The sequence below is a fragment of the Argiope bruennichi genome, chromosome 3 (genome assembly GCF_947563725.1).
Source record: "Argiope bruennichi chromosome 3, qqArgBrue1.1, whole genome shotgun sequence".
NCBI classification, from domain to species: domain Eukaryota; kingdom Metazoa; phylum Arthropoda; class Arachnida; order Araneae; family Araneidae; genus Argiope; species Argiope bruennichi.
In genome coordinates this window covers 21,722,229-21,863,579 of record NC_079153.1, presented here as the reverse complement: position 1 = coordinate 21,863,579, position 141,351 = coordinate 21,722,229, and the positions used below count along the sequence as shown (strand labels likewise).

Genomic DNA, 141,351 nt, shown 5'->3' with positions numbered 1-141,351 from the left:
AACCACGCCAGATTTCCCAATGTGTGCTGCCTTCCCCACGATGAAGGATGATTGAAAACTTTAATATTTGCCCGCCTCAGTGATGTCATCAAAATAACAACGCATGCGCATTTCAGTCGGCGAATTAAACATATACCTTACTTCCCTAGAAATAACAAATTATTTATCTCGTTTCAAAAGGCATATTATCAGCAATGTTGCCGTCTGAGAAAGAACCCTTTTATTTTATTTTATTTTTCATAGCGTAGAAAACAATAACTTAAAACATCTAAAATAATAAAAATATTTAAATGATGCTTTAAGTAAAACAAATTTACAAAAGTTACTTAATTTAATCTATGGGAATAGTCTCCCCAAAACTTTCTCGCATACTCTCTAATAAAGATATTATCCAAGAGAACGCATTACATAGCATTAACGTACAATATTTACGAAATATTCGCTTTTGGCGTGGATCTAGCATTTTTATTGAATCTATAGTGCGATTCTTGGCGAGTTATTTGGCGATGAATCCCTGGCATGTGGTGAGTAATATCCAAAAATTGAATTTGTGTTCTAGATACGTTTTTTCCCAACGGATTGAAACAAGATTTGACACAAAACGATACTTGTAGTCACAAAATCATATATCAAATTTGATATATTTAAGTCAGTACATTTTTGAATTATCGCATTTACATGATTCTAAAAATACAAACCAACAGACCGTCAACTCGTTATTGTTTTAGCTCAAAATTCAATAGATGTCTACAGTAAAGATATTATATCTGTGTACTGAGTTTTATTTATCTAGACCTCTTCGTTCTGTAGTTATTGTGCAGCTTGTGTAAAGACAGACTTCATCTGAAAGGAATTTGCCCAAAATTTGATAGAAATCTACAAATTTGGTGTCAAGACTTTATACCAATTTTAATCCATCTAGCTCAAGCAGTTTTAAGTTATAATTTGTCACAGGCAGATGGGCGGGCATTTTCACAAAAATGTGTTTTTCGAACTTTGGGAGGTCTAAAACGTAAAGATTCGTCAAAATCTCGAGTTCGAATTTTTTTACAACTATTACACTTTCTCTATACTACGTATACGAGAAGGTATAAAGAGAAGTTAATTTGTACTAATAATAGAGGAGAATGTGTATTTGTGTGTGTGTATTGGCCTTCCATCTGACAGATCATTGAACCTAGAACTTCTAAATTTGCAAATTATATATTTTGATAGATTAAAATATGCATCTCGGAACGATTTTTCGAAATATCAATTAAACATTTCAAAGAGGTTGGGGAGGAGGGTGTTCTGCGATAACTTCCGAAAATAAGATTGCATAAAACTTATTTTCATACCAATTTAAATTTTAAAAAATTAACATTTTAATAATGCTAATTAAATTGTGGTTCAAATGCTTTCTGAATTTTGAAAAATATTTTCTTAAAATTATTTTTTGTCTAATTTTTAGTAATAGATTCAATCGATAACATAAAAAAAGGGAAATTACAACACCAAGAAAATAGTTGAAGTGGATTAATACTTTTAACAAATATTCTGATGTCCTGGAGTTTTAAGATCATATACACACTGAATAAAACATGTGTAAGGCTATTAAAATAGCGTAGCGTTAATGTATTTCACAATTTGATGCTTAGTTGTTGTTGTTTTTTTCTTAGAGGAATTTTGACCGAGTTACGCATAAAAAAATTTATTTTGAAAGTAAAAAGAACCAATATTCCAGGCAAGTCAGTTTGTCCCCAAAAATAATATATAAATAAAAATTTTAAATAAAAAAGGACTCTTAGAAAATAAAAATATATAACCCTAAATTATTTTTAAAACCCGCAATGAATAAATAGCAATTCTATTTTGTAATATTTGGTTTAGTTTAGTTATATTAAAGTACTATTTTAAGGTTAACACTATGGCTATTTTGGGACGGAGATCATAATTTAGAACCACAGTCAAATAAGGAGGACGACTCATGAGCTGGCACCTCCATTTCCAAACTTCCGCGTCAAACTAGATTTCTGATTTGTAATTTCTATTTTATCGAAAATCTTTTCAAAAGTAGAGAATATTTTATTAATAACATTCAAGCCAAATATATTTATGTTCATTTATGGGAATGGCCAAATAATAGTTTTTTCTGTTACAAACACGACAAAAAAATTATCAACATTTTTTAATCCTCCTTATTTGTCCGCAATTGAAAAATTCGACTATTCTACTAGCAATATTATTTTGATTTCATATTATTATCGTTTCTATACTCTAATCCAGATTAGCAACAATATTTTCTTCCTTTCATAAAAGCAACATATCTATACGCTGGTCCAAATTAGCAAGAATATGTTCAGTGTTTGTAATAGCAACGATTCTATATGTTTGATAGAAATTCAGAAAATACTTTTGGACATCGTTTAGAAACCAAAAGAGTAAATGGATTCTTGCTCTATGATTAGCAATCACGAACTCTTGCATCTCCCACTCCGACAGAGGACAAAAGTTTACTTTTCTCCCCAGAGTGAAAAAAAAAAAAGATGATTCATTTCGATTTGATTATCAGCATTGTTTACGAGTGTATGTGTTTTTATGTTTCCCTTTTCATCTTTTATTTTTCTTAATAAATCTTAAGACAGAGAAACAAAAGGAATGGATTCCTTTGATTTAAATGTTGACCATCGCTGCCAGGAGGTGTTCGAGTGGTCGATCTTAGGGGTTATTTCAACATTGTGACTGTATGTTTGAAATTCCAGACCAAACGAAGTGCTATCTAAATGAGGTAACATTACCAAGGATAGTTATTTAGAGAAGCTTTATCAAGAAAAGACAATTTATTCTTATTTAAATAATAATACTTAAAGCTCATTATTATTAATACGGAAAATCACTCGATGGCTGTATATGAATTTAACTAGATAATGGAAGATGGAAGTGAATATTTCAAATAAAAAAAAAGATGAAGCAAGCAAAAACACAGCCGAGACGTACACAAAGAATAACACTTGTAGAAATATATAGCATATAAGCAGACAAGAAATTCCTAATTAAATATATTATTATGAAGTGATAAAAACGTATCCCTGACATGCCGACCTTGGCGACAAAAGCTGGCGACTTGGCGGGAAATTTGGTGACCTTGGCGACAAATGTTGGCGACCTTGGCGACGAAAGGAATCTTCTAGAAGACTCCGGATGGTCCCAACATTATATCACCGAGACCAGTTTTTCCTTGAAACTTGGAGAAAGTTCTGGGACTTTCCCAAGATTACGCCACTTCCTGTAAATGACATCACTTCCTGTGGGAAGACTATAAAAAAGCAAGCAGTATAGACCGAGGGATTTTGGAGAGAATTAGACAGCAAGCAAGCAAGTTGCTGAACTAATGATTAGCGATTAAATGTGCTGCGATTGATTAGCGGTATTTGTAGAAGAAAAATTTTGTAACAATATGCTCAATAAACAACATCCAACGTTTCTAGCTCGCAATGTGATAAGCAATCAGAAGAGAAAATGATTTCGCTTCAATCTTCGAGATTTATATAAGTTTTTCGATGAAGCACGATGGCAAGTGGAATTTTCTAGAAGGGTCCCCAGATCTCGATTCCTGATAGAAATGACGGCCAAAATTAATCCATTTCCCAGAACTTGCACTTTTGTCGCCAAATTTGTCGACCTGATGCAGGCATAAGCATCAATTGATAATATCTATAAATCCTTTTCGACGAGTAAACTAACGGTATAGGAAATCAATAGCATTTTTTAAAATCCACAAACAACTTCGGATCCTCTTGGTCCACCGCCTTAAGCAAGTGGTGCTTAGTGGGAAATCTGCCACTGTTTAACATGGAGATCGAAAAAATTATTTAGTAAAAATTAAGAGGCATTTTTATAAAAAATAATATATCTTTGTAAATTTTTTGTTTCTCTTAATTGAACATAGCTATAGTTGAATCTAATTTTTTGGGTAAATATGGTTCTGTTATTATGTATGATTTGAAATTTTATAAAGAAAAAAAACTTAAAGAAAAATTTAAATTACTACACATGTATACTATATTATCTTTCACTTCGAATTCAAGTATTGATGAAAATCTTCCAACTGATTTTAATTTTTCAAGTGCAAGAGTGCCGAGTGAAGATACGCGATAAACTAAATGAACTTTATATAACGGTTGTTGACGTCACTTCCGCTTTTGTGATAAAGAAACGGATAGTTAATACACATCAATAACACAATAAGAAATATCTAACTATGACGGACTCTGGCAATCAGAAAATTGGAAAACACTTGTCTATACATTATGAATACAATCCAAATCGTGTTAAGTTTATAAAATTCTAAAAATGGTTTATAAACGTTTCTACAGAACTATCCGGCAATATTTGTTTCTTCAACATGCACAAGTTAAGTATTTAAATAATATCGTTTGGTCTTTCAAAGATGTTATTAACCTATTATCCAAGAATCACTAGCGAATCTTCTATAGTTTTTTAAAGCTTAGTTGTTCAGAAGAAAATGAGTATTCCTCTAATTGAGTTAATTGATTATAACAGTCGATTATCTAGTCGAACAATTTGGCTTCAGAAGAAATCTAAACTCTAAATGCTGTTTCCCGGTACATGTCATGCGGCTGGGTACTTATTGGTTGTGAAAAAATTCGAAAAAAAAAATCACCATTTTAGCGATTTTAATCATTAAACTATATAGCATATGATTCGCATGTTCAAAATTTTGCATAATAAATAATAATGCACTTGCGTATATTTTTCTAATTTGGAGAAATGTTTTCTTGGTGCTTTTTTTATCGCCGTTAAAACTGAATGGTATCTGCGGGCTGATAACTATAAGCTTCTCAAAGTTACAAACTACAGTTTCTGTATTTCTTGACGTAACTAAAGTCTTATATTATATTTATCTCAGCACTTTAACTTCCTTGCTACTTCAATTATCGACTGAATTTATTAAAATTATCCATTCTAATTTAAATTTCTGGAACTTTCGAGTACAAAGAATTATCTCTTTCCCCAAACTCCTTAGAAAGAGCTAAAATCAGCTATACCTTCCAAAAAGATGTTTTTCTAGATTTAGATTTTCTTCGACTTATAATAAATTATATAAATTCTAATAAATTCATCCAACTATTTAATAGTGTTTACAGATGATATCCTTATTACTTCAATCCATATTCAGATTTCAAAATGTTGCAAAATCATTTATGCTAGTTACAGTTTTAGCGTTAATGGTAGAATAAAATAAGTTCCAATAAATGGACCTATTTCTTTTCTATAAAAAAACTAAACTCTTTGTGGGCCATTTTTAAACAAAAATCAAGTTTATGGACAACCCGTCCACTGGGTCACTAAATACAGGCTTATGTGGTTGTTGTTAGATTCTAAATTGTCTTATGTTTTTCACATAAAGCTGAAGCAATCTGAATTCAACCGAGTCCACCAATTGCTAGAGAAGTGCCCGCTGAAGATCAGGCACAAGTTTTTGTTTCACAAATCGATGATGATATCTGCTAAACTGATAGCTTCTCTGATTTTGAATTAGTAACTATCACGAAGTAAAATAGATCCCAAGTTTTTGAAGATATAAAATTCAAGAGAATTATAAATGCTCCATAGCACATGTGAAGAAAAGTCTTATAAAACAACTTAATTATAAACCAATCATAGACTTTTGAAAGATTTTTCAATGAAATGTTTTCAGAAAATTCTCCATAACCACAATGAATTTTGAAATTTCCTTGTGTAGGACGTAACCATCTCTTACGCTATTATAAATCCATCCTTAATCTGTAATAGATTAAGGAATAGTCTTTTTTTTTTTTTTCATTTAAAAGAACATATGCTCAATCTTAATTCCTTTTGCAAATTTGGACAATTTTATTGTCCCAATTTTTTTTAGTTTCAAATTATAAACACACCACATTGTAACATCGCTTTATACTTATATTTAATTATTGATGTTTTCAATATTTTCAGCTCATAATTTTCAGTTTTTTTTTCTTTTTAATTTATGCGGAAATTTTTTTTTTTTTTACTCTAGAAACATAGAGCCTTTTCTCTGATTTCAGTTAAATCTGCTCTAAATTTGCCCACTCTTAAATTCTTGTTGTTACAATTTCTTAAGTCCATTGAATTTATTCCCAACACTCTTTGAACGAGGAAATATATCTATTTATATAATAATAGAGGAAATATATAATGTAATACAATTTTAATTCTATATAATGTAAAAAAAAAATTCTCGGGGGGGCCCTCGAAATGAGATGCTTCCGGTATGGTGGTTGGATATCGCCATCCTGATGGGTACATAAATAGGTGGGGGATCTGGCTCCTCCCATCGATGATGTGACGTACTTCCTTTGGGAAGGGTTGTACCGTGGCCGGTGATGGCTCTTAGGACTCAACCATAGTTCCCGCCAATGTTGCTGTTGCGGCGATTCGGTCATTCAGTATTTTTTATCTGCGTGCCTTCGGGCGGGTCGGAGAATTAGTGATATGACTATATAATGTTAAAAAAGTTTCATTCCGTTAAAAAGATGTCAAATTTCTCATAATACAGTACCCTTCGAGTTCTAATCCGTCGCTTATTGCCTAGTGAAATTTTTTATGTGTTCATCCACTAAGATTAATTTTCATATTCAATATTCAAATTTTTAAGTGCTTTGGAATTTTTCTCAAGAGCAACGGTGTAATTTTAGAGATACAAAATTGATGAACAGCCCTTGTCTATGCATTGTAAGCTTAATTCGAATCAAATTTATAAGTGTCCATGATATTAGGGGACGCAGACAGGAGATTCTATAATGACATTGGCACCAATATCTATCCTTGGTATTTTCCTATTCTCTATGAGTGAAAAGTAAATAAATGTAGGATAAATAAATGCCTTTAAAAATGAAATAATTGTATAGTAATTAGAGATAATGATCGATTTAATTTTCTAAGGGATAAAAATAAAGGTCATGGAGGATCCCTATGCTATCTACCAATCCTAGTGCTCAAAGAACTTCCTCGTATTCGACAATACCTGACACTTAAGAAACGGATTCTTTTTTTCCTCTGTTCTGTTTATTGCTATTCACTGGAGTGTATAAGATGACGCTCTAAGTGGGGGTTCTCTTGAGCGGAGGCGTGAGTCTGGATGACCTTGAAGTGACACTGTTGAAGGTAAAATCCTTTCTCGGCATCTTAATTTCGATGGCATTTTCATTGTGCAACATTTGCGTGAGAAGTCAAGGCGAAGACAATAACCAATCCGCAGGGAGTTGACAGGTTGATTTTTTTAAATGCTGGAATATGGTAATTGCCTTTGCAATATGGTAACAAACTATGCCTGGGAAAGTCGTTTCCATGAAACAATATAATGAGTTACAAATACAAATGTAAAAATGACGTAAAAAGCATTTGAGATGCATGAAACATTTTTTGAAGTTACAGGCAATTGAAAGAATCAGTATTTCCTTCGCTGAAATAAAAAAATAAAAAAAAAATATAAAGGAAATTATGCCAAGGAATAATTTTTTTACTAATTGGGTAGTTAAAATACTTAATAAATTAAATATTATAACGCAACTAAAGCACAATAAACTGCATATAGAATAGAAAACTCAGTCAACAAGATAGGCAATTTATTATTTATTATTGTTATTTGCAATTATTTTATGTTTTATTTTTTATTAATATTTTATTTATTTATTCATTTATTATTATCATTATTTTACTTTTTATTATTTTACTATTTTTCAATTCTTACTATTAGTTCACACTCTCCCTATATATATATATATATATATATATATATATATATATATATATATATATATATATATATATATTGTTCAAATTTTCAATCGTTAATAAAACAGTTTTTTATTCATCCACTCAAGTTCAAATACATTTTTTTAAACTTGTAGTGGATGACACTTGATGTTATAGTAATTTTTTTACAAATACTAATTAATTAGTTAAATTTCTCCAGTAATTTTAATTTGGTCGCCAATATCGCCAAATGGTTGCCAAGTTTGTCGCCAAGCTCTGAGATTGTAAGGAAATTCGCTTTCTATTTTGCCACTTGATATTGTAATTCTGTCATATGTATATACATATTTATATTAATTGTAATTATTTAATAAAAAGTAACTAAATTTTTTTTTAAAAAAATGTTGACCTAAGTAGGAATGGACTTAAATTTTTTTATATATATATTACTTGTTTATTATCACTTTTTATTATTATTTTATTTTATATTTTCTTTATTGGCAATTCAAAGGATCAGTTTGAAAATGTTTTTCTCGTTTTCAAGTCGACTGCTACAGATGTCATGCCGAGGACAGGTTACAGTTTCTAGTCCTCCAGAGAGCTAATGTAATAAAAATTCTAATTACCTTGTTACAAATATCTATCCTCCAAGATGAAAGTTCCCAACTTGAATGCCTAGAAATAAGCAGCGGATTAGTTAGCAGGTTCGAGAAATGAATGTTGATATGAACAGACAATATATAAGAAAAAGCCATTAAAGCGGGGAAAAAAATCTTTTGAATTCTGTTACGTAAATTTCCCTTAAAAATAAAAGTTAGGAAAGTCCGAAATCCTTTTGGTTTGCAATGGAAGATGATGAAGCTTACTATTAAAGCAATAAACTATTTAATATCTTTCAAGAAAGTAGAATTTTTAGAAAGAACATGCTTATCTTATACGTAAGTTTGTAACTCTCCTGACATATGATTATATGAGTCTTCATTTGGATCTAATTTTACAAAATTTAGCTCCAGGAAGGCATTGAAACTGTCTTCCATCGAAATACTTAATTAACACGAAGAGCAAATGTTGTCTTTCGTTTCAAGTTAATAAGATATTATATCAATGTTACCGTTAAAGTATGAAATCCGTTATTTTATAGAATACCTAGTTATTCCATGAAATAACTCATCGTGTCCGTTAAAGTGTAAAACTCTCTTGCATTTCATGGTTTAACTAGTTATTTCATAGAATAACGATCTGCAGCCCTTTAAAGTGTAAAATAATCTATATCATATATCTCGCAAGACAAATACATTTACCTTCCACCCCTACTGCATTTATGTTTTTGTTTGTTTGTTTTAGAAATAAAAAATGTTTTTGTTTTAGAAATAATGTTTTTGTAATTCCAAGTGTCATTTTAGTAATCCTTGTTGTAACAAATGATTTTATGGTACGTTTCCATAAATATCATTTAAACGTTGCATAAATTAGATAAATTGCTTCTTTTTCATTTTAATTGTCCATCATTAGTTTAATTTCATTTTATATAAATTGTTTATTTTACACTTTAACTGCCTCTCATTAGTTAATTTATAGAATACCTAGTTATTTCATAGAATAACTAGTTAAAGTGTCAAATGAATAACATATTACACACTTTAACGGACACGATCAGTTATTTCATGGAATAACTAGGTATTCTATGAAATAACTGCATTATATACTTTAACGGTAACATCAACACTGTTTTCATTTGTAATAAAGTAAAATATTCTAAAAAAGGTGGAATAAATTGAAAAATCAACAATAAAATCTACAAATGTTATTTTTAATTTAAATTGTTTGCCTCTTAAATTAAAATATATGCCCTCATCAATATTAACAAGAAGCTTTTTTTTTATGTGAAGAGATAGTTGATAGGGAGACTATGTCTGTAGAGATATTCAAAATTAAGAAGATTAATCATAGAGTGGGAGGAAATAGATGCTGCAAAAAAATATTCTAAAGGATTGCATCGCTATATATTGTTACGAAATTTCCGGGGTTCGTTTGGATAGTGGGAGTTATATGGTGTGGAGAACACTCAATCAGCAGGCGGCAGTAGAAAAAAAAACAACGACGTTTATTTACACGAAGACACACAGGACAGCACAAAGACGACAACTATATACAGCACACAATTATCTTCAGCCGAGACGTGCAGACAACAGCACACAACAGACCGTAGCGCACAACTTAATTCAGCACTCACTTGACTCCGTCGCTGCTCCGCTAATCTCTGGAAGGCCAGTTCTTTCTGTCGATTCTGACTACTCTATTCGCCACTGGTTCACCACTCGACTCACCACTGGTTCACACTACTCTGCTCTGCTCTGACGCTTCCGACTTCTTCTCAATTCACCGTCCCGGTTCACGACTGCCCGGCAGCTGCGGTTGCTTCCTTTTATAGGTCTCAGGAGGCGGGGCTAGACGCCTCTCAACCAATCAGGAACGTTCGTGGCGTATCTCCGTTCCTACTGAACGGATCGGGAAAATTCTCGATGTTTCGGGTATAATCTATTTTCGCGCCAAAGTCGCCAAATGGTCGCCAAGTTTGTCGCCAATGTCCTCCTATGGAACCAGCTATGCTGGGAAGCCGCATCACAGGTTCGTAGCAATATGTAGGCGATTGTTTCAAGAATGAGAGTCATTAATATTTTATCCATGAGCATTTGTAAAAAAAAATTATCAAAACCTTTTACCCCTTCACGTACAGTGACGAATCTGTCTAGAGTATCAATTTACTGAATTTTAAATTTTAAATTTGCCTTTAAGTGAAAACATAAAGTAATTTGAAATACAAAAATCATTTAAAAACTCTTCAGTATCTCAAGAGCGCTTACATTATCAGAAATTAAATTAATAATATATGTCTCGAGTAGGATGTGACATCTATGAGGAAGTTAAGTAAATTCGTAAATCAAAGAGCTAATGAAGATTTGTTTGAAGTGATATCCGTCTAACTGTATTATAAGCGTTTGTCAAGATTGAAGAGCAGTGACACATTTCGATTTTAAACATATGAACACTGTTTACCTATAAATAGGAAATTTTTAAATAAATGAACGAAATGCGAATGATTTAAATTGCTCTAATTAGGCATTTTTTTCTTTTTTTAATGCTTTGCAGCACAGTATTCAACATACAAACGTGTATTCCATATTATGTAGAAATAATGGTAACTTGTTATAAAAAATCAAACAAAGGACCTATCAGTATTAATCAGTAATAAAATCAAAAGTACTGGCATTTCCTCAGTTGATTAACAGATAAGTTCAGATTTGATTTGAGTTCTTATATGCAATAAATCTCATAAAACTATATGTGTTTGAAAACGAAAAGTAATTTATGGCGAAAATAAATAAATTATTATCTTAAAGATGCATTGAGTCTAGTAGTGTATGAAGGGAGAATACAGCTGTGAATAGTATTGAGTTTAAAAGTAAAAAAGAGCAATTTTATCTCACTTTACTGTTGAATTACTCAAACATCCATCTCTCATTCTTTTGTTTATGGGTGAATTTCGGATTAAAATTTGGGTGAATTTAAGATTAGTAAAATGCAATTTTATTTAATCATTATGTCTTATCATGATGATGATATATAAAAACTAAAATCTGCTCACTGTACGGTTTAAAAAAGTATATTGGTTAAAAAATATATATATTGCTTTCAAAACAGTTTTTGCTATATCTATTCACTATTTGCTCAAAATGTTTATTAAAACATTTTTATAACAGTGTCCAGCATACAGAATTTCGAATAACATCTTGGTAATATCGAATAATATCTTGTGCAATTGAGGGCGCTATTTTCCATCCAACTTTAAGCTTTACGATGTGAATAATGTTTTTAAATACAATTTCAAAGTGTAATAACATAGTTACAAAATAATGTAGTTATAAATACTCGTAAAATAATTTCAACACAGTGAATTTTTTTTTACTTATGTTTGAATACGTATCTTTTCTAAAAACTAACTTCTAAATTTATAGCATAAGGTGATATTCTAAATGCCGTACAGTATCATTAAGATTCCAATATCATTGAATATTTTATGCTTATAGGCATCCATATACTACAAAATGGCTGTTATTTTCTTTCTAATATGACTCTTTTTTCTATATGGAATATTGATGCCAGTTATAGTCAATTCGTATTGGCAGAGTGAAATTTTGAAGTTACATAAAGATTAATATCCTGAGCATTTAGAATCAGGTTATAAAATGGTTACCTAGGAGTCTTGCAACTTCGAAAGGGCCCTTCGCTCGACGTATTATTGTATTACTTTCAGAAAAACTTAACTTTGTTCTTTCATTTATTTTACAAGAGCCATACATATTCTTGGAACTTACTCAGATTAGAGTTACGTATAGCTTTAATTTCAAAGCATTGATCTTAGATTTTTACTTATGCTTGCAAGTATGTTTGTTAGTTTTATTTTGATATAATATTTGCTAAAGCAACTTATATAAATATTAAATAAATAAAATAATCAATAAAGTGATATCTGCTTATAAAATCGAAAAAATAGTTTCTGCTTTTGGAATTGGAGGAGGGAAACGGAAGATACAACATTTTAGTCTCTCTCCCCTCCCCACACCCACATACACACATAAAACTTAATCCAACTCTATCAGGATTTTTTTTTGTTTTTAGTAAAATTGTCTTTATTTCGTAGTGTTTAGAGTGTACTCCAGAGTTTATTTCTGCAAAAGGATGCCGAAATTGTGGTGCCATCTGTGATCTATTAGAGAAAACAAAATTACTATTTCACTGTTAAATCAAACCAAATTTTAAGTTCGCAAATGAAACATAGCACAATAAAATACAAAACCGCAAATTCTAGATTGGGCCTCTACTCAACAATCTTAAACTTAGAAACAGTATAATATTTTTAAAGCATTTCAAAAAAAAAATATTAACAATCTGAATGGATAGAGCTGCAATTATTATTGATGCACTTGTTCTCTTAATATACACCATTACATTCGTAAGGAATCACAAAATATTATAAAATATTTATGATTTCGAATTTTTACATGAAATAAGCTCAGGAAACACCTATGAAATAGAAACATATTTATTTAAAGTTAAAAATATTTTGAAAATTATTTAAAAAATGAGAGAGATCTGGGGGAGCAGTGGTGTGACTAGGGTGGGGCAAACAGGACATGTGCTGCTGGCACCACTACCAGAGTGCACAAAATTATGGAATAAATTAGTTGCGTTTGAGAAAAATAAATATTTTTCTTCAATTGTTCAAAATTAAAATAAAATATTCTAAAGGCAAAAATGAATATTTCTTTCAATTTAATATCTTGATGCATTGATTTACTCAAAAATTCCCAAATTCAGATCACTATTTAGTTCCTTATGTAAACATCATACCGAACATTGACAATCGAGTCATGAACGTTTGAAAATGTTTTTTTTTTTATCAATAATCAAAGGTTGATATATCATCATAATTTAAATGAATCATGCGAGCAGTGTTTGATAAAACTAGGCTGAACATGGATTCGGACTTAGGAAGACATGGATTCAGAAGATCAAACTTCTATTCGCTGAATATTCCTATCAATCAGCAAAAAACACAATTAGTATTTTGAAGTAGATAATAAATTATGAAGAACTGCTATAAACTAAACTGAATGAGAAAAATTTGGGGAAAAAAGTATTAATTTCAAATATTATACGTTAAAAACATTGTTGTGATGAAAGATAACGTACATAAAATGATATTTGGAATATTTTTCCAGTTTCTGATTTAACGAATTTATTCCATTGTAAGCTAGAATCAAAGCAACTGGAACGAAACTTCGATCCCCCCCTCAATTATATTAGTGTTGAGTTTGAAAGGGAATTCCTTTATTCCTACAAAATGCCCAACAACAATGTCACGATATCTTCACAATATTCGCCGGCATTCAGAATATCAAATATCGTAAAGATATCGTAAAATATCTTGGGCAAATAACGATCGTTACCGGAGTTATAACTCTCCCCGTTTCAGTTTTCTGTTATACCGTTTTAAAGCAATAATCAATTAATTGCTGCATAATATATGACATTCAATAATTCACCGGACAACTTCTCTATAGATACATAATTTAACTAAACTCTAGCACAGATAAGAATTTCATAAAAATTTGAAATAATAAAATTTGAGGGAGCGCTGTTTAAGTATTTGCCCTAGGCGCTATTTTATGCAAGCACGCCTCTGTTGAAGAGGGGGTAGTTAAAAAGTGGTATAAGACAAGACCTTTCTAGTTTAAACGCTTCTTACGGGATTTGTTTAAAATCTTATTCTTCCCAGCTTTTCCAAGTTTTCATTTTTGTTATGTAACTAGATGTTTTATTTCCTTCTGCATTAAACATCTTTTCTGATGTAACTGAATATTTTTTTCTCTGCATTGTTAGGTCCGTAGATTGTGAACTTTCAGTTCAAATACTCCGCGATACATCCTGCAAATCGGCAGTTGTTTAAAATCTTGTGGTAAGAAGCATATGACATTCTTAGCTAAAAAATACGTTATATTACCCCCAAATCTTTAAATACTAAAGTTCGACTGATAAACACCGTGAAATTGTCACTTTTTTTTTTCGCAATATGAAGCATTAAAACAAATACAAAATCTTCCTTCATGAGATAATTCATGAGGTTTTCTGAATCTCTAATTCATGAGATAACTGATAATAATAATCGTGATTCATGAATAATCACGATTATTCGGCAAAAATTTGAAATTGTGAAATTTTTGAGAAATATTGAGAAATTATTACACCAAATTTAAATAAAAACTTACAATGGATTTCAATTCATAAAGGTTTCTGCAAAAAAATTTTATCAAAATTAATAGTTTGTGCAAATTTTAATTACAGTTATATATAATAGCATTATAACGCAAGTTGTATAAATAAAAAAATAAATAGACCATCCCAACAAATGAACGTATAGATAAAATTAAAATGGTTTTATAAAAAAACATTTAAAATTTTCCTAGAAATAATGTATTTTTAGATGGAATTTAAAGCATTTACTTGTACGGGAAGTGTACTAAAACATTTGCATTTTTCATCGCGAAGCCATACAGAATTTGACAATTTCTTCCGTCAGTGAAATATGTTCTTCGTAGTTGTCATTGAAACTCAGCCAAGATGATTTCTGAAGTTCCTTACAGCTATTCCGGTAAGAAATTTTTATCTTATTTCTGATAAGATAACGGTGTTATTTTGATAGAAAACTGTACAACATTGACAAATTATTTCGAATACTTGATATATAAACTTTTGAAAGAATTATAAAGATTTATTCGGCGAGAAACAATTTTATCTCAATATTTTTATTAATCGAGTCAGCATGAATTTCTTTGTTTAAAAATCGTTTGATAATCTTGGATTTATATGTTTGTATAAAAAAATTTCAATGCCTTTTTTTTTTTTTTTTGTTATTGCTGTTTCTGAAATTTTTCATTTCTTTGCGAGTTTTTATAGATTAAAAAAAATCTTTGATGGTTATGTTTACGATTTATTTTTCAGAACTTTTTTCTTTTAAATTATTTGTGTAAAAAAATTTCTGGAATTGCTGATAAACAGAAATAAATTTCTAAAAGATTAATTACATAATACTAGGGATTGCAATACCGGACCAAAAGTTCAATACCGGTATTCGGTATTTTTTAAATCTCAATACCGGGATACCGGTATTAGAAATTTTAGAAAAAGAAAGAAAACACAGGTGTTTCTTTGTTTTATTTGCCAGTTTTGTTAGAGAGTGTAAATATTACAAAAAATAATTTGTAACTTATAAATTATAATAGTATATAATCACAAAAAAAGTAAAGAAACATCTTATTTATTTAAATCACAAAAAAGTGTAAATATCACTATTCAGTCTGGGGTACAAATTACAACTTTTTGAAATGTGATCTTAAAAAACATAATGCATCAATTGTACTGTCATTAAGCCTTAAAAGTAATTTTGTGTAAAAATTACCAGCTGTCGAAAACGCTCTTTCAGCATCTACGCTAGTTGGTGGTACTGTTAGCAATGCGCAATATATTTTTTCCATGTATTTACCTCTAAATCCCTCATCTTCAAATAAATTGATTTCTCGTCAGATGGTTTTGGATATAGCTGATTTCTGTATTGTATTTTGATTCGTTGAAATTTTCTTATTTATCGCTAATTCTAATTTTTGTTCAAGAGACAATTCCTTTTCACTATCGACATTAATGTCATCATAATCTTCGATAACTGAACAGAATTCTTTTGAATGTGGATAGGTTTGTGGGTAGGAAATTTTAAGAAAATTTACTATAAATTTAATCAGATTTGAATTGGTTATTTTCTTTTCTTCTTTTTCATTTTCATTTTTAAAATCATTATAATTATGTAAATACCGTAAGACATTTTCTATTTCGGTATGCCTTTCTTCTGTGCGATTTTTCAATGTAATATATAATTCTTCAGATAGTGATGTGTGCTGTTCTTTCAGTGACTGCAACATGAAATTTATTGTTGCATTAGCTGTTAATAAATTAGAATCTCTCCGACATAATGCCTCAATAGTCAGTTTTATTGGAAGTAGAGTTAATATAGTTCTGGATATTAAGTCGAATTCACTATCTGAAAAATTAATTTACAGGTTTAAGTCGATTATTGCTGTTTGGATTGGATTTCTCAGTTTCAAAAATCGTTCCATCATTAGGATTAAACTATTCCAACGTGTTTTAGAATCTAATATTAACATATATTCTGTTTTATTTTCAGTTAGTATATATTTTAGTAAAATATCCTTTTTACAGGGGAACGTTTAAATATCTTAACAATTTTTTGAACTTTATAAATTATAGGAAGCAATATACTATTATAAATTATAATAGTATATAATCACAAAAAAAGTAAAGAAACATCTTATTTATTTAAATCACAAAAAAGTGTAAATATCACTATTCAGTCTGGGGTACAAATTACAACTTTTTGAAATGTGATCTTAAAAAACATAATGCATCAATTGTACTGTCATTAAGCCTTAAAAGTAATTTTGTGTAAAAATTACCAGCTGTCGAAAACGCTCTTTCAGCATCTACGCTAGTTGGTGGTACTGTTAGCAATGCGCAATATATTTTTTCCATGTATTTACCTCTAAATCCCTCATCTTCAAATAAATTGATTTCTCGTCAGATGGTTTTGGATATAGCTGATTTCTGTATTGTATTTTGATTCGTTGAAATTTTCTTATTCATCGCTAATTCTAATTTTTGTTCAAGAGACAATTCCTTTTCACTATCGACATTAATGTCATCATAATCTTCGATAACTGAACAGAATTCTTTTGAATGTGGATAGGTTTGTGGGTAGGAAATTTTAAGAAAATTTACTATAAATTTAATCAGATTTGAATTGGTTATTTTCTTTTCTTCTTTTTCATTTTCATTTTTAAAATCATTATAATTATGTAAATACCGTAAGACATTTTCTATTTCGGTATGCCTTTCTTCTGTGCGATTTTTCAATGTAATATATAATTCTTCAGATAGTGATGTGTGCTGTTCTTTCAGTGACTGCAACATGAAATTTATTGTTGCATTAGCTGTTAATAAATTAGAATCTCTCCGACATAATGCCTCAATAGTCAGTTTTATTGGAAGTAGAGTTAATATAGTTCTGGATATTAAGTCGAATTCACTATCTGAAAAATTAATTTACAGGTTTACGTCGATTATTGCTGTTTGGATTGGATTTCTCAGTTTCAAAAATCGTTCCATCATTAGGATTAAACTATTCCAACGTGTTTTAGAATCTAATATTAACATATATTCTGTTTTATTTTCAGTTAGTATATATTTTAGTAAAATATCCTTTTTACAGGGGAACGTTTAAATATCTTAACAATTTTTTGAACTTTATAAATTATAGGAAGCAATTCTTGATAGGTTAATATTTCATCCTCATTGGCAATATCTTCTTCAACAATTACATTGTCATTATCTTAATTGTCAATATCACTCTCACTCTTACTCTTTTCAAAGTTGGAATCCGAAATTTCTATATCCACAGTATTTGGATTCTTCTGTTCTTTATTTTTTTGGTATAATACATCTATTACTCCTAATTGAATTCCATGTGCATAGCACAACTGCTGATTTGCACCAATCAACTTTCCAACTTTTTTCATAATTGTTGCTCCATCAGTCGTTAAGGATACAATATTTTCTTTCAGAGATAATCCATGTTTCTCTAATTTAGATTTAAGCAATTAATTAAGCCGTTAATTAGTTAATTAATTTCGCCCGTTATGGAGACATAAAAACAAAAACGTATACTATTTTGCTATGTGCGCGATCCCTGAACATATAGTGGAGAAATTTTAAAAATTTCTAGTAAATACCGAAAAACCGGTATTTAAACTTGTGAATACCGGTATTACAAAATTGTGCAAATGGCTCAAAATACCGGTATTCGGTATCCCGGTATACCGGTATTGCAATCCCTACATAATACCCTAGGAATACATAATTATCGAAAAACTGGGCAAATTTTTCAAAATATGTCCATTAATAGTGAATTTGGTTTAATTTCGAATTCTAATATAACAATTAAAATTATGAAATAATGCTCTCTGAGTTTTAAAAACCATTATGTGCTTTCTACAGCGCTTATTGTCTTTAACGACAATTGGAAACATGCAAATGAATTTACATTAATTTCTTCATTAAGAAAGGAGAATTTACATTAGTTTCTTCAATGAAAATAAGCGTAAATAAATTTTTAAAACTCCATCTGAATTTAAAACGTTTCAGTAAAATTTTGCAAATGCACATTATTTAGCTCTGTTCATTTTTTAAATTTTTTTATCCTTTTGTAATAATTAATTTTAATGTTTTATTTATTTTACTTTTATTTTTAAAGGCTGTCCACAAATTATCCTTACAATTTCAAGATTTTGCTAAGAAAGCAAAGAAAATAGTTAAATCTACTAAATGAATAGACATTGAAGTTTTCCCCTTCATAATATATACCTCTGCATGACTACCATTAGTTTCAAGAAAAACGTGAAGATTTATCATTCACAGATTTCCTTTTATGCGGTTGTCTAAGAATTGTAGGGCGGGGGGAGCCACAAATAGATCCATTAAAAAGTTTTTAGCCTAGTTATCACATAAATAAATTTATAAAAATAGAACTTTCATGAATTACAAAATATTAAGGACTACAATTCGTACACTGATAATTTGAATCATTTCAAAATAAAATAAATTATAAGTAATTACGCTTTAAAAATATATTGGAATAATAATTATTCGTTAATTGTCTATGTTGTTATTTTTTTTCTTGACAGATCTTGTAAAGAATAATGTTTGATCTTACATTTACTTGAAATTTATTATTTGTTTACATTCCATATTTGCTTATGTACATAGAAAAATCATTATCTAATTATTATAGTTAATTTTCAAGAATTTTATTGCTTTGTTTTCAGATAAATGATTTTGAATAAATGAATAAAAGCTTATATAATTTCATCAAATTACTAGAATAAAAATAAAAGTTAACGGAATTAAATCATTAAAATGCTCTAACTTAAAAATTGACCATTTATTAAAAGTGGAGGCATCACCACATGCATTAACTAAGGATGTAAAATGCCTAAATTCGCCATGGAGACGGAGTTCAACGTTTTGGCATGGTCTCTGTAGCATAGTATTATGAATTATGGCAATGCTGTCAGTTCACTCCTTTCTTTATTCGATTCTAGAAGATGTATCTTGTCTAGGCGGATCTTTTACAACCTGTCTAGACTGACTGTTATCCTCTTGGCAATGTCTCAAATGTCAGTGTCTCAGATTTATTAAAGAAAATTGTAGTATGTACATTATCAAAATGCCTAAAATATATATTTATATATATTAATTTGCAATACACTTAAGATTATTAATTAAGATTAAGATAATATATATTATAATATTATTATATTATTATATATATTATAATATATAATAATATTATTATTAAGATTAAGATACTATATAATATCATTAGAAATTATGTTTTCTTCTTTATCCGTAATACTCCCGAACACACACAATAGTATTGAAACAAATAATGATCCACTGATTAAAAAAAGATGTAACGCCGAATACAAAATAAAAGTAATGCTGAAAGAAAATAATAGCAATGACCTCTGGAAAATCAGTACAAATATAAAATTATAAAAATAACAACCTTTAATTCATTGCTATTTGCTATAATCTAGCATATAATACTTAAAAAATGTGATGTTGATGATCCCATGACTTTCTTATTCATAGTTAGATTTATTCGTATACCGATGAATCAGTTAATTTAAATATTAGAAAAGAATCCATTTAAGCCAATCAGTCAATGTCAGTTAAAGCCAATGTTTTAAGCCAAATCAGAATCAAATATTTGTATCCGATAAGGACGCAGACAGGAAAGGCAGGGATAGTAATTTTTAATTTCTCAATTCTACTGATCTCGCTGGTTTGTTCCAGATTGTCTTTATTTCCATAAATTTATTTTATTATGCTCAAATTATGGACATGATGATGCATGTTTTCAAATACTTGATCCTGTAGTTAAGTATGTGTATTCGTATCTAATTTTGAGTCAATACACCACGATACATGTTGCACTTTCACTAGGAAGGGATTTATAGAGATTTTTTATTTATAGGATTTTAAGGGAAGATTTATAGAGATTTATTCTAGAATATATTTTCATCAGTAGGATAGATTAAATATACAGGTGCAACGTGACCACTAATTTTGATAATGACTGGGTATATGATCTGATTTTATTAACATGTTTGATAATTTTTTGAAGTAGAAACTTCAATTCTGGTAAGTCAAAAATAGAATGCAGTTGAAAGGAAATCCTGCTTGGAAAAAGCTTGAAATGCTTTGTTCGGTACAAATATTACTATAAAAAAGTATATTTGTTTGCGTTTTTAATTTCTTCATGCTATTGTTTTCTTATTTTTTAATCCTCGTTTAAGACAAATTACTATTAAAACTGTCAAATTTTACCAAAAATATCAATTTTAATTTTTTTAAATAATTTTAATCCTCGAACAATTTTATTTTTCACAGGACCACTTCAATTTTGTTTCCATGTCCAATCTTTGGAAAGTTACATTCATATTTATATTTGGGATTCACAGTTATAATGCTATTTTACTTCTTAAAATGCTATTTTCTTATATTCCATATTTAAATAGAATTTTCTAACAAAATACCTCATAAATTAAAATAATTCAGGAACTATTTTATATACCTCAAGCTATGTGCAAAATTTCGAACAAATTATTTAATAAAGTTTTAAACTTGACGGTTTATTTTGCTTTATGTCATATTTTAGCCCCCGAAAATATTGTAATTTTTAAAACATTTTTGAATTTTAATTCATATATCTTTGTTTTTCAGAAGTATATATATATTATTAGTATTAGTATTAGTATTAGCATTTTATTTTATTTTTGAAAAATAATATAAAATAATATTTAATAGTAAATAATAATTATTAATAATAAATAATATAATATAATAATAATAAATAATATTTTTCAATTTTTAAAGCATTTTTGAATATTTACCGTATATTTTTTGTCTTTATATGCCTTATTTCAGTTTTTTCTTTTCTTTCAGAAGCATATACAATTATTAGTATTATATTAGTATTTTATTTTATTTTTGAAAAAGTAATATAAAATAATACTTAATAGTAAATAATAATTATTAATAATAAATAATAGAATAGAATAATAATAAATAATACTTTTCAATTTTTAAAGCATTTTTGAATTTTAACTGGTATATTTTTGTTTTATATGCTTTATTTCAATTCCTTTTTTGTCATTCAGAAGCATGTATATATTATTAGTATTAGTCTTATATTAGTATTTTATAAAATTTTTGAAAAAATAATATAAAATAATAATAATAAATAATATGTTTCAATATTTAAAGCGTTTTTGAATTTTATCTGACATATTTTTTTTATTTTATATGCGTTCTTTCAGTTTATTTTTCTTTTCATTCAGAATCATACATAAATAATATTAGTATTAGTATTTTATATTATTTTTGAATATAAAACATCTCATATATAATCACATTCCTTAAAAATCAATTACGTATAGAAGATTATGTAAGATTTTGTTCGACATTTGCATATAATAAGACGGTCAGGATTTGTCAGTCGTTTATTAAAGTATTTCGTTATTTAAAACTAGTAGAAATATGCATATGAATCAAATATTTCGAAGATGTAACTTTCGATTTTCTTCCAAAACTGGAAATTTGACATTACATCCTTCTCACAAAATATCATAATTCATGCTTTGTTTTTAAAAAAAGTATTCGACGAATTTGTTGCAAATGTACTTTAGTTTCACTTTGTTCACGCCCACGTATCTCAACAGTGGAGGCGTAAGATTACAGAAAACTTGGAAGCGAAAACGAATAAAAAATTAAAAAATATCTAACCGTAAATGTCAATGTGGGTGTCAAGGATACGCTTGAAAGTTATCAGCTGAAAAACTAGTCGCTAAGAGCATAAAACCAGTGAATATCTGGTTGGCCAAATTTTGAAATTTCAGTATCTCAAAACAGATGATTTAAATGCTGTAAGAAGCTATTAAAGTATGAAAAACCATGAATAACAATGTTTTTATTTTCTCATACAAAAGAATTTACTCTTTTGTTATCGGCCAAAAAATTCTACTTCGAAATACAAAAAATTTTCGAGTATGCGGTTCGCGACTAGTTTTCTATTATCGTAATTAAATAAGGAAGACAAGGCGTTCTCTTAAGTCATCTATTAAAGACTCTTCCAAACCTAGAAACTGTAAGTTTCAACTCTTATCTTAAGGTTACCTTTTAATATCTATATAATCATTTATCAGTCAAAAATAAAATTAATTTGAGCCAGTTTCTTAAGAATTAGGCCTACGTTAATGTTTATTATGTTTCCTGCATTTAAGTTAGGCATTATACAATTTATATTAAAATGTGAGCAGTTTACATCGTTTAACTTACTTTTACTCTTATAAATTCTTGAAACGTGTAATGCAGCATAGAAACATATATAAACTATCAGTATAGAGCCGTCTATTTTAGCTCGACACGTTACCGGCAACTGCTTCTGTGATTCACCTGGCCGCGACCGATTCATACTTTGCATGACTTGAGATAAATGGAGGGCTTAGTACTCATTAAGAAGTGAGAAAATACGTATTGTGGGTATACATTTGGTATAAAAACTTTGTCTTCTGGTACTGGTGGGCAAAAAAATGAATTCATAGATCTCCGGTCAATCCGGCCTTTTTGTTATCCGGTCAATTCTTCCGCCAAATAAAGCCGGATATTCGAGAGATACTGTGTTGATACTTCAAAAATACGTAGTATCAAAGAACTGTTTTTTTTTAATTTATATGTTTTCATCTGAACAAGTTATTCCAAAATTTCTATAAGGCAGAATAATAAAACTTGGTGTGAAATATTTACACCTAATTAGTGAATATACTTCAAATTTTGGATAAAAACCATCTGCAAAAAAAAAAGCTTTTTATCTGTCTACCGCTCTTAACTCAAAATTAAGTAATGTAGAGATATAAAATTTGGTATGTTGTACTACCGACATAATTATAGATGCAGACTAGTTGTCAAGTTAAATGTGTCTGCTGGGTGATTATTTGTCGGTTCATCTATTTATGTGCTTATAAACGCGCTAATTCAACAATTTTTGCATGCTTTCTAGAAAACTACCCTTTTTCTTAAGCTTCAAACTATAGTTTGCAGAGCGTCTTAAATTCTTAAAAACTAAAATAATACTCCTTAAGCATTTTAGAATTCCATCGGCTTGTTTATTCTTTCAACTTAACAGAATAGATTACAAACCATTGCCAGATTCCAAAAGGTTTACAATTGATCATCAGCTATTATACAAAAAATAAACGAAAGAATATTAATAAAATATGTTTATCAAATACAAAATCGTTTGCTTTTACCTTTTAATAATATTTTAATTGAAATAAAAATAGTAGCATTTATAAAATGTTTGAAAATGAATCATCTGCTAAATGTCTATTAATAGATTTAGATTATGATATTTACCGAACAACAATATATCGGGCTTGCAAATGAGTTAAATCATTTTATGAAGAAATCAAAAGGCATACTCGATTTTATCCACGTTATGAAAAAGTTAAATAAGCTAAAACAAGGCGAAAGGGAAGGCAAGGAATTGAGACATTACACGACTCAGATCCCCCCCCCCGCCCCCTAAGTCCTTTTTTTTGTTCTTTTATTAGCAATATTTGAAAGGATAATGGAGTTTCATTTTTATTTGGCACATCGATGACCTGTGGGTAAATTTAATTACGTGATTAAAAAAAACATGGATTTTAATTTTTTAGTCGGTATTTTTATGAAATATGTACTGACATTTTGTTGAAATAATTTAGTTATCGAAATAAATAGTTTTAGATTTTTAGCAAAAGCGGAACAATTATGTCCGCTCTGCCAGTGTTAGTCCCTGTGAACAACGTTACTCTCATTATGCAAAAATATACTTTTTAATCGTATGTTCAAATGAGCAGACAATTTATATAACTTTTTAAAATATTTATCTAATCTCTGGTGTCGTTGTATTTCAAATCACACAATCAAAGCGATTAGTCGGTAAAGAATGAGGACGCTAAAGGATAAAATAAAATGGAAAATAAAGGCATCAAAATTCGTAATCTTAACGAAAAAATGAATGTGAATAAAAAAATTCAGCCTAGAGATTTTTTTTCAATGCATCATAAGTAATTTTTTGTGAACAAATATTGCTTTTATTATCTTTTAATTACAACAATTTTTCCAATTGTATATTCACCAAAATAAGTATTTTTAAAAGAAGGATAATATTTTGTTTTTCAAGCTTTAGTTCGCAAGTAACTACAATAAACAGCTTACACATATTAAATATAAGTGATGGATGCGATGAAAATGGCTAACAAAAGAAAGTCACACATTCTGTTAGAGGGGTGTCCAGGACACTAGATATGGAAGACATCTCAGTGAAAAATATTTATTGCACTTTTTTTTTTTTAATTTAGAAAGCAAAAATGTCATTGATACTATTTAACCTATATTCTTAAAAATTGCCCAGATAATTTTCAATTCCTATAAATTTGAGAGATTATATTTGTAGAGACACTTAGCTAACTGGAGAATTTTTTTAATCAAATTCCTCAATAATTCGATTTTTTTTCTCGTTCTCTTTGAATTTCTAATTGAAATAGTATCAAAACATTGTTTATAATTTAAATACATTTCGATTATTTTATTAAATAATCTAAAATGTGAGTTCATTTCTGAATTGCTTTATTTAAATATATCGGTACATTAATTTCATGATCATTAAAAAATAATTTTTAATTTTAATTTCTTTGGTTCCCTTGGAATTGGCAAATCGTAGGAAGTTTTGTAAACGATTAGAGAGAATAAAAATTCAATGACTAATAATCCAGTTTTTGTTCAAATTTTTTAAAAATCCCACTTTTCAAAATTTTTTTATTTGTAAAACTTGTCTTTCGTTGTACTGTGTCAGAAAAAGCACTACCATTTTTTTTCGCATCGTATAAAAACATTATACACGATAATACTTTTGTAAAAAAAAAACTGTTACCTCTATACACTAAATGAATTTATAAATGTATAATCATAATAGTGATAGAATATATATAGAATATTTATAATGATTTGAGGGAATTTATTCTAGATCCTTAATGTTTGAATTCTTGAAAAATATTTTGCTGTTTCCAGCAAAGAGGAATAAATATTCAATGGATTCAGTAAATTCGATTTAGAATCTCATTTTAAAGGTTTTTTTCCAGAAGAATAAGAATATTTACACTTTTAATAAAGGTGCTCGTTAGTTCAATATAAAATACTTGAATTTTGTCGATATTTCAAAAGATCGTGTTTAAATTACAAAATGTTCCATCTTCAACTTTCAAAATTGTTCGTATTATTCTAACATCACCTTTATAATTAGAAATTTGTGAAAGATAATTCAGTGTTCTGAAGATGGTTTTCAACCATATTCAAAAGAACGAACGATGAATGTTAGAGCTGATTAACGCTACTCTTTCCTCTAAAAGCGTTATGATAGACTTAACATCCGTGATATTGTAAACAAATAGCATAAACTGAATACCCGTAAAGCTGTAAACCAGAATTCGTTTTACAAAAAAAAAAGAAAAAAAAACCTTTATTGAATTATAATTACTCATAAAAATAAGTTATTTCATAGAGTTTTTGTTCTTTGTTATCATTTATGAAGCCTTTTTACATTTTTAATTTTTCATAATATTTTCCAAATTTTAGATTGTTTAACATTTCTGGATACTTTTTCATACATTCTCATTACTTTCTAAGATCTAGGAATGAATATAGCATTGCAATAGATTTTGTATTTAATATAATCTTCCAATTTCCAATTAAAAATAAATCAGTCGAAAATTATATTATACTTCGTATTACGGGACCTCGTTTACAAATTAGATACCAAGGTAATATTTATTTTTCTAAATCTGCAATATTCATAACTGAAGGCGACATTTTTAAAATTTCACATAACCTTAAAAGTAAGCCTGTCACTTCCCTGTAAACACCAAATGTTTATGTTTTAAATAATATGCCAGAATGTTTGTGTCATATTGTTTATGCACAAGAGAGAGTTGAAGAGAAAACGCTCTCGACAGTTTAAAAAACAAATAAAAGTAACTGAGCAACATAGGTGAAATTCATCTTAGCTATGTTACCCTGTTGATCAGCATCAGCTGGTTTTAAAATTAGGTCGCGGGGAAATAATATTACTTTCCATTCGAATATGGAACGTTGGAGGAATGAATTAATTACATGCACATTTTTCACCTTTCTTGTCGACGAAGAATTCAAAAAGAGAATTCTATAATTGTTGCCACCCTTAATAAGTTTTCTATTTCCTATTTGTTTCCATTTTGGAATTTGCACTACATTTTTTCCCAACTTGGAATCTGGCAATTCTGTTTTGATTTAAGTAGAATTATATCGTGTTTATGTTAAGAAACGGAATTCTTGTGCTAGATATTCATTTCTTTGATGTGCGGATCGTTTGATCCATTTCAATCTATTTCATTTATAAATACTCTGATCAATTTTCGTCATCCGCATTTAAATAGCCTCATGAAATATCTCTGTATTGTGTTGTACAAAAATAAACTGATTCTAAAACGAAAGTAGAGTTCTAAGTCATAACAATAATCGTCATAAATTTTGAACTCGAGAATTTGAGTCAATTTCCACGTTCAAGTCCTCCCTGGTTGGGAAAAAACACATTTTGTGAATTAGGTCTCAACTTCTGTAAACACGACAGCTCAAAAACGCTTTACGCTATATGATTTAAATTTGGTATACGGACTTATGACCAAACTTACAGATTTCTATCAAATTTTGAACGAAATACATTTGGAGGAAATCTGTCTGTTCGGCTGTCCGAATACAGATGAATTCGATAGCTCCAAATATAAAGCATTAGATAAATAAATAAAAAAAAAATCACAGCCTTGTCATCTAAAATATAGGTCCGTATCAAATTTTGTACAAATTCATCAAGGAATTGGCAGTCTGTAGGTCTGTACTTTTCCATTCAGGTAATTGTAATGGTTCAAAAACGTAACATTTTATATTTGATTCACAGTTTTAGCATCTAAAGTGTAGATCTATCACATTTTGAGCCAATTGCGTAAAAGACTTGATCGTTTGTTGACCTGTACTTTTGCATGTATGTAAAGCCTTAACTTAAAAATGCAGTGGCTTAAATAAATGAAATTTGGTATGTGATCTTGTGACTACAAATATAGTTCTATATAAAATTTTAGTTTTAAATAATTGGGAAAAAGTATCCAAAACATTCATTCGTTTTTCCAATACTTGTGTATTAATCGCATGGCTGGAATTAATCGCCAAAGACTACACTAAAGATACCATATTCACACCAAGGATGTATATTTCGTAACTACTGTTCGCGAATGTCATGCAAAGCTTGCAAAACCTGATATAAGGTCCACGGTTTATTTGCGGGAGAAGGAAATGACACCTTTATTAGAGAATTTTAAAAAGCATTTGGAAAGACTGCTTCCGCTGAGATTTTTCTTTCTTTTTTTATTTTTTACATTCTTTGTTTTCGAGAGAGTATCCACTTTTTATCTCTTTCATTGGCTTTAGAAAAACATAATGATTTTAGAAATGATCATCAAAGAAAGACTCTAAGAGTTTTAGATCTCATAATGGAATATAACATGTTAATATAATATCCCACGATTTTTTTTCTTCTTTTTTATATTTTTTAATCTTGATCCGATCATCTTATTTTTAGAAATTCTAAAAATTGATTGACGTACTTCTAATTTTTTTTTTTCTTAAAATCAAGACTAACTTAAAATTAAAATTTCTTTTCTAAAATAAGTTTTATTTATTTCTATTACCTTTTAGTTATACAGAAAGGTTTTAAGGAATTGGTTTATTAAAAAATGGAATTTTTATATCAACCTCTAGATTAGAGCTTGATATTCTGTGGCGGATTGGTATGAGCGAGGACAGAACTTGGGACCTTGTGGTTCGCAGCCGAGTAACTAGACCACAAGATAAAAGTAATTGCCCGTGTTTCCTAGCTATTATTTGGCTTATAAGCTTTTCACCACAGTTCTAAAATATTTATTTAAGATTTGCAGTTTGAAGAAAAAAAATCAGAATTGCTTCCCTTAATCACCTTCTACTTCTTTAAGCCTTAAACTGATAAAATTAAACATGACTACAACATCAAAGGAAAAAAGAGAAAAAGGAATAAAAGTCAATTTAAAAATATGAAAACGTATGAAATTACTGCTGGATAGCTGTGCATCTACTGACTAATAACAATAATAAGTCTAAAGAAACTGAATCTTCTATTGACAATTATCGAAATGCTAGTAGAGCGGCTAAATCGCTTATAGATGCCAGCCGGAGTTAAAAAGTTAATAATCCACTCAACCATCAATCATGTGAAAATGCAATATGGCTGGCAGATAAAACTATCCGGAATGTGATCTAAAAGTCTCACTCATTAGATACGCAAGGAGAGGAAAGCCTGATATGTTATTAAAAATTATTATGTTATTAAAAAATTATTCTAATCCGTCTGCAAAATAAAACTAGTAGGAGTCTTTATGATTTTTATTACTTGTCGTGTTCTTTTGCATTCGGACAATTAGGCAATTTTTTTGTATATGAATTTTTGGAGAAATCTGCAAGTTTGGTGTGGAGACCCCACATAAAGCTACATCCATTTAATTTAAAATGTATTTGAGCTATTATGTTCATAGACAAAGCGACGGGCTGATATTGTTCCAAAAATGTGCTTTCCGAATTCAGGAAGATTTAAAAGTTGAAGATACATCAAAATAACCAGGTCGAACTTTTTAACGATTACAATACTTTCTTTTTGAAGAAAAAATAAAAATTTGCTGATACAGCATATATAACTCCAATATATCAAAGCTCATAATTCTGTTGAGTATATTAGATGTATAGAAATAAGAATTCCACAAGGCTGATTTTAGAATAAATAAATTATAATCTTTTTGAGATGCGATATTTACACACGATACACTAAGAAGAAAGGAGGTTATATATCAACTAAAGAAATGTTCTATTTTCACTATTTAGGGAGATGAATCCGTTCAACGAACAATGACATAATAATGTTTAATGGCTCCTGGGGTCTTGCATATTTTTTCATTCTCAGATAACACCAATGGATATCAAGTCTAAGTGGCAACCTAGATATGATATTACTTTTTTCGACTCTTCGTAATAATTCACTTTCACACGTGAGAGTAATCTTCACAAAGTTTTCTCGCATATTCTCTAATTAAGAGGTTATATCAGAAATCGTCTTATATAGCGTTGGCGTACAATTGTAACGAAATATTAACCCTTGGCTTGAATTTGGCATTTTTACAGAATCTATAGTGTGATTTTGCAAGGTTTTTTGGTGATTAATCTCTGATATGCCGTTAATGATATCCAAAAATAAAATTTGCGGCTTAGATGCTTTTTTCCCAACCAATTGAGATCAAAATTTGACACAGAATTAAACTTTGTAGTCACAAAATCAAATACCAAATTTCATATAATTGAAGTCTCGGCTTTTTTGAGTTATCGCTCTTGCATGTTTCTGAAAATGCAAACTGATGGACGGTCAAGACTCGTCGGATTTAGCTCAAACTTTGAAAAATGCCTATGCCATAGACGTTAAATTTATGTACCGAATTTCATCAATCTATCTCCCTTTGTTTTGTAGTTATTGTGTTGACTTATACTCGAACAGCCGGGTGGGTGAACTTCCTATGAATGGATTTTGCTCAAAATTTGATAGAAATCTACAAATTCGGTGTAAATTTCTACTTACAAATGTTCTACGTAAAGTTCAAAGTTAAATAACATTAAGTTCTATGTCTAGTTATTTAAAGCTACAAATTTCTTTCGTCTAGTTCAAAGTTACATAATGTTAAGTTCTATGTCTAGTTATTTAAAGCTACAAAGTTCATTCGTCTAGTTCAAAGTGTTTTTCAGATATTTTTGTCACACACAGACAGACATTTTTCCAAAAACCTAATTTTCAACTCAAGATCTAAAACGTTGAGATTCTTTAATATCTCGAGTTCGAATTTTTTGACAATTACAATACTTTAATTTTATTTTCTCGTTTATGAGAAAGTAAAAAGAAGAAGAAAACACACTAATGCTCTGTTTCCATGGCGCTCTGATCTTCTATGAGACTCTTATGTCTCATAGAAGATCGTACTCCGTGTTTTCCGTGAGCTATAGTTCATGAATCACTGCTTTAAATTACATATAATGAAAAAGACAATGATTGTAAGATTTTTTCAAAATCTCTCCACTAGATGGCAGAGCAATCAACAACAAGCTATCTCATCGTGATAAAGACTGGGAGATCTCCAAATGATATTGATCCTGCGCCGCCTCCGCACGCTAAGTTTGGATCCTGCCACCTTCCACTTACTCATTCCACACAAAAATAAATACGTTCCGGCACTGGGTTACGAGTGTGACCCTCTTACGCAACTGTCAACTCTCTCTTCCCAGACTGGAGAGATAAGAGAATATGTCTCTCTAATGCTCTTTTCTTAAATACTTATTTTTCAGATTAAGTAACTTTATTGATCAATCGAATGACGTTAAATGGCTCCCAAGGCATAATGTATTTTATCGCCCTTTCGTCATATTTTAATATGATAAGAGAGGGCCTGGATATATTCAAATTTTTCCTTCCGTCAATACCTTGATAGATCAAACAACACCCAAACAAAATTATAACAATCAACTAATTGACATTTAACATTCCTTTCTTTATTTTCAACTCAAATTTTTATTTTTTTATTGGTACTATACTATCAGTAGTGAATTTAGGTATTTTGTGACACTAGGCTGTGCACGAGGCCCCAGTTTTAATAAAGTAAACAATTGAATTTCATATTTTAAAACGGCATTCTAATGATTCATTTTAGTTTGGTTTTTTATTTTAGCAACTTCGTAAAATGCATACTTTTTTAACATATTTTTATGAGTCATTACAGCAGTGAATTCACATTTTTACACATTATTATATAAGAAGATCCTCGATGTTTATGAATACTGTAAAATCTAAATAAGCACAACGAAAAAATAAGATAATGTTAACGCTTCATCAATTATAATTGATCAAATACCTAATATTTTATAATTCACAGAATTTGCGTTTTTACCAATCTATCTATTTCACAGTTAAGCTAATAACTCTTTTTTCAACTGCCTGTGATTTCCTTCATTCCAGCGGCTTTAGGCAGCTGCCTGCTTGTAAATCCGCCACTGTATACTACACAAGTTACACAATTTAATCGTGATCCAATAGTTAATTCCTAAACTATTAGAGATAGACTTCATTCTAAAATATTCTCTTATTTCTTGTCCCACTTTTTATTTAATTAATTTTACATGCGCTCTACTCTCTGTTGGTCTCAGCATTTTCAGACACTCCGAGTGAAGGGATAAAAATCCTTCATGCTTACATTCTTTTAAAGATACCTAAGATTCCTTTTCCAAAATCTTCACGTGTCAAAGAAATCCCTATTAAAATCTCATAGTAAAATCACTGGTGGGAAAAATTTTGGACTTTTCTGTTCTGGTATCGCGATATAAATGGTCAGTTTTATCACCAATTCTTGTACATAAAATACCTCTCGTAGTGAAACAAACGAATTTTAAAATTTTAAAAGTTTCTTCTATTCGGCCACGAAACTTGCTTAAATATGTTTACATTTTTATCTCTCTCTTGAAAGGTTCTATTTTTGTAAATAAAATTTCAACTTTTCAATTTATTAAAATTAGAGGGAAAATATACTGAAATAAAATTGGTTAATAAAATTGAAAAGTATATATATTTTTTAATTTTGATGGAGTGCAAACAGGATTTTTATGTTATAAGATATCCGCTATATGATATAATAATGATTTTTAAGATATAATATATTTTTATGCTATGCATAACACTAATAGTGTTATATTATAATATAATGCTGCCAGATTTTCATGGTGCCAGGCTTTTATCATGCCAGACTTTATGCTATAAAGTTATAATCCTCTAATGAGAGAATTTATGGAAGTAAAGGATTGATTTCTTGATTGTGATTTAACTGCTCATATAAAATTTATCTCATAGAAATATAAATATTAAGATGAATGTTTTTAGTCCTGCAAAACAAAATAAAACGTTTCTTATATATTTTTGTTAGTTTCGTAAAACAATTTATTAGATCAAAAAATCAGTCAGAAAAAAAAAACAGTAAATATAATAAATAATTAATTTTGGTACCGTTGAATTCTCATTTAGTGAGTTTTGTTACAGGACAAAACCAAGTCACGTACAACCAGAACTAGCGAATGAACTTTAAGTAGATAAATGGGATCTGCTGCGAGACTGAATGAAAGGAATGGGTGCCTTACTTGGAACAGTTTTCGAAGGAAACTGGCCAATTGGCACGATGCCATTTCTAAAACTGCGGTGTGTTTAACTCGCTCTTAGCGTTACGAAAATTGATTTTTGATTATCTAATTTCAAACATTCTAAATATTTTCTTTTCTATTTTTATGGAAGTAAGCGGTCCTGGAATAAGAAGATCTGATTCTTTAAATATAACATACCAAAAGAAATAAAATAATATTATTTTTTAAAAATTTGTATTGATTTTTCCCTTGAATTTTATTTACGGGTATTCACTTTTGTAAGGGTACCTATTAAGACTATTTTTTTTTGTCAATTATCACCACCTAAATCATTTTCTCACAGTTTTTGCTATTACAATTCATTTATTATATAATTTTCTAACGGTTTTTGCTAGATATATTCGTGGTTTAATTTTCTTGCAATTTTGTTTTATACATTTATGTTTTAGATTTTTGGTTTTTCTATACAAATATAAATGTGTTTGTGTGTGTATACATGTGTGAGTATATATCTGCAGTGTCCAGACAAATCTATCACACTTATAGCAATGAAATTTGCCACGCAGGTACTTGTAATGATTGCTCGACGAGTCTCAAAACTCTACTTTTAAAATCAAACGTAGAAACAGTTTTGTGTAATACTAGCTGCCTTTGATGATAGGTTGGTTCCCCGGATTTAATGGTTGCTAAAATTTTAATTTAAATATTTTGCGTAAGTTGGAATTAATGGCTTCCTCAGTAAAGTATTTTTAAACTTCAAATTTTGATATATAATTCAAACTAGTTTGGATGCTTATTTGCTCTTTTCTGTTTATTGTGATATAGATTTCCCTATTTATCTGTCTCTATTTTCATACTTCCAAATGAATCAAAGGAAAGAGCGATAACATTTAGAAATGGATGCATTTTAAAACACTTTTCATCACAATTTGTTTCTGATGTTTAACTTTAACTGTCAATATAAGAATCTATACTCATGACATTAAAAAAAAAAAAAAGCATAACGTTTGATACTTGTTTTTGGTCTTGTTGCCCATAAATACTTTTTTTAAATTAACAGAATATTGGTATAGATTTCCCAATAAATCACTCAATGTTATTTTCTGGAATTTGCTACAAACCTGTCTCACCCTTTAAAACTGCACAGAATTGAGTATTTTTGTATTAAATGATGAAGTTGTCAGTTTTTAACCAAACATAAAGCCTGAATCGGTTTCTGACTGTTTGTTGCGTCTCATCTAGGGACTGCAATACCGGACCAAAATTTCAATACCGGTATTCGGTATTTTTTAGATCTTAATACCGGGATACCGGTTTTAATACCGGTATCAGAAATATTAGAAAAAGAAAGAAAACACAGGTGTTTCTTTGTTTTTTTTTTTTTTGCCAGTTTTATAAGAGAGTGTAAATATCACGAAAAATAATATGGAACTTATAAATTATAATAGTATATAAAGAATCACAAAAAAGTAAAGGAACATCTTATTTATTTAAATCACAAAAAAAAGTGTAAATATCACTATTCAGTCTGTGGTACTATGACAAATTTTTGAAATGTGATCTTAAAAAACAGAATGCATCAGTTGTACTGCCATTAAGCCTGAAAAGTAATTTTGTGTAAAAATCACCAACTGTCGAAAACGCTCTTTCGGCATCTACGCTAGTTGGTGATACTGTTAGCAATACGCGATATACTTTTTCCAAGTATTTACCTCTAAATCCCTCATCTGCAAATAAATCAATTTCTCGTCGGATGGTTTTGGATATAGCTGATTTCTATATTGTATTTTGGTTCGTTGAATATTTTTTTTTTATCGCTAATTCTAATTTTTGTTTAAGAGACCATTCCTTTTCACTATCGACATTAGTGTCATCATAATCTTCGATAACTGAACTGAATTCTTCTGAATTTGGATAGGTTTGTGGGTAAAAAATTGTAAGAAAATTAACTCTAAATTTAATCAGATTTGAATTGGTTATTTTCTTTTCTTCTTTTTCATTTTCATTTTTAAAATAATTATAATTATGTAAATACCATAAGACATTTTCTATTTCGGTATGCTTTTCTTCTGTGCGATTCTTCAATGTAATATATAATTCTTCAGATAGTGATGTGTGCTGTTCTTTCAGTGACTGCAACATGAAATTTATTGTTGCATTAGCTGTTAATAAATTAGAATCTCTCCGACATAATGCCTCAATAGTCAGTTTTATTGGAAGTAGAGCTGATATAGTTCTGGATATTAAGTCGAATTCACTATCTGAAAAATGAATTTACAGGTTTAAGTCGATTATTGCTTTTTGGATTGGACTTCTCAGTTTCAAAAATCGTTCCATCATTAGGAGTAAACTGTTCCAACGTGTCTTAGAATCTATTATTAACATATATTCTGTTTTATTTTCAGTTAGTATATATTTTTGTAATATAGCATTTTTTGTAGGGGAAAGTTGAAATATCTTAACAATTTTTCGGACTTTATAAATTATAGGAAGCAATTCTTGATGAGTTAATATTTCATCCTCATTAGCAATATCTTTTTCCACAGTTACATTGTCATTATCTTCATTGTCAATATCACTCTCACTCTTACTTTCTTCAATGTCTTAATCCGAAGTTTCTATATCCACGATATTTGGATTCTTCTGTTCTTTATTTTTTTGGTAAAATACATATATTACTCCTAATTGAATTCCATGAGCATTGCACAATTGCTGATTTGCACTAATCAACTTTCCAACTTTTTTCATAACTGTTGCCCCATTAGTCGTTATGGATACAATATCTTCTTTTGGGATATACCATGTTTCCTAATTTAGATTTAAGCAATTAATTAAGCCATTAATTAGCTAATTAATTTCGCCAGTTAGCGAGACATAAAAACAAAAACGTATACTATATTGCTATGTTCGCGATCCCTGAACATATAGTGGAGACAATTTTAAAAATTTCTAGTAAATACCGAAAAACCAGTATTTAAACTTGTGAATACCGGTATTACGAAATTGTAAAATGGCTCAAAATACCGGTATTCGGTATCCCGGTATACCGGTATTGCAATCCCTAGTCTCATCATGTCTCGTTCAATTAATACATTACTTCTAATCTTTGAGGTTTCAGTAAAGGAAATCAGTTTTTCTGTAATTATACCGTTCTTGAACCGGAAATCCTTCGCAAGGCTGTCATTATTTAAGGTTAAATTAACTTTTTATGGCGTGAAAGAATTTTGGATGCAATATTTTTTATACATAACTTGGTTATCAGGAATTTATTTTAAATCTGTCTCTTTTACATTCGGAACGGGAGGGTTTCAGGTTCGTGACCCGATTTCGTTGAAGAACCGTCATGTAACCGTCTGGTGCACGTTAAATCCGTCCGGTCCAAACGTCCTCTCGCTGATGTGGAGTAGTGGTCAAGTGTCCACTTGGAAAGGGGATTGTCAGCTCAATTGTCGTCCTGACCGTGGTTCAAAATTTCGAGGTCCGTCCCAAAATAGGCAAAATTAACTAAGCAAAATTAAAGCTAATTTTGCTTAAAAAGAGACGTTGATATAACTGAACTAAACTATTTTTTACATATGAAGACTTGGTTGTAAGGACTCGGCTTCAGGGTGGAAGTTTCCAAATTCGAAACCTGATTCTGCGGATTTCTACGCTAGCAGATTTGTGCATGCCATATCTATTGGGAAGAATTGCTGCTCCACTGATCTAATGCAGAAGTTTGAATAGAAACTTACCAGCTCAAGTACCGTACTCGTCATCTGGAGGCAGATCAAAATTTCGAATTCTGTCCCAAAATAGCTCTATGGTGTGGTTCATATGTCTGAACTCTGCTTGTAATAATTTGCAATCAGAAGATTGAAAGGCAAGAAATAACTCGGGGTTCAATAATTATATATTTATTACAAACAAATTTTAAAACTTTAAATTAGATGCTCAATTAAAAGCATGTCAAGTGCAGTTATAATGCATGCATTAAAAGCCAAAACAATCGATTTTTTTTTTTTTTTTTACAAAGCGGTGTAAAATTGATTTACAAATCGACACAGTAAGGTCCGGCTCCAGTACTGGTGAATAAGTGATTCAATGCCTTTCATCGCTGTCTCTATTTGCTTACAAAAAAGCAGCCATTACACAGCTCCGCTGATGAAATGACGATATCGATGGCTTCTGCATGTCAAGTTGCTGAAGCCGTATTGTTGCTCCAAAATGGGGCATTAATAAAAAACTAAGCCAAACTAAAATAAAGTCAGTGAGAATTGTCTCCTCAAAACTTTCTCACATAATTCTCTAAAAAGGATGTTATCCCAGAAAATGTTTTCCATAACATTGGCATTCAATAGTTACGTCTTTTTTTTAGCTTTAGTTATATTAAAGTCCCGTTTTTAAAGCAACACTGGGGTTGTTTGGGGACGGACCTCGTAATTTTGAATCGCAGTTAGATGATGAGGATGACACCAAAGCTGACACCCCCCTCCAAACTTCCACACCACACTAATGGGAGGACGTTTGACCCCGACGGATGTAACGTGCACCAGACCCGCTCACACGACTGTTCTTCGGTGGCACCGGTTCTAGAGCCTGAAACCCTCCAGCTCCTCAGCCGAGACCTTACCACCGGGCCATAACCCTTTCTTTGTGGTAATAGTTCAATAGTTAAGAAATTTTAAACTTTATCGTGAATATACCTTTTCCACTGAATCTAACGTGTGATCATTGGCGATTTTTTTGGCGACTAATTACTGGTATGCAGTTAATAGTATTCGAAAATCAATTAGAAGCGTTTTCCCCAACCGATTGAAAAAAAAAAAAAAAATCTGACACAAAATTACACTTCTAGTCACCAAATCACATACCAAATTTGATATATTTAAATCGTTGCATTTGTGAGTTATCGCATTTACACACTTCTGGAAGTACAGATCGACAGACACTCAATCCTTGTTGAATTTGGCTCTGAATTTGACAGATGTCTGCATTATACATGTTAAATCTGTGTGTCAAATTTTATTGATCTAGCTCTCTCTGTTTTCTATTTATCTTGTTAATTTATGTTTCAGCACCCGGACAGGCAGACTTCCTCTTATTGTAGTTTGCTCAAAATGTTACAGAAGTCTACAATTTTGGTCTACAATTTTTATCAAATTTCACCCTTCTAGCTCAAAACATTTTTGAGTTATCTTTGTTGCAGACAGGTATAAACATTTTCCAAAAATCTTTTCTAAAACGAGGTGTCCTTTAAAATCTTAATTTCGAACATTTTGACGATGAAAATACTTTCTCTATACTTCGCATTCGAAAAAATAACTAGGACAATTTTAATTGGGTATGAGCTTGCGCGAAATGTATTATAAGAGACTCTGATATCTTCCTAGATGAACTATCTAACTTATAGAAGATGAGAATTTAGCGGGATTGAAATTTCCGTTCCCACATAATTTCTTTACTATTAAAAAATTATTGAAATTAGAGCATTTATCGCCCTTTATGACGGACAACTTTGATATTAAAATTTTTTCGATAATTACAATTACTTAGAAATTATGGGCTGAAAAGTGACTTCATTAACTTGGATTGTTTTTTTAAACTATGCATGGATTATTTGTTAGAAAGCTATCATCATTTTCATTCTCTCATCTTCATAGCCTCATTGTTATTAAATTAGTAGAGGAAACAGCTGAGCGAACCAAGTTCTCTTTTCTTTATATTTCCTGTCAAGTGGAATCTTCCTTCTCCTCCTGGATTGTCAACATGATTTTTTAAAATTCTCTAATGTAATATTTTTTAACTTTCTGGCGCGTACGCTTCCAACACTAACATGAAAGGGCACAATATTTCCTAGGTAAGCTATTATAAAATATGAGTTTTTAAGAGATTAATTATAAAAAATAATTGCAATTGGGTAAAAATGTGATTGTGCTTTTAATTTGATGGCACTAATTATTAAAATTAATTGTAATTGGGTAAACCTAATGTAATTTCAATTGGGTAAGCCTGATGTAATTGCAATTGGGTAAGCCTGATGTAATTGAGCTTTTAACCTAATGGCACTAATTATCAAAATTAATTGTAATTGGATAAGCCTGGTGAAATTTGATTTTTTACCCGATGGCACTTCATTCACTTCTTCAAAATCTAATTCTGTTTTTCTTTTCAATATTTTTAGTTTTACCTCGCTTTGTAAAAAAGTAAGATGATATTCGCTGAGGGCATTCTTTGATGACATGTGTTAATTAGCTTTTATGGATATTTCCTTCTATTAAAGCTGATAAGGTAGTTTTTTTTATTGCTTCTCGAATGAATAATGTATCTGTTTATTGCATCTGCATCATTTTTTAAACAATAAAAAATGCAGTAAAAACCTTAAGTCTAAGTACGTAAATCTTTGAAACATAAATAGAAGATTCGAAGAATTATATTGACTACTCGAATTCCAAACGTTTACTAACAGTTTATCGAACAGCGCTGCAAGAATAGCCAAAATCATGCTTTCGTAGCTCAATGCGGTGAGAGGTATAAAATTAAATTTTCTCTTGCATATGCACGCCCGCTGAAAAATATGTGACTGCCCCCCCCCCAGCTAAAAAAAAAAACAATATTACATTGGAGATATTTCAAGAACTGAAATCCACAAACGTATAAACTCAAGACTTGCATTTTAAAAATCCTTTATATAAATAAATAACGAAGATTTTTACTTTAAATGGAAACAGTAGCATACATTTCTGTTTGTACGCAATTCTTTTATGTCCTTGTCTCTAAAAGCAAATTTTATAAATTTTCCTAAAAGCTTTTTAGCCTTGAATTTCAATCAAAAATCTATCGAAGTCCCTTTCCAGAAATGGCTTTATTTTTCTATGTGCTCTGCACAAGTCACAAAAATGGAATTCACGATCCATCAATCCCAGGAGGAAGTGAAGTGATTCGTCGAACTTCCTTTATTTTTGTTTTGCTCCTTTCTGTCAATTCATGGAGTGGCGGATGTGACTCAATGCTTTCCGCTCAAGCGAAAAAATGGAGAGGAATGCGCTGCGGTTGGGTACTTCCACATATTAAAACAAAAACAATTCACGCACTTGCGTCATTTTTTCTCATCTAGAATATCTCTGCTTTTTGTTAGAGAGCAGAACCGATACTGACAACGACAGCTAGTGATGATTTAATATGAGGATCCTACAAAATTAACTCAAAGGCCGTGCAACTGAAATCCTCACTTTTTGCACTACATTGTTCTATAAAGTCCTTAACCAGTGAACTGTTTCGATCTCTTTGGGAAATGCGTATCTAAATTATCATAAACATATATATTATATAAATATAATAAATAATTAATTATAAATGTAATAATTTATATAAATATAATTGTGATTGAATGAACTCGTCATGACGCAAATTTTGTACTCTTTCCATGTTTAAACAAAAAAAATGTTTCCACGTTTTTCCAAAAACAGTAACTGGTTAGTGAAAATATAAAACTTAAATTCCTGAACTTTCTAAATCGTATATTCTGTGAACTAATTCGATCATTTGTGTATCCTTAAAGAAGGATTTTACTTATTTGTTATCGAATTACTTATTTGTCAAACTCCAACTGTGAGATATAAATACTTTTTCTTGTTCTTATGCAAAGTAATATAGTATTGCAATTGTAAGAGAATTCAGTCCGATGTTATAAGCTTCACTGCATCCTTTAAGGGGGGGGGGGACGGAATAATATCTGTCTACAGATTTGATAAGTTAACCAGTGAGGTGAATCTTCCAGAAACTTTCTTGGGACGCGGTGGCCTCGTAGTAAGATCTCGGCTCGTGAACCGTAGGGTTTTAGGTTCGAGACCGCTTCCACCGAAGAACTGTCGTGTAAAGGGGTCTGTTGCACGTTAAATCCATCAGCGCCAAACGTCCTGCCGCTGGTGTGGTGAGGGGGTGTCGTCCTCGTCATCTGACCGCTGTTTAAATTTACGAGGTTCGTTCCAAAATAGCCCTAGTGTTGCGTCATAACGGGATGTTAATATAACTAAACTAAACTAACTAACTAACTAACCAGAAATTTTCTCACGCACTCTCTAATAAAGGTTTCACCCTCCACCCCTGCTCCCGAATAAAATTGTGGATACTGAGAATAATCTTGTCTCTAAATCTGAGATCAGATTTTTATTTTCAGAATTCCATGCATGATAATTTTGAACTATGTAGTGTAATAAAAAAATGCAAATACGAATTTAAGAAGTTTTTTTTTTTTTCTTGTTTCGAACAGACTGAAAATAAAATATGGCACAGAATTATAATTTAACCACAAGATTGTATATCAAATTTCATTATTGTCATTTATCTGATTTACCAGCATAAGAAAGGACAGTAGCGTTTACATGCATACGTAAGTACAGACAGATAGACGGTCAACTTTTGACAGGTTTAACTCAAAATTTGATCAGAATCTGCATTTTAAATCTGAGTACCAAATTTTATCAATCTAGCTCTTTACGTCTTGTAGCTATCGTGATCACCTGCACACGGAGAGTCATATTTCCTGTAAATAGATTTCGTTCAAAAGTTAATAGAAATCTACAAATTTGATTTAAAGACTACGTACTAAATTTCATCCAATTTGGTTAAGGTGTTTTTGAGTTTTATTTTACAGACGTACATAATTCTAAAAATGTATTTGGTGGAGTAATAAAAATCTAAAACGTGGGGATTCGTCAAAATCTCAAGGTCGAATTTTTTGACGATTAAAGCACTGTCTCTGTATATACTTCGTATACGAGAAAGTAATAAATAAAAGGCAAAATTTGGATCCCAATGATTAAATTTTCATAGCGGTTTGAATGAACGGCATTATTTTGGGTGCCTTCTAAACCAAGGGAAGCAGCCCACCCCTTCAAATTTATCATGTGCATGCATCAAAATGGCGCCGCTCTGCATTTTGTGCAGCCGCTACTATAGCTCAGACATTACTATACTTTGTGCTTAATTCAGAAATATAGTGAAAAAAAAGCAAGTACTCTTTATGATAATTTTTACTCCGACCAAAGTAGCCAAAAAATTTGAAGCAAATCTTTAATTTTTGTTTTAAAGCCAAGTACCCAATTCATTTATGTGGTTTGTTGCAATTTTATTTTCTTGCATATTCATTTTACAAAAAGAAATTAATCAAAAAATTCAATCACAAGATTTTGACGAGTCTCCCCGTTTCAGAGCTCCTTAAATCCGAACTACATCTGTCTATTAGTCTGTGAATACGATAACGCAAAAGACGTTTCGAGCTGGAAGGATGAAATTTGGTATATGGTCTCTACAGCAGATTTCAATAAAATTTTGAATGAAATTCATGTAGAGTAAGTTTGTCTGTCTGCCAGAGTGCAATTGAACACGATGAATAAAAAAGAGTTAGCAAATACACAGTTTTAGTTTTAGAATCCAAATATACCTTAAAACTGTGCGCCAAATGTCCAAAATGTGTACATTTGGTAAGTACTTTTAGAATCCAAAATGTCGATCCATATAAAATTGAACCGAATCCGACTGACTGTTAGTCTTTACCTTCACATGCATGTAAGCTGATAACTCAAAAACGCATTGATTTAGATCATAGGTTCCCAAAGTGGTCCAGGTGGACTCCCAGGGGTCCATAGAAGACCACACGGGGGTCCGCGTAGACCTGGAAAGAAAACAGGGGTTCACAAGTTTAAGTGGGGGTCCATGAAAAATTTTCTGGTTTTCATAATAAAGAACAAAAATTTTGGCTTGGATTTACCTATCAACGTAGGCAGGTAGCATCATTCACTAGAACGGGCAGATTGGAGATTACTTCTTACAAAACTGAAGCCTAATATTGATAATTTGCTGTCAGTTCATCAAGTACATCCGTCTCATTAAAAGTATGACTATTTTTTATTGTTGATTTACATTTCAAAGTTCATTGTTGATTTTTTGTCAATTGTTTGTAATAATAAATGTTTATAATTTTGTATAACCACAAGTATTATTTTAATAAATAGGACACAAGAAAATGTGCTACTTTTTTTTTCTTCTTAACACCCCCAATTTAGGATGATATTTTTTAGGAGTTTTGGGAATACAGTAGAATTGTAGCAGCAGGGGGTCTACCGAAAATAATAAAACTTTGAAAGTGGTCCACGAGAAAAAAAAGTTTGGGAACCTCTGATTTAGATAAATGAAATTTTATATGTGATGTGTTTCTAAAATTTGGAATTCTTTGTCAAGTTTGGATTTCAGCGCTCGAAAAAAGACTTCCAAACTACATTTTTATCTAGCACGCTATGAAACACTGAGCTCTCGTGTATGAAATTTTGAAAAAAAGAAAATTGAACCCTCGTGGCACTTATGGTCTAATATCTATATTTTTTATGCAAGCATAGAGGGGTAACATTTTTTTAAGGAGTGTGCTAGAAAGTTTCGTAGAGACCCCTCTTACTGGTTTAATCATCACTTTCAGACGTAATCAAATATTATGGTGCCCAATAAGTTTTTTCGAAGCATAGTAGGAAAGACTTTAATTGGTTATATATATTAAATATGCTGGATATCACATCAATATTGTTACGAAATTTCTGGGTTCGTTTGGATAGTGGCAGTTATATGGTGTGGAGAACGCTCAATCAGCAGGCGGCAGTAGAAAATAAAACAACGACGTTTATTTACACGAAGACACACAGGACAGCACAAAGACGACAACTATATACAGCACAGAAGACAATTATCTTCAGCCGAGACGTGCAGCATACAACAAGACTCTCTACTGCAGACAGTAGCGCACAGCTTAGTTCAGCACTAGCTTGGCTCCGTCGCTGCTCTGCTAATCTCTGGAAGGCCAGTTCTTTACCGTCGGTTCCGACTACGACTCTCCGATCTGGTTCCCGACTACTCCCCGGCAGCTGCAGCTCCTTTTATAGGTCTCAGGAGGAGGGGCTAGGAGCCTCTCAACCAAGCAGGAACATTCGAGGCATAACTCGGTTCCTACTGGACGGATCGGGAAAATTCCCGATGTTTCGGGTATAATCTATTTTGGTGCCGAAGTTGCCAAATTCGTCGCCAAGTCGCCAAGTTTGTCACCTCCCATGGAACCAACTATGATGGGAAGCAGCAACACAGGTTCGTAACAATATTTTTCGGTATTTTGTGCAAAAAAGGTAACAAACAACCCATACATGTTATTGATGTTCGAGTTCAAATTATTATCTTGTTATTGTATTTTTTTACTATGATAATGTTTATAAATTCAGTCACGGTTTGATAAACTAAATACACTTTTTTCACTATTCTTAAAAGAATTCTAAAAAAAAGTTATATTATTCTGCTAACCCCGAAAATAGGACTATTTTTTAATGGTAGAGCTAAGAGAGAGTTTGTAAATTTATCCGAAATATTTCTAAAACACCAACAAAACTAGCTTCTTCACTTGATTCAGCAAACATCATATTTTAGTAAAACTCAAAACAATCAAACTATGCTTTTCAGGTGTCTGAGTTCACCAATCTATATACAATGTTTATTTATATGCTTATATATGTCATATAGAGGTTTACAATCTTCAATTTTTATCATATTTAAGGGTTTACTTCTTCTTTTCTCTTGAATTAATAATCTCTATTTAGTTTACCCACAGTGAATTGCCTCAAAAATATAGAGGTTGCGTTTGTTAATATCAACGCTTCTCTATAAGTTCAACTTATTACTACCATTTGATTTTAAATATTTTTGTTCTCTTCATTTAATGATTACTTTTTTTAAAAACATTAAATATAGCTGTCCAAGTTGTGATTTTGATGGAATTCTCTCTGGAGATCCCTGAATGGTTTGTCGTTTCTTTCTTTTTTCACCCCCTTTTTTCCTTTCATCTTGTGCTCATTCATCTGGTTAGATAAGGCACCGGGAAGGCAGGATGGAGTTATGTTATGTCTGAGTTAACCCCCCCCCCTCTTCTCCTCGACTTAACAGGAAGTTGAATGCATTCCCAAGAGTAATTTTATTTATTTCTGAAAATTTTATTACGGTCATAAAATTTCAACTTAACGCAAAAGCTATCCTAGTAAACAGTTGCATTTCCACGCGTTAGACGAAACGTCACATTTGCTAAGTCACTGAGTTGAAGAAACGATATTTTGAGAGTTATAATTACTTTTAACTAACTACAATGGTCATTCAATGACTCCTATTAGCGACGGTGAGATTTATGGAGCATCTACAGCATTGTGTGATCCATCCTTAGACGTCAGGACTGCTTAAGTAAGGAAATAGTACTTGGGAATGATGTTGTATTTTTTTTTTTTTTTTTTCGTCCTCCCACCATATTTGACTTTGAAAAATGGCATAAACGCGATAATTTTTTTTTAATCCATAGAGCTTCCTATGACTGTCACGTCTGGAATATAATCCTTTGCCCCTCCCTTCCCCCTTCCTGTAACAATACAACTGAATAAGTCTCCTTTAGTCAGTTTACATATCTCAATGTTCTCATGACATGGCTTCCACAAAATTTCTGCATACTTCGATCAAACATTTATTACATTTATGCATATAATGCTTTGCCCATATGGTCTTGTAAGCATAATAGCTAGAGAAATTTTGATTGGATTTCAGCAGAGGAAAATTATGTCTCGAATGAGACCATAGAAAGAATATATATAAGCGTTTGAACAAGGTGGGGTATGGGTGGGTGTGTTTGGCTCTTTACAAGTCAAACTCTTTGATATACATCTACCAGATTTAATACATTTATAACTTCAAGAAAGGGAATATGCAACTCAGGGGGATATTTTTTTAATATTTATAAATTAAAAATTAAGTTACATTTTATTGTTTTTTTGTGTGATAACTTCCTAAGATATTATTACACAAAAGTGAATTTTCAAAATTAAAAAAATATTTTTTTAATAATACCAATTTAATAAGCGTGAAAAAAAATTCCTGGATTTTGGCAATGTTTTAAAAATATTTTTTGATTAATTTCCATTAATAAATTGCATCGTTGCCCTGAAATTCAAACTGTTTTCATTATTTAACTAGATGTTTAATCGTATGCTTTTATCCATTCTTGAAAGCTAACGAAAAAGAATTATGTTTCATATCAATAGAAAGCTTACAAGACGAATAAAAAATGAAGTACAATAACGCGAAATTTGATGATCGGTGAACCGCAAATTTACGTTTTTAATAGCGTTGTAATGTCATGGAACAGTCTCCATTTAGAAGATTCATGACACACACAATGAAAGTCACACAATGAACTGATCTTAAGTAAGAAAATTAAAAGAACACGATTTTATTGCCTGTCAGTTTGGAGGAATCCTGGATAGGCAAATATATCTAAATGATGTAACTGGAATTAAATATAACCAATATATCCGATGAATCAATGGGTTGTCAAAAGCGACTAGCTCGTGACAAAGACTATTTGATTATCAATCTAAATTTTCTAGTGATGTCATTGGTCATCTTGACACAAGTAACACCTCTAGACTCTATGGTACCCCAGCAGGTCATTAGAAATTAAATTGATTATTTTATTCATTTATTTTTATTATTTCTATGGTTATGAAGCAATGATTGAGTCAACAATTTTTTTTTTTTCAACGAGGGATCTTAGCATATTTTGAAGCTTATTTTTAGATCAACTCTGCTCCAGGATCTCAGAAAGGAACGGATTTGATAGGCAATAAAACCTCTTTTTTTAAATGCTCTTCAAATATATATAAAAAAATCTTGTGATACTAAATATAATTTACTTATAGTTAAAATTAAAACATTATTTTTCTATTATCTGATTTGATGAGCCGTCTCTAACTTTTTCGCTTTGAAGTCGGAAATTGGAAATCACGCGGCTCTCTTGAAATCAGTCATTATTGCTTCCAAGGCCCGATTATCAACTGGACAAAGAAGATAAATACTAAAAGGAATCTCAATTTCTCAGTCTTTCTTTCCAGATTCTTAAGGTTTTTTTTTTTTTTTTTTTTCAGTATTTTCAGGTAATTTCATTTTTGTGCTTTCACTTGATTCCTAAGGATCATATACTCGAATTTATTGGAACTAAAATCAAGAACAATTTACCTTTCAGAATTGTAGTTGCTAGTGGGATGTTATTTCTTCATGTTTTCAAGTTTGCTGAATATCATTATGGTCCACTTTGTTTCGTAATTGGTTGACTGACATGCAAGTAGGGATTGCAATACCGGTATACCGGGATACCGAATACCGGTATTTTGAGCCATTTGTACAATTTTGTAATACCGGTATTCACAAGTTTAAATACCGGTTTTTCGGTATTTACTAGAAATTTTTAAAATTGCCTCCACTATATGTTCAGGTATCGCGAGCATAGCAAAATAGTATACGTTTTTGTTTTTATGTCTCCCTAACGGTCGAAATTAATTAGCTAATTAATGGCTTAATTAAGTGCTTAAATCTAAATTAGCGAAACATGGATTATGACTGAAAGAAAATATTGTATCCATAACGACTGATGGAGCAACAATTATGAAAAAAGTTGGAAAGTTGATAGGTGCAAATCAGCAGTCGTGTTATGCGCATGGAATTCAATTAGGAGTAATAGATATATTATACCAAAAAAATAAAGAAAAGAATCCAAATACTGTGGATATAGAAATTTTGGATTCCAACTTTGAAAAGAATAAGAGTGATATTGACAATGAAGATAATGACAATGTAATTTTTGAAGAAGATACTGCTAATGAAGATGAAATATTAACCTATCAAGAATTGCTTCCTATAATTTATAAAGTTCGAAAAATTGTTAAGGTATTTAAACGTTCCCCTATAAGAAGGATATATTACTAAAATATATACTAACTGAAAATAAAACAGAATATATGTTAATATTAGATTCTAAAACACGTTGGTACAGTTTACTCCTAATGATGGAACGATTTTTGTAACTGAGAAATCCAATCCAAAAGCAATAATCGACTTAAACCTGTCAATTAATTTTTCAGATAGTGAATTCGACTTAATATCTAGAACTATATCAGCTCCTCTACTTCCAATAAAACTGACTATTAAGGCATTATGTCGGAGAGATTCTAATTGATTAACAGCTAATGCAACAATAAATTTCATGCTGCAGTCACTGAAAGAACAGCACACATCACTATCTGAAGAATTATATATTACATTGAAAAATCGCACAGAAGAAAGGCATACCGAAATAGAAAATCTCTTATGGTATTTGCATAATTACAATGATTTTAAAAATGAAAAAGAAGAAAAGAAAATAACCAATTCATGTCTGATTAAGTTTAGAGTAATTTTCTTAAAACTTTTTACCCACAAACCTATCCACATTCAGAAGATTCAGTTATCGAAGATTATGATGTCACTACTGTCGATAGTAAAAAGAAATTGTCTCTTGAACAAAAATTAGAATTAGCGATAAATAATAAAATTTCAATGAACCAAAATACAATACAGAAATCAGCTATATCCAAAACCATCCGACGAGAAATCGATTTATTTGAAGATGAAGGATTTAGAGGTAAATACTTAGAAAAAGTATATCGCGCATTTCTAACAGTACCATCAGCTAGCGTAGATGCCGAAAGAGCGTTTTCGACAGCTGGTAATTTTCATACAAAATTACTTTTCAGGCTTAATGACAGTACAATTGATGCATTATGTTTTTAAGATCACGTTTCAAAAATTTGTAATAGTACCACAGACTGAATAGTGATATTTATACTTTTTTTTGTAATTTAAATAAATAAGATGTTTCTTTATATTTTTGTGATTATATACTGTTATAATTTATAAGTTACAAATTATTTTTTGTGATATTTACACTCTCTAACAAAACTGGCAAATAAAACAAAAAAACGCCTGTGTTTTCTTTCTTTTTCTAAAATTTCTAATACCGGTATTAAAACCGGTATCTCGGTATTAAGATTTAAAAAATACCGAATACCGGTATTGAAATTTTGGTCCGGTATTGCAATCCCTACATGCAAGTCAACAATTTTGACTAATTCTATCTTAGAACATTTATATTGCATTAACATTTTTAAGGTGGTGTTTTTGTTGTTATTATTATTTTGTTTAAAATTACTTTTAAATTTATATCTTTTTTTTACCTAATACATTTGTTACTAAATTCGTTTGAGGATAATTTTCATTTAATGCTTTGTACGTTCCATTTTTCATGGTATTCGTTGCTTATAAGCTGCTCATACAAAGGTTAAATTAAAGTAAATAAAAAAAATCTGGTATTGAAAGCCGAGATAATGAAAGGGGTTCTAAAATTTGCATTGCCCAGCGATAGTAGGTCTTAATCCTGCTCTGATCAACCCAACTAAAAAGTTACAACGATTCATAGATTATAAGCATAATTATTAATCACAGTATCTTAAGGGTTTATGTAATTTCTAACAAACACTCTACCGATTGATTACTTCAATCTCAAATTGGCCTAAAAATAATTTTTTTTTCATTTTTATCATCATTTTACTACTTAAAAATGTATCTTCTTTGGTTTCAATTTCTTTTATTATAATTTATCCCAGTGTTTTAAGACCAAACTTTTAATTTCTTATAAAATTGAATTTGCCAGTAAAGTTTTTTAAACAATACTTCTTTCTATTAAGAATTTTGTTTTTATCTTAGTTCCAAATAATGAACAGAGTCACGATTAGCTAATGGTACAGTCTCAATTTCCAAACTCGGAAGGTTTCAGAGTTATTGTTTCCCATCGAATCCATCATAGATCCTCTGTGTGCGTAGCTGATTGTGCACGAAAAATTTTAAGGACTACTGACTTTCTATTTATCTTGTTTAGAAGCATGGAGCAAAAGCTGTTACTATCAGATGTCATCTGTTTGTGAGAGATTCCTGAAGTCTGTCACAAAATAGGAAAATGAATAGGTTTATTGTTTATTTTATAATGTTCATAATTCCAGCATCAATTGTTTGTCAATTACTCTGATCGAATATTTAGCAAAGTATTATCAAAATATCAAATCCCATATGGTTCGAATGTTTAATAGCTTTGTTTTTTTATGTGCTTGAAAGAAAAAATGTAGCCTTCAGTGCTATAGAATAGCTGTAAAGAATTCTAAATGATATGTTGTAAAACTCTAAGTAACGCTTATTCGTATTTTTGAAAACTTAAATTCCAATTCCTCACTTCTTCCTTCATAAAACGCGTTTCAAGAGGTGGAAGATATTGGACAGTATTTAATGCAGCAAAAAAAAATATCGAGATGGAGTCAACACACATAATAGTTAAGACAGAAGACTTAGTTAAAGACAGAAGTATTTCGCAGGTTTATTTCATAGAAATTTGACATTGACCATATGAATGGCATGCAAGGAATCCAAAAATTTAATTAAAAAGAATCATTTCACTTGTTTAATATGAGCATTTATCAATGATATTTATTCCACGAATGGAAAATAAATTTATCGTAATCAATGTATATAATATGGATAAAATTCCTTCACACTATTTCATTGCTAATATTAGCAGTAGTTTAATAGTTCTAGTATTTCCAACGCATGGTTTGAAATTTGTCTATATTTGTCTTAAAATATTGTTTGGATTTTTTTTTAAGAATAAATACAGTTCAAAATCGAAATTCAACTATACAAAAGAGAAAATTATATTGGAAGTCAGCATATCACAAGAATAAGAGAAAAAGAAGAAAGAAAAAAAAAATCGAACTCGATATTTTAGTGCGTTTTTATGATTTATATCTCCCTGAATTTGAAAAACATACTTTTGGAGATATGTACTTCTCGCCTGTGAATATAGTAACCTAAAAAAATGTTTTGAATTTTATGAAAATTGAAACGCTATGAGTTAAATTTAGTATATAATTTGTACTACAAATTTCTAGATTTCTATCCAATTTTGACAGAAATTCATTTACTGGAAGTTTATCTGACTGCTCGAGTACAAAGAAACCCTATACCACAAAACGTAAAATACTAGATGGATGAAATTTAACGTAAAGATTTCATCTAAAATATAGCTCCATACCCTATTTTCATTCAAATCTCTCAACGTGTAGACTGTTTGTGCATTTTTATGCATGTAAACCCGACAACGCAAAACGCGAATATATATAAAAATGAAATTTGATAAATTATTTTATTTATAAAACTGTAAGTTTGCTTCAAATTTTGCCTACCCCACCCCTTCATTTGAATGCGATGAACAAAATCCTCATGTACCGTAACTTAGAGAGGATCAAAAACGCTCATTGTGTGCATTATTTTTCGTCTTCCAGGATATTTCGCTTTAAAAAGTATTATACACACATTAATTCTTGGCGCCCCTAATACTTGAACCGAGGTATCTATATTCTTTGACCCATGTCACTACACCATTACAGTAGGGGGTGGGGGGTAGGGTTCGAAAATAAAAAGCTGAGCATTTGTGACATTCAAAGAATAGCACCATGTCAATATTTTTATTGGAGAAGGAGGATTTGTATCCTAATTTGGGAGAGCGAAAGAATGTTTTGGAAAGATCACTCTTGCTGGTTTCTATTCATGTGCATGATTCTATAAGTGTTAAATTTTTAAAAGATGAATTAATGAAAATTTATTTGAAACTTTCATAAGACGTGAATATATTTCTTATATTTCCTGGAACTTTTGTCTTTCTGTTAATAATCAATTTTCTTTTTTTTTAATTGATTTCATAAAACATATTCTTAGCTTTTGGGAATTTTCATAATATTAATTTCTGTTAGATTCTTGAATCTTTATCAGAGAAAACAGTAAAAAATAAATCTTGCTGACTGAAAATTTTAATTAAATAAATATTTTATTCATTCTTGGCTAATACTTTATTTTTTTTATGATTTAACCATGTGCTCATAGCAAAGTTTCTCTGGATGAAAATTTTCTCTCTAAAAAAAGGGGGTTACTAGTAAACAAAAGAAAAAGAAAGTAAGAAACATTGTTCTAAGCAGCTTAGAGATATCAGTTCCTAATTTTTAAACATAGGAATTTATGATTTTCACAAAATGCATATTTTGATAGTTTGAAATCAAGCTAAAGAATCATTAATACCTTATATTCTCACTACAATCCATGGTTGAGGTAATAGCTCACCACGCCTTCAAAATTTATACTTTTCTTTTTTAATTCTATTATGGCAACATCGATGGGATGATTAGTTTTAGTTTTGCTTTTTTACTTTTCGACCAAGCACAATTAATAAGTAAAAGTTTGATTACTGCGCATGTCCAAACACCAAAATATATGACTGAAATTCAATTGAAATAACATTTCCTATATATTATGTGCTTTTTACATTTATAAATTTTAAACTCTATTTTCGGTTATGAATTTTTCAAGGTGTCGATCCCGTTTATTTTTACTTTCTTCGGAAGATACTAAATAGTAAACATCACAGCCTCTTCATGGGCATGAAACATTTTATTTTTTGAGTATATTTTAAATCAAAGAATAACAAAAGGATTTATGAATTAGCTTGATAGAGCGTTGCGTATTAATTAAAAAAAAACTATAAAAAACTATTGATCGAAATTGTAAGGCTCATCAAAAAAAGTAGTAAAAAGCTCGAATTTCACCGCAAATAGCAATCACCTTTAGGAGCATGCGCAATCCTTCAACGTTTACTCTCCCCTCATTTCTTAATCAGTTGTCACCGGCCTTTTTTTTGGTGGGACCTCCTGTGTATATACTTGCATCCTTTTAACTGTGCTGGTAAAAATTTTAATTACTTATAAATATTTTAATTGTATATTTTGTTATAACAAATTGTCATTTTTGCATATTTTTCTAAAATGCTTCTGAATGTGTCATTTTATTTGTATCGCCACTTAATTTTACTTCCGTTCATCCACCCTCTGCAATATGATTCATAGAAATTTATTTCTTTATCTTATTTGTGTCAGTCAGGAAAAAAAATTTTAATTGCATTAATAGAATTAAATTCAAATGGTGAATAACTGGTATTAAGTTTCTAGTGCAGTTATTAAAATAATTTTTTAATTTTTATGGTGCTATTTAAAAACATAATTTGCGTTTTTGTTCTGTCTGTTATTCATTGATGAATTTTTGCGAATTCGCTGTCTTCAGTGTTTATTAATAAGTTTTTATGGCATTTAATAACTTATTGTATATTTGTAAAAAAATTTAAATTAAAATGACTCATGAGTATACGTATGTTGGAAAAGTAATAACTGTATAATAATAAAAAGCTTAGTTTTGTTTTTTGTTATAACGCCTCCTGTGTAGTTTTATGAAAGAAATTGTTATTTTGATTGAAATTTTGGAAATTAAGTTATTTGGATTTTGTTAAATAATTTATCAATGATATTATTTTCAATACCTTTTATTATTTTTTTTAATAAAAAAAGTAAAATTATATCAATGGAATAATATTTTTATGAAAAGTGCATATGCTTAAAAATTAAATTTCTTCTATAAGTAAAGTTAATTGTTACTCTGTCATAATTATTTAAGGCTTAAATAATTATGTTATTTTGTTGAACATTTCATGTATTATTCAATATTGTGGTAGAATTGTCAAATGTAGTGTTTGTTGGAGTAGTGATATTTCCTATGATAATTATTTAAGAAAATCTGTAACAACTAATAATTATAATTAAATAATCATAATAATTATTTTTATGATATCAGGCTGAAATAAAATACTCTTTGTAATGTAAAATTTATATATTAAAACATCGTTGTGAAATATTGCAAATTGAAATTTACAGTGTACATAATTTTACTATGTATTATAAGCACTATGATTTATAAATTAATAGAGTAATTCTTCATACTTATGTTGTTTAGATAAATAAAAATGAATAAGTAAAAGTTTGGATGGAATTATTTCATGTTGTTGACATAAAAAAATTACATACTACAAGAATACTACAAATTTTGCCAATTTTGTAAATGTTATAACTATGCATATTTTACTTAAAAGCTATTTAGGATTTTTTTTTTCCTGGTTGCTAGTGAAAATATTTTGTTTTCTTAATTATTAAAAAGATCATTTATAATTTTGAGTATATGAAATGATTCTTGTGAATACCTATTTATAATAATTAAAAAAACAACAACAGGGTTTTGTTTCATTTGTATATCTTAAAAACACACTGTATTCCATTAGTACTATTTGGACAGATTAATGTGATAATCATAAGATATTAAGTTACTGTATTTGCAATACCACCTTTTTTCCAGCAGTAGCAAATATCCAGAGATTAAAACCCCTTATGTATAGGAACTTAGAAAACCAACTGCCTGTCAGAAATAATCTTATTTTGAATTTTTTAATAAAATATTATAAAAATTAAATTTCATTTTAATGAAAACAATTATGAAAATTGTGTAGGTTATTTACATTCGTGTGTTTTTGTTCTATTTGTACGAAAGTATGTAGTTTCAACTTTTAAAACTTCCTTGAAACAAAGATCCCTTAAATAAAGTCCCCTGAAGTCATGATTTTTATTTAATAAATAGGAAATATTTTTTTTTTATATTAGCTAGATTAATTTTTAGATACTGTTTCTAATGAGTTTTTTTTTTTTTTTTTTCATTTTTATTATATATGTAATATGGTCATCTCATTTTTGATGAATGACAATTCTGTGTCAAATGTTTAGAATGTCATTATGATTTGCTGGATCTATCATTTAAATTTTTTTAATTAATAATGAGCTTTTAAACATTCATTTTGGGAATTTAGTATGTTGATTATGTTTATATTAACCACAGTACAAATTTCAATAAAATTTCAGAATCTCTCTAAGAATAAAATAAAAAAAGGTTCACATTTCCCCATAAGTTTCGTTTAAAGTATGGTGCTTATTGTATAGTTTTAAAAATAGCTGAGTCTTTCTCTAGTTTATTTGAAAGTCATGTTTCCACTGAACGAGTAATTTACTTGCATGAATGTGTGAAAAAATGAAAAAACTCAAATGTAATGTCAATCAATTATGTTCAAGCATGTATTGAGTTTTAAAAATGCACTTTAATAAGGAAAATCTTTTGAAACATTCATACCCGAAAGAGGTAAGATACACAATAGATAATTGATGCATCATCCTAAAGAAAGACTCAGTACCAACAGTAATAAAATGTTAGTTTATAATTCTTTTCTTACTTTTTCACTTTTCCAAAACTTTTCACAGATAAAAAGTGTTTTTTTGGGGGGGGGGAGAAATTGATTTGTAATAAAATGTTAAAAGAAGATAAAATATTACTTTTATAATATTGGAGCTTATAAATGGAAAATGTAACTGTAAAATTCTGAATGTAAAATTGTTATTATTTAAAGGGCAAGTGGAATTTCTGTTGAATATTTATTCGAGAATATCATTTTATTTGCACCAACTTGAGGGGAGAAAGGGAAAAAAGGAATCTGTTAAGCAATCAATCTGCTATTTCTATCGAGTGTAAATAACTACAATTATATTTGCTTTATATGATTATGTATTTTTCATTTGCCACACTCAATTATTATTTATTTTAATTTTCGATTCTGTGTATTTTATATATTATCTCTTTTAATAATCAGACATAAATAAATTAATTTCTTGAAAAAATTAAATATTTACAAAGTTATCATGAGTTTAAATTGATAAGCTATTATTTTCCTTAGCTTTTTCAAAATCTTCAGTAATTTGAAATTGTAAATATTATTGCAGGTACCATTTCCAACTAAAAATTCATCATGGCTTTAGCTCAGGTAAGCACTATTCATATGATATTGTTTCAAATTTTATTTCCAGTCTTTAAAAGATAAAGCTGTCTAAATAATTGTGTTGAAATCAGTCTAAAATAAGTAAACCATAGTCTTTATTAATTGAATTGTCATGGCTATCTTATAAAAGTTCCTGTTTCAGTTTTATTATTTTATCTTACATAATTACCCTTTTTATTTATCATGTTAAGTGTGTAAGAAATATAATGCAGTGAATAAAAAATTATTTTCATCAACTTGAAAAATAATCCCTTTTATTTCTTGTTCCTTTCTGTATACTTTAGAAAGCAATTTCTGATTTTCAACAATTGATGGGTGTATCTCTGCTAAATTTTGTACAAGCTTCTGCTGCTTTGGGAGAGCCATTGGCATCTTTTGTAAGTATAATGTAGCAAAATTAATGAAATTTGGAGTATTTTTATGCAATGTCATTTTTTTAAATAAATTCTGTTTTCCCAACAAGTAATAATATAATTTATGTAACACTAATAAACTAGAATAAATATTTAGGCATCAATACATTTTATCTGTTTCGAAATATTCTTAATATATTTGATTTAGTTGAATGGCTTGTCTATTAGAATTCTAAGTGACAGACCAATAGCATTATCAATTTTTTTTTAGAGGTAGAAATTTAGAAAAAAGAGATATGTAAATTTCTTTAGAGAAAGCAGATTTAGTTAAACTCAGAACATTAAAAAAAAATTTTTTAATTTCAAATTAAGTGAAAGTGTAGCATTTAAATTTTTTTAAAAAAATTCAAAGAGTTATCTTTTTAATGATGCCAAGTAATTTTTTTTCTGTAATTTTAGCAGATTTTTTAAAAATATTTTTCAAAATGGTTGCAACAGTGATTTTCATTGTTGTATTGTAATTTTAACCCTTTGTACTCAACATTCTGAATGATGTATCATTTTTCTATTGTTGTTAAATAAGCGTAATAAGGCCACTCAATAACAAACAAATAAATACATTTTTAGATTTAAATTAATTACTTTATTTTTCAGTTTCTCTAAGCTCTAAAATAAATCCATATATTCATATGTGTATAATTATGCTTCTCATAAAGAATCAAACCTAATTTTATTGTTTCATCAAATCATTTAATGATATTACTTTTCCATTCTTAAAATTGTTTTGCAAAGCTTGCCTTCTTTGATATAAAAGTTACATCTAATCACTATCAGTTTTCATTTTCCTACAGATTTAAGTTATATTCTTTAAGATATATTTTTCAGTTTAAGCCACAAGATTTTTATTTTATTTTATTTTGATTATTTGATAATTCAATTTCCAATAATATTTTTTTGTATCAGTTCATATTTACGCTTTGTTATGGTAATGGATATTTATTATTTTTTTTTCTTTTTCTAATTCAAATTTATATTTTCATTTGAATTTTACAAGTATAATTTTTTTAGTGATTATAACTAAGCTGTCATTCCAAACTGTTACTTTTCACGAAATTTACTATTTTGAAAAAAGTTTACCTTTTGGTTCTTTAAAAACATTTTTCTTCACAGTGTTTTGGATGTTTTAAATTAATTTTCAAATTATTTTTTTTCCAAATACATTATTTTTTTTATGAAATATATATATATATTAATGTGATAATATGTAACTAGTGCTGAATTTTATCGTTACATTTGTTCCTGAATCAATCTTTAATGCAAAACAATAAAAAACAACCAATAAAACAGAAAAAAAATTTAAAGCATTCTTTAAAATAGGTAGATTGCTTTTGAATTAATTTTGCTTTTCTTTTAATTAATTTTTCCCCAATTTTATCAAACAATATAGTTGACATTTGTAGTTATACTTTCTTTATTAATAATTTTCCTAATCATTAGTCCAAGATATATATATATTTATGTTCACAGTTTTATGAAATTTTATTTAAAGTTTCTGCAGCTTCTTTATTTAATAAGAGCTCAAAATTATATAATAATTCATTATGTTTTCAAAATTTTTTTTAAATTGGTAAATAAGTTGATTTTAGCCAATATGCTTTTGTTTAATTTCAGAGTAAAAAAGTAGTAGAGGCTTTTGAAAAAAATCTTGAACTTATTCAATTTGGACTCTATAATCCTCAACCACCAATGGTATGTAAAATTAATTGAATTTCTTTCTTTCATTTGTTGTGAAAGTTTGTACTTTATCATTTTTTTTCCCCTTATAAGTCAAAGAATTGTTCATAATGGATAGTTGGTATTTTAGATTTTGATATTATGCTTTTGTCTCAGTCTTCTTTCTGCATTCCTGCCCATGACAAATAGTTAGTGAATAATCTTTCATTAATGAATTCATGATGATTTCTTATGGTTATTACTTAACTTTATTCACTTGTTTTAATTTAAACAAGTTCATTTTATGAATGGTTTGTAGTTTCTTTTTGTGTGACCCCCATGTACTCTTTTTTTTTAAATTTTAATTTTTATAACTGTGAAAATGCTTATTAATTAAAGAGGCGTGATTTATTTTCCCATAAGTGTGTGTATTATGTGATAAGCATGTCACATTCCTTAAAGAACATTGTCACAACTCAACAAAGTACTTTTGAGTTGAAGTCATAATAAATAAGCCTTGAAGCAGTGAAAATATGTATGTATGAGGAGTGATCTAAAAAAAATTTTACAAGGCAAAGGAAAAATGTTTTATCAACAACAGACACAGAATATAAATAGTAATTAAGAGACATATGTGGTGTCACTTCTCTACATAATCACCAAACCTGTTGAATCATTTATCACTCCACTGGACCAATTTATTTAACCCATCTTGGTAATAATCAGGTCCCTGGCTATTGAGCTAGTTCTCAGCATCTTTTTGAACATCACCGTCTCATATGAACCTTGTTCAGATAAGTGTTTCTTCAATGCCGGGAAAAAGAAATAGTCACTGGGAGCCAAATTGGGGCTGTATGGGGGGAGGGGGTCCAGACCTCCTACCTAAACATTTCCAGCAATCTCTCTACACCATTTTGCCGCCTGTTGTCTTCTCATTGCTTCGCCCCCATTCTCTTCAGTGATTTGTCTGTGAATGTCCAATGGGGATACATTCTTGGCCCATAGAAATCATATCATGGCACACACCTCTGTGTGAGACCACTTCTCTAGACATTGTGCCATTACTGTCGCTGTTTCAGTTCTCAGTACTAACATTATCTGCTTGAACAACTGGTCTAAGACAACTAGGGCCATCTGTCTCCACTCTCTCAATATTCCCATCCACAATTTCTACTTTCCAAATGCTGTTGCTTGTAAACTTTTTTTGGATCACTCCTCATATATATAAACAACAGTGATATTCTGTGAAGCCTGAAAAAAATGGTGCGAAATATTGCACACTAGAAGGAAAAATATTTTATGATATTCCAATTATAATGATTCCATCTATGAGTAAAGTGCATAAATTTAAAATATACTGTAGACAAAGCTCATTGAAAAACTTTCATATTGTGACACTTTATTTTAAATTATTGATACTAATAATTTCCATAGACCCATTTGTTAAACATCTGTTCAAGTAATGAATATTTTTTTTTCCCCCCAATTCACTTATAAACAGAATTCAATAAAGTATGTGTAAAAAGTTCATAATGAATCTTAATGATTTTTTTTTTTTTAAGATAAGAAATATTATATACTGAATTCCTTTTACATCTCTAATGCTAATAACAAGGGAAATTTGTCTGTTGGTAATAACACTACCAAATTTGGCTCGGATATGCTCTAAAGAAAAAGGATTTGTACTTTTAAGTTTTGATCTAGATGTTTCAAAAATCAAGGCAAATTTTAATATTATCAATCATTCTTTTCATTATTAACTTCTGAAAGAAGTACTGCACAGAAATACTTGTTATACCAATTTAAAGTATGAAGATTTGTCTTTTTAATTAGATTGGTTTAAGTGTTGTATCAGATTTTGTATAATTTTAATAATTTTTTCACATATTATAATCTGTCACACAGAAAACTGTCAGAATGAAAGTTTTATATACTCTAAATGATAGATGGAATTGGGAGAAATTAAGATGTGGACATAGGAAACAGAGAAAATTTTATATTTCTTTCATTTCCAAAAAAATGTTTCTCTTCCCCTCATAAATATTGATTTTTTTTAAAAAAATAAATTTATTGTTATTGTCCTCATAACATGTGGATTATATTTCGTAACATGTTTTTATGAGATTTTATATCTGGTTTTATTTCAAATTATAAGCTAAACCAATCTGTTAACAAATTAATTTGAATACCACAATTAGAACAAAATGCATAATGGTGCATTGAATTAGAATGATATTTAAATATACTTTTGTCTACTTAAATTCTTTATAAATGTATAAGGATGTAATGTTTTATGATTGCACATAGTTATCTTTTGAAGCCTATTAGTTCCAAGTTATAAAGATTATCAAATTTTTTTCTATAATTTCAATTTTTTTTTTTTTCAATAATGTAACAAGAAGTTTAAAATAATATGTGAGAAGTGATTCAGATAGTTGCATTCCTTTTCAATTCTGACAATATATTTAATTTACCAACTCTCAAATTTAAAAATTAGAATTGATGTAATGATGAAGATGGCCTATTTTTGATTTTAATGCATCTGTGTTTCATTTTTGACTTTGAAATTTATAATTTTGTCTAAAAAAATATTTTTTTATACTTGGTTTATCATAGTCATTTGTTTAAATTTTCAGTGTTATCCATCATCTTGCCAAAAAATAACAATTTTTTAAGTTCAAAAATTTCTGTCGAAAATGACTTCATTGGATAGTTTTAATTTCAAATTATTAATAATTAGATTAATAAACTAGTTGCATGTTAAAGTTTTGTTAGAAATAAATGATCTGCATTAATTAATGTAATGGCCATACAAATTTTATTTATTCTTAGGCTTTTAACTATTTGTTTTCTCTATTATTTAATTAAATGACATTTTCTTGTTGAGAATGTATTTTTTTAATTTATTTATTTAACTAATGATTATAGAACATTTGAGATGGTAATATATTCTTTAGGTTTTTTTATTTAAAATTTCTACAAAAATCAAAAATAAATCAATCATTTATTTAATATTATGTGCTTTTTGTAATCAGATCCGATTTTGTTTGTATTCTTCTGCAAATAAAGGATTGTTTTAATTTTCTTAATTGGAAATCTAATAAAAATTTACTTTTTTTTTTCTTGCTAAGATTATTTAGTGATATTTTTATAAATTTTTGGCTTTCTCCTCTCCTTTCAGGACAGTGAAGGAATGAAAGTATTTGCTAATAAAATCAGGGACATTGTGGTAAGTTTGTTTCTTCCTCCTCCTTCTTCTTTTTGATCCATGGGAACAAATACGTTCATTAATTGAACAAATTAAATGAAGGAAATATAACAATTTCCAACCACATTAGTCCCTTCACATGTCAATAAATGTTATGAACGATCTGTAAATTGCAGTTATATATAGTTGCAGTTATATATATATATTATAACTAGTTCAATTCATATAATAAGAAAAATAATTTTCATTTATTTACTGATTATTCATAAGTATTACAACTTTTAATACATAGTTTATTATAGGCATGATATAATGTGGAATTTATGAATCAAAAGAATTTTTGTTTTAACTACATATTAATGTACAAAAGCCAAATTATATATTAAATGTGAACAGAATATAAATTTATTAAAAATAGATAAACTGTAGTTATGCTGTTGATTTTATTAAATAAATTATAATCCAGTGAAAAGTTTTTTGGTGACTGTGTTGTAAATTTAGGTAAATCAAATTGAACTGCCTTGTATTTCATCATTATTTATGTTGTATTATTATTTTAGGAATTCAGAGAGAGTCCAAAAGATAGCAATTTTACTAACCATTTTTCTACCATTAGAGAAGCTATACTTGCACTTGGTTGGATTAATGTTGTAAGTATAATTTCATTAAAAAATTTCATAATTGATTTTTTTTTTTTTTCCTTTCTTACGTTTTTATTATATTTTCATGCATCTTGGAAAGCAGTTTTATGCTGTTTAAAAAGTTTTCTCCTGTATTTTAATTCTTTTAATATTTTTCAACTTTAACAAACATGGGAGCAAAATGAATATGTATTGATAATTTTGTTTAGGCTTTATTGTGGTAAATTAATTTTTTTTAATAATCCATACTGCTGTAATTTAATTCAAAATGATTCTGAATTGTAAATATTAGAAATGGACAATTATAATTATTTATTTCTATATTATCAATTTTTATAGCATCACATTCTGAAGTTATTTGAAACTGTTTCATCAAAATGTGGTTTTTAATATTGTTTTATTGAAAGTGAGCTACAATAAAAAGAAAGCTGTATTGGTGTTATTTAGTATTTCTTTTTATTATGATAAAACATTCAAGGAGATTATTATAAATAAGGAGGGTAACTTTAATCTATGAAACAATAACATTTTTCTTACTGCCACCACATAGCTTATTGTCATGTCATTGGATGCATATAAGTACATCTTTTTCCTCTTACCTAACATTCAGACATTAATTTAAAAAATTTCAGATACAAACTGATTTAGATATATTTTGATGTATTGATACATGCTTGTAATACAACTATTAATTTTATTTACTACTTTTAAGAAATAAATTTGCTTATAATTAGCGCTGCTATTATTTGACATTTGCTGGATTCTCTTCTGATTTACATACTGCAAACAATTCAATAAAAAATATGAATTTAAAATCAGTTAAAATCTTTTCTTGCCTTTTTTATAATTATATCACAGAAAAATTGGAATTTATGTCCATGTTTACTTCATGTTATTTTTTTTATAAGTTTGCTGTGTTTAAAAAAAAGTTTAACAAAATTTATTCTTTGTGGAAAAGATATATAAATGTAATTTATTGTTTACTAATTGGTTCATAGTTTTCAATTAAAATTCAGTTTTATTTTCTTTCTGAAAATTGTTTTTATTTTTTTTTTTTTTTTTTTTTAAGAAACCAGCACCAACACAATACATTAAAGATGCCAAAGAAGCAGGAGAGTATTATGGAAATAGAGTCTTGTCAAGTAACAAAGGGTAAGATCTTTTTTTATTTTTATAGTAATTGGCACATAATATTCTAAATCGGTTTTAACATTTTGTTCAAAATGTTTAAAGCCCAAATTTAAATTGCATTTTTAAGGGGAGTGGTTTTGCTGTTCTTACTAAAAAAAAAAAAAGTCATGTTTAATATGATTTTAAATTTTAGGGGGGGGGGGAACTCAATTAATAACAAATAATTCTAATTTTGTATTCTTCATATTCCTTCAAAATGTGTTGAGATTATTTTTGTTTTTTACAGAAATGAGTTGCACAAACAGTGGGTTAATTCATGGAATCAATTATTAGTGGATCTACAAGAATATGTGCGAAACAATTTTCTGACTGGTTTCACTTGGGGAGCTGCTGCTCAGGTATAAAATTTGTTTAAATTTAGTAAACTTCCATTTTGTTAAAAATCAGATTTCTTTTTTATTTATTCTTTCAATTTATTTAAAAGTTAAATACTGAACATTATACCAAAGATATGAAAATGATTAATTAGTAAACAGTTATGATTTCAAATAGTAAAATAAATAATGCAGTTAATTACCTAATTTGTTATGATTTCAAATAATGTGTTATAGTAAAAAAAGTGCTTCATTTCCACTTTCCCTCCCAAATAGAAATAAATTGTATCAATTTGCTATAAAATATATGCAAAAATTATAAGTGAACAGGTGTTTGTTATTTTTTAATTCATTGAAAAAATATTTTAATAAATGCATGTTTCATTTTTGCGTATGGAATGTATTTGCGTATGGAAGTTTTGTGTATGCACTTGTGCATATGGAAGTATTGCTATTTCAAATTTTTTTCATTATGAATGAGTTGTAAATAAATTGGTCACTTTCATAGAATGAGACATTATTGCTTTTGGTAGGAATTCAGGAGCTATAAACTGATTGTAAAATTATATCAGAATTTGCTGGTTAATTAATTTCTATGGAATGGAAATTACTTATTGATCATAGTGGTTTATATCATTTGGAATTGTTCTTTAAGAAAAACTGTTTTTAAAAATATGTTATAGAAAAATAATTAATTTTTCATTCGTTTTTAAGGGCAAAGGTGGTGCAGCTCCTCCACCTCCTCCTCCCCCACCTCCATCTTTATTTGCTGATGTTGCCTCCCCAGCTGGTGGTGACAGTGCTCGCCAGGCACTTCTAAATGACTTAAATAAAGGAACTAGTATTACAGCTAGTAAGTTTCTGTATTTGTCACTTGAAAAATTTAAAATTTATTATATGTATTCATTAATATCTCTGTCTTATGCACATGCTAATTTAATCCAGCTTTCCATTAGTATGTGTAGTTTTTTATTCATTCTTAAAATTTATTGTGTGAATGTGAAATTACTTTAAACTCAGTAACAGATTTTAGCAATAGACAAATTTCAATTACTTTAAAAGGTAACGAAAAGTGTAATTTTTTAAAAAAGAAAGCAAACAAATTGGAACAAATAATATATGCATATGCTGTGATAAGAAATTTGTTAATGTTTGTCAGTTGGTATATAGAAAGAGATACTGTATAACTTTGAATGTATCTTGCATATACGCAGTCAAATTCCCATAATACATATATTAATATATTGAAAACTCTTTAAAGCAAAAATTTTCTTATTTTCAAAAAAGAAAAAAAAAATTATATATTGAATAATAAATATATATATATTTTTAATGAAATATATGATACTTTTTTTACTAAGGAAATTAGTATTAAATTTAATGATGGTAGAATCTAGAAACTGGGAAAAAAAATTGTGTGTTTGTTATGTCCTTTCTTTCTTATATATTCAGATAAAATAATTTTTTTGATAGATTTATTTTTATATTGGCACAATGTACAATATTTTAAGAATATTTCTTATTTTCTGCAGTGATTTTAATTGCTTCTGAAAGCTCTTGAAATTAAATTCATTATATTAATTTATTTAGATGAATTATTAAATGAGTTAAACAAATAATTTAAGATTTTGAAAATTGTCTTTGTAAAATGATAGTTTTTAAAAACAACTTTTCATTGTTGTGCAAATTGTTAATAAAATTATATCTTTCAATGTAATTTATATAATGCCAAATTCCCACAATACATATATCAATATATTGAAAAATCTCTTTAAATAGAAATTCTTTTCTTATTTTCAAAACAATTTCTATATTGAATGATAAATTTTGTATTAAAAAAACTATGTGTTCTTAAGACTTTATCAGACAGGCAAATGCCATTTACACTTTTATGGACAGTTTTCCATTTTCACCTGCAGGGCTAATCGGGCAAGTTCTGTCTTGTAAAGAGCATGAAAATATTATATGTGATGATCCATTGTTGTGTTATACCTCTTCTATTGCTGCACACATTATTCACTAGCAATTTATACCCACTGTTGAAAATGTCTTGCTATCTAATATGATCATTCTTTACTAAACAAGATGCTGTGCAAAGAAAGCTTAACAGATCAGCACATTTGAAGAACAAAATTGACTCACCTGATGCCTACAATCATGATGTGTTACAAGTCACTCACAACTGTCTTATTTTCACATTAACCAGCTAATTGTACATTTAATGGTGCTTTTAATTACAGCTGTTTTTTAATTTTGAGCAAGTAATATTCCTAATATTTGGATCATTGGTTGTTTATACAGCGATAAGTAAACTTATGACATGGCTCTTAAAAGTTAAAACTTTGAAAGATTTTTTTTAGTGATCGATTGAATTTCTAACATTTTGTCTTGGAATTTCTGTTAAGTAGTAACAAAATGCTAGGTAATAATAATATGCCATACATTCATGACTATATTTATATTCTTTTTATAGGTCTGAAGCCTGTTAAAAAGGGCCAATCTGCTCCTTCAGGTCCTGCCCCCACTGTGCATAGTCCTGTTAAAGCTCAAACTGCCAAACCTGTCGCTCGCCCTCCTAAATTTGTTTTAGATGGTCGAAAATGGGTAGTGGTAAGTAATTATATCACCTGTGTTAAATAATTTGAAGCTAAGAATTTATTTTAAATAGGGGTAATTTCGAAAAGAGAAATAGATAATTTCTATCTTTCAATGATCTTTCTTTTATTTTCTTTCCCAGGTTTTATACTCAGATTTGCTATGTTAAAATTAAATGTTAAGTAGATTGTTTGTTAACATTAGAGAACATATTTTGCATGTTTTTCCCCAAAAGTGATTTTCCTTTAATTTAGGAATTAATTAGATTAAATTATCATTCTTTTAATCCAATATTATTTTTAAATTCATTCTGTTTTCTTATGAGTCAGTTTTGTTTTTCTATATTCACTTTGCATGTGCAATATTACATATTACTGAAATCTTCCAAAACGTTTTTACATGAAATTGGGAATTCAATTTAAGTAGTATTTATTTAAGAAATTTTTAAAATATCTTTTAAATTTTATTTTAAAAATAAAATAACTATTCTATTAAAAAATTATCACTTTCTGGTAAAATGATGATTAATGAATGTAGTATTCATTTTGTGCTTGGATTCTTAGTTTTGGGATTAGAGGGTATTGGGTTCAAAACTCAATCCACTGTCTATGTGGAATTAGTGTTTGTAAACCCACTGAGAATTTTAATTTTATCTCCGTCATTGTTAATTTGTCATTTCCTTCATCTGACTTTGCCACAAAATTATAAAGCGTTCTTATTATAACTTTCATTGCAGCTTCTGAAATAGGACATTATTAAATTATTTAAATAATAAATATTAAAACTTATTATTTACAAATTTAAAATACTAATACTTGTTTTAATGTTTGATTTTGTTCCTTAGAAAATGGTTATCTTTTTTTTTTTTTTTCTTTCTTATAATTAATAATTTCTTACAGGAGTATCAAAGGGGTCAGTATGGATTAAAAGTGGATGTTGAAGATATATCTCAATCTCTTGCTATGTATAGTTGTCAAGATACATCACTAGAAGTAACTAACAAAATGAATAATGTTGTGATTGGTAAGATTTTAAGCATAATATTTCAAAAATTATTGCTTGGATTATTTAATCGTTCAAAGACACACTTCAAATATTAATTCTATTCAATTATCTGAATTTTTTTCTAATTTTATTATTTTAATATATTTTTCTGTACTTGTTTGCCTGACATTTTTTTAATTCTAAAAAAAAATTATTTTCACAATTCTTTTTTGGTGTATTATATGAATATTTTTTTGAAATAAAGATTTTCTTCCTGTTTATTTTAGATTCATGCAAAAATGTAGTGGTTGTTGTGAAAGATATCATTTCATCTGTTGAAATAATAAGGTGTGACCGTTTGAAACTTCAGGTTAGTTTTGAATACTGTAATGTTAAAATAATTTAATATGTATTCATTTTAGTTATTATATTTTATTTCATTGTTCGTTTTACAATCTTTAGTTAGTGATACTCATCACCTTTTATATGAATTTTGCAGTGCGATGGTAATGTCCCATTGATCAACATGGATAATTGCGATTCAGTTCAAATTTTCATAACTCCTGCATCTAGAGGAGTTGAAATCATATCATCGAAAGCAACTTCCTGCAATATGTGCCTGTTGAAACCAGATGGTGATTATGTAAGTGTTTCATGGAAGGAATTAATTTCTCTCTCTCTCTTTTATTGTAAAATTCCATTCACTTGATGATAGGTTATTAAAAATTTTACTACTGATTAATAATGATGGGGAGATTTGGATATATTCAAATAAATAAAGCAAAAAAAAAAAAAAAAAACCAAATATTTTTTTATTTAAAAATTTGCTCAGAATTCTTTGAGTATATGAAAATTACTCAGGGTTTTGAGTAAGTGGAATTTTCACCCTCAGAGAATTAATACATTTATAACTGTATTGTGAGTTGTTGAATAATATGATATTAAGTGGTTATGTCAAATCATCCTAAGTTTCATTTAAGGAAAATTTAAGTATGTTTTTAAGTGGAAATCTAGATTTAAATCAATTTCTAGGAATATGGTAACTGATCTCAATCCTTATTGGCTAATAATTTATTTACAATCTTTATAGAAAAGATAAAACTTTATTTGATTATTTATTAAATAGAATTGCTTTCAGGTTTTTATATCATATTGAATGTTACACATAATCAAATTGTTTTGTTTAATGTGAAAAGTTTGAGTATCTTTTCATACATCCTAGAAAGTGATTTGTTGCATTTGATTAGATGATTAAAAAAAAAAAGGCTTGTATCAAAAAACGCACTTGCATGTAAAGATTATTATTTCGTCTTTGTGTGTATGTATTAAAGAATTTTTTTAAGAAAAAGCATAAATATCATAAGCATTTCTATTAATAAAATATTATTTTACTTTTTTATATAATTAAAAGTAGCACAAGTTTAATATAGCCTTCTCATATTTAATTTACACAAGAAATATTTTTCATTTTCTTAAAAAAATAATTAAACTAGTAATTTACTTTAAAACCATATCTTCAAATATTGCCAATTCCATGGATAACCAATCATAATGTATGAAAAAACTGACAAGTTGTCATTCTGTAGGAATTTTAACTTCAATTTTTAAAATTATTTAATGTTCAATAATTATTGAAAATAGTAGTGAATGGGTTTTATTATTATTATTATTTTCCTTTCTCTAAGCTATTCTAATTTTGAAATTTTCTTCATTTCTCATTTTTTTTTCTTTTTTTTTAATAGATAATTAAATTGTATTATATTATTATTCAAACTTAACTTTGAATTCTTCATAATAAATTCATTTATCAAATGTTTGTAAAAAATATTTTAAAAATATCTATAGTATAAAGTAATCATGTGATTTCAAATATTTGTTTGCTCTTTGCAGAAAGAAATTCCAATGCCTGAACAAATCAAAACGGTGCTTGCAGGAGAAAAACTGGTATCGACAGTAGTTGAGAAAAATTAAGCAACTGCAGTGAATATTCCCAATTTTCTATTTAATTTTGTAATGAGGTTGTGAGATTGACGGTGCAGTGGACTTTCTCTCAACTGAGATGATGTATTAAATTTATCTTTCACACCATTACTATAAAATTTATCCAGTAGTTTGTCTTTCTTTTAATATGAAATTGAACTTTAATCTTTATTCATAATGATGAATTATGGAAACTCTGTACATGATTTTTTTTCATGCGTTTTCAAGCTCATTATTGTAACTCATTTTGTATGTGATTTGAAACTATTAATAAAGGCTTTTGATGCTGACCCAGTAAATATGGTGAAATTCTTTCTTTCCAAACAAATATGCTGGTTATTAAAAAAATTATATTATTAGGATTGAAGATAATGATAAGCAAATGCATAATAGTAAGAATACCATATTGATTAGTTAGAAATTTGTTACATAAGAGAAGTTTATTCCCAATTTTTTTTAAAGCTTCTATTAAACTATTTCAACTCATATTTGGAACTTTTTGATATATACAACTATTTTAACCCCTTAATTACCCATCCACATAATCATTGCATTAAGTTCCAGAAGTGTATATATCTATAAATTTTAAGAAGTTACTTCTCCTGTAATTTGTTTCTAACCATTAAACTACATCCATTGCTTTCAAATACAATGAATTAATCTTGAACAAGTGTGCCTATTCTAAGGCATATTCGAAAAGAGAGCAGCACTACTGTAAAAATTTTTATTTGACTTTCTGAGCATGTTTAAATAGCTCAGTATTTTTTCTCTGCTGCTATTTTTAATTGTGTATGACTGTATTTTACCTTTCTTTCTTTATGTTGTTATTATGATTTTATGTAATTCAGTACTGTTTCTAATTACTTAGGTAGGGCAAAAATCAGTATTTCATTGTCATTCCAAGCAAACATTTTTTGCGCTTCTGACATAATTCACTGAATTTTGAGAGTTTCAAAAAATATAATCACTTTTTCCAAAGAAACTTTAAGAATTAAAACTCTTGTATTTATTATTTAAAGAATAATTAACAAGTTTAATCATATTTCAGTTGCTATTTGTAACACTACGCGTACATGCATCTGAAATAATAATTAGCTCACGATTGGCCAATTAACCAATTATGATTAATCAATTGAAGTCTTATTTTCTTTTAGTATCGCTTAATATAAAGAAGTGCCTTTTTATAATTTTATTACCACATGCATTATTTTATATACTCTTAAAATATATAAACAATAAGTTCTTTTTAATGGAGCATAGAAATTTGCCATAACAGGTAAGATATGAGAGTTAATTTAACTAAGCAATCTGTTTGATTATATGATTTTTCCACCTTTTAACAGGCTAAATATAATCATAATGAAATTACTACTTAATTTAAGTAAAACATTGTTTTTAATTATTTGCTTTAAACAACTAAAAAACTGGTTTGTAGTTTAATTATAAAACTCGCATGTTTTGATATCCCCACCTAAAATAACAAAGGAACAGCTACTTATAGAACTGAAATAATTAAATTTTACATTTATCTAATGACAAAAATAAAATTTATTTCACGATTAATTGTAAACTTTTCAGTCGTATTTTAGAAAATAACTATAAATTTATCCAAATGAAACCACTGATATATGAATATTGTAATAATATTGGTAGCTACAAAAAATTTGTTTTTGTCTAATCCCTACCAGCATTGAAAAATATTTCCATTACTAGCTATAAACAAGAGTATATGCTCTAAAAAATAAATTTTATTAAGATTTTACTCACAGGAAGTTACAATCTGAATTCAGAAAATTGATTTTATAACAGAATGTGTACAATAAAACAATTTCGTTAGGTAGCAGGAACTAGCTTCTCCACTGAGTGAATGCAGATGAATTGGTAGAAGGGCCACTAGAAAAATAATTGGAAAATTTTATAAGACATTGAATAAATTTTGTGCGAAATCTCATAAGTCAAAAATCTTTGTTTTGATCATACAAATAATTAGAACTGAACACAATTTCAGAGATGTTTTCATTAAATAAAGGCTTATACAAAGGGAACAAAATACAAAGACAATACACTCTGTTTTATCTTTAAAAGATTACTTAGAGACAAATAAAATACAAACATGCAAATTTTCTTAGCATTGAACATGAAAAGAATAAAATAATTATTAAAAAGAAAAAATTGTCAAGACATCAAAGTAAAATTGTTGCATTCAATTTAAATAGAAACAAATTTATCATTCACTCAAAGAAAATATACCTTGCAGTTTTATGCAGAATGCTAAATGTAAAAATAAATGCATTTAATCTTTTTAACGACGAAGTAAAAAGTATAAACAAATTTAATAGTCTTTAGGGATTACACTTTTAGTACTAAACTTAAAGGTTGGTCATGCTTTATCAAAATAACCAATTTCAAATCAACATCTACAATTGGAATAAAAAGCATAGAAAAATCTTTCATATTAAATGTTTTGCTGATTGATAAGAATATTGATTTGTTTATATATATAAAAGAAACATGATATGTAATTAGATGTTAGCATACAGCATAAAAAACATTTTAATCAAAGCAGTTTATAAAATGTTGACCATGGCAAATGTATAGTAAATAAAAATGATATTTAAAGAAAATTATAATAAGCAGGTAGCAGAATAAATAATGAAGGAAAAATACCTTGAGGCTCCAAAACCTGGTGATCCTGAAAAAAAAAAAGTACTTTTAAGAATTACAAACAGAAATAACATTAAGAAAAATTTAACATTTGAAATTATAAAACACAATGCCTTCAATTAAAAACAAACACAAAATATTTCCAATTCAATTCAGCAAAACAATTTTATATTCAGGATGGGATAAAGGGAACAAAGACAGTAAAAACAGAAATTTCAAATAACAGTAGCTTTCTTGTTTATTTAGCATTTTTTAAATATAGAAATTAATCATTTTAAATATAAGAATCAAAACAGCATTTTTTTAATAGGGAGAATTGTACATACAAGTAATAGGATCAATGCATCTTTAAATTAATATTTCATTTTATTTTCAATAATGGGACTAACTTAAAATCAGAAGAAATTATTTATCATAGCTCTTTAATCACAGTTTAACAACTGATTCTTTATAACTTAAAAATTATTATAAAACTTTTTCTTTTCATTAAATAACTTCATACTTTAATCATACTTTTCAAAAGAATCTAAATTAATTTCATGATATTTGATAAATTGAAAGCTTTCTTTGAGGCCAATTGGTTCTCATATCTCCTAATAAATTTATATGAAAATAATTTAGTTCACATGCTTAATATAAGCAAAATCGATTGTTTGTATCTTCTACTTAAACCTTAGAATTTTTTTTTTAAATGTTGCAAATTAATTATTGAGTATTGAAATAATGTAACAACCAAGTACAAATTTCAATTTTTAAATATAATTTTAACAGTATTTGCTTTCCTGCCAATTAATATGGTTGGAAAAGGCTGAATGCTTTAAATTTTAAGGTATATCATCAAAACTATTCAATGGAAATTATTTCGATTTCGTTAAATCATGTTTTAGTTAGTTTTAATTTTGTGCTTTTATTCCACAATTTGCAAGGCATGAATAAATTAAAATTATAAAATGTTTCAAATAAGGAAAAAAAACCCAATATTTTTTATTAATATATGTAGTAGTTTATAATGCAAAGCAAGAATTATTGTAATTGATTGATTATCTACACACAAAAGAGATAGTGTTTGTAAGGTTGCATATAGTTTCCCAACAAATCTATCACATTTATAGTCATGAAATTTGGTATACAGGTAATTGCAATGGCAATTCAATGCATCTCAAAGCTTGAATTTTAAAATTTAATGCAGAAAACTTTTATATTTTGTATAATTTTAAATAGTGTTTGCTCACAGTATTGCTTCTAACGACCATAAATGTTGGGGATGGGGGGGGGGCAGTATACCATTAAAGAGAACAAACAATTATCAAAGATTTCCTTATTGAACCTCCATATCAAACAATTCAGACTTGCAGGTAGAAGTTTCACTTCTTTACTGATTTTGCTAAGAGTCAAATTAAGAATACTGAAAATTATTTTTATACTAATTTAAATTCTAATAGCATTGTCTGCAGCAAGCTTTCTAATTTCATCGGTTCTCCCCCCCCCCCCCCAACACATCCTGATTTTTAATTGTCTTGATTTTTTTTCATTAGTATTCATCATATCACGGACAATTTAATCTGGATTCCGTAGATTCAATAAAAACCAAAAAATGGCAACTTACATTTAAACTTTAAAAAGAAAAATTTGAACTGTTTAATATTCCATGAAAAACTTTTGTAGATGTATATATCCTAAAGAAAATTTAATCAGGAAAATTATTTTTTCTACAGTGGCCACTGCTATTTTTAAAAAATGAATTTGTGCTAATTTAAATATGAGGATAACCCCTCTCATAAAGGAAATTTAGGCAAGATATTTTTTTATTTTAATGTGCAATTATTCTGAAATATTCAGATATGTTTTTAAAAGATTGTATACATAACCACTTATTTAATGTAATTTTACACTTATTAAATTCATATGGAACTGATAAATCAATTAAATTAACTGATGATCTATCATCAATTAATTTAATCAATTATATATCTTAAATACATAATTAACATATTTTTAATTAGTTAATAAATATATTTCAAATCTTAAATGCATTTTTTAAAAAATATGATCTAAAGTAGCATGATAAAAATTACTTTATAAGAATGATATTTTAATTTATTATAATCAATAATAAACCATAATAACTTAAGAAAGTCAATATGAGGATATTGACTTTATAATCATCAATATGAGAAGCAAAAACATTAATATTTATCATTCTTGGCAAATGAAATATCCAAATCATACATTTAAAAATGTATGATGTCACAGATTTTTTAAATATATTTTGATTAATTTCATCTTAATTTTTATTAATATTTGATCAGATGTTTATCCAATGAAACTTAATTTGATACTAATGAAGTATGCAGTATGATTAGATATTATTTTAGGTAGTTACAAAAGAAATTAATTTCATTCAATTGATAAATTGGTATAAAATCATATTTTCATGTATCATTATTCATATTACATCATAAGATTAAAGCGTGCATATATAGAAAAAAAAATGTATTAAATATATTTTATGTATAAACTAGTATATATAACATCTTAATTAAAAATCTAACAGAAGATAAACTAAATATTATATATATCTAACCTCCAAATGCAGGTGCACCTCCAAAGACAGAACCCCCTCCAAATGGACTAGTTTGCTGCTGACCAAAGCCCCCAGAACTCTGAGCCAAGGAACCAAAAGTAGGCGTGTTAGCAGATGCAAAGCTGAAATAGAATATATATTAGTCTATCAAAATTAGAAGTATTAAAACTTCAAATGTATGTTTAGCTGCTATAATAGTAATTACAGAAGATATTTATGTAGGTTAGTGCTAGTTTCAATTACCTAACCTACAAATTTGCCTGCCTAATTTAAAATATGCTAGAGCTAAGAAAACAAGGTTTAAGTTAAAGAAAATTTAATTACAACATATTTACAAGACTTTGTACAATTGTGAGATTAGTGAAAACACGCTTAAAGATTCAGTCAGCATCGTTCCGGTCGCGGCAGCGGTTTTTCCCCCCCTTTTCTTTTTTTCCCCTCTTGCTTTGCGAGCTTAAGCGTGTAGAGAGCGTGACTGAAGGAGTCGTTCATTTGCATACTTGTCGAGATCAAAAATAACCACAAAGCGGCACTATCAATTTGATTTGAACCTCGTGGCAAATGTCAGTTTTTATTTGCACGTTGTAGTACCGCTACATTTATATTTCATAAAGTTTTTCTTCTATTTCAGAGCATATCCATTTGCCTTTCTCTGTGAATTTGGAGAAAAAAAAAGTTCAGATGATATCTTTGAAATTAGTAATACTGATGCTACAAATGATTTACTTATGATGACTTAAAACCAAAATAGTTTCAAGAATATATCTAATATTTTGCTTAATTTAATATTTCTTGTGTGAAAAAAATTCATTGTGGTTAGAAAAGTAAAACTTATATTTTAGATATAAAATTTGTGATTTTTTTTTCTGCAGTTGAAATTGAACACAATGTGAAATTTTTTAATCATGCACTATCCAAACCCATTCTGTATTCTAATTACATCGAATGATCTATCACAGCAGATAATTCTACAAATTCCATTTAATATGGATATTCTAAAAAAATTTTGCAGTACATTTTACTTTTCAAGTAACTCATAAAATATTTTTAGAATATCTTGAAAATAACTACAGAGATATATAAGAATCACTAATACGCAAATTTTTAAAAAGAATTTCCAAAATCTTGTTTTATCATTAAACAAATATAAAAAATTCAATAATACTTTAATGCAATTAGATTAAATTTATGTAACATTATTTTAATATTAATCATTGTCTAAAAATAAAATTGAAATACAATAATGAATAAAATAAAACTTGAAAACATATAAAAATATATAAGCAAATTCAACATTTTAAATTCTATAACCATGTAATAAAGAATATAAACCAAGGAATAATAATTTCATATAGATTTAATTTTTAAAATGACACCAGAAAACATTTCAGAGAATATGATATCTAATAAGAAGAGAAATAAATTAATCTTCCATACCTAATATACAGCATTTTAAATTTTCAACTTATCAGATTAATAAACCCATTACAAAATCTACTTTAGGTGAGGTGCCATAAATCTGAACCATAAACAGATGGTAAGGATGACTTCTGAGCTATTATCCCACTTTCTAAATTTCCATATTATACTTGAATGAAGATCTGTGACCTATGATTTAATTTTAAATAGTCTGATGGTAAGGTCTCATTTTTAAGACTGGAGATTTTGAAATCTGATTGCACAAATGATCCTTCATGCATGTAGACTTGATGTTTGTTAATTTTGAAGGTCATATGCTTTTTCATTTTTTTTTTTTTTTTTGTGTGTGTGTGTGTGTGTGTGTGTATGCAGATGTTTGGAAAGAGATGTACTGGCTCCAGTATGTACTGATCATCTCACCATGATTCAAAATTATGTCTGTTCCAGAAGAGTCCTTCAGACTTAATATGAATGTAATGCATATTAAATTTGCATACAAACATTTTGATTGGAGCAGGTTTCAAACCTATTATTTTCTACTTCTTAGGCATAATTTTACTACTGAATGACAGAGCCTACAAACTCTGATTTCATAAACAAAATGGCATTTTCCTGAATACCACTTTGAATCTTACCTTGAAAAATTGGCTGTTTGAGCACCACCTTGTGAACCAAATACAGATCCCAGAGGACTCCCACTTCCAAATGCAGGTGGACTGCCAAATGCTGGGGGAGAACCAAATGCAGGAGCCCCACCAAAAGCAGGAGCTGCTCCAAAGCCACCTATTTCAAAGTACAAACATGTATTATAAGCATAATAATAAGTACTGGCATTTGCATATTAACCTCAGGTCAATGATTAATTGCCAAAAATGTCACATTTATTTCAATTTGTGATTAATCGCCAAAAAAATTGTCAGCAATATTATATTAATCTATTAGCTATGTTTGCTTAGAACAGAGCATAAAGTTCCTGAGTGATATGCAGTTAACACCTAAATATTTTATTCTTCTTTCATTTTTTAATGACTCATGAAAAATACAAAAATATTAATGATTGTAAAAATTAAAGATATAAATGTAATAGATAATTTCTTCTTATTTCAATACAGGAGATGAGTAGATAAATTGTTAATACATTCATGCACTTGAATGATGAAGCAATCCTTTATATTATGATCTAAAATGATATGAATGCTTAATATTCAAATTTATAAGCGACATTCAAGTTGCTTATAAGTAGAAATCATGTAATTTTAGCTACCCCTAAACAAACAGTTATTTTTTTGCACTTTTTTAAATTTTGTACTAAATAAATAAGAATAAATATATATATATATATAATCATAAAAATTTTTCCATACATCATAAATAAAGTATTTATAATATAAAAAAAATTTAATATTATTTTCCAAAATGAAACTTTCACACTATAACACAATATAAAAGTTTCGTTTATAAATATAATTGACTAATATAAGTTTTGAATATACATAACAGTAATTTTCTTTGTTATATTGAAGTAAATAATAATTTTTAAAAAAAGGTACCTATCAGTTATAGGGACAATGAACAAACACACCAAAACGTGCCAAATTTTGGCACCATTTTGAAATAACTGTCTCTTTTACTCAGTTTTATAGCCTATTTTTTTGTTGGGACTATTACGGAAAATGGTTGCCAATACCCTTTAACCAATACGTACCGAAATTAATACATAGCAAATATTAAGATGTATTTTTGATGAGGAAGTGTGAAGAATGAACTTGTTTTGCTATAATAAATTTTGATATATTAAGATTTGTTATTCAAGTAATTCAAGTTTGGTAAAAGTTTACTTCAAGTTAAATTCAAGCCACAACCATGTTCAAGTTCAGTTTTAATTAATAACATGGCTGGAAAATATATTTCCAAAGATATGTGCCGGAATGTATTAAAAAATTGCTTTCTGGGAATATGCTTATATTAATGTCATCTATTGAAATAAAATCTGTATTATCATTTTTTTTAACTCAGTCATGAGTCTTCTGTTACATGAAATATCTAAATGCTAATAACTAACTGAATATCTAAATGCTGATAACTCTTTCTTAAACTGAAATATCATCAAACACAATGCCCAAATTAGAAAACAGACTTCTTATACAAGTTTCATTTCCAAAGAAATAATCATATCTGATCTATAATTAACATATTAGTTCAGTCAAAATGTACTTTTAAATGAAAAAATACGTAACAATTTTACTGGTTTCAGCTGTTAAAACAGATCTCTATATTTATATGTGGATATGTTACCACATAAAAGGTAGAAGTTGAAAAGACCATTTTTCAAGTTCAAATAAAAATCTATAATCTGAGAGAAAAATTTTGAATTAAAATGCTGTAACTATTAAAAAGCTTTATAAAATAAGCTATAGAACATTAACAATTTGTTGTTTATTGTTTTCTGAAAATCAGTCACCACAAAATAATAATTATTTTCCCCCCAAGTTTAATTTTCACAACTTTTTTCTAAAAATCCACCATTTGAAATCGTAGAATAGCACTTTCAGAATAAGGCTTTTTTCCCCACCTTTTGTCGGCTTATGATTCTAATTGATAATCACTGGGAGTAGTCTTCCCTACACTTTCTCCAATAAAGGTCTTATTCCATTTCCTCTGGATAAATTAGGAGCTTCAATAAGGCCCAAATAACAAGAAATATAAATCTTTGGTGTGAATCTAGCATTTTTACTGAATTTATTGGGAAAATATGTATTTCAGGCCCTTTTTCTGAGAGATTGAAACCAAAATTTGACATGAAACTAGAATTTGTAGTCACGTTAACATACCAAATTTCATCCATTTAAATCAACCAGTCGAATAAACCTGTGCATGAAATTTTAACTTAGCTGCTTAGGTCTCTGCATTTTGTAGCTACTGAGTTCACTATTACTCGAAGAAAAGATAGACAGACTTCTAATGAATGGATTTCCAACCAAATTTGATGAAAATTCAAAAATTTAGCAATATTTCCATAAACAATATTTCAGTATTGTAGCTCAAAAGGGTTTTTGAAGTTGCTGAGTTAGATAAGATTGTGAGACATAACAGGACTCAGGGAGTTCTGAAATGTGAAAATTTCATAAAATCTCAATTTTTACATTTTTTCAAGATTACAATACCTTTACTATACGTCATATACAAAAAAGTGAAAAAAAAAATGCTTATAAGCATTTATCAATTATTTTTTTTTCTCCCTCATCAAAATCAAATCAATTGAAAAATAATTGTATCTATATATCGATCTGAAATTTTTACCAAAACTTTTCTTTAATATAACACATATTTAAGAGGAATTCCAAAAAGGTTTGCTTGATGTTCAAATTCTAAAAATTTCCCAAATTTGCATTTTTTTTTTTAAAAATTACTCATGACCAATTGAAACAGTAATAATATTTTATAACTCATTTTGTAGCACTTTTTAATACCTACAAACTTTTAATTCAATTCATATTAAAAAAGTTTTAAAAATTGGAACATGAAAAATAGAATGCTTCAACTTTCATTCTCTATCCTGCAACATATCTAGGTAAAACGTAGAGGCCTGTCTTGGAAACCAATTCAATAACTTAATAAATAATTAATATAAAATTGCAGTTTAATGCATTTTTTTTCTTTCTGTTTTGATACTTTTTATGACAATTTGACAAGATTAAATGGCTACAAAAGCTCGACATAAGAACAGATTAAAAAACGAAGCAAAAATAGAAATATACAATGAGGATAAAAACAAAATGTTTAAGAGGGTTCCATTTTACATTAATTTAAATCTTTTGTATAAAAATTATATAAAAAAAATAATGTAATATCAGTGTTTCATGCATTTTGAATCATTTTCTGAATCTGCATATTTCAAATTTTTGCAGTTCTCTTACTGTAAAAACAATTCAAGGAAATTCTTCTGTGGGTAGAGGAAAGTTTGACTTACGCATTTAATGAATCAATGGAAAGTCCAATCAATTCATCATAAATAACAAAGATTAGTGAAACAAAAATACTAAAAAAGCTTTTGATTGTTGTACTATGTATTTAAGCAGCCATAATTTACATATTACAACTTGGCTCATTTCTTTTTACAGAAAGTCACGGCATTGACAAGAAAAAGCAGACTGGTGATGATACCTTTCAGGCTTTTAAAACTGTGTCTTATCACATTAAATCATATTCAATTCTATAAAACTTTCATTTCTCAGATTATTATTTACTTTACAGTTATGGCTAATTCAATCATTAAATACAAAATGATTTTAAAGTCTCTATACATTTTGGTTTTTTCACTGATAATTAAATTCATTTTGAAAATAATTTTAAAGAATGCTGACAACAAATGACAGAACAGCCATTGTTTCAACCTTTTAGAAAGAAATGAGATATGAAAAATGCAAAAGATTTCACAAGCAAATTCAGAAAACCATTTCCTGTCAAGACTTTGGTAAGCAACTTCAAGCATATCGATTAGAAGTTGCAAGATAGTTTAAAATATATAAAATAGGTTCATGTGTCTCCCAAATTCGCCTTCCACAGACAGTAATGAGTGCTTGATATTTAACAATCCCAAGACCCAAACTATGCTGCACAATGAGAAATTTGCCTGTCATTTTAGATTTTCCATAAGCCGACAGTTGAAAACTATGCAAATGTGTTTCACAACTTACTATAAGTGTAGAAAATGCAATTGATACAACATTTACTGTTTGACAACAGAGCTAAATTCCATTTTTCAGCAATATTAAATCCAAGATGCATTTTGTAAGATTTTACAATATTAAAATGTTTTTTTAAAAAAAAAATTACATCTGCAGAATCTGAAACTACACCAAGAAAGCAATTTTAATTTTTTTTTTTTTCTGTTTCTAGAAAAAAGAAATATATTATTGATTCTAGAGATCTGTATACTAACATTTTGGAGAGAAAATAACATTTAAGCTACATTCCTATTTTCTAACAACTATGCCAACTTCATGGATTAAAAAATATTGGTTTGAATCCCATTTAATATATTTTTTAAATCAATTATTTCACTTAAAAACTAGATATTTCCTCCAAAAATTTTTAACACAAACTGAAACTGATTGTAATAAATTTTAGATTGAAATAGGAATCTGGAATTCTTTTGTAAGATCTTGGTGAACTAAATTAACAATTTAAAATAAAAATAATAATGATACTCAAATATTCATAAAATCATTGCAGATACATACCTGGTTTTTGAGGGGATTGCTGAAAAGCACCAAAACCGGTCTGTGCTACTGATCCTCCACCAGAAGAGAAGCTTCCACCGCCGAAAGATCCAGTATTTACTTTGCTTCCAAAAGTAGAAGCCCCTCCAAACACGTTTCCTGCAACAAAAGAAAACACTCTTTATAAATGACAAAAATAAACTAAAATTTGTTGAAGAAAAGCACAATGATAAAGCAAAAACTGTTTACCAGAATCAGAGCTAGGCTTTCCTAGATTCCCCATTGAAAAAACATTTTTGTTAGCATTTTCGGAAGAAGGCTGTCCGCCAAGACCACTGAAGAAAGATCCTTGACCAAATAAATTACCTCCCGAAGACTGACCAAATGGAGTGCTAAAAATTTCAAAGGAAATAAATATAATAGAAGTGATACTTTACACAGCACTTTTATGGATAAAATAAGAATTTTTTTAATTTTAATAATTTTCTGGTTTTTATTTCTAATTTGAAATTCATTATTATAAATATTATAAAATCTTGCAAACATATATATATATGTGTGTGCGTGCGTGTGTGTGTAATGATATTTTAAACTCTAATTTCAATTTAATTAATTTCCAAGGTTTTATCTTAATTTAGCCCAAAGTAACTTCAATCTAAAATATTCTCTTATTTCCTGATCCAATTCCACTTTCTCTACTTAATTAATTCAAGAGAAGCTTTGTAAAATTACTGAATCAGCTAAAAGCCTCACTTTCCCACACTATTAATTATTATTACACTATTGAATTAACTTTTTTTGGGATCTCAACTAATTAAGTTGCTTTGGAATATGAAGGTTACATCTTAAAATTCTGTATGATTTTTCTTCTAATATATTTGGTAAAATTATATATTATATATTATAATGCATATATATTATGGTATATATATTATAATACATATATAAATATATATTATGTGTACTAAAATGTGCAGTCAAAATCATTCAAAGCTAGGATTTTTTTAAAAGAAAATGAAACTATTATGAAATTAATCATGAATAATTATTATGAAAATAACCCAAATTATCAGAAACATTCTTAGGTAAAATACTGCAATCAGAGCAAACAAATGCTGCAACATCTAGCAACAAAAGATTACATACAACTTAATCCTAGGAAAAAACTAACCTAATATACAATAAATAAGAAAAATAGGTAATTCATTATTCTAATAAGCTATTAAAAATCATCACAGGAAATAAATTGTTTTGCTATGATGTAAAGATATGGTAACCTGAAACATAAATAAGCAAAACAACTTAAGTCATATAAGACCACATAAAATTATATTAATAAAAAAAAAATTAAAAAAAAGAAAACTAGTGGCTAGTTTTACCTGGATGGTGAAGACACAGGTGTTCCAAAAGTAGGTGGACTTTGTTGCCCGAATACTGATTTAGCTAAACCAAAAGACCTGAAACAAAATAAATTTTAAAATCTTTTTGTTATATTGTACATTTTTTTATGAAAAAATAATCTGAATTTGGAAGGAGAACAATGTCGATAATTTTTTAAATTCATGTCTTAGAAATTTTTAGGCTTTTCTATTAAAGGTACATCTCCTCCTCTTTTTTCAGAAAGTATAAATATTTACTAATTGCAACTTAATCATTAAAATTGAAGATATTTAACTATTGACAAGTATTGATACTACAGCCCTTCTTTTTTATATTAGCATCTATGTATAGAATATGAATTTAGCTCACTTCAAAGATTTAAAAGAAAATTGGATCTTTAAGCTATTTGAGGGTCACAGTCAATAAAACACAAAATTGTGAATAGGTAACACATAATAAATATGTAACATATAAATTAACATCCAACTCTCCAAATTATTAAATCTCACTAAATCTGTATCTTATTTTATAGATTCAATATGCACCAATTCCACATTAGATCTACAGTTGGAATTAAATCTTAAATTTGCTATTCTCCAATTTTAATGCCTAAATTTTGTTTTTAATCCACAGCAGTCGGTATTAATGAAAGTAAATATAATTAACATCTTAAATCAACTTAATTTCTTTGATGAAAAATTAATAATTTAACTATAATGATATAATTGGCCACAGTTGAAATTTTTAAAGAAACACAAAACAAAAACTTTTTTTTAAATCTTACATTTTTACAACTATGGCACAGAATATAAAGAACAAATTATTTTTGAGAAACTACTATGAAATCTTTGCTTTCTGAAGGTTAAATTGGTTTCATATAGCAAAATAAAATAGCAATTTTTGAGCAAAACTGACATTAAAAAATTAACTTTTAATACTTTGTTTTAACAAACAATGTTTGTTAAATATGTATGAAGAAATTTAGCTGAAGTTATAATAATATTAAATTTTTAAAAATTTGAAAAAATAATGAAAATAAATAAGAAATTTTAATAAATAAGCAATATATAGCACTTCAAAACAAAACAAAACAAAACAAAACAAAAATCCACAATAAAACTTTAATATAGATAATAAAACTTCCATCTAATGCACGCAGAGGTATTTTTCAAGCAAGGAATTTTTATGACTTTTTTAATTAAATAATTGCATAGTACTTAAATCCTTGAGTTAATTAAGAATTTTAAAAATATTGACATATTTACAATCACAAAGGGCAACAATTTAGAATGCATCTATTTAATGAAAAAATTCACAAATGGAAACAATTCTTTAAAATTTCTAGGTTCGATTTTGAATCAACTTAAAATTAAATTAAAACTGCAAGGAATATTTTTATACTATGTTAGTAGGAAACTCAAGATAATAGATAAAAACTTACTATCTGTGAATTGTCATGATCTTACATAGCTGCCAATTTATTAAGTATTTATATTATACTAAATATAAGCATATGAATGTAATTTAATTCAACATATTTTTTTAAACAAGAAAAAAATTTACAAATTTAGTGGCGGAAAAGCACTTTTTTTTTTAAACCTGACACATATATCAAACATTAATAAATTAAATAAAGAGTGCATAGATTCATGTGCTATATATTCTTCTCTGACCTACTTAACTTCTATTCGTAGACATATCAATAGTTTATGATAAGATCATTGTCATTTTAACTATACATCTTTTTTTTCTAATGTAAATGTTTTGATTCTGTAAGTTAACATAGTTTAGAAATTTTATTAAAACAATATTTTCTCATAGACTGTTACTTTCAAATGAAAAAAAAATGAATCTGAGGATATAAAATAGAAAAATTTTAATGTCCTTAAATATTATTACTAAAATAATGATAGAAAGGAACATCATTCATAGATAGTAATATTTTTTTTTTGACATGAAGTTAAAGCATAAATGGAAAAATATGCCATTTTCTTAGATATAAGATAAAATATTTATTTCCTATTATTTGAAAGAGATAAAGACTAGGTAAAGTAATACTTACAAATAAACACTGAAATTAAGCACTAATCAAAAATAACAGCTAAATAATTCATTTGTTACCTTCTTTACTTCATGTGTATTTGAAATACACAATTAACAACAATTCTTCATTCATTTAGAGTTCATGCCTTAAAAGAGTTGCTTGGTGTATAGCTACTTTGAACTTATAAAGTAGTATAAAGCAGTTTTGAATAGAGCAAGAAAATCTTACCCTTGAGTTTCACCAAATGCAGATTTTCCAAATGAGAAATTAGAGGCAGGTGACTGATTCCCAAATCCTGAATTTCCTGAAGTATTACTCCCAAAAACAGATGTCTGTCCTGTTGAAGTTGGTGAAAAGAATGATCCACCTGACTGTGTAAAAGAATTTGTTTGGGTTGTTGATCCAAAAGGTGAGGCTTGCCCAAAAACTGGTGTTTCTGAGGCTGGTTTTCCAAAAAAAGATGACTGTGTTGTAACAGTTTGCCCAAATGTTGACTGAGATGCAGGAGTTTGACCAAAAAATGATGAAGTCGTGCTGCTAGCTTGTCCAAAAACTGGCTGGGTAGCTTGAGTAGACACAGCTGCAGTGGATATAACAACATTTGGCGATGGAGAAAATATGGAAGAATTGTTTGCCTGACCAAACAAGGTTAGTGGCTGGGAAGTTGTTGATGTAACTGAAAAAACAGATGAAGCCGTAGTGGTTTGCGGGGGTGGTGCTGCAACTGAAAAAACTGATGAAGCAGTAGTAGTTTGAGAGGTTGTTGTTGCTGCAGGAAAAACTGTTGAAGTGGTTGGAGTTTGGGAGGTTGTTACTGCAGCAGGAGAAGAGGTTGAAGTTTGGGGGGTTGTTGCTGTTGCAGGGGAAACCGTTGAAGAAGTTGTTGCTGCTGCAGGAAAAACTGCTGAAGATGTTGAAATTTGGGAGGTTGCAACAGGTGGATTTGGCACAGAACTTACGGCTTGAGCTGGCTCTGAAGTAGCTGCAAGTGATGTAGGCTGTCCAAAAGTAAGTGCTGACACGTTCGTTGATGTTACAGTATTCTGCTGTGAGGCTGGACTTGAAGCTGAAGATATAAGAAATCCTGATGATAAAGGTGCTGTTCCTTGACCAAACACAGAGGTACTTGGTGGCTTAGAATTAAAAAACGAAGACTGGACTGTTGTCTGGGTTACAGCAATGGAAGATGGCACATTAATTTCTGCTACACTGGTACTAACAGCTAGCTTTTCTTCTGCTGGCTGAGTTTTTTGAGTTAAGTTCATGGGAGCTTGGCTGAAAGCAGATTGAGAACCTATATATGAAATGTTTGGGGAAGACAATGATGAAGTTATCTGAGATGCATCACTCTTGCTGACATCAACTGTTTTTGATGTTTGTATTGCTGATGCTGATGTAGTTACATTTTGAGAGAACATGCTTGTTATAGTTGGAAAAGTTTTGATTCCTTCTGAAGATACAGCTTGTTGTGAAGCAATGGTACTTCCTGCTGTAGATTGAAAGAATGTAAGTGATGCATTTGAAGTTTTATCAGTAGTGGTTTTAAAGAAAGGAGATGCTTTGCTGACAGTTGTAGGTACAAAAGATAGTGGCTGCTGTGAAGCATTACCTATTTTAGACTTTTCTGATGTTGCATCAGTACTTGAAAGACTGGAAAGAGACAATTTCTCTGATTCACTACTTTGAGTTCCTTCTTTCTTTTCTGTCTTTGCATTAAAATCTGTAGAAAAAAGTGTACCAGAAATAGGTTTTGGGTTCTGCTTATTACTCAAATCAAAAACAAACTTGGGAGATTGAGGGAGACTTTTGTCTGACTGAGATACTTCAACTGTATTATTCCCTTCATTTTTAGAAGTAGGTGCAAAATTAGGCACAGCAGCTGATGATGTGAAAAATGAAAATGACATTGTAGGTTTCACAGTGTTTGGCTTAAACACTTGACTTGAGGATTGCTTTTCTTCAACCTTATTGAAATTAGAAGCATTATTAATACTTATTTTGGTACCAGAATTGTGATCAGCAGAAGGAAATTTAGCATTTGGTGGAGCATTTGAAGCAGAAAAAGCAAAGGTTTGTCCAAAAGGCAAAGGTTTGTTTTCAGTTTGAAAGAAGGATTGTGTAGGTTTCCCTATTCGTTGAGAAATATTTTGATGTTCGTTAGAATATTCTGATAAGCCAATCTTCTGAAACAGAAACATTCAATTTTAGTAATGGAATGTGCTTGAATTTAAATAAATAAAATTTAAAAAGTCAGTACAAAGCTTAAAAATCTAAATACATCATCTAATGTAACAGTCAGGCACAGATATTTTTAACTTAAAGTATTTCTATATGTGATTTGAATATGTGTGCAATGCAACAATATGGAAAATGTCTACTCTGAAGAAAAGTAATGCAACTACCTGTATCCCCGAGTCACCAGCCATAAGTTTTTGAACTCCTTCATTTGTTGAAATTAAAATAACTTCATTCTCAGGAACAGGCGAAGCTAAAAATACAAAGGTAAGGGGTGCAGTTAGTGAGTAGTATATTCCGAAACCTAATACCATCTTCAAAGATAATACAAAATTTAATTTAGGTGCATTACATCTGGAGTCAACTAATATGATGCATAATTTAAGTAAATTTACAACACAAATAATACAAAGATATTAAAAAGTCTTTGTTATCTTAAAATTATTTGGATATTCTTTAGAACTCTTAATGATCATCCATATTTTTAGTGATCTGTACTTTCAAAAACTTTAATGCAGAGGCATCAGTAAAATATAGAAAGAAATAAAAACAGTACATTGTATTTCTTACTTTACAAGAAAAGGGGAAAAGGGGGGATTCAAAAAGTATGAAAATGACAACTTACCATTTATAGCTTTAATATTTAATGCAGTAGGTGAATCAGGAGGGGTGATGTCTTCATATACAGGAGAAGCTAGCATATTTAAATACATAAATCAAGATATTAAACATTTCTCAAAAACATAATAAAATATGACACTGCAAAAATTTAAAAAAAAATATTAATTAATGGAAGATACATCACATATAAAACAGAATTTTGTTAATTAATTTCAGCTTTACAGTCATACTGACTTCATACTTAAGGCTTTAAAAGTTTAAATTTTAAATCTGTTAATTTTTTTACAGATGATAAAGATGGTAGCATCTAAAAAAACTAAAAATAGCATCATAAAAAATAAATAAGATAAAAATGAGTGAAATAAAAATACAAAAAAAAAAACTTTTTTCAAAGAATCTGTAAATTTTAAATATTAAATAAAAATGTGAATAATAAAAAATAAAAAAAAAATTCTAAGAATCTATACATTCTAAATATTTAAACACATTAACACTTTTTTCTCTCACATTATCATAAAATAAAGCTTACGAATTTCTTCCACTGATATTGGGGAAGGTCCTAGTTTCGGAGATACAATCTGAACTGTAGATGGAACCGATTTCGGCAATGGCTTGGCAAAGTTATCTTTGTCTTCCTTTCTGTGTTCACCAAAACTGGAATCTACATTTTGTTGTCTAAGTTTATCAAAATCTAAAGCAGATGTTACCTATAGGAAGGAACAGAATAAGGTATAATAGTAATTTATAAAACAAACTCAATTCCTTTTTTATCAAATTTATTTCAATCTTTATTCAATTTATTATTTTATTCTACTACTTCTATTTTTATTTATTTCTATCTTTATACCTGCAGAAATGTAATGTGAATACCTACAAAAACATCAAAATTGTGATTTTATTTGTTGAAAGGTCAAATAAAAAAACATTAAATGCTCATCCAAATAAACATACATAGTATTTTAAAAACCAGATTAGATGCCTAATTTTATGCAAAATTAATTGTTAATTAGATGCAAAAGTTCTTACTTTCCCCAAACATCAAACTCTAGGTGGCTATTATCCAGTTACTGATCAATATAGATTTAACAATATCTATTTTTAGTTCACTTGACTTTAAAAAAAGAAAGGTGTGTATGGAAATGTAAAGACAGCAATAGGGGAAAGGTTAAGATTTCATGATTAATATCAAATAGAACAATGGAGTAAGAAGATTATTTTATATTTGATCTAACTTAATGCTTTAGATTACGCAAGCAATATACATGAAATGACACAAACTGATTTTATGGCTTGAATTAATGTTATATGCCGGAAAAAAAAAACATAAGTAATGTTTTTAACTATCAGTTCTTGTATGTAAGATAAGAAAATATTGCTATTAAAAAAAATTAAAAGTATAGAAGAAGCGTAAATTAAAAATTCCCTTTGTTAGTAAATTATGAAACACAACTGATTGATTGAAAAATTACAGCAACTTTTTATGTATCTAAAACAGCTAAATTAAAAATTAGGAATGAGAAGAATCAAATAAAACCAAAAGAAAAATTCATTCTGTTTCACTATGAGGCTTTTATTTAAATTCTTGAATGAACTTTATTTAAATAGTCTCTTTGTAAATTTACAATAATATTTTCTATAATAAGACATTCCAGTAGTCTTGGTATTGACCTTATTCAATATGAAAATCAACCCAATGAAGATATATAAATCACAATTTTCAGTAGAAATAAAAACATAAAAATATCTATGTGTGATTAAAATTTCAGCTTATTTCTAATGCCACATTTTTCATTTGTTTTGCTTGTTTTTAAAAGAAGTTCTTTTAACAAAACCATATAAAATAAAACTTAAATTTTCTTTCATCAAAAACAATTTTTCTTGAAGATATTGGAAAGCTTTCATCTTTATAATAGAAAACCAAATTTAAAAAAACTACAACAAGTGTTTTAGCTTTTAAAATTACATAGATAATGCTCCTTATATGTATCTTTTGTTTACTCTTTCTCTCTACCAAAAACATAAAAGAAACAAAGAAAACATGATAATTAATATTACTAAAAAATAATTTTAAAAAGTAGGAGAAAGAAATATATGTTCATAAGTGAAATATATGTGATGTGTTTATTACAAATGTTTATTAAAATGCAAATATATTTATACCAATACATAAAAATATTTAAAAATACAACATATCCTAGGCAGCATTTAAAACATATTTCATGAAAAGATTTTTTCCTTGTTCTAATATCTCTTCCACTTTTAATAGGAAAGTGGTTAAGTATAAATTTGTTATGATAAATCCATTGATTTCAGTGCAACCAAATTCATTGTTTAAATAAAATATATCATTAAATATGTTTGTCAACAAGTAATTAAAGCAAGACTTCTAGAACATGGGCTTTGATATTCAATAGGGTTTCAAAAAGCAATAATATGCACTTCTATTTGTATATTTAACACTAGTATACAAAAGTATGCATAGAAAACTCTCAACTTAAATATATTTTAGTATAAAATATTTATGCAAAATTAAACATCTCTTTATTCAAGTTTAGATAAAATTATGCAAGCATGTTTTAATTTCTTGTGTATGTGAGCCAGTTAAAAAGTAGGGAGAAGTTTCTTTTGAGCTAAAAAAAGGTCTGCATGCGAAACAGTTTAAGAAGCCTTGATTTAAGATTCCATCCTTATGTATTAAAAGAATGCAGCTAACCTGTGGCTTATTAACTGACACGAAATTCTTTTGATTGATTTCATTTAAAGACACAAATGTTGTTGGGGCATTTGTTAACCCAGGCTTCATAGTTACAGTAGACCTTGACATGGCACTTTTGTCAATAGTTTGTTGAGCCTGCAATAAAATAAGTTTTTAATTTCATACAACAGTAAAGAGACGAAAATAAGATACCTTTCATGATGATAGGCTTTAAATCTAACAAAAGCAATCGAATTATATGATCATTTTTCCAACAAACATTACATGCACATTTTCCCAACAAATTTCACAAATGCATAATAATATTATGTACTTGTATAATAATATTATGTACTTGTATAAAAAAACATAAAAAGTTTTGTCTCGTATTTTTTCTCTTTCTTTGTTCATAAATGTACATACTTCATATCAGCTTCCAAAAGTCACAGGATCAATGTGAAGGAGACGTAAAATCAACAAAACCAATAGCAGGAAGCAAGTTCATGAGATAAAGTACAAACCACATGCTTAATACAAATAATGAAACACTCGTTTTTACTTTCTCGTATATAAAGTATAGAGAATGTATAGTAATCATCAAAAAGTCCGAACTTGAAATTTTGGCAATCTTCAAGCTTTAGACCTCCCAAAATTTAGAAAACACCTTTTTGGCAATTTTGTTTTCTGAATCTCCTACTGGTTCATCTGTCAATGTCAAAAATAACACTAAACCGCTTTGAGCTAGATGGATAAAATTTGGTATTTAGGTTTAAAACCAATTTCTATCAAATTCTGAGCAAAATCCATTCAGAGGAAGTTGGTCGGTCTGGCTGTTCGAATATAAATTAGAATGATAACTACAAAATTAAGAGAGCTAGATGCATAAAATTTGGTACACAAATTTAAAAACTTTAGTACAGACGCCTTCCAAATTTTGAATGAAATCCAACAAGAGGTAGACCATCTTTCAGTCTCTACTTTCAGAAACATGTAAATGCCATTGTGCAGGTTTGGGACGCGCTAGGATAGAACCTGGGACCTTTGGGTTAGCTGTCCAGTAACTAACCGATTTTGCTAAAACAGCTGTTCGAGCAGAAGCGCTGTTACTTGCTTATATGCGATTCACCACATATAAGCCAGTAACAGCGCCCTCCCTCCAGTGAGGCGAAGGGGAGACGAACGATATGGCATTGAGTGGTGATATATATTTAGTAGTAGCTGTTGTCTTAATGGGCCGTACCCTTATTTGAGTAGCGCCAAGCGTTATGGCGAGAGTTTGTGGGTGCCGATGCGCCAAGTGTGTCTGGCGACTTAGGGTTGCTGCGTCACGTGAGTCTGACGACTTTGGTTGCGGGTAGATGGCGCCACAACAGCTGTATGAAGGTTGAAGGTTCAGAGTCCGAGGTCACCAATGTGCTGGTTTGGGACGCGCTAGGATAGAACCTGGGACCTTTGGGTTAACTGTCCAGTAACTAACCGATTTTGCTAAAACAGCTGTTCGAGCAGAAGCGCTGTTACTGGCTTATATGCGATTCACCACACCATAACTCAAAAACTCAATGATCTAAATATATCAAATTTGATACATGAATTTGCGACTTTAAGTGTAGTTTCATGTCAAATGTTTTTAAATTGGTTGGGTTTCCCGTCTGAAACCCAAATTCAATCTTTGGATACTTTTAACCGCATGCCAAAGATTAACTGCCAAAACACTTGCTAAGGATCGTGCAATCCTAATTCAGCCTAATTTAGACCAAAGGTTAATATTTCACGATTATTGTATGTTAATACCATACAAGCACTAACTGGGATAGTCGCTTTACTAGAAAAGAAGCGAGAACGTATTGGGGTGATAACCCCCGCTGGTTTTACACTGCACCCATGATTGGCTAAAAAGCCAGAAACATTGAATGAAAGACATGTTCAAACAAGACCTGCTTTGGTACATTACTTATTCAAAATATAAAATCAAGGTGCACATTTATATAAAAAAAAATTGTGCTCAATTTAAAAGTTTGTGGGAGAAAAGTAATACAGACACACATCTAAAGAGTATTTGAGAAAACAATACTGCTTTTTAAAGCACTGCTGCACTTGTTCCAATCGAATGGAAGCCACTGCATTATTATAAAATTTCTTACAAAAAATGTTTAAATGTATATTTAATTGTTTAAATCTATGATTTCTTCAAAAATTTGTTTACACTTCTCAATTTATGAAATGAAACATTAGATATTTATTAATATTGGAAATATAATAGATAGTTTAATTCAGATTTTATTAGGGGAAAAAAATTACTTTGTGATTTTTTAAAAGGATCTTTAAAGTATTAACTAATTCTAAAGATATAAAGCAAAATTGCTTGATAATTACAGTTATGATTCACTGATTTCAAACATTGAATATCAGATTTTAAAGAGAATAAAACCTTACTTGAATCCTCTCATACAACTGTAAAGACTGTCAAATATTTTTCTTCTAAATTAACAAGTTAAGCTCATATAATCCAGTCACTTTTTCTAATAACTTTAAATCAATTATGGAAGATAGTTTAACCATTTTTAAATAAGTACAAAAAAAAAAGGAAAAAAATTCTTACATTAACAGCAGCATCAATCTCATTTGAAGGAGGTGATGTAATACTCTCCCTGTATAGCAAAGATTTTGATAATAACCTGGATTGGACAGGAGAGCCTAAAGTACAAAAATATCAACTCAATATTTTTCTGTTTTACTAATTAAACAAAAAAAAACTTAACTGCAATTTAAATTAAAGTTAAGATTAAAAAGAAGTATATGATAATATAAAATTATTTTATCATAAACCTGATGTAGCATACCTGCTTAAATTAACAGGTATGAAACATCAGTTAGTCTAACTGAGCCACACACCATTTTTTAATAACTTCCATGAATTTATGATTTTCATTAAATGATATATACAAAGTTCATCGTTCTGGTTCACTAATTACAAAATTATTGCTTAATGCAAATTCTTGAATGCATCTTAGAATTAACCAATAACAAATTCTGTTTACTAATTTTTTAAACGAGTACTTTAATTCGATCCAAACCTATCTTCTTCGAAGTGAGATACTTTATTTCTATTTTTACAACTTTAATTTAATCAATTTTTAAGTGCAATTAAATCCTTTTATAAAGATCATACATCAAAAATTAATCTATTCCTGGTATTTTTGAATCAGGCATTAAAGTATCAATAAGAGGAATAAAATTCACATCTGTTGCAAAAAGAGAAACCAGCAGATGACAAAAGCATACCAATCTTATTGCATACATATAATCTCTCTCATTTCCACAATTCAGAAAATATTATAAAAATTTTTGTAATTTCAAATGAATCAGAATATTATTTGCACATTTTTAAAATTTTTATAAGTGAAGCAAAGGTGACAATTTTCAAAATTAATTCCGTATTTTAATACATAATTTTGCAAAAGTATTAATTTAATTTTATGCAATTTTTTGTCCTGATTTATATATATGTTAAGTTTGCATTTTTTGTGCAGAGGAAGTTTACATTCTTCTTTACTAAGAAAATGAAGGTTCAAAATGGCCAACAAAAAATTTTGACATGGGCAATGAATTTTCCCTTAATAGATTCATTAATAGAATCTCTACAAAAATAACATCTATAAAAATAGAATTTCTAGAAAGTGTATTAGGTTTTGGAGAGTAATAATAAGAAGCTGAAGATTCACAGCAAATAAATTATTCCGGTAATCTGAACAGCTAACTGTTACACAAATTATCCTTCAAACCTCTACCAATATAGTTTCAGAATCGATTTTCTGACCCTAAAATTCCTTTTTTTTTTTTTTTTTTCTGTACAGTATATTGATGTGATGAGAAAAATATATCGACAAGAATATAACATAAATAATGCAATAATAAGATGTGTGACTTGCTGCTTAAGTTTTATACAGACAATTAATTTTTATTATTTTCGAATGATATATTTAGTTTATAACAAAATTTAATTTAGAATATCTACACTTCAAATATCTGGATATTTAAGATTTGAGAAAGTAAAAAAATCCTTAAGTTTATATATATATCAGAGCTACAAAATAAACTATCCTTCTTTTCTAAATATCTATATTTTTGCTCACAAGAAACTTTACATAAATTCTGAATTCAAGAATATGATTTACGTCTTTTATTTCATGATAAATTACAGATATTCTTCATCATATAGAAACTAAATACTTATTACATTAAGAAATTAAATATTGATCGTCACTTAATTCAGATATGAATAAATGTGAAATATAAATACAATAAACAAATTTTGTGGCATATAAAATCGATGAATATAATAAAATATGAAGAAAACAATACAGATTAGGGATATCTCACAAGTACAAATACCTGGGAAACAGAGCTTAGCTCGGTAGTTTTTCTTTCTTTTGTAAAATTATAAATTCTATCCTATGGCTTGTTTAAATTTATAAGCGAAATCTAATTGAATTGCCAAAGCAGGATTGAACACAAGAAAAATGTATGAGAGTCTGAAGCCCTAACCACAACTCCACCTCAGATATACTTATGCAGATCATGTATAGCCACATGTCAATATTTAGTTATAAAAAATATTTTGCTTGTTTGTGTGTTTGTAAAATCGCAATTTTATAGGAAAGACACCTATATAGATAAACTTAAAAAGCAAAACCTTATCTAAATAAAAATTTCATCCAAATCATTAGAGTCGTTTCAGAGATATGGGACATATATGTGTGTGTGTGTGTATGTATGTACACAAGAATTGCTCGTTTAAAGATAGAATAGAGAATGTAATTTTTGTATAGATTAGCAATTAAATCATACCACACTTTTAAGTCAATATTCAAATATATTTTTTCTTTTCTTTCCAAAATATAATTTAAAAAATTAACATAAATTAATGAGTATGATAGTCAAACAAAAGTTGCTTAAAACAAAAATACTCACTAATTATGGTTGGTCTCACAACAGTTACAGGCGAGTTTGAAAGATAATTCTTAAGAGCTTGTTGAGCACTAAATGGCATCTTTTTGGGTAACTGAGGCTTCTCTTCTTCAGAATTATTAATTTTGGCTTGAAGGAAGGCATCAGCTAACTTTGATAATTCTTCAGGGCCAGATCTAAGGAAATGAATTCATATTTTAAACGACTATAAAAGAACTTTAGCAAAATAGTGGATAAATATCATAAATAAAGTATAAAAATAAAAATATATCAATCAAATTAAAAACAACCTAATATTACACAGTTTACTCAATTATATATTTCTTATATTTGATTTTTTTTTCTTTTTGTACAGCATATAATTTATACACCACATAAAATATAAACAAAATATTGTATATTTCAAAATACAAGAATATCTATTTATAAATCCAAAATGCATTTTTTATTAAAAAAAGCTACCCATTCAAAACCAGTATATATATGTTTAAATATTTTTTTAATTTTGTTACTTTTAATATGTTACTATTAGAGCAAAATATTGCCAAGCAGGTAAAATAGGTGAAATATTTTCGAATCCAGAAATTACAAAGTAAATCAAAGGCATGAACATACTTATAACCCTCTTAACTCTATTTGAAGTTAATACTTTTTTTCCCAATTTATTTGCTGTCTTATACACAATCTGTAGTATCTGTATTAGTTTCAGTATAATTCCTTTCTTGTTTGAATGATGAGAGGAAAAAGAAATTTTTATATAGCAAACTCCTTCTACTAGGAGGGCACTTCAGATATAAGGATGAGAAGCTTCCAGCATGGTGGTTGGCGCTAGTTATCTTGTGGGTACAAAATGGTCAAAAATAGGGCAGTCATTCTTTTCTAATGATGCAGCTTCTTTCTACAGGAAAGGTTGTACTGTGGACAGTGATGGTGCTCAAGATTCAACCATAATTCCTGAATATGCTGTTGCAATCTTCTAATCTTTCAAAATTTCTAAATGTCTTTGGGTGGGTTCGAATAGTCACTTATGACACAAGCAAATTTTAACTTACAGATGATCCAATTTGCAAAAAGAAATGCTAAAAACATGACTATTCAGCATTTCTTCATGAATCCTCTGTCCAATACAACAAAACGTTAATAATAAGCAATTTCAAACATAAAACAAATTATCTTAAAAATAATAATAACAATCTTTTCATTTAAAATTATTATGTTTCCTCAAGAAATATAAACTACTGAAATGAAAAGTACAGTATTAGACAATTCATGACTTATACTCAGGTAAAAGAAGTCTGCTTGTGTTTTCTTATGAGATTAACTGACGCATAAATATATGCTGACTTGCTGCAGTTTAGTTTTAGCAAAAGTTTCAAAAATTCTTTGCTTATACATGGAAATATATGATATAATATAGATAATACTGCAAGCGTCTTTTACAGTAATTTATTTACAAAGCAGAATCATAGTATCAGCATATATACAAGTGTCAAATATCAGAGAACAAGCCTTTTCCTTCCCGATATTGTGAAAGATAAATTGAAAGTAGATGAAACTCTTTAGTGATAATAATCATTAAATTTTTACTAAATATCAATTTTTACTACTTCTGATATGATTAGGTAAGAAAAGAGAGATTGCAAATAAATATGCCACAAAAATCAACTAAGCATTAAATTTTAGGAAATTGTGGATGGGAATATTGCTATCCAAAGTGGAAACACATGGCGCTAATTGTCTTATACCGGTCGTTCGAGCAGATAGTATTAGTACTGAGACCTGAAACAGTGACAGTAATGGCAAGACGTTGGACACATTCTTGAAATCATTGAAGAGTACGGGGGTGAAGTAATGAGTAGACAACAGGTAGAGAAATGGTGTTGTTTTTTTGAAGCAGGCAGAGAGATTGCTGGAAACGTTTAGGTGGGAGGTCTGGAGCCACCACCACTCCCATACAGCCTCGATTTGGCTCGCAGTGACAATTTATTTTTTTCTCCCAGCATTGAAGAAACGCTTACCAAAACAAAGTTCATATCAGAGGGTGATTTTCAAAAAGGTGCCTAGAACTGGCTCAATAGCCGTGGACCTGATTATTACCAAGATGGGTTAAACAAATTGGTCCAACGGTGTAATAAATGCCTCAACAGGTTTCATGCTTATGTAGAGAAGTGACCACCAGATATGTCGCTTAATTACCATTTGTATCCTGTGTCTATTATTAATAACGCATTTTTCCTTTGCCCAGTAAACTTTTTTTTAATCATCCCTCATAATTCAAGCTTTTCAAAAAATTGAAAAGATTGTAAAATTGCCTATTTTTAAAATTTGCATTTAAAAAAAATTGTGGCCTGTTTTAAGAGTAAAGTAAACTGGAATTCAAATACATATAGCACCCAAAAATTATTACTTATATCACTTTTTTTTTTTCGAAATCATCCTAGTCATCAAAAATTTTGCTATATCATAATTGTAAATTATTGATAAAATATGGTAAATTCTAATACTGTTTTTATACATATGTACCTTGATATATATTCTAAGAACTGTTAATGTATGATTTTAATATGCATAATAATAACAAAATAATTTATCTAATACTTTTCTTAAGTCAAGAAAATGGATCTAATCAAAGCCAATTACTTGAAGTGTATTCCTACCTTTTGATAAATTCTGTCTTGTTTTTTCGTTTAGACAAATTCTGTAGCCTCTTTTCAACCAGTTGGTTACTCATTGAATTAATAATTTGTCTTAAGTTATGAATTATTTTTTGGTTGTTGACAACTGTTTTATACATAGCTTCTGCTGAAGATATATGGCGAATAGATCTAAAGATAAATAAATATAAACACTTTAGATATTTGCAATACTATATAAATTACAAATAAAAGTAATTAATGTTCTAAAATAGAAACTGAAGAAATTTCAATAGTAAATTTAGAAATGCAACAAATTCCTAAATACTGAGAAATATAAAAAATTTTAATAATGTTAAAATTTATTTCTATTTTAAAAATTTACAACATTAATTTTTATTCAGATCATGTTTTGCACTCCAATTGATACAATGAGTGGAAGCAAGGGTATACTTGCACAAAAGTTCTCTTTTTAAAAAAATTATTCAGTACATCAATAGAAAGTACTTCTAATGACATTGCTAATGAATGCAGAATCTGGCGATTTCATTACCTTTGGTTAGCTTTCTTTTTTTCAAGATACTCAAACCAATCTTGGTCAAGTTTGTTATTGACTTCTTGTAACTGAGTACTGAGGTATAGATAATGCTGCTCGATCTTCTGCATGCGCTTGGCGGTCAGAGGGTCTAAAGCTCGTTCCCTCAGCATGGATATGTAAGAGTGGTCATTTTTCCTCCGCTCCTTTGAATGAGCCTGCTCCACTAGGACAAAACTTTCCAGAAGAATATTTTTCAATGAATGGATGTCGTTGTTCAGGGACTGTGTAAAAACAAACAAACAAGTTAACTTTATTTACGAATAAGATCAATGCATAACTTTCATTTAAAGAAAAATAAATCTGAATGCGTACAAAACTTTAAAAACTTCAACTCACAACTTAACAAAATACTGAATATTATAGTCCACTGTACATTTTATAAACAATACAATGGTATATAACAACACATTAATAATACATAAAAATTTTGAAATTTCAATCTATGCTCTATAGAATAAGTGCTTAAATTAAATTTTCAACTTTTATGAGTCAAAGTAAAATTTCTACGAAAAATATATATATTTTTTTTTTTTTTGGATTATGCGTATTTTTAAAATCCCCATCAACATTTCTGCACGATTAAGCTTGAGATGTCAAATTCTAAAAATAGCATTGAAATCATACATTAATCAATCATATAAGACCTATTTTTTCAAAATTGAAACTAATAGGATGGCAAATTTCATTATACTTATCTTATCAGCTTTATAGTGCCTTTCAATTATTTATTTAGATTATGGAAATATTATACAATAATTAATTGCACTAAATTATTCTCATATTTTACATTTTTTCTTCTTCTTGAATAACATTGATTAAAAGAATGAAGTAATATATTTAAATAATATAACATGCAAATTCTAAAAGGTGGTAAATTGACATTTATTCAGACAATAATTAGTTTTTAGTACACATGCAAGTACTGTATCATCCTTACTAAAATTATTTTTGTTCTAAGCAAATTAATATTTTAAAAATCAGGTCCTTATATTACTAAACACATTATGACATTAATAAAGGATTAACTTATTATGTATGCCATTCATAATTTGTTTTGAGTAATAAAATAATTAAAATAAATTACACACATCTTGTTGTGATATTTGAACAGCAAGAAATAAATTTCTCAACAAATAAATTAAGAATTTTCTTTACAGATAAATAAAGCATTTAATTTAAAAATTATTTTATTTCACTCCAAGAAATTTATTAAAAAACAAAACTGTATTTAAAGTATATATATATAAAACAGCAAATTGAAAAAAAAAAGGGGGATCATAAAATCCTCTATTATATATTAATCGTGAAAAACATAGATTTGGAATGAAACTTCTAATTTTCAACTACAATTAGGTATGGACAACAGACAAACCAATGTTTTCATATTTTCATATATACATTATCATTTATATATATATATATATATATATATATATATATATATATATATATATATATATATATATATATATACATATATATATATATATAAGCTTAGGTTTCATTAACAAAATTTAAAATTAGGAGAATATTTTGCAGAATTAAAATCAAATTAGTAGCCTTAAAATAATAAAAATTGTCATCATGTGCAGCCGCCTAAAAAACATATATCTACTCCAAATTTAATAACTTACCACCATTGTTTCAGACATATCATTATTGAATTCTTCAAAATTCATGGTAAATGACTTCAACTGAGCCATTTCTTCCTTTGTTCCAATGGTTCCTAATTGTTCCGATGATTTTTTCAACTCCTGAATTTCTTTTTCAAAAGTTTGCATCTAAGTTTTTAGAAATACAACTTTAATCATATCATATGAATACAAGACATACACACATTCAACATGAAAGAAAACTGATAAATATATTTCATTTAAAAATTTATTCAAAATGGATAAAACTTACATATATCTAAATATGATTCGTATGTTCACACTTTATTTTTTTAAATTTTGCTTTTAATTATACAACAACAATGAGGTGCATATACATACAACACACAATGTGTGTGTGTTAAAACATGTTTGAATATACACTTAGAATGCAATATCCTTCAAGATAATATTTTAAAAGTTCACTTTTTTTCTAAACATTTGTCTACTTTTCTGTGCTAAGATTTTGATGGTTTGATAAAATCTTAATCTTTATTTATATTAAGTGTGTGTGAGTTTGTGTGTGTGCGTGCATGCATGTGTGTGTGTGGTTTGAGTGGTGTGTGTGTGTGATTGATATACTTAGTATCTAAAACACTAACTAATCTTTCCCTCAAAGTTCAACAGACCAGTGCATTTTCCTTTTGTAGTTTAAACTTAGTCATATATTTCACTGAGTAGACATACCCTCCTATAATTTCTCTGAAAGAAGAATGATTCTTTTCTGTTCTCATGAAATGAAAAATTACATTGGGTTTTGAGGCACTGAAATTCTCACACTACACTGTCTCATAATTGATGAAATGAATATTCTATCACTTTGATAGGATTGATCTTATGCAATTATTCTTTACTTAAATAAAAAAAAAGATATATAATGAGAATAGAACATATAGTCTTACTTCCTCAACTATTGCAACTCTGTAAGTATCTTGACTATGAAAAGAATCTTTGGCCACCTGAAAATTAGAGAAAATTCAATATTTTCAATTAAAAAAATACCCATACTTTTCATGTAAAGTATTTCTTCAAATTTCTAAAATAATTCTTAGGTCCAAAAAAAATAAATTTTTAATTATGTATTCAATTATGAATACATATATATATATAATTTTATTCTTATAAATTATAAGTAACTTTATTATCTGTTTCAGACAATGGAAAGTATTGTTAAAAATTGTATCGAATGATACATAATCATTTAACTTACTATATGGATGTGTCATTCAAATCCGGCTGGTAATTTAAAAATTACATCATATCTTGTATCAAATGGTAATTGTTTAGGCTACCAAATTAAAATTAATTTCTGCAGGTGCTTTTACTTTTGACATTAAAGATTCATCAAGAAGCATTTTTTAATTCAACATTTTTCGAATTTAAAAGAAAATTAACACGTAAACAAGCATTCCTTAAAAAACAATTTTCTAAATAAAGACATTTAGGTTTTACATTTCAATATTAAAGATGTATATTAAAATGCTTCAGTCTGAAATATGAAACATAGATATAAATTTCACGACACTGAATAAAGTAAAAACAATCTTAAAATGAATTTATAAAAGATTTCAATTTCAATCTTATTATATTAGAAGTATAAGGTCAAATGCCAAATTCCATCATTTACATAAAACTAGCATTACTTTTTCTACTAACTTTCTCTAATCTATAGTATTTTTCAGTAAATATCCAATTGGCATGTACCGCTTTCGAAAATATAACACATGTTTATTCGTCATGCAATTAAGATTACTTATTAAAATATTTTTTAAGGATATTTTAATGGAAAATTGTGACAACATAGAATCTTGCAAGAAAATTAAAAAAAAAAAATCACAAATTTTCTATTAAATTATTGCTATTAAAACAAAATAAAACTTAAAATGCAACAAATAATTAATTATCATTTAATTGATGCTTTCTTTAAGAGCTTTTTTTGTTTTGTTGTTAGATCACATATAAAAATTTCATTTGAAATAACATAATTTCTTCCTTCTTCTCCTATCAATGAAACTACAGCTGAATAAAACATAAGAAGAAAAATGTCACAAAAAATTTAAAACTATGAAGAGTAGAATCAAAATCTTTTAATGTACATACTCTTTAATGAAAAAACACAATCCAAACAATTGTCAACTTAAATTAATAATAAATTTTTTCGCCAACTTTATATTCTATATATCATTTTTATTATAGAACATATTCCCAACAGAAATCTCATTCTATGCAACTTTATGTAGCACTAAAAGTGTTATATATTTCATACTTATTACATGGAATAAATTTCAAATTAGACAATTATTATCATGTGAGAACATGATGTTGTTTTGGATTGAGGTTTTTGAAGCCTCAAAATGCGTAAGCAACAAATTGGCGATTTATCGCTTTTGAGGCAACCATTTTTCGCTTTTTATGTTATTAGAAAATAATGCAGAAGGTTGTCACATTTGGCAATTTATCGCCAAATAAAGTTACATCTTTATTTCCAAATTATTCATTTCCTGAATTCTTACAAACTATCTTAATTAATTTAAGTCATTAACCAGTTTAAACCATTCTGAAACAATCACAATACTATCAGATTATGCATGCATCAATATTTAGAAAATCGATGGGTTTTTTTCATCTCAAAATCGGTCGAGCTCCAAAACTTTGTTTGCCAGTTTAAAAAAATTATCATAATATATAATAGAGAGAGAGGGAGGGTTAGAAACTGACAGAGAAGTCTCATGATTGTTTCAAACAGGTTTAAACTGGTTAATGACTTAAATTAATTAAGACAAATAATGATTTAAAAAATAATAATGTTCTCACATGATAACTTGAAATTTGCAATCGTAGATTTCATTTTATGTGATTTTTTTTGTTTAATTTTCTTTCTTCTTCAATGAAATTAGTCATAGTAAAAGAGTTTCAAAAATTGATTACTCTATATACACACCATAGGATTACTAAGAGGAGCTTGCACTTGAGTCATTTTCATATTAGGAATTGCAGAATTATTTTGGATAATTCTATCACCATCACCCTGAAAATTAAATATCATAAGCTGATACAGATGACTAAATACAAATTTAAAAATATTAAAAGATTTGACTAGCATATGCAAATTAATGACAAGATTTTGAATATTCATAAAACAATACATGAATTTGGAAAAAATTTAATGCAGCATTAAAAATCTTGCTCTGAGATAAATATAAGTTTACAGTAAATGCAAAATTAAGTAAGGGCAAAAGCAGAATCTTTTAAGACTGGATTACTGAGAAATTATCTAATATATGTCTCAAAGATGTTGACTGATCTCTGTTCAGAATCGCATTTTAAATTTAGTCCAATTAATAACAATCAAGTTGTATTTGTAATAAACAACAACATAGCATTCAGAAAATTATTTTTAAAAAATTCCACCTTATACATACAAAAATAAATAAAATATTTATTTCTAGCTATAAAGAACTATTTGCACATAAAGATGGAAACCAAACTTCATCTATCTAGATTATTGCATTTCTGAGTTAAGTTCAAATTCGAAGGATGGACAGATAGATTTCATTTAAAATTTCATATTAACCTACAATTTTGATATTCACTCTAGATACCAAATTTTGGTTTGTTTAGCTTATTATATTTTTGAATTATGTTCGCAGAAAGATACAATTCAAAAACTTTTTTACACAATTACAATCTTTTCTCTTTGTATATGAGAAGTTGTAATTGTAAACTTCTTGTTTTTCACATTTCAATACTTAAATACCATATTTTTATCGCAGAGATTGTAATGTATACTTCCATTTAAATAATCAGAATTTGAAACTTCGAATGAAGATAATATAAGTAAAAGCAAACAATATTATTGTGAGACACAAATAATCTTTTATTACTGTCCTTGTGAAAATACATAGACATGTAAAGATAGAATTGTGATAGGAAAATAATAGCTTTTCTGTGCAGAGAACTGTGAATGGAAACAAACGTTCATTAAAATAGAAAGTATTCTAAATATTAATAGAATTTTCAGGGAACAAAATTCACAAGCAATTGAGACTTTAATCTGAAATATCATAAGTATTAATCTGCTTAACATCTGCTTAAACACACAGGGCACTTTATGCAGTGCAGTAAGAAGTTTCCAGAATAGAATACATAACTGAAAAGAAAACAATATTCATTGAGATGCTTAGTATTAGTTTTGTTTATTTGTCACTGCAGAACAATCCATTTTTATTTTTGTTTATGGACGCAAACTGCCTCAAATGATATTATCATTTTTTTTTTTCCCTGTATTGTTTGGAACCATAGATTGAACTCTAGAGTTTTTTAATTTGTGAATTTTAATATTAACAATGAAAAGTGGTCTTCTTTTATTATTTAGCAAGAAATTTGGAAAAATTGCCAATGTCTGGAAAAACATATTGGCAGAACACCACTTATTGATGGAAATTTTCAATTATATTATTAATGAAATTATCTTTCTTTAGGAGCCATAGATTGGTTATAGAGCTTTCAGAGCAGGCAAACTTTAATTGTAATAACTAGGCATATTGAAAATATCCACCCTCTATAAAAGTTGTCAAATGTTGATGCAAGAATTTAAAGAAAGAGAAATGAAAAAAGAGAAGAAAAGGTAAAGAGATAAGAAACTTTTTCAGATAGCTAAAAGCAAGCAATACAAATGTTAAACACATTCATCAAACTTGTGTGTAATTGTCTTATAATATCACAACAATAAAACAGCTTGTTAAATATAGCATTAGTTGAAATTTTTTTTAAAAATGTATGGACTTTTATCAATACTCTGTATTATAGGATCTAAAACAGATTATACAGAAAATTTAATTAACAATTACCTTAATATCTGGAACAGAGCGTTGTGCTACTGCCATATGTCTGACTCCAGAGTTATCTCTAGCAGCAGGCTGAGTTGGTGTAACTGAGAAGACTCCTTTTGAAGGTTTATGGAACCTTTCCATCTCAGAAGACATATTCATTGAGGATGGAGCTCCAAATTGTGCTGATGAGCTTGGTACTGAAGAAGCAGCCATACTCGAAACATTAGCTATCTGAATAGGTGGCTGGAAACCTTGCATTTTCAAATTAAAAAATATAAGTATAAATATACGTAAGAAATGACATTAACAAATTAACAAAATATAACAAATCATGACAGAGCTTCAAAGTAATCCAACTCAAACTCATTTTAAAGTTCAAAGCTAATAAGATATTTCTTTTAGGTAAGACAGAAAATATAGAAATTTATATCAATTCATAAAATTTTGGCTCAAAAATAATTCCATCACACTGAAAGTTGCCTTTGCTAAAAAAGATATTTCATTAAATTCATGAATTCCCTTTTATGATATAATTTCTAATGTAACTACTATGCCTATATTGCCTATACAATAAAATTCTGAAATAGTAAATGAATATACAGGGTGTTGCCGAATTCGACCGCCAAATTCAGAGGGGTGATAGTAGGCATCAGGAGGATAAAGAATCACCAAACAACATGGGGTCCCAAACGACATTCAGTAGGTGAAAATCGCAAAAATATAGACAGTCGGAGAACTGTTGGAAACTGTAAAAAATTAATAAAAAAAAAAAAAAAAAAACAAATGGTGTTAAAACTATGAATTATTTTTAAGTGAAAGCACATTCTTTAAAATTTTTTTCATGCTGGTAACATGCGGATTTGATGATCTAGGGGGTCGTAAATTACTGAAAACGAAAAAGTAGTTTCGAACTCATATTTCGAAAAATATTAAAACTTGAAGAAAAATAAAAGCTTGGAAATGTAAAGAATTTTATATGCTATATTTTGATATAAGTGTGTAATGTGAGAACTGGGGAGTTTTAAAGATATTCTAGAAAAAACTAAAACGGAAACCAGAAAACCTCACAACCGATGTTCACAGACAGCGTCGTCAAATTCAAAAGACAAATTCAGAGCAAGGATAATAGGCATAAAGTAGATGAAAAATTACCAAAAAACATAGGGTCGCAGGTAACGTTTATTCAGTAAAAATCGTAAAAACAGACGTCGAAAAGACAATGAGTCTAGCAAAGAGAATGATCCTATGAATACGAGGATTAGGAACAAGATAATCGAGAAGAAGCCTTCTCGTATGTAAATTTTTCATGCGTTCGAGAAATATAAAAGCAGCGTGCAAGTATTTATGAATGTTGAACATTGTAGAATTGATGGTCGTTATACTTAACTCGCAAACAAGTCAAATTTCATGAATGTAACTATAATGTGCTGGTGCTCCATCATGCATTAACCAAATTTTTTGGTGTACAATTTTCGGTGTTCCCTATACAGTAAATCCAGAGGAATGTGCTTGAAGAAAAGAAGGTACTTTTTGCCACTGAGGCATTCGGACAGAAGATACGGTCCAAATAGATGACTCTTCCCTGATGCTAATATCAAACTTGTTTTGTACGTTCGATGAGATAAAGATGTGGGGATTTTCGAATGACCAAATATTCGCATTGTGGGTGTTAAAGGCACCTTATCTAGTAAAGCAGGCTTCATCTGAGAATAAAACTCTAGCAAGAAAGTGTGCATCTTCCTGTGTAGCATCCAGCATGCGAACTCCACCCGATTTGCGATTTTCACTGAAAAACATTACCTGCGATCCTATGTTTGGTATTTTTTCATCTATTTTATGCCTATTAATCTTGTTCTGAATTTGTCTTTCGAATTTGACGACGCTGTCTGTGAACATCGGTAGTGAGGTTTTCTGGTTTCCGTTTTAGTTTTTTCTAGAATATCTTTAAAACTCCCCAGTTCTCACACTACACACCTATATCAAATTATAGATTATAAAATTCCTTACATTTCCAAGCTTTTATTTTTCTTCTAAGTTTTAATATTTTTTCAAATATGGACTCTAAACTACTTTTTCATTTTCAGTAATTTACGACCCCCTAGATCATCAAGTCTTCAGGTTAACCAGCATGAAAAAAAAAAAAACTTTTAAGAATATGCTTTCACTTAAAAAAAATGCATAGTTGAAACACAATTTGTTATTTTTTTATTAATTTTTTAGTTTCCAACAGTTCTCCGACTCTATATTTTTGCAATTTTCACCAAATAAACCCCATGTATCGTGATTCTTTATCCTCTTTACAAGCAGTACCCACATAGCGTTGCCCGTGGCATAGCATCAAAGAGAAAAAATTAGCTTTAAACTTAATACCGGGTTTATACTCGGGCCAGTTATAAGGCGGCCAGTAGGGAGCACATGCGTAGAAAGACTAAAAAATGCTGTTCTCTCAATGGCAAGTAACTGTCCCGAAGGGAAAACAACATGCCGCTGCATTGTTTTTTTTTTATTGTGCATGTGTTTGTAGAATTTGGCTGTTCTTTGGATTGAAAAAATTAATCACTTATCATAGATTAATTCTGACATTTTTTGCTCTTTGTTCTTTCTGATGTGAAGTTGTGTATGTATATTCTCATTTTATTAGCCGTCTTTTTTTTCCCCATAGTTTTCCAAACTGAGATATGTTAACTTTTTTTTTTACCTAAGTTTCTTTGTGTAATTATCCGTCATTTCAATGCAATATGCATTGAAAAAGAAAAATTCAGGTGCGCCAAAGTGACAATTTATAGCCAAACATGGAATGCCTGAATCTATCTTATGAATTTGTGGCAAACATAAGTCAGTCCCTTTCTGCACATGCACTGCCTACTGGCCGAGTGTAAACCCGCCATACGCCTAGCCTCCAACCAATATGACATGTGCATGTCAAGTAACATCAAACAAACATAAAAATATATTTAGAAATCATCAAAAATAACTACAAAACAATTTTTTATAGCACACACTCAGAAATATTTAGACTGTTAAAAAGATAAAAAATAAGATATGTTCATAGACAAAACAATTCACTAAAAATATACAATAGAAAAGCTGTTTTAAAATTTTAAAATATACAAATAAATAAAATTAAAATATACATTATACCCACTGTTCCATACTTGTTTATCAACTCACAATCTGATACAAAAATAAAATTCAGCTTGCTTCATAATATTTTTTCGTAAACTATATTGGTTGTTTTTCCTCCTGGTGCCAAGACAAAAAGATTTTGTTTGGATGTAACTCTAGAAAGTGCACATAAAGTTGTCCAAGAGAAAAACATTCATCGCTTAAGTCAATTCTAGCAGTGTGAAACGTTTGTACTTGGGTTTTATTTATTGTCCTGTGAAAACAGAGCATACAGAGAAAACAGAGAAAACAGAGCTGGGAACTGAACACTTTTAAAAGAAAACGGTAAATGTTGGAACAAGAGGAATCTTTGGTATTAAAACTGATTCTCCAGCTCCAGTTAAAAGCACTGCTTCAAGGAACAACTTTGATATATAGTCTTTTTCGACAAAAAAATAGTTTAACACCAAATTCTAGCAAAATAGCCAATTGTGGCACGAACGGAGTAATAGTGTTTCCAATCGTAAGGTTCCGATGAATGCTGCAGCATATTAATGGAAACACAGAAAAAAAAAATCAATAAATGCAGTAAAATGGAATGCACACAAAAAAAGTTAATTAAAAATAATGAAAGTAAGCAGAAGGAGTATGTGCAGCAGGAAAAAATGAAGGGAAATGAACAGTAAAGATCGATACAGTAAAATAGTAGTAAAAATAAATGGCGGGATTCATTCAGAGAATTTAAAAATTCAATTGGATAATGAACGACTTTTTCACCAGCTATCCACAACTGCGTCCATTGAATAATAAACTTAGTCTGGAGTATCGAGTAAAGATGGTGTTCATTAGTAAGAAGTAAATGTGATGGTTCAGGAGGGGGGGGGGGGATTTCTTCTAATTTAATTTTTCCTTGTAAATGACACATGCGTTTTGATTCGTCTTAACATTTTAAAGCTGAACAATATGGACAGACTATAGACATTGTTCCTATTTAAACAGAGGCATCATTCCTGTAATCCATACATGGATCGTAATTCAGGACAGAGTACTCCTTTTTGGACTAAATATCAGGAATGTTTGTTTTTTCACTTCTTCTTCTCTGTCTGAAATTTAAATGTCTTTCGCTGTCAGCAGACAGGCGATCATTTTGCTCCTCAGGAGATTAATTCTTGCTTCGCAATTCAATTGCAGTGCGATTTAAAGAAAGACGGCTATTTCGCTCATCTGGTTATTCGACTATCCTTCCCTAAGGCCTTCCCATTATTTTTCTGATATTCGCTAACCAAACATTTCCTTTCCTCTTCAATTTCCTTATTGCGCAATAAAAGAAGCTTTTTGACATTTAATGTGTTCTGGCCAAGTTTGGGTTTCCTTTTGAGCATAATAAGATTTGAATCGCTGTTTAAAATCAGACGTAAACAAAGAAATGCATCACATGCATACAACAGCTCTTGCTATTTGTGCAAGCACAGTTTGAGATTTTCGCACATGCTCAGATAAGTGCAAAACACAAATACTCTTGTCTTACACATGCGTGAATCGTAGTAGGAAAATAACTAAAATCGCAATTATATAACTCCTTTTTTTTTATTTTGACATGACTTCAATATTCTAAAACCTTCTCTAATATATGTCCTACAAAATGGTACAAATATCTCCAATATCAGTTAAGTATTTCTAGAGTTAAGTTTTTGAGTTCAAACATACAAACACTTTCAGGAGACTTCATTTTATACTATGTATAGATGTCTACTATCACCCCTCTGAATTTGCTGGTTGAATTCAGCAACAACTTGTATATTATATCTTGTAACATGCAAGCAAAATTGAAAAAAAAAATTTCACGAATTATAATTAAACTTGGACTTATAGAGATTTCCTCATAATGCATTGATTGTGATAAAGAGTGCACAATCACTAAAATTTGTAATGCCACTAGTACTCATTTTGGCTCATTATCAAGTATATATCTCTTTATCACGAATAAATTAAGAAAATCCTTATAAACATAAAGATCAATAGTATATTCTTAAAATATTCAAATAGACATTAATGTTTAAATAAATAGAAAATAAGATATTAAATACTTTGTTGAGAATTTGGTTGAGAAAAACCAAACGTCAATGAACCAGTGCTAAAGGCAGGATTCATATTTCCCATCGCAGGTGTTTGGGCAAAAGATGCAGAAGGCCTGAAATCAATACAATCTTCATGAAAATATGTGCAAATAATTATAAAATATTTTCATCTTTCTTATTTTGAAGTACATAACATTACAAAAAAATGCAAACAGAAGAAAATGAATGTAATAAGAAAGAAAAATTGGATAAATATTCCCTGCATAGGTTTTTCAGTCATATATCATTTACTAAAGTGAAAATTCAGAGAGGAAAAAATATTTTTTCTTTGGCATCGTTTTTGAAATTTAGTTCATTCAAAATGAAAACAATATTCTAAACTCAACAATTCCGAAAAAAAAAAAAAAAATATTTGAAATAAAAATATACGAGTTTTGAGCTAAAATTTATAAGTTAAATTTATATGCAAAAAAAAAAAGTATTTACACAAAAATTTAAAAATAGTAGCATAGCTTTAAAAAGTAATTAATCCTTACTCATATAAATAAAACATGTACAGCATATTCAATAATTAAAAAATACATTAAAAGTTGTAAAAAATATGATTACTGATATTAAATCATGATTTAAGAATATTAAAAATAAACATGTTTTTTGGAAATTATTATTAAATATTCTATTAGTTTGTAAATTAAAATTAAACTACAGAGTTAATAAAAAAATGATTGAGTTTCTTACATAACATTAGTCACAGGAGTTTTTGAAATACTTGGCATAAGGTGAGAGGTTGCTACAGCATTACTAATATTTTGAGAACCACCTATAACAAATAAATGCAGATAAAAAGGAGCAATTCAAAAGAAGTATGATTAAAAAGAATTAATATAACTTCATTTCTGTTTTTGAAATTGTATCGTTCAATATATCATTTACCATAATCTCATTAATAAAAAAACACTATATTTAAAACATTTACTTTTTATTTTAACAGATTATTAAGATGCTCTTTATAAACCTCTCCACAAATAGGGGGAAAAAAATACCACAGAACTGGTAAGCAAATTTAGACAGAATCCTAGAATATATTCAAAACTTATTTCAACAAAATTATACAATGTTTCTAAATAAAAAGTGGAGTTAAATCATTTAATATAGATGCATTATTCTATCATCTATTTGTTAAATAACAATTAAAAGACAAAATTCTTTAAGTTGTCAGATTTGTTTTGACAAGCTCAGAGGCAATGAAAATCGAGATTACAATTCCAAAAGAATATTAACCTTTACTTGTATGAAAAATAGACTTGATGGTAAATAAATAACTCACTCAAATCCATATTAAAATTAGTGTATATTCAAAATGAATAAAATAGTATTATCTTTCCACAATTTTATACATGATACCTAATGACGTAAACAACTGAATGTGAAATGTAACTGATGTAATTTCAAAAGTTAATATTAACTTATATTTAAAAATATGAGGTTATAATAATATGAGGTTGCTAACCTGCTTTGCGCTCTCCTGTTCTATCAATAGGTGTAGAGGGTCGAACCAAACTTGCACAGCCTGGTGCAGTGTTCACCATGTGATAAGAAACTAGTAATCCATTGTCAGTTAGAAAGAAGATAATTGGCATGGGAGGATATGATTCATTCTCACCTATAAAGAAGAAATATTTTAACAAAGATCTCAGAAAACAAATTTGAAAATAAATATACAATAAGTAATCATTGCAAAAGCACACAGGATTTCAAATTTGAGCACATAAAGTCATTTATTTAAACATTTTTATGATCTTAACAACTATTCTACATACTTTTGCACAATATAAAAATTACAGCTTTATTTATAATTTCCTGAAACATATCCCAAACAAAACTAAAAATAAAGTCAGTTAATGAAATATCAAATGAAAAAACTGTGTCTCTCTCTTAAAGGTAGGATGTTCATGACAATATTGTCCCCCTTCTGATGAGCACAGTAATGAAAGAAAATAAGCTTGCTTTGTTTGTGGTGGATAAAAGAAATATAATTAGGAGCAGTGATGAAAAATGACAAATGAAAAAATTTTGCTTCAGTTAATTATCTAAGTGGTAAAAATTGCTAAATGATTTCAGACCGAGTTAAAAGAATTTATAGAAAATTATATAAAGACAAAAATTTGTGATAATTAATAGCAGCAATATTTATATTTTAATACAATTTTTTTTTTAATACTTAACTTTTCAATAGCAGAAAATTTTTAAAAATTTCTTACAAACATACATTAGGCTAATTACTAAAAACAAATTTTTTTTTAAAAAAAACCTTTAATAAGAATACAATATTTTGTTCCTTTGATTGATATTCTAAGGATTTGCAATCTTCAATGAAATCATAGAATGATAGTAATAAAATTTCACAACAGTAATACAAAAAATAAAGGATAAAATAAGTGAAAAAAAATTATCAAGGTCTGATTATAAATCAAAATAATTAGAAACTAAATTTAAAGAGACATTTTCAACTAAATCAATTATAATTAGACAACTATTTTATATACTATCTGGATTATTTCTAAATAAAATTTATTTATAAATTGATTGATTATAAAATTGATTGATTATAAAATTGATTGTTGTACAATAATTCGGCATGAACTAGAAAAAATTATAAAATAAATTTATTATAAAGTAAAACAATTATTAAAAATAACTAAACAACAGAAAAAAAATAGTAAAATTATTTTACTTATGATGATTCTTCTCTGTGAACAATACATGACACCTGATCCAATTGCACATTTTGCTCCATTCTTAGCAGGCAGGAGAATCCTACCATCTTCTCTTAAATCCCATTGTACCCAAGATGGCTAAAACAAAAGGTATTTCAAAGTTTGAATTTAAATAAACTTGTAATCTATCAGCTTATCTGCAAAATATCATCAATCTTATTCTTATAACAACTATAATATTAAAACCTTGTACAAAAAGAAACAGCGATCTTTAATTTAAAAAAATAACGATGTTCTTATTTAACAAATCATATGAACAGGTAGAGGGAAGGAGGAATCCAATTTCAGTAAATGTTATTTTTATTTTGTTTTTTAAAAATGCTCATAATAATAATAATAATTTATGACATAAGCAAAATGTCCCTTTAGATTGTGGCCTAAGAACTACTTTCTAAACTTTTTAACTTTTACAGAGCTGTATTTCCAATAGAAAAAAAATGCTCTGAATGATATACAGAATCATACTTATATTGTTATATACCACTAAAAAATTACCAATAAAATATATTAATTATACCATTAAAAAATTATGATATCTGAATTTTTATATAATTACTTAATCATAATTAGCAAATTTTTTTTGACATACTACCATTTAAAAAAGTTCTTTTTTTTTTCTATAAGCAAAACTAATCAAATTAAGAAATTTTGAATTTCACTATTTTAGATCAATTAAAGACTGTCTCAAAAAAAGCACCATGTTTGGATTTGCAGATCTCATTTGAACCACTGAAATAGTTTAAAAAATGATAGAAACTTTATAACTCAATCAGTGTTAGTCACAATGTTACATTTTTTATATTAAAATATCAAGAATATTTTATAAATATCAAGAATATTTTATAAATATCATTAAAAGTATTAGAGGGCTTATAAAAATTTAAACTTTTTTAATATTGTTCTAACTTTTGAGCCCCCCCCCCCCCTATTTTAGAGCACTTTTGTGATTGGATTTAAAAATCTGTCTGACAATTTTAAAATCTGATATTAGGTCACAATAAGAATGAAAACTCCATGTATTCTTTTCTTTTGTAAAATTCTTCTATGATCATGCATACACATAATTTTGAGACAGTATTAATATATAAATATATATTTCTTGGACAGGAGAGAGTTGAGGAAGGATTCTTTTTTTCTAATTTTACTGATAAACAAATGTATGGGGAGATATCTCAAATAATTCTTGTCACATCAAACAAAGTTAAATACAGTTTTTTTTTTTTAAACTGCAAATTTAAATAAGATTTTTTTAAATATTTACAACAATTTTTTTATGCTTAATAAAATGGTTTGCAGCTAATAAGAAAAAATACAAGAGACATAATAGAATAGAGAGAGATAATCAAATACAACCTTACATTTTGAAGTTTTTCATCAATAAAAGAGAATATGAAAAGTTATCAACACTATTTTTGATTCATATAAACATGATATAATTTTTCAAAAAAACAACTAAAGGCTAATTTAAAGGTTTTTCAGGCAAGGAAAGGTAATGACTAGAATTTACTTATAATTTGATATATTTACTTCAAAATAAATAATAGATAAAAATTAAGATAAAAAATTAATATGAAAGAATTCTTTTCTCAACATACTGCTTAGTTCCATCACAAATTTATTAAATGGCATAACTTTTCTGATACCCAATTTTTTTTCAGTCCATAATAAAAAAATATATACACAAATGAACCATTTTTCTGATATTTCTTCTTAATTACAGAAATTTCTTATTGAAAAGTAGAGATGGTAAACTGAAGTTGATTTGGAATTTTTGTATCTGTATTATGAATTGACCTATTTTTCTAATGATGCCATCAAGTATTTTCAATATATTTAGAAAATGATTTCATAAATCTTAAATCTACAGTGATCAAGCTAAAAAAATACATATTATTATGGAAATAAACAATATAAGTATAGCATCTTTCTTAATGCTAACACTTTTTAAAATAATTTTGTTACTCTTCAAGATATGTAAAAATTTAAAATTTCAGAACACTAATGAAAACATATGGAATATAATAACAATACAGTGCAGATATATTTTTAATTAAAATTATGAAAAAACTCACTGGGTCTCCAAGAACTGCTACTTCTATAGAATCTGTGGAAGCACAAATTAAAATGTCCCTAAATTTAAAAAACAAACAAATAAATGCATTTAAAAAATCAGATTAGTTTTTATTATCTTTGCATCAATAAATATATAGAAATTTCATATATAAATATTAATCACATGCAAGAAGAAGCATTTTTAAATTAAGAACTATTATGATTTAAATACATACCACGAAGGTTCATGATGGAGAAAATATCTTTGAGAGTCATTAGTTGAATTCCCAAGACACACATCATAATAGTTTGTATATACTACTGGCGAACCTTTCTGAAATTACAAAATAATGGTTTTACAAAAAGAACTGTAATCACCTAAATCTGTTTAAATTGTGAAACATTTCTGTAACATATCATTTCAAATGAACAATAACTTAAAATAAAGTGAGATTTTTAGACATTTAAATTTGAATTTCATTAAAAAATAGAAATCATATATGAGAAGCATTTTTTGGGGGCAATATTTAAAAGAATTATGAATCATATCTTTATTTTTAATAAGGATTCCATAAAAATTCTTTTAGCCTTATACAATTTATAATAATGTTAAGTAATTTACAGTATACACATAGCAATAAAAATTAAAATAAAAACTTAATTTAAAAACTTATTAAATATGTAGTTGCATTGGAAGTATTCTCAACCTTAATCAATCAAATAAATCAAGTAAGATAGTCTGGAAACATTAATAGATGAATCTGCACATCTCATTGTACAATATATTTTTTTAACATTATAATTCACTTCAAACATTTCCTAGAATTTCAATTAGCAGTAAAAAAATTTTATTTTTCAAAATTTAGAAAGTGTGATTTTTCTATAATGTGAACATCTATTCAATATTAAATTATAACTAGAAGAAAGTAACTTCAATGCATTTATTTTTGCAGTATGCAAATTAGATAAAAGCTCAGAAAATCACTAACAGTAATTATGTTCACATTTTGCCTTCTAAAAATATGATGTAAAAATACATTAGTGCCCAATCAGCAAGCATGAATGTTTAAATACTTGAAAAGTGTCCATTAATTTTCTCAAAAATTAAGAGGCAGTTTTTTATAATGTAAAAGTGTATTCAAGTACTAAATTATAATCTTTACTAATAATAAAACAGAATGCATATCTGCCTATTGGTGCTCAACAAGTTAGATCATTTGATGACCAACTATTAAAGTTGGGACAGATATAATTTGGAAGGTAGAAATGTTCCAATTGGAATGAATTTTCTGATACTTTGATTAGAATTTTAATTAAAAATTAAGCAAGAATTGGCATTTTTCTATAACAAAAATTAGAGAAATTGTTTTTAGTGTAATGATTAAAACCAATTTAGTGCCATGAAAATATTTTCTGAATTTCGATTATTTTAAATTATTTTCCATAATACTTTTTTAATTATTATAAACAATCCTTTTCTTTATCACAAAGGAATTCAAAATATTTTAATTGCTTCATTAAATATTTAATCTCATGATTTTCTTGTATTGAAGGAATTTGCTATATGTTCAGATTATATGAAGAATCAGAAATTACATTGCCATAAAAGACAATACAGAGCAAGAAAATAGATTACTTGGCAATTATTTTTTAATGACACTACAATCATGGGCTTGACTCTATAAGGAGAGATTGGGTGCACAATGAACAGTAGAGGTATGAAGTAACATGACTTTAAATGGCTATTGCAATTCGATAAATGAAAATACTTCATTAAAGGGGTTTATGAATGTTAAGTGATGTATAACAGATTAAACTGAAATTAAAAGCAAAAGTATGAAATAAATGAAGGTAATTATATCCTTATTCATAGAAATTGACATATTAATTCAATTTGAATTAGGGCATTCTTCAAAATGAAATATTTTTTTATTCAACAAATAATTAGTGTAAAATCACCAAGGCTTTGTAAAATTTTAAATAATTAAATTTCGCATTTGGAAAACATAAAAACCTATTATAGTTCAACAAAAAATATTTTAATTGTAAAAGGAGATGAAAATATGAAAATTTAAGCCCACTTTTTAAAATTCAAATTTAGAATTTTAGTTTGTTAAAAATGCATACATTAACAAACTCACTATTTTAATTAATCACTTTATTAGTTTCTCTTATCAAAGTTTTAAACATAAAAAGATTCTTACTGGAGTGGACACTATGAAAAGATAAGGGGAGACGCCACTTCCTGGTGGCATGTATAAGACAGCAAACTGTGTTGTAGACAGCCAACATATATTAACAACTAAGTAAATAAAAAGAACAATTTTAAAGTTAGTTTTGGTTTATATAAAATATGTTAAACTGATTTATAGAAAAAAATTTTGGAAAAAAAAAATCTTTTTATTTTATTCTATTTGCTAAAACAAAATTTTCCAAATTTGACACAGAAAAAAAAATTTACTTTAATCGCAAATTTGAAAAATAAATATTTTGTTAGCAATCTATGATTTAATTTTCAAAATTATTGTCCTAAGCAGAATAAAAATTCGTTCGTTTAATTCTTACCCATTAATTTTTCATCCAAATTTGGTGCTGGAATATTCTTTACTTCTTGCAGATTTGGTTTGTATTGGCTGAAAGATCCATCTCTTTTTCCAACAACTAGCTGTTTACCCTTAGGACTCCAACAAGCTATCAACAAAGAAATTTCTTCAATAATTTAAAATTATTACAATCATTAAATTTTTCAAATACACAAAGTATTAAAAAAAACTGAAACTTTTCATTCACACAAAAATAAAGAAATTACCATGATCATAGCATAAATCTACAATATTTTTGGAATTTTCAGACAAAATAAACATCTTAAATATAAGGATGAGAAAATTCTATATGAGTAAGCAGGTTCTTGTTCATTAGTAAAGGCAAAATGGTAGTAAGATTACATTAGTTGCATTTTCACTGGTGTGAAAAGTGATCTTAACTTAAATGTTAGCCATATAGCTTTGCTTACTATGTTTAAAAATTGCATAACATGCACTCTTTACATTCAGATACATAATGAAAAATATCTGTTCAATCATTATTCTTTCGCTTTGTCTAACCTTCCAGTATGAGATAAATATGGTTCCATATTCATTACCAAACAAAATTATTCAATAACAAGGTAGACTTTCCCTATATGAGGAAACACTTGGATTAACTTGCATCGCTAATTTCTGTTACAAAATTTGTTACTAGCAACTAGTTGAGTTTATTTTTTTACGGCAATAATTGCAGTTCAGATGAAAATCCAGATATACGACGTAGCTTCAATGTTGTAGCTTTTGAAGACAATCAAGACAAATTAAATGGCAAAATAACTTTTAAAAGTTGGTTTATTAAGAAAAAATCATTTTCTTCTACAGTTGCATTGGCAAATTCTTTCACGCATAAATCTATACAAATTTGAATAATCAATAAGCAAGCAATTTTCCATACAAAATTATGAAATCAATATTCCAAAATTTATAAAGTAGAGTTCCCTTCAATAGAAATAACAATACAAAAAATAATTGTTTTTACATAATGGTTTAAAATTAACTAATGAATTATTATATGACTATCAATTAACCTTTAATAAAGCCTTCATTATGTTCTGAGTATTTGTGATTAAAATTTGAAGATCTAGATTTCTAAAAAGGATAATTTAGATGTCTACAGAGTAGAAACTGTTTATGAATTTTCATTTTAATATAAATACAAATTTCATTTAAAATGCCATGCGGTTTCAGTAATATAACAGATACTATAAGCTGAGAAATTTCTTCTCACAATCAAAATAAAAAAAAAAAAAATGTACAGAAACAGACATGAAAAACTATTTTAACCATTATTTTTAATTAAGAAACTTTATTTGTTATCATATTTATAATAGACAAAAATGTATATATAAGTTTCATGATGCTAATAAAGTAAAAGACAGGTTTGAATTAACAATTCAATTAATCCTGCAATAAGTACTTGGGCCTGCGTCTGGCCTAAGGGTAGCGCGTCTTCCCTGTGATCTGGGCATCCTGGGTTAAAGTCCTCGTTGGGGCATGATTGTTCTTCACTCTTGTGTTCTATCTGTGAGGTGTGTGAAAGAGCCCCCCTGTAAAAAAGGATTATGCAAGCGAGTATGTGAGTGTCATCTTCATATGAGCACCAGACTTCTGCCCTCAGGTGCTCAGGGGGTCTTTACCCTCAGAAGCTACTGCATAAACCAGGCGGCTTAAATCAGTCACTTTGTCAGCAGACTTGTATATAAAGTGCCATAAGTAACAACAACAACATAAGTACGTGGCTTTGGTTTGAAATACACAACTTAATACAAACAAACCTGCAGTAGCTCCAACATTAGGCAGATTAGCTAAGACAGATAAATTCATTCCATTAAGTTCTTGCACTCCTAGACTTCCATCACTGAGGCAGTATGCAAAGATCCCATCAGATACAGGATTCCAGAGAAATTCTTTCAACTTGCAGTTGCTGCTAGATAATTGGGCATTTTGAAACGGTGCAGGAGTTGCATCCTAAAAACATAGTCAGGTCAATTTAAATTTTTTTTTTCAGTTCACATTATGATAAATTTAGGAAAAAGAAAATATTTCAGCAATAATACTTTTTCACAGATAGGAATTCTAAATGTGAGATGTTTAAAATAATGTAAGAAAGCATTCTCCTCTGAAGACACCAAAAAATATTAATTACAATAAAAATAAATTACATAAATTATATCTATGATATAAAATAAATCACTATATTACAAGATAATTGCATAAAAAATAAAAATTACATATATAATTAAATAATATTCAAATGTTCACCCACCAGCAATGTGGATTTTTTATAAGTGGTCTTCAATTAAACCAAATGCAATTTTAATAAATGATCTATTGTTAGTAGTCATTTGTTAATTTTAATAAAGAAAAACCATGTTCAAAGAATTCACCCAAAGATTATATATATATATATATATATATATAAAGCAAAAACAGGATAAAAATGCATCAAATACAGAAATTTTATAGCACAAATACATCAATCCCCATCCCAAACTCATTTATTTGAATGTTCATAGCATGGAATTACTATTGAGGTGTCAAGCATAATGTAAAGAACATCTTTTCTAACTGTATGTAAATTATACAATTGAGAACAATCACCATTTCATGAATTTTCTGCTCACTACAAACTGCTCTTTTATTTAATTAATTACACAAAATTGAATTCACTTTAACCCATTGCACAATAAACTAAAAATCCTTCAAATGACAAAAAATTCTGCTACTTTAGAAAAAAAAAAATTTCAACTTCAAATTTCATTTAACATTTTTAAAATTTGAGACCCACGAAAATTCATTGAACTCCTTCTGCAAGAGCAAATGCATTACAGCATTTTGCCACATTTTAGTCATGAAGGAACAGATCAGCCATATTAAAAACAGAGGAGCTTTTTTTTTTAAGTGAATAATAACATTATACCATCTAAACACAGGTAAGAAATTATAATTACTTTTGAAAAAATAAAGATTAAAAATTTCCAATAATATTTTGTAAAAGCAATTTTATCACATAATATGTATTTTAAAGATAGTTCTTCGATTTGCAATCTTTTTGAATTAATTTTCATGCATGGCACAACTATCAAAGCAAGATCAAAAGCATTAAAAGACAATAAATATTTTTATTTGTAGACAATAATATAATTGTTCACTAGTAAATTTGGAACAATTAACAAGAAAGAAGAACTTAACTACTGCTAAATAAATTATATCTTATATTATGCCAATGTAATAAAAATTCTTTGGTTCATGGATGTGTCAAATTATGCAAGTGAGATTAGTTAACTAAAACATGCAATTTTTGTCTCATGATAATAAAACTATTTTTTTTTTTAAATAATTTTGCCCAAAAATAAAACAGGTATAAAAGTAAATGTATAAAAAAATAAGCTTAACAAATATGCAATTAATTTACAAACTTCGACTTTAAAAAATATATGCAAATCACATAAAAGTTTGCGATTCAAAGGAAGGAATATTCAGAAACATTAATAAATTGTCACACTATAGCATATTAAGATACAAAGTTTTCCTATAAATAACACACTAGTTTCTATAAATGACACACTGGTTTCTATAAATGACACACTGGTTTCTATAAATGACATACTGGTTGAATAAAATATTTGATAAAAAAAAATTCTGAAAAAATTAGGCAATAGCTTATTTATTTTTAAAAGAATGTAAATATCTTTGTTGAAAGGTTATATAAACTTTCTATAATTAAAGCAAGCATTTGTTAATAAGATTTCTATTATTTTATATTTTCCACTCTATAATGTATGCTCAACAGAATGAAAAATATTTGAAACATTTTGTAACATGAAATGCCTTTTTTGGTGACAATCTCTTCTTTCTCTCTATTATTTATTATAACAAAAAATAAAAAGACTTTTGCAGGATTGCTACAAAATGTATTAATGATGCATTATTACTCATGTTATATATTTTCTTCTCATGGGAAAGCAAAGAGACTTAATTCAACTTCTAAAAAACAGATCACTTCAATTTTATTTATATAAGTTTTATAATATTTGACAAAGAAAATCAATAAAGAAATCACAATATTTATAAAGGATAATTAATTCATCAAATAAAGCATTTGTTTCTTAGGTACAATATATGTATTTTTTATGCCAAATTACTGATATTTATTAGTAAGATTATTTGCACACTTGATTTCAATTACATGTTTTAATCAACTTATTGAAAGGAAGGTTTTTTGTTATAATAATTTTTTATTGATTTATTTTAATCAAAATATGGAAAATTGTATTCCCTTTTAACTGAAAATTATTTATTTAATATACAAGTAAGTAAATATATTTCTCCTTTAAGTTCAGCCTAGGAATTTAGAATTATATTATTCCTTCTCAGTAATATAAAAACAGAAGAAAAATCCTGCATTCTCAATAAATTAAATAGTTTTTTATTTACAATTAGACAACATAATTGGTTATTATCTTTCTATGATTCTTAATGCAATTTTATATCTTGAAAAGAAATATAAAAAGTAAAATTAGTCACTTACATGATTTGCAAATGCAGCTATATCATAGAAATCAACCACAATTTTTGAATTTCTTTCCAGACATACAGCTAGTGTCTTTTGCTCCGTACTAAGTGACAATAACACAGGAGATTCACAAGGCACAATTTGGCTAAAATAATTTTCTTCAATACTCTTATTTTCTTTATCCTCATCTAAGTCTAGCACGTTTTCTAATTTCAACACTTTAAAACCTAAAAAGGAAAAAATTTACTTTTCAATAAAAATAAAATTTATATATTCTGTTAAAATTTATATATTCTGTTTAAGATCTCAGTTCAAATTGATTAAGATTAAACTAACAAAAAAATTATTTTGAAAAGAATTAACTAGTATAGAATAGCACAACAGAATGTTAATTTTAAGATTATACAATCACTTTTAACACAATATTATTAATAGCTGGTAATAATGTAACACTTTCAATAGTATAATCAGTATGTCTATGTGACCTGTTTTATATTAACAATAGTAAAAATAATTCTGGTCTACATAAGCTGACTATCAACAGGCTATATCATTTGCCAAAGTGTGACTAATGGAGAGACATTCATGTGATATTCCAGTTTAAAAATCAGCATGAAATGGACATAAGAATTCATATTATGAAATTGATATCTTTTATCTTCAAAATCATTCTAGTATCTAAAAATCGAAACAACTTGATAACGTCCAATGTGGACAAACCAAGATTTATGATTAGAAGATCTGAACTGGATTTTGCTTTAATATTATAAGACATGTAGTAATTTTTCAAGAAATAGCATAGATAAATCACTAATTTTGGGAGAAAAACTTAATTACATCATATCTATAAAAATTACATAAAAATCCACTGTCCAATAAAAAGAATTTTAAGCTGACATTAAATTGATATGAATATTAAATTGATGAGTTATTTGATTTAAAATTTTGTATAATAATTATTTATATTGAAAAAATTATTATCTTCATTTATCCAACATCATTTTTAAAAGAATTAAAGCATAATTTAACTTACCATTGGCTATACCAACAAAAAGCAATCCAAATTTACTTGCAGTTGCAATCACATTAATAAAATCCTTCGGAGCCTGTTCATTGTTTTTGACAAGCTTTAATGTTCGCAACTGAACAAAGTGGAAACTCTGAAAGAAACAAATGTTTCATTTTTTTTTTTTTTGTCTTTCTGTAATGTACAAGTTATATTATTTAACCAATAATAAAAAAAAATAATGGCAGAGACTAGCAGCAATAGTAATAATGTCTTAAAAGTGCATATAATAATGTAATTCATTCAAGACTGTGTCTCATTAAATAATTAAAACATTTTTTTTTTATTTCCTTCATTCTGGAAAGTATAAAATAATTTTAACTCAAAATCTGATGTAATCCAAATATCGATCTCTCCATATCTTAACATTGTCAAACCTTTTATATTAAAAACAATCTAAGAATTTTTTTAAAAAAAACTATGCTTAAAAGTGAATTTAAATTTGACTGTTTGCTGAATTATTAGAAATCACAATTAGTACAGCAGTAAGAAGAAACAAACTAGAAAATAATCTTAAGAAGATTCTATTCAGGCTAGTAGTAGGTATTTTAGTTATTTAAAATAAGTCAATTGTTGAAAATAATTGCAATTATAAAAAGTTTACATTTTATTGTTTCATCTCCCAAATTATTTTTTGAAATAATTTTTTTTTAATTTGCATTTACTATAATGTTCACATTTATAATGACATATTCTAATATTTTCAAATAGAAAAGAATATGAGATGCAAAGTGGATACATAATTAAAGGACAGTTGTGCTTTTTAAAACAGTTGACTATTTTTGTAAAAAAACGGTTATTTTCTCCCCCCCCCCTTTTTCTTCTTCTCTCAGAGAAACAATTATGATAAAGTTCAATATGGTTTTTTTACACCCCATTAATTACATTTCAATAAAAATAATAGCAAATGTTAAAGAGATCAATATCAAATGATTAATTACTTTTAATGAGTGAATGTTTGCAATTGTTTGAAGCAAAATTGTTTTTTTTTAAAGAATTTCACTTAAAACAATTGCACTTTTACTTTAATTATCAACAGTCAGAATTATTAGCAACATCTTCATTGAATCGAGTTAAAAATAATGTAACACATTTTTCTTTGAATTATGCTTAAGCATGGCAAATGGGATAAAATTCAGATATATTCAAATACCACAGCAATTTAGAATACAGTTTTATTACAATTGAATTATCAAAACGCATTTAAAACAGAAATCATTTATCTGTATTTATACATAGTATTATATTTTAATAAAACAATCTTACTAATAAAATAACTGCAAAATCATGATTATTCATAAGCATGATTGCTACTTCATATTTCATCATATTTATCTAATAATAAAAGAAATACCTTGTTGATACATAAAGTTCAATTTAAATTGACCATAACTAGAGTTTTAATTTGACAATAAATGAAAAACTCAGTCATCTGTTCATTATGCTCCATTCAAATATTTTTGATAGCATTAAAAAGTTTTCAAAAGAAATTAAAATAAATTAATAGAATATAGCTTAAAAAGCAATGCATTTACTCTATGCATAGTTTATATTTGAAAAACTTATTTGAAATACAGATTAGTTAATAGCATAGATCCTTTCTGCAGCCCTAAGATGCACAGAAAACCAATTAAATTATTCAGTAGTAAGCTTGATACAACTATGCTTTTACATTTATAGACATGGTGACTTATTTGTATCAATTTATAATGCTTTATAATCAAATACATTTTTGCAAAAGAGAATGGAATTTAAATAAAACTTACAGCCACTTCTTTAGGATCAGGCCCTTCCTCTATCATACTTCAAATCCACTGAAATATCAAACAGAAACTATACAATTATGACAAATTTTCTAAATACACTTTCAAAACAGAATTTTTATAATTTGCTTTAAATGTTTTACAACTACTTTAGTAAGAATAGAAAAATAACATAATAAAAGTTTTAAAAAGGCATTAAATCTAAATGTATTAAAAAGAGAGTAATCCGCATATATTATGAAATCAAAAATTTTTAATGCTATTACAAAGTACTATAATATAAAAATTATAATGCAGAAAGATTAAAGCCTTTGCTAATAGAACTTTAATTAATAATTAAAGGGTAAATTATTAAAAATAATTATCAGTTAGCTGAAAATCAAATTTTAATCATAAGATTTGTATATAGTCAGAAGCAAAACATAATGAATCATTAATAAATTAGTTATCATTAATAAATAGGCAACAATTCATATAATTAGCATGCATTTGAATAATTATTGAGCAAGTTAGATTCTTTATTTTTTCATTTACAATTCTATATAAATAATCTAAGTTCTGCAAATATATAGTAATCACCCACCTCCCATTCCTCCCCCAAAAAAACACTAAAATTAATTGTTATCATTCTTTTTTTGTTAATATTCCCATTACTTTTATTTTTTGTTATTGAATAACTTAATGATTAAATTTTGATCAAACATTCCAAATCTTTTTATTATTTCACATTTGCTTAGTTTAATGTAGAACCAAAAAACTGCATGTATTTGGAATAAAAATCTTAATGTTATCTACTTAAACAATTAACAATTTAAACTATTAACAATTTCAATGTTGCAATATGAGGTTTGACAAAATTAATTTTAAAATATCTCCAATCAGACAAAAATTATAGCTTTTAATTCATATTTTCCTTAAATTTCTTTAAATAAATTTATTCAATTTTTTAAAACATGTAATTTTAGGCACAAAATATTTGTATATACAAGGTCAAAAGTTTTATCAGCAAACAGAGATATAATTTAAAAGAATGAGGCATCAATAAATGCTCAGGGATGGGAAATTTTTCAACAAAGGCAGAAGCAGAATCTATATAACTGAAATGCATATAGTCAGTTGCTCCTAAATCTATGGGCCAGTAATATTTACCCAATCCTGCTATTTGTATTTATGCTTGTAAAGAAAAATACTGAACTCTTCTGTAATGGTATCAAGTATGTTACAATTTTGATAATGATGACAGAAAAATGACATTTTGCACCAGAAGGCAAATCAGATCAGGCAAACAGAAAAGTTATCATTTGTTTTCATGCTTTAAAATGGCTTTTGTTACATCCAACATTTCTTCTCAATCAAAGTTAATTTATGACATTTTTTTTCTTCGTAAATATTTTCAGATTTTAATAATCTTTAAGTTTTATGCAATATTTATAAATTGATTTTTTTTATACCTTTTCGGTCTAATAGACATTCCATATAGATCGATTTCTCTCCTAGAAACATTAGTATACAATTTTAGTATAAGAGAATTTATTCTGTTTTTTTAATTAGTTAAGTTGTTTTTAATGCTATTATTTTTCTTATTGCTGAATATGAATAGTACCAAAATAGTAACATGACATACAATAACATGTTTTGGTAATTTTTATGTTCAGATATAAAAATAGTTACAGTTTTAAAACAACTAAACTCAAAAAATAAAATAAGGGAGAGGAGGAAGAAACATATATAAGAATAATATCATGATTTCCCTAAAAAATATGTCTTAAATTTACAAGAGAATATATTCTCCATTAAATTATAATAATACTAGTACTATACTATTTTCATAATGAGATACATAATATCTATTCTCATAAATTAATATGTAACAACAGATTGATATCTTATTTCATGATCCATCAGTTGTAATTAAAAACAATAGTTGGAATTTTATTTATAAAATTACCTTTTATTTGATTAAAATTTCAAAAAGTATAAAAATTTGAAGTTTTCTAGTTATAAGTTTTAATTAAAATTTTACAATTTCTCATGTTAAGATTCATTCTAATTTATAATAAAAAGAGTTTCATTTGACAAGTTGCAAATAAAGTAATAATATTGAGTACATAAATTACTATATGAAACCCTTTTTTATGATTGTTTTAATACCAGACAATAATGTTTTATCACGAGACAAATTCGTTATTTCACATCACCATTCACATTATAATTTTTTTTTAAATTAAAAATAGTCAACCTTCTGAATTGAATAAATATTATTAGATTTTTTTAGATCTAAATTATATGAAATTTGAAGATGAGATCTAGATAGTGTGAGTCTAATCTTTTAAAATAGCAAAGAAAATATGAATTATTTTGCACAATTTTACAATCATAGAAAGCGTCTACGTCGAAATTTTTATAATTATGTATTTTCCTTCTTGAATCGCCAATTATATATTATTTAACATCGTATTAAAAAAACGTTCAACGAGCAAAATTTCAAAGAACAATACACTTTTAATCCAAAGACGTAACTTTGAATTAAAAGATTATTAACTTTGAATTAAAGATTATTGAAATGCTTCCAAAATATTTTTTAAGTTTGCTGTTATAACTACACAATAAATATTGCAGTTTTTAAATTATCAACTTTTGTAAAAACTCAGACAATTAAAAAATATAACGATAGACGTAAGATTTTATAAGTAGCAATAACTTTAATCAATGAAAGAAAAGAAAAAAACATAACAACTTTCTTTTGTTTATACCTATAAAAATTCAAAAAGAATTTCAATGGAAGTATGATGATTTTGAATTTAACATTCACAATACACAATATTGAAACCAAATTGTTTCTTTTCTTACGTTATTGTTATGATTTCTATTCACTTCAAATTATGCTCCTTCCAAAATATGTCAATATTGCCAAACTTTTTTATTTATTTTTTTTTTTCCTCAGGAACAGCTAAGAATTTTAAAAATAAATAAATGGAATCATAAAATATTGGATAGAATTTTTGAGATCTTTTTAATTGAAATTATTCGGTATCTAGAATTATTATCATAAAGCCTGAGAGAAAGAAGGAAAAAAAAAAAAAAAGGAGTGAGGTTATTTTTATTTTCAATTTATTCTTTGGTTCAAAATGGCAATAAAAATTTCGCGTGCCTTTCAGTCGGAGCGTTCTGTGTTTAGTTTTGTTATTGAATCGGTGTACAATTTCATAAAAGCGTAGTTCAAAGCTTGTATAATAAAAATTCTGATTTTTTTTTCTTTTTACAGTCTGTATTTTAATTTTTGTTATTAATTTTATACTTCTCTGTTCTTGAAAAGTTCAGCATTTGTTTTATTTTTTTGACATTCAACTCCGAATTCTCGATATAATTAAACCATGTTATTTTTTTTTATTGGTTTCACCTCAGTGTTATTTAATATAGTTTTAATAATTAATAATAGACAAAAAAACTTAATTTTTATTTTTCATTAATTTTTTTTATTTGTAATTGATTGCAATTTTAAGAAATACGATTTGACAGTTAAAATATAAAATATAGTCTTGTGTTTATAATGCACTTGTGGAGATTTTTGATATGAAAAAGATATATTTTAAAGTATCCAAATAGGGAAATAAGTATAGCAGACTTGCTGATGCTAATTAAAATTTATTGAATAAAGATTGCATTCAAAACTATTCAGAAAGTTGTCGGCAATCTAATGTACTTTGACATTTATACTGCATCATTTTTAATGTGACGTATTCAGTGTTATTCAAATTTTTATTTATTCATTGCAATTAAAATGTTATAAAAATATTGTATTATTTTATTTATGTTCATTAATATGTCTGCTTACTGGAATACTAAACATTTCAAATGGAAAAAATAACTGTATATATATAAAATTTGATTTATTATTGTTTAAATGTCTGGTATTTTGTAATATATCTATTTTTAATGTATTTTACATTGATCACTTAATTTTTATAGATATAGTACAGTTCTTTTTATATAATGACTAAATTTATCTATTTTCTAAATTTAAATTTTATTTTCATATATTGGTAGTAGCACTGTAATATTCGGGTATCTTTATTTACATGAAAATGTTTGTTGTTGCATCCTTTAAAACAGCATGGTTTTCTTTATTGTAGTAATAAAAGTAATTTTATTTTTTTAACAACCATCTTTACCATGCTGATTCATAGGGAATATCAGTTATGTTTTTATCCCTATTAAATATACATAACTTGATGTTCATGATCCCCTCAACAAAGCATTATTAAGCATCAAGTTATGACAGACAGAAAAGTTGTAGAGTTCTAATAACCTTACTCTTGTCCTGTTAATTGTCCATATGGACTTTTTTTATGGATTTATATCCAAGATAGATAGATGGATTTATATTTAAGATTATAGACTTTTCTTTCTGTTCTTGCTGGTAAACTGTGAAATTAATAAATGACATCTTTTTTTGCTTTCAACAATGGAAGAAAATTATGTAATTAAATATTTGATGAAGTAATAAAAAAGCTCCAATTTATTATAACAATGAAATTAATGTTGAAAATTGCTAAAAAAATATTTTTAAACTGTCAGATTTGTTGAATGAAATAGATGCATACTATTTTCATTAGTGTATTAATATTGACACTTTTTTTTATTTTAAAATTTTGCATGATTTTTTACTAATTATGATTCTAATATTTTCAAAAAAATCACTCAGACCTAGCAAATTGACATCCTCTAAAATTTATTATAATCAAAATTTGAGATCAAATAATCTAGTAGAGCATGAAATGACACATACACATTTTCCTTTGTTATTAGAAGAGATATTATATGTAATGCTTGATGCAATTACAGATTTTGTTTCCTTTTTGCTGGGAATTTAGATGGAAACCTCCTTCTGAATATATCAAATCCTTTTCAAATTAAGGACAGATATTATTAAAGTAGCAAGTTATGAAATTCATTAATAAACAAGAAAAAAATTATTATACATTTCAGATTAGTATTTTAATTATAGTAAATTTTCATATTTCATGTTATCATTATTCATGTTTATTTGTTCATATTTTTATAATTGAAATCATAATAATGAATTTAAAAAGATGATTTTGAATTCATACATATATTTTAAATAAATAATGTGTTTGTTTTATTCTATTAATTATGCATTTTTACTTCTCTTTCAGGTTGTCAATCTTTTTTTTTTTTTTTTTTTTTACTTATATATGATAGCTATTGCAGTTTTCTGATTGTACCCTTATTGTTTCACAATGAATTTTCAATATTTGTTATCCGATTTTAAATGTTGTAGTTAATATTAAGCAAATGTCATTTTCTACACTTGTATGTCTTTAAATATATATATATATATATTTCAATTATTCTTTGCATTTCTAATTTTTTGTTAAATGTGTAAAAGAAAAAAAAATTGTTTCTGACTTTGTTTGAAATATTATAAGCAAATATTCTTTTTTGAACTTCAGTGTCATTAAATATATTTTTTCCATTTATTTTGAAAATTAATATTTGTATTTTTTTTAAGAGTAAATGAGAGTTAAAAAATTATTGCTGATTATGTTTGATATCCTATTTTCAGTGCTGAATTTTTAAAATCTACTATGTATGAAAAGATTTAAAATTCTTTTAATTTGTAACAGGAAATAATTGTAAACAAATGTCATAGATATATAGATTTCATAGTATAGGTATTAAATATGCTTTAGATATTAAATTAAGGCTGCTTCATGGTAAAATATATTCATTATTTAGGAATAAATGTGGAAATAAAAATGCATGCTCTTTTTTAAATAAATTAGATTTTGAAATTTAGAATATTGGTTTGTACTCATAAAAATATTCGATTGGGAAAAAAAAATTGTTCATTTTTTGTCCCCCCCCCCTTTTAAAATTCTGGTTAAATTTTATTGTGTGAAATAAGCTTCTATATTAATTCCAAAACTAACCTTTTAATTGATTTTCTTATTGTAGCTTTAGATTATTGATCTATGCAAATGTTTTTAAAATTGTTCTAGAGTTTTTGTTTTTTCTAAACTGAGAAATTTTTCAATATTGGGTTCTATCTCTCTCTTAATCTAACAGAATTCCTTAAACTACTTTCCTGACTTCTATTGTTTTCATAAATTTTCCATTTGTTTCTAAAATATTTATTTAAATAAATATATTTTCATTGATAAAAGAAAATTATTATATTATTATTACCAAAAATATATAATAGTTGTATATTGTTTTCTTAACTGTATTTTTTAAATAAATATGATAAAGTTTATGGCTATGTGTTTTTATTGCATGCCACTGTGTAATAACCAAAAATCACATATTAATTTATTAACTATGTTCTTTAGTGGCATGTGGTTATTACATAAGAAATTATTTATTATAATATATAACATTTTTTTCCTTACTATTTTAACCATCACAGTTACAGTTTACTATGATTTCAATCTTGATATACTTAATATTAGTGTCTTTAATCTTATGATATTAACATTAAGATAATCTTGATTATTTTTATTTATAATTGTTTATTTTATAGGTTTAACATATAATAGCATAGATAATTTTAGTTTACTTATTTTAGAATTTTGAAAATAGTAATGAATGTCTTATGTTATAGTTATCATTTTTTTTATTTATTATGAAATTTAAATTATTATTATGTTTACTATTCCATGTAGCTCTTAAGAGATTTTTCCATCGTTTCAATGACATTGATTCTGAGGATCCCAAGAGGCCTTACAAGTGTCATATGTGCCCATATGCAGCCCACACAAGAAGCAATCTCAAGAATCACATAAATGCCCACACTGGTGAACGGCCATACAAATGTTCAGTTTGTGGTAAAGGTTTTACTCAGAAAGGGAACATGAAGAAGCATGAACAGCAGCATGATGAACGGTATCCTTTAGATTGTAATATTTGTGGAAAATCCTGTGACAACAAAGTGTCTATGCAGCAACACATGGCTCTCCATTTCCACATTCAGTAATGACTGTTAAGCAGTCCTTTATTTTTTATTTAAGCATGATATGGAAGTAAGTACGAGATAATCTATCTTCACAGAATTGAACTCATTTATGAAGTTTTCAAAACATCTGATAGTACAAATATATTTAGCAAACATTTTCACTTATATGTACCATAGTTACTGATTTTTGTGTGTTTGGATTGTATTGCATGCACTCCAGTTAAAGTATCTGCATGTAAGAAAAGTTATTTTATACAGTTCATTAAATGTTTTCTGGTATAAAAGTACAAATTGATTAATATAAGTACCTGTATAATAAATTTATTTAAATAATGCATTGAAGAGGTTAATTATTTAGGAAGACCTTGAGTTATTTTTTTAAAAAGATGAAATAAATACTTTTTACACTTGTAGCTAAAAAAATTTTAATATAACAAAATAATTTAAAATATTTAACAGAATGTAGATGAGTTTTGACATATATTTTTTTAACTAAATATTGTGTCTGTGCACTTTAAGGTTAAATTTTAGCTGAACTTTTATAAGTTTAAAAACTACTCTTAAGTTAATGCAGTATTCAGAATAAGTTTAATATGCAGGTTAGTCTTAAATTATAAAATGCATTTGAAAAAAAGAAACGCATTGTATTTTATTTTATATGACAAAATAGTTTTAACTGTTTTCTATTGACAGTTTGATTCCATTATCTAATGTTATTTGCAATAAAAATTTCCAAGCTATGGGCTGGTGGAGAAGAACTACACCCTTAGACTTCAAAATCTCCAGATGTTACCTCTTCAGATTCCCCCCCCCCTTTTTGTGGGTATGATAAAAATTGCATGTATGCAACAAAAGTTCATAATATTAATGATCTTAAATAAAAAAATCATTGGGAAGAAGTAATGGTCAAGTGTGAGATTGAATATGATTATATATTTTATGTGTGACTAAAAATGGGCTCAATAATTTATAACCACCTTGTATATTACTATGCTTAAACTAATATAATTTCAAATACTATTGTGTAAAATAATTTGTCTTTTTCATTCCAAAATCCATTTACTTTTAATGCTTACAATATGCAATAGCACTCAATTAAAAAAATAAAGAAAATATCTTAAAGGCAAACTAAGTACATTGAAAGTTTAATTTTTAACCTACGAGTTCTAAGCTACTAAAAACAAGGAATAATCTGTGGAATTTGTAAAAATTTCAGAACCCATCTACATTCTCACTAATAGACAGTATATCTAATAAGATGATTACAGTTGCAGATTTTTCTTTAATGGCAAATAGTATTTTTCTCAGATATCTGTTGAAAGGAATTCCCTGCTTTCCAAAATGTATCTGTTTTAAGTTAAAATGTTGGGATTTAGATTACTAAATTTGGGAATTCCAAATTAAGTGTTCAAGCACTTTTTAATGAAGAAATTAAATATTTATAAGTTAACTATGTGTTTCTAAAACAAAATTATTGAAATAAAATTTTAAAAATTGTCGAGTTTTAACGTTGCATTTAAAATAGTCTGTGGCGAAATTTGGTCATCCGATATTTATTTCCTGTTTGTAATTATTTAATTTGCATGAAAAGTATTGTAAAATATATGTTATACCTTTTTGCTTTAATAATGTAAATATCCTTGCCAACTCTCATGTAAATATTTCAGATAAACTATTAGAATTATGAGATTAATGTTGCAACACCATAACTGCATTTCATGCTGTGCTTATTGACATTGTTTTCTTTCCTATAGGTGGAATTCTGTTATGTTCATATACAAACTTTTTAAAACTGTTTAGTTTTTATTTGTATACATTTTTTATATATAGCTAAGCATTTTTATATGATCTGATTAAAATGCATTCTGTCAATGAGTTTTATATACACCAGTGCCTCCTTTATAGCCATATAGTTAGCATAAGCCATTGCTCTTTGTTTATGTTGTTTTGTAGATTAGAATTTTCAAAGCATTAATAATTTATTTATGTTTGTTTTTGTGATGTTTTGCTTTTTTTATAAATATATTGTTTACTATGTTTCGTATCATTGAAAAAGTTTTTATCTATTTTAATCACCTAAATTACTTTAATGTTTTACTGAGAAAATCTCTCTAAAAAGTTTTATAAATTTTTGTAATACTTTTGATTTTTTTTTTTTTTTTTTCCTTGTTACTGAGAGAGTAACAGATAAAATACTAATTTAAAACTGGTTAGTAAAAGATACACGACGCATACCTACTGAGTACAATAAATGATAGACTTGTCTTATACAAATGATTTATGCATGCATTCTATTTTTTATTCATGCCTTTTATTAATGAAAAAGAAAACAATTGCCATGTTTGTAGATTTCAAATATTCAGGTATATATTCATAATTTAATGTGTTATTTCTCTTTGATTCAGAATTTGAAGAATCAATCATTCTTCTTCAAGAGAATTGGTTATTTATTTCAAATGCAATATATTTCCTATTTTAAAAACTACCTCAAAGTAATATCCATACAATCATCTTTATATATGCGCAGTTTCATTTGTTTTCCCTTCTTTCTACTAGTTAATTCATTTGTTTTCATTCAATATCACTACTATCCTAAGAAATGTATCTGTTTTCATCAATTTCTAGTACAAATTTAGGTAAAAAATACTGAAATATTTTAGATCTTTTTTTTATAAGAATTTACAGAGCATGTAAACACTCATTGATTGAAGGACTAGCAACCTAAGCCCTTTCTAAAGTATATTGGGTTCTATGAATGAATTTCAATGCTTATTTATTTATATATTAGTTTTCAATGAAAAATATGACATGTTAGGGAAACTGATTATATTATTTGGGTATAAGTTTTTATCAAAGAAAAATTTTAAAAAAATAAAATATTATTTATAAACTATACTAGTTAGCTATTATTTTCCCCCGATAGCTAATAATATTTAGAATATCAACTCGGTGAGTTTAGCTATATCTTGCTATTGATTTCACTGAATGCTCTAAGTATCAATATCCATTTTCTGTGTCATTTCCATAGAAAAATTCTCATCAGCTGTCATCAAGAAATCATTATGAAATACCCAAATTCCATTTTTAACTGAAAGGAATCATAGAAACTAGTTTACTTTTCTCTTGTTGTACATCATTTTTTAATAATATTTTCTTTTTGCATCATTTTATATGAATTCCTATCTCAATACCATTGTTGAGCAATGCATTTATTTACATGCTCAAACTAAGTACAAATAATAGTGCCTCATACCTTGCTGACAGCTGTTGCGCCATTGAAAAACATACTGCTAATATATCTGTATATCCATACTTATGTTTAACGTTTGGTAATGATGTATTAAAAATATTAATAAAACTTCATTTTAAAAATATTTCTGTTATAATCAGGTTGGAAAAGAAATCAATCATACTTAATCTTTTTTGAATTTTTCCTCTTATTTCTTTCTGAAAAGAAAGTATAATGCTATTTGCTTAGTATAAATATTTTGTTTTTCTTGTAAATGGTTACGTTTCATTAGGTCTTTATTTTTATAACAGCTTTTTTACTTTTTTTATGACTGAAATTGCTAATTGTCAAATTGCTATCCCAGATAAAAGTATTCATTATTTTGTGTAAAGCAATCTATTAGGGTGTCCCATAAGTTTCTTTTCTATTTCTAATATGAAATGAATATACAACATTTACTGTTTAAGATATTATTTATTTTGTTATATAAGAACCCTTTTGTTCTATTGCCTTCTTCCATCTCTCAGGAAGCCTCATTATGCCTTCTTTCCAAAATTGTTGTGTTTTGAACACGAAATAATCCTCGAGGTGTGCTTTTATTTCACTTTATGGATTTAAAATGCTTATCATGAACAGAATTTTTTAAGGACAGGAAGAAGTAATAATCAGATGGAGTGAGATCTGGAGAATATGCAGGATGCAGTAAAACATGTCAATCAAACTGCAAGAGCTTCTCTCTAACACACTGATGCAATATGTAGTCTCGTGTTGTTATGATGAAAAACGTCTTGTCAGTTCATTAATTCTGGCTGTTTTTTTTTTTTGTTTTTTTTTTTTTTGCTATGGCAACTTTCAATTTATTTATTTGATGATAGTATTTCTTAGAATTTATTGTTTCACCTTGAGAAAGGAGCTTGTAGAAAAGTATGCCTTTCCAATCCCACCAAATGGACAAAAGAATTTTTTTTGGAGGGGGGGGGGGGTGTAGTCCCATTTTTGAAACAGTTGAAGGCCTATTGTCCTTACACCAAGGGACATAGACAGCTAATAGATAAGCCTGCATGTTTGCACAAGCAGAACCAGATTAGGCCATTCATAGCACAATAAGAAAGAAACATTTGGGACACCCTAATAAATCAATAATATTGAATAATTGATTTTATTGAAATATGTTTTGAGATATTTTACAGTATTCAAATTAATATTTGATGATTATTTTAGTAATTTATGAGATTTAAAATCAGTATGGAAAATAATATATGTATCAATTCTTATTAATGAAACAGGAAGAAAAAAACTATATATGTACCTGATATATTATGCATATTAATATCCTCTTTAATTTTGTCATTATGATTTTCTCTACTATGCTTTTAATGAGAAAAACCGTGTAAGAATTTCTTGTAATCTATTTTACTATTTATATCTAATTAATCATATTATTGTGATATTTATAATTATATACTCTGATAAAGTAGTGAAATGGATTGGCAGATTTCCTCAAGAGGAAAATTAGTGTGATTATGTTGAAATTTTAGGAATTTATGTTACATTTATTTTTTACTTATTTGTTACTATTATTCATTTAGATTGTGTGTGTGTGTGTGTGTGTGTGTGTGTGTGTGTGTGTGTGTGTGTGTGTGTGTGTGTGTGTGTGTGTGTGTGTTTGTTTGTTTGTTTGTTTGTTTGTTTGTTTTCCTGAATATGCATTTAAAAATTAGCTACATTGTGAATAATTATTTAAATATAAATTTTTATTTGGTTCATGTTTGAATTGTTTCTTGCCATATTGTCTTTGATTTTAAATTGAAACTTGGCTTTTTAAAATTGTAATTTTATTACTTAAAATGTTATGAATCTTTTTGTATTTTAGGAAATTGATTTAAATCACACAAAACTTATGTCTTCCTTGCATTTTAAGGAAGCCAAATAAATAATAAAAATAATATTGTAACAATTTATATTTAACATGCATGAAGGAATTAATAGTAAGGCATTAAATTGGGTAAGTAATACATTTCTGCTTAGTGTTTGAAAAAAATTTAATTGCATGTTTTAATTTCTCAGGGTAAAGCCACTAAGACAAAGCACTACAAATCTCAAATGATATATTTTTATTATTTATTGAATATTAGTGCCTCATCAAAATATGAAATAAAGTACATGAAGTTGATTTGCTCATAATCAGTGGTTTGTTGGCATTTATATATGTGTACAGTTGTCTTTGAAGGAACCATCAGATTTCCCAAAACAGTGAATGCAAATTCTAAGACTGTAAAGTTCATGCTGTATGCAAACTTTCCTGCAGTGGGAATTCATTGTTCTTGAAATAATCAATTCGGGGTTGTTGTTTTTTTTTCAATTATTTATTTTAATTTTATTTATTACATATTTATTTATTCAGAATCACAGTTCCAAATGATATGTCTAATCAAAAGTTCATTAAATTTTTTTGTGTTATTGACAGAAATGTTTACAAATTTTACATTCATTTTTTTTTCTATGAGATAATCTTTTTTACATCTGTTTTGTGATGTATAATCTGTTATTAAAATCGCACATTTTCAATTTAATCTCACCAATACTTTTTTAAAATTTTAAATACTGTATTATTTCTGCATTCTGTCGGATATTAAGTTCTTAAATATATGATTGTCTACATTTATTTAAAGTGATAACACTTATTCAGGATTATTTTTGTCAAATATATTTTTTAACTTTATCAGGCTGGTACACTAGGGTCAGTTATGATTATTTAGTAGTGTAGGAGATAGGCTATCTCTCTTTACTTTTTTTTTTTTAAAAACTGTGAACTTTCAGTTATTTTATTATTACAATCTTATCTCAAAAATATTTGTTTTATGCATAAAAAATATTTTTTTATACTTTATAACAATGTCACATTAATGAGTGTAAAATTTTATCTTTTGCTCAATCTTTATTATATAATAAAGATTGAGCACGAGATATAATTTTCTAATATAAAAGTTCTTATTCAAAAAGTTTTTTATTTATTTTTCATATTATTCCATTAATTTCTAAAGGCATTAAATAAGCACGTAAAAATATTTAGAAATTGAAAATGAATAATAATTATAAGATTTGATATGGGAATAAACAAATCTATATTAACAAATAGGAGTTTCCATACAGCATGCAATTGATTAAATCCTGTAAGTATTATGCATATAGTTTTGTATTACAGATGTATTATCTGAAATTTGAATGTTCTTCTATTGACACACTGATTTATTTGCCTGATAACAGGAATAAGAGAGTACAAATACATGACTTTCTCTTTTGAAAGTTGCTCTTTCTCTTTTTGAAAGCTTTTACAAAGAAAATAGTACAACAATTTTATAGTTTCATAATGTGTCTTTGTATTTCATTTTTTTTAATATTGAAATATATAAATTCGTGTTAGATAACTTGTGAACAGTATTTGGTCCTCCAATTCAATTGTAATCTTTTAATTGGAATAAAATATAAATTTGAATCATTAAACAATATCTGCCATTTAAAAATAGATTAAAGTAAATTATATAATTAGCAATAAATTTTAATTTGTTTTAATTCCTTTTTATCCTGTCTTAAATATAATTATTGCCATTTTTCATGATAGAATAATTCATAAAAAAATTAGTTTTAAAAATTTAATTAAATATTTTAAAATTCTAGTTATTTGCAATTGTTTAAAAAAAATCTGCAAATAGAATACCTTCAATAAAAATAAAAACATATAACAAAGTTTACATTCCAATTGTGTAAACTTAAGAATTTAATAATCCATTTTATTTATTATCTTTTCATTATTACTTAGAAATTGAATCAAATAATTGTAATAATTAATTGATTAGATATTAATCAAAATCATTTTGATTGAAAAGTATTATTGCTATTTAATGGGGATTTTTATTGTAATTTAAGTGCAACATACTTGTTTTGAAAATAGGAAAAGGGTGTGAATGTATTCTTATTCATAAGTTTCTTGCAGTAAAGTGTATGAATTAGTTTATTTTAAAAATGGTTCATACATCTCAAATCCTTATGTATGTATCTTCCTGCAGTACTGCTATACTGTGAAATAACTATGCAATAAGTCTTATACAAAAACCAAAACTTTATTCAGTAATACAGTATTGAGATTGAAATAACTTGTAGCTATGTTTTGTAAATAATTAAGTTATCAAAGATAGCTATATATTTGTAAAAATACAAAGGGATTTCTTTTTTAAAAAAAATATAAATTGAAACTTGCCAATTATAAAATGTACAGTTGTCTAAATATTGTACCAATATGGCATTCTATGTGACTTTTAAGTATTAAATAGTGCATTTTATTGTCTTTTTGTGCCATTTATTTTTCAATGTATTTTATTTTTATCAGAATAGTAGTTCTGCTGTATACAAAGCCTTCTAGTAAGGTAAGAGAAATATGAAGTATGTTTCTACTCTTACAGAAAATTTATGTACAATTTGATCTTGTAAGATTCATTCTGATAATGAAGTGTGACAAATAAAGTTTTCTCTATTTATTAAATATTACTGCTTTTTTTTTCAGTGTGTTTTGAGATAATTTTTATTGAATTTTAGCACATCAAACCATAATATTCATCACTGTTCTTTAAATAAAAATAAATTAAAGTTAAAAACAAGTTTGTGAAATTTTAATGAAAAAATGCAATGAAACTTTATTTTTAAAATAGATAATGTCTAATTCAAAACCAATTTTTTATTATTCAAAAATTAACAGAACTCTTACTTGTTGTTGTTTTTCCCCTACTAATTTATTGAAAAAAATGTTGCAAGCTGTGTAGTTATAAATAAACAAAGTTCACTTGACAAAAATTCATTTGAAATTCTTTTCTTTCAAAATATTGATCATCTTATCTTAAAACTGAAACAAATTTTTCATTCATATGTTTTGATATAAGTATTCCAGTAGCCACTGAAAATTTATACTGAAAAACATTGGAACATAATAATAAAAATATTATAAACAACAAACTGGAATATTTCTCATGCTATATGCTCATGATCTAAACTTTCAGCATCTGTTATTGTGGGGATGGGTGTTTTTTTTAAGATGCAGTTCCAAATCTTTCAAAGAGAGCTGATGAACTTTATTGTGGAAGTTTCATTAATTCAAGCTAAAAGTAAAACTTTTGATTTGAAACTTTTTCAGACTGCCCGAGTACTACTTTTACGATGTAGCAGTGGTAAACTATTTTATTTTGCAATCAGCCACAGAATATTGAAAATTAGTTTAATCTTGCACTATGCTACATTTTTGCATATGCCTGACTTTATGAGGAAGTTACCATTCAACATATGTTTAATTGATTTTCACTCTGATTTATTAATCAATCAATTAAAATGTAACTTGTATTTGTTTTGAAATGACCATGCATATTGTTTGTCTTCGAATATTTTTAGATTAATAATGTTCATTTGAATAGGAAAGTTTTGTTTAGTCATTTAATTTTTTAATTTATAAGATGATAATAAAGTAAAATATTTTGGGTGTTTTTTTTTTCATTTAAATTTCAAAAATATTAAAGAAATAATATAATCATTTCCTTTTTAAATAAAAAAAAATAACAATTGACAGATATATTGTTTATAAAATCTTATTGTTACTAAAATAGAATATTTATTTTCTGAATTATTTAATTTTTTCATAAGAAAATTATTTTGACCAATTTTACTATTTTAACTTATAGATAAATGTCTGAAGAATTTAATTTTTAATTCTTGTATCCTCTTGGAATCATTGCTAAAGTATTATTTATTGATTTTCATCATTTTTAAAATAGTGTAAATTACTGCTTTCAACAAAAAGATATATATGAAAGTTTACCGACATTCCAATTTAATCTAATTGTATCATAAAATTTATATGCTATTTTTTCACAATAGATACCATTGAATTAATTAATTTTTTTTACATTAAGAATCCTTGCAAATATATGAATTTTTTCTATTCTGTAATTACATAGATCATTTAACTATTATTAAAATGCTGTATCATCATCTTGGTTCAAAAACTCACAAGTCCAAATTTCACGAAAATGTAATTTACTTGGATTCTAATTAAAAAATAGAGAAATGTTATTTTAAAACTCTCACAACTTTATTGAATTGTTGCTCCTAGTGGACCTTTTAAAAAGTTATTGTATAGGTGTCTCCAAAAAAAATAATCGATTTTTCAACTAAAGCGGTAAGAAACCAAGTTAACAATATATTTCTTTTTTTATATTGATCCTCCTTTTATGTACTCCCCCTTTTTAAAATAAAATTTATCTTCAATATATGAATGTATCTGTGCTGTATTTAGTATTTGCAAAAAGAAATGTCATCTTGTTTTGTTAAAATTTAGCTTATTATTTTATTATAATTTCTTGATATATTATTTTAATTAATAAATTTTTAAAAATGTTTAAGCCAATTTTAAAAGGCCAAAAAAGTAAGTAGCTTTTTTATTCCAGTATATAAACAGTATAATTTTTGATAAAATTGTGAATTTAGCTGTAAATAATGATATACAATTAGCCTTAGTAACTATAGCTTATTAAATAATTTTGTATATATTATTATCTCAGATGCTAACACTAGATTTATATAATGAATTTAAAAAGATATATTTTGATATTAATTTATGTTTGAAATTTATTAAAATTGTTATGAATTTTTTTATTTATTTATTTAGGGAAACTGCAAATTTCTAAGTATCTTCCCACATATAGAACTTTGCAGAATCAGCATACTGCATCTCAAAACCTGCCATGCAAAGTCTATCAGTGTTCCAAGTGCCCCTACATTGCAGCATCTCAAAGCATCTTAAAGACCCATTTTCTAACCCATACTGGAGAACGGCCGCATAAATGTGCATTTTGCCATAAAGCATTCTCACAAAGTGGCTCTATGTACAGACATCAACAAAACAGTTGTAGAAAAAGACCTTTACATTTACAACATTGATAGAACTTAAACTAGAAAAAGTATCCTTTCTTAATTAAGCCTTATTTTTTGAATGTGAATTGCTACAATTGAGATTCATTTTATAGGCGATTTTAAA

At 27.7% G+C, this 141,351-nt stretch overlaps 3 protein-coding genes across 6 annotated transcripts; 2 read left to right on the top strand and 1 right to left on the bottom strand.

Moving 5' to 3' along the window:
• The first annotated feature begins 14,947 nt into the window (after window positions 1–14,947).
• LOC129964277 (adenylyl cyclase-associated protein 2-like) lies at window positions 14,948–68,878 on the top strand. 2 transcript variants are annotated; one of them, XM_056079031.1, is made up of 14 exons: window positions 14,948–14,971; window positions 55,545–55,585; window positions 55,885–55,977; window positions 57,625–57,702; window positions 60,848–60,895; window positions 61,435–61,524; window positions 62,585–62,667; window positions 62,933–63,044; window positions 63,735–63,873; window positions 65,494–65,630; window positions 66,515–66,638; window positions 66,887–66,969; window positions 67,099–67,242; window positions 68,490–68,878. In XM_056079031.1, exons 2-14 carry the CDS (start codon window positions 55,571–55,573, stop codon window positions 68,568–68,570), a joined length of 1,227 nt encoding a protein of 408 aa, XP_055935006.1. In that variant the 5' UTR covers window positions 14,948–14,971; window positions 55,545–55,570; the 3' UTR covers window positions 68,571–68,878. The 2 variants fall into 2 exon arrangements, with proteins under 2 accessions (XP_055935006.1, XP_055935004.1); XM_056079029.1 differs by lacking the exon at window positions 14,948–14,971 and adding an exon at window positions 52,457–52,584.
• Window positions 68,879–70,309: 1,431 nt separating this feature from the next.
• LOC129963313 (nuclear pore complex protein Nup214-like) lies at window positions 70,310–126,936 on the bottom strand. Of its 3 annotated transcripts, none has more exons than XM_056077610.1 (33): window positions 126,822–126,936; window positions 124,072–124,119; window positions 122,273–122,399; window positions 121,255–121,466; window positions 118,499–118,691; window positions 116,704–116,829; window positions 116,343–116,440; window positions 114,375–114,472; window positions 114,159–114,216; window positions 112,044–112,164; window positions 110,820–110,972; window positions 110,048–110,129; window positions 109,319–109,422; window positions 104,145–104,377; window positions 102,236–102,322; window positions 100,197–100,253; window positions 99,277–99,423; window positions 97,598–97,863; window positions 97,069–97,236; window positions 94,415–94,587; window positions 92,043–92,137; window positions 89,462–89,599; window positions 87,278–87,455; window positions 86,753–86,821; window positions 86,295–86,380; window positions 84,121–86,075; window positions 81,848–81,925; window positions 80,718–80,860; window positions 80,490–80,627; window positions 75,882–76,029; window positions 73,828–73,949; window positions 71,247–71,271; window positions 70,310–70,472 (listed from the first exon to the last, which is right to left on the bottom strand). In XM_056077610.1, the coding sequence occupies exons 2-33, from the start codon at window positions 124,105–124,107 to the stop codon at window positions 70,427–70,429; spliced, it is 5,760 nt and encodes a 1,919-aa protein (XP_055933585.1). In that variant the 5' UTR covers window positions 124,108–124,119; window positions 126,822–126,936; the 3' UTR covers window positions 70,310–70,426. The 3 variants fall into 3 exon arrangements, with proteins under 3 accessions (XP_055933585.1, XP_055933587.1, XP_055933586.1); XM_056077612.1 differs by having other exon boundaries at window positions 84,121–86,072; XM_056077611.1 differs by having other exon boundaries at window positions 124,072–124,138; window positions 126,822–126,929.
• Window positions 125,273–131,065, top strand: LOC129962778 (zinc finger protein GFI1 homolog pag-3-like). The gene is made up of 2 exons (XM_056076773.1): window positions 125,273–125,282; window positions 130,755–131,065. The coding sequence occupies exons 1-2, from the start codon at window positions 125,273–125,275 to the stop codon at window positions 131,063–131,065; spliced, it is 321 nt and encodes a 106-aa protein (XP_055932748.1).
• The last annotated feature ends 10,286 nt before the right edge of the window (window positions 131,066–141,351 follow it).

Excerpts from the sequence above, each read along its gene's own strand:
- LOC129963313 (XM_056077610.1), bottom strand. The coding sequence starts at position 124,107 with ATGATAGAGGAAGGGCCTGATCCTAAAGAAGTGGCT. Across the intron at positions 102,323-104,144 it reads GCTCTGTTCCAGATATTAAG|GGTGATGGTGATAGAATTAT; the intron begins GTAATTGTTAAT and ends TTTAATTTTCAG. Across the intron at positions 80,628-80,717 it reads AAAGCCTAGCTCTGATTCTG|GAAACGTGTTTGGAGGGGCT; the intron begins GTAAACAGTTTT and ends CTTTTGTTGCAG.
- LOC129964277 (XM_056079031.1), top strand. Across the intron at positions 62,668-62,932 it reads GTCTTGTCAAGTAACAAAGG|AAATGAGTTGCACAAACAGT; the intron begins GTAAGATCTTTT and ends TGTTTTTTACAG. Across the intron at positions 66,639-66,886 it reads AATGAATAATGTTGTGATTG|ATTCATGCAAAAATGTAGTG; the intron begins GTAAGATTTTAA and ends TGTTTATTTTAG.